This window comes from Rana temporaria, chromosome 3, assembly GCF_905171775.1.
Source record: "Rana temporaria chromosome 3, aRanTem1.1, whole genome shotgun sequence".
Lineage (NCBI taxonomy): Eukaryota > Metazoa > Chordata > Amphibia > Anura > Ranidae > Rana > Rana temporaria.
The window spans coordinates 442514221-442652929 of NC_053491.1; the positions used below are offsets into that span (position 1 = coordinate 442514221).

At 47.0% G+C, this 138709-nt stretch overlaps 3 protein-coding genes across 7 annotated transcripts in view; 1 reads left to right on the forward strand and 2 right to left on the reverse strand.

Annotated features, from left to right (window-relative positions):
- Positions 1-259, reverse strand: part of DOCK6 (dedicator of cytokinesis 6) — a 163751-nt gene extending 163492 nt beyond the window's left edge. For all 5 annotated transcript variants that reach the window (XM_040346475.1, XM_040346474.1, XM_040346472.1 and 2 more), the window contains exon 1: positions 175-259. The gene's annotated coding sequence lies outside the window, so the exon portion shown is untranslated. The remainder of the gene's footprint in view (positions 1-174) is intronic.
- Positions 260-4690: 4431 nt separating this feature from the next.
- Positions 4691-77916, reverse strand: LOC120933323 (dedicator of cytokinesis protein 6-like). Its single transcript, XM_040346477.1, has 7 exons — positions 77746-77916; positions 21337-21427; positions 17079-17254; positions 14815-14883; positions 8979-9111; positions 5607-5819; positions 4691-4733 (listed from the first exon to the last, which is right to left on the reverse strand). The coding sequence occupies exons 1-7, from the start codon at positions 77784-77786 to the stop codon at positions 4701-4703; spliced, it is 756 nt and encodes a 251-aa protein (XP_040202411.1). The 5' UTR covers positions 77787-77916; the 3' UTR covers positions 4691-4700.
- A 21943-nt stretch (positions 77917-99859) lies between these two features.
- On the forward strand, positions 99860-128772 carry LOC120930550 (tetraspanin-1-like). The gene is made up of 6 exons (XM_040341726.1): positions 99860-99871; positions 99983-100057; positions 113485-113592; positions 117850-117984; positions 118155-118238; positions 128187-128772. Exons 1-6 carry the CDS (start codon positions 99860-99862, stop codon positions 128238-128240), a joined length of 468 nt encoding a protein of 155 aa, XP_040197660.1. The 3' UTR covers positions 128241-128772.
- Positions 128773-138709: the final 9937 nt, after the last annotated feature.

Below are 138709 nucleotides of genomic sequence, written 5' to 3' on the forward strand. Positions count from 1 at the left end.
GATCATGTGAAAGCAAAATTCCCTTGCATGTGATTGGGTATAATTCGCAAAGTAAAGCTTCCCCTCATTTAAAAGCTCTGGAGCAAATGCCGTTGCAGAGTTCACAGTCTATTTGCCTTTAGTAAAACAGCCTCACTGTACTATTCCTCTGTATTCTACGCTGCCATCACTTACTTTTTTCTTTCTTTGGCATCATAAAGGGCCATAACACAAAATATTGGCTCAATTTCTATTTCAAACCTAAAGGAGACAATGAATAAAACGTCAATAATGAGAATCCATTAAATATTTTAAAGAAGAAATCCAAGCATGGTATATTTTTACATAAACACATTGGTCCACTTGCTTCCCCGGATCACATGCTGAATGGTCGGCCTGCTGCGTTGTAAACACTGGAGGTCGGCCCAATCAGCATGGGCACCATTAAGAGAATATTGTGCGCCTTCTGAATAAATGCAAAGCGTTCTGGTAATTGGACAAGGTGGTGATATTGGGCGGTGATACCACACTCTTGAATGGAAAAAAAAAATTAATTTATTTCTTTTGTAAAATAAAACTTTTCTATGCTTTGTACTATTGCTGACAGCTGAAGTGTAAGCAAAACAATTGTGTTAGATATTGGTAATTGGTATTGGCGAGTACTAAAAAAAAAAGACCCTTATATACCACTTCAGCCCCCGGAAGAATTGGCTGCCCAATGACCGGCCATTTTTTGCATATCGGCACTGCGTCGCTTTAACTGACAATTGCACGGTCATTCGACGTTGCACCCCAAACAAAATTTACGTCCTTTTTTTTACCACAAACAGAGCTTTCTTTTGGTTGTATTTGATCACCTCTGCGGTTTTTATTTTTTGCGCTATAAACAAAAAAAAGAGTGCCAATTTTGAAAAAAAAAAGCAGTATTTTTTACTTTTTGCTATAATAAATATCCCCCAAAAATATATAAAAATATATATTTTTTCCCTCAATTTAGGCCGATGCGTATTCTTCTACATATTCTTGTTAAAAAAAAAAGAAGAAATCGCAATAAGTGTATATTGATTGGTTTGTGCAAAAATTATAGCGTCTACAAAATAGGGGATAGTTGCATGGCACTTTTATTATATATTTTTTTTTTACTAGTAATGGCGGCGATCTGCGATTTTTATCGTGACTGCGATATTGCGGCGGACACATCGGACAATTTTGACACTATTTTGGGACCATGTCATTTTATACAGCGATCAGTGCTATAAAAATGCACCGATTACTGTGTAAATGACACTTGCAAGGAAGGGGCTAACCACTAGGGGGCGAGGAAAAGGTTAAGTGTGTCCTAGGGAGTGATTCTAACTGTGTGGGGGCTGGGCTACATGTGACACGACACTGATTACTGCTCCCGATGACAGGGAGCAGTAGATCAGTGTCCTGTCACTAGGCAGAACAGGGAAATCACTTGTTTACATAGGCATCTTCCCCGTTCTGCTGGTCCGTGACACATCGCGAGACAACCTCGCGGTCATCGATTCCGCGGGTCCCGTGGGCACGGTCAAGGGGCTCGCAGCGGGCACGGTCAAGGGTCTCGCAGCGGCCACAGTCAAGGGTCTCGCAGCGGCACAGTCAAGGGTCTCGCAGCGGCACAGTCAAGGGGTCTCGCAGCGGGCACAGTCAAGGGTCTCGCAGCGGGCACAGTCAAGGGTCTCGCAGCGGGCACAGTCAAGGGTCTCGCAGCGGGCACAGTCAAGGGTCTCGGCAGGCGGGCACAGTCAAGGGTCTCGCAGCGGGCACAGTCAAGGGTCTCGCAGCGGGCACCGTCAAGGGTCTCGCAGCGGGCACAGTCAAGGGTCTCGCAGCGGGCACAGTCCAAGGGTCTCGCAGCGGGCACAGTCAAGGGTCTCGCAGCGGGCACAGTCAAGGGTCTCGCAGGCGGGCACAGTCAAGGGTCTCGCAGCGGGGCACAGTCAAGGGTCTCGCAGCGGGCACAGTCTAGGGTCTCGCAGCGGGCACAGTCAAGGGTCTCGCAGCGGGCACAGTCAAGGGTCTCGCAGCGGGCAAAGCAGTCAAGGGTCTCGCAGCGGGCACAGTCAAGGGTCTCGCAGCGGGCACAGTCAAGGGGTCTCGCAGCGGGCACAGTCAAGGGTCTCGCAGCGGGCACAGTCAAGGGTCTCGCAGCGGGCACAGTCAAGGGTCTCGCAGCGGGCACAGTCAAGGGTCTCGCAGCGGGCACAGTCAAGGGTCTCGCAGTCGGGCACAGTCAAGGGTCCTCGCAGCGGGCACAGTCAAGGGTCTCGCAGCGGGCACAGTCAAGGGTCTCGCAGCGGGCACATCAAGGGTCTCGCAGCGGGCACAGTCAAGGGTCTCGCAGCGGGCACAGTCAAGGGTCTCGCAGCGGGCACAGTCAAGGGTCTCCTCGCAGCGGGCACAGTCAAGGGTCTCGCAGCGGGCACAGTCAAGGGTCTCGCAGCGGGCACAGTCAAGGGTCTCGCAGCGGGTCACAGTCCAAGGGTCTCGCAGCGGGCACAGTCAAGGTGGCTCGCAGCGGCACAGTCACAGCCGGCGGTGTGCTCGCTAGGTGGCAGATTCAAAGCAACGTACAGGTGCCATTCTGCCAACGTATATCTACGTTAGGCAGTAGGCATGGGTTGTAAATCTTTAAAATAAAAAGGTTCTTCAGAATCGTGATCTTTATTCTAAAAAAAAAAAAAAAAAAGCGCACATTAAATTTCTTGATGATTGTGGGAGACACTGGACAAGGCTTGCTCATGTTACTTCTGAACAAAATCAGCCAGCAATTTACAACCGTGCACTACAAATTTCTGATCGACGGTTATTGCAGCCTAAAGCATGAACCATCGCCTCATTTACATAAAGAGGAGAGTTTTACAACTGAAGTTGTTCAAAGTGAGCCTGTGGTGTTATTAGGAGACATTGATGCACTTCTCAGATGTTTAAGGGCAGGTTGTATTATTCTTGAGAATTTAGTTTCCTGTAAAACACCACAAGGCCGATCAAATATCCCTTTGTCCACATCTCAGCATATGAAACAAATTAAAAGAAAATCAATTTAAAGAAAAAATAAATCATTCCGGCAGGGTCAACCAAGGGAGAGATGGAAAAAGGCAACCAACCAAAACAATGGCACTCCAAAGTAGCGCTGTGATTTATACTCAATTATAGTCTTTCACCCACAGTATCCAAAAAGTCCATAAATAAAGTCCACCAAAATAGTGCAAAATAAAAGTGTTGAACTCTTCTCCCGTTGAGATAAATGTCAATCACACACCACCTTGCGTGTACTGGTGATCTCCCTCCCCATGATAATGGGCATTTTCATGTGAATAAGGCACAGTTATGCTCCAATGGTACTGTACCCGGTGGTGGCTGGTGCTCAATCTTTTGGGGGGAGGGGCAAACCAACGCCACCCCCCTCCCAGTGCGAGATGGGCGAGAAGGGGGCGATACACCAATCCCCCCCCCCCCGCGGGAGACTGATGGTAAAGCGGCTGGTGCTCAATTTTTTTGGGGGAGGGGGGGTGGCAAACTAACACCAACCCCACCCCACCACGGGAGACAGAGGGGTGAGGGACAATCGACATCAACCCCCCCGCGTGCGGTAGATGGACGGGAAGGCGTCGATGAACCCTCCCCACCCCCTAGGAGGCAGGGGAGGAACAGCCGGGGGCCAAACAGAACTGAAAGCAGTGAAGAGGAGGCAACGGTCCCATCTCACCTCCTTCCTTCACCGCCATGGACAGAGGGGCAGGCCGATCACACCAGAATCACACCATGAAGCTGCAGAGGCAGATCACATAGAACCCCCCTTATCCAGCAGAGGTATGGAGAGGGCTAGGGACTGTCGGCAATGCCTTCTACTCCCGGCCGAACAGGAAGAGGGGTCCTGATACTCCCTGGCCAAATCAGTCTCAGATCCCCTTCCTTATTGGCTGGGATGTAAAATCAGGAAGTGATCAGGAAGGAAGTGTTCTGCAACCCTGAGACCACCCTTTTTTTGAAGCCAATTAGAGCCTCGGGGCTTTAATGATGTGCTTAAAAAAAAAAATAACCCCCCACATTGGAACAATGCGTCCGGCGCCCAGCATATAAATTGGGGGTCGGGCGCATGGATTAAAGGGGCGGCGCCCATGCGCCCTGCATTAACGGGCCACCACTGACTGTACCATTGGAGAATATCTTTGCTTTTTTCACATGACAATGGCCATTTATGAATTCTGGAGAAATACTTGGTGACATTCTATACCTGAACATTTGGAATTTCTTATAAGCGTTTATGCCAACCATGAAAGTAGGATGCATTGTGATTTGGCGAGTGTACATGGTGTGTGATTGACAGTTATCTCAATGGGAGAAGAGTTCAACTCATTTAGTTTGCACTATTTTGGTGGACTTTATTTATGGACTTTTTGGTTACTATGGGTGAAAGCCTATAATGGAATACAAATCACAGCGCTACTTTGGAGTGAGAATTCACTTACTTTGAGTACTTTTGTTTGTACATTTTTTATGGTGGCAGCAGTGAGAGATAATACATACATGGCATTGCTGAATGTAAGATTTTTTGGTAAATAGAAGTATTCATTTATTTTGGATTGTTTTGATCCTCCATAGCGCGGAGACTATTCTGCACAACCAAAACAATGCTTACATTGAGTGATATGCACTTCAACCAGATCCTCTTGACCAAAGTGCTCTTGGGCACCTCAGGAACGACGATCTCTCTCCACAGCTTCATCCTATGGCAAAAGAGAACTCATGACTATAGAGGAAAAAGGAGCTGGGTTACTGTAATAAGATATTACAGGGGTAATAAGACACTCGGAGCTGGGTTACTGTAATAAGATATTACAGGGGTAATAACACACTCAGGAGCTGGGTTACTGTAATAAGATATTACGGGGTAATAAGACACTCAGGAGCTGGGTTACTGTAATAAAGATATTACGGGTAATAAGACACTCAGGAGCTGGGTTACTGTAATAAGATATTACGGGGTAATAAGACACTCAGGAGCTGGGTTACTGTAATAAGATATTACGGGGTAATAAGACACTCAGGAGCTGGGTTACGGTAATAAGATATTACGGGGTAATAAGACACTCAGGAGCTGGGTTACTGTAATAAGATATTACAGGGGTAATAAGACACTCAGAAGCTGGGTTACTGTAATAAGATATTACAGGGGTAATAAGACACTCAGGAGCCGGGTTACTGTAATAAGATATTACAGGGGTAATAAGACACTCAGGAGCTGGGTTACTGTAATAAGATATACAGGGGTATAAGACACTCAGGAGCCGGGTTACTGTAATAAGATATTACTGGGGTAATAAGGCACTCAGGAATCGGGTTACTGTAATATGATATTACAGGGGTAATAAGACACTCAGGAGCTGGGTTATTGTACTAAGATATTACAGGGGTAATAAGACACTCGGGAGCTGGGTTACTGTAATAAGATTTTACAGGGGTAATAAGACACTCAGGATCTGGGTTACTGTAATAAGATATTACAGGGGTAATAAGACACTAAGGAGCCGGGTTACTAAAATAAGATATTACAGGGGGATAGGATACTCAGGAAATGGGTACCAGGAAGTTAGTGTCACCTCATCAGGAGCTGGATAGAGAGCGAGGATGTGATGGTGTCGGTTCTCTCTACGTTGCTCATCGTTCATCCTGTCCACCTCTTCTGGTGGTGTCCTCTCCAGCAGACCTGGCAGTATTGGATCTGGAGAAGAGTTCTTCAGGTCAAATATACTAGAAGCCCAACTGCCCCGGGGGGTCTCATCCATCGATGTAGATGCTCTTTTTTTCTCCTCCTATGATGTGCCAAAAAGAAACATTTGAATTTTAGGAGGTATTTCCACCCAACTTGTACCTTTATTCACAACAGTAATGAACCTACTGCACTCATACGAGTGCTGCTGTTTGGTGATTGGCCCAGCGCCGTCACATGGGTACAAGGAGAGGAGACAGCAGCCCAAAGGGTTTTCTTTCTTCACTTCTGGCAGAGGACAGTGGTAGGAGAACAAGAGGAAGGTAAATATAACATTCTGTACTGGTAAAGCACAGGTTCTCTTGTGTCAGGAGTCACCTTGGCATATTTTCAGCCAACCCTGAGCCAAGAAACCAAGCTGAACGGCTGTATAATACCATTTTAGAGATTTTATTATACCCTCCATATTCTATTATTATATAGACAAGCAGAACTCAACCATTTTTCTTTGTAGGGCAAAGATTAAAAAAAAATATATATGTTTTTACTGCAAACTGGGAAATTGTGGGAAACTTTCTCTCAATTCCTGTACTGATGACACCAGGGCCCTGCTGTGAGCGGAGTCACCTACCTCCCCTCTCTGGAGTGCAATCCTGCATCTTTTGCTATGGGGAATTCACAAAGACTGCTGATGAGATTGTGTGTCGGCCTCCCTAATGGCTTCTACTTAAGAATAGAAGCAAAGTACAATCCAGAAAACACAGCAATGCCTTATGTGTCTCCGGAATTTTTTTTTTTTTAACAAAGATTCAATGCTTTTCTTGTCTATCCAAAAGAATAATTTTTCACTATAAAGTTGATCATCAGGCAGACATAACAAAGTTCCAATCAATGCAGTTATGTGTTTATTAACCACTTCCCGCCTGCATTACGTCATGACGTCCTTGACTTTCGGGGGGGGGGGGGGGGGGGGGGGATTCTGAATGATGGGTGCAGCTACGGGCATCATTCAGATATCATTATTTTCAGCCAGCGATTCTGCGCACAATAAGAATGATCATAGCGGCAGTTCCACCTCTTGATTGTTCTTACAGAGGACGGGAGAGGATGTTACCCCCTCCCGCCGCCATCCGGTGCTTCTCTGGCTCTTCCGTGCCATCGGGGACCCGGAGAAAGAATCGGCTGGCGCCAGACGACTGCCATAGAGATTTCCGGTGACCAGGTGATCACCGGTCATCTCTATGACCGTCAGAGGCCCGAGTGCGACGTTATGACGTCACGTCCGGGCCTCGGATGTAAACAAAGCCGTGATCGCGGCTAGTAAACATGAGATCGGTGAATTTTTTTTCTCGATCTCATGCTTTACAGCCTGGAGGAGAGATGTGAGGTCTTATTGACCCAGCATCTCTCCATAAAGAGGACCTCTTACAATAGATTCCTATTACATTGTAATAGGAATAAAAGTGTAAAAAAATAAAAAGTGTAAAAATAAAAAGTGTAAAAATAAAAAATAAATATTTAAAAACGCCCCTGTCCCCAGTAGCTCGCACTCAGAAGCAAACACACGCATAAGTCCCGCCCACATATGTAAACGCCGTTCAAACCACACATGTGGTATCGTCACGTGCGTAAGAGCGTTAGTAACAATTCTAGCACTAGACCTTCTCTGTAACTCTAAACTGGTAACCTGTAAAAAAAAATTAAGCGTCGCCTATGGAGATTTAAGTACTGAAGTTTGGCACCATTCCATGAGTGCGGCGCAATTTACCCGGAGTAACATCATTTTTCAAATTAGAAAAAATGGGGCTAACTTTACTGTTTTGTTATTTTTTAATTTATGAAACAATTTTTTTTCCCCAAAAAAAGGCGTTTGAAAATGATTGCGCAAATAGTGTGCAAGATAAAAAGTTGCAATGACCGCCATTTTATTCCCTAGGGTGTCCTGCTAAAAAACATATAATGTTTGGGGGTTCGGAGTAATTTTCTAGCAAAAAATAATATGATTTTTACATGTAGGAGTGACAGAATAGGCCCGATATGGAAGTGTTAAATCTGGAGCTATTTAAAGCAGAACTTTACCCATAACATCTTGAAAAAAATATATATATATTTTTGTTCTATTCCACATTAATAATTATGCTACCAAAATCTTGTCTGCTGAAATTGCCTCCAGCATTGTTCCTGCTTCTTCTTGCTGGAGGCTGCCATTTTGTTGAAGCCCAGAGCCCCTGAACAGCAGTAAATTATAAAGGATAACTAATCCATCGATGTAACATTTTAAAAAACAGTGTGAGGATTGCCAACTACCTCAGGCTCTAATCAGGTTCTTCAAAATAAACCCTGGCCACTGTAATTCAAACGCCCGGTGCCATGAAAGGGGCCGGACGCATGAACTGGGGGTGGCCGCGGCGGCGGTGGATAGCTTTCACGCTATGCATGAAGCTATCCATTTCATATAGGGGGGTGGCCTAGAGAGAGGGGTCAGTCCCCCTAATGGACGGGCCATCCCTAGTTTCTGAGAGGAAGTCATATTATCCCATAGAGACAGCGCATTACCGATCAGGTAAATGGCCACTGATGTTGTCTCTTTATCATGTGATCGGGTTATCAGCATTTGATTTCCTCAGCACTGTCAGTGCAGCATATTAGTGTCTCTTCATCGGTGCCCATCAGTGCCCAGGGAAGAACCCCCCCCCCTCGGTCTTCATTAAACACACCCAGATGACCCATGTGGCCCTTCCCCTGTGGCTGTTTTTAGCCAGGCAGTAGAAATTAGTGGCTGGTTGCCAGCAACGTCACAGCGACTTGAATAGGACGTTGCCCTGCAGTACTCATAGGTCTTATTTTAAGCGTTTGTAACCCCAACGCCTCATATTCCTGATATGTGCCTGCTGTATCATGTACCGTATATACTCAAATATAAGCCGAGGCACCTAATTTTACCACAAAAAACTGGAAAACTTATTGACTTGAGTATAAGCCTAGGGTGTCCATCTGCATGCCTCACTGTGCCCATGACTAGACGTTTAACATGGGAGTATATAGAAGGGGTGCCCGGGTTTGAAAAATTGGTGACCAGGTCACCAGCCATGTTCTGCGGTCTGGCAGGGTGGCAGCGTTGTGTAAATGTTAGAACTGGATGGACAGAAATACAAAAGTCCAAATCCACTCACAGGAGAAAAAAAAGCTCCCATATATGTATCCCAGCAGTGTATTTACCCATTTGGCACGAGTTCAGCTTTAATCCTTTACATTGAGTTACCTGCTCCTCGGGAGGAACCCCCCTATCCTCGGAGGCCTCATCCAGCTCATACAACTGTCGGTTCAGAGCTTTCTGCCGTTGTCGCTGGCGTTCTGCGGTGATGGGAGTGTACGCCGTGCTCAGACTCTGAGACCTATTTACAGAAAACCAGAGTGATAATAATAAGGGACAACTGCACTTTAAGTACCACTTTCATTTCAAAGAAGTGCAAGATCTGCAAAAATAACCCCAAAGCCCTCAGTGGATGACATGCCATCTCTACTATAGTAGGTCTCTAATCTTGTGTAATGTTTCTGTCTTTCAAAATCTCATTCAATGTAATAGGACCCCATACACACTATTCGATTTTCTGCAGATTTTTGTCTTCAGATTTACCAAAACCATTTAGTGCAAGGGCCTGCCTGATTCCATACAAATTTAAACTCTTAGGGCCAGATTCTCAGTCAGACGGGCAAGTGCTGTATTCTCAAAGCACTTGCTCCGTAAGTTGCGGCAGCGTAGCGTAAATCGGCCGCGTAAGCCCGCTAATTCAAATTTGGATCAGGGGGGCGTGTTTAAGTAAAACTACTGTGACCCGACGTGATTGACGTTTTTGCGGAACGGCGCATGCGCCGTCCGTGGAATTTCCCAGTGTGCATTGCTCCAAAGTACGCCGCAAGGACGTCATTGGTTTCGACGTGAACGTAAATGACGTCCAGCCCCATTCACGGACGACTTATGCAAACGACGCAACTTTTTCAAATTTCGACTCGGGAACGACGGCCATACTTAACATTGTTACGCCGCACTTATGCCTCACATAGCAGGGGCAACTATACGCCGGGAAAAGCCTAACGTAAATGTCGTAACTTTACTGCGTCGGCCGCGCGTACGTTCGGGAATTGGCGTATCTAGCTAATTTGCATACTCGACGCGGAATACGACAGAATCGCCACCTAACGGTCAAAAAAAAAATGCAGTTAAGATCCGACGGCGTAAGAGACTTACGCCTGTCGGATCTAATGGATATCTATGCGTAACTGATTCTAAGAATCAGGCGCATAGATACGACGGGTCGGATTAGGACTTACGACGGCGTACATGGCGCTGCGCCGTCTTAAGTCCTTTCAGAATCTGGCCCTTAAAGTTTGACCTCATATTATATGATTTTGGTAAATCTGAAGACAAAAATCCTCAGAAAATCTAATAGTGTGTATGGGGCTTAAACCATGCAAAATAACTCCCATTATGGTGACGCCATCCTAAATCTGCTCATAGAACTCTTTGGTGGAGCTATGGCAGAGGAATTGGATCGCAGTAGTTTGCAATCTGACTTTGAGACTTGTGTATACAATGGAACCTTGGTTTACGAAAGACGCGGTCAACAAGCGTTTTCGCAATAAGAGCATTTTTATTTATTTTTTTATCCCGATGCCGATCGGTTTGCGAGTGTTGTCTCGCAAAACAAGCAGGATTCAAGCCGCATTGGTGTGCAGTACCGCAATTGGCCAGAGGTGCGGGGGTGCCGGAGCAGATCGGAAATACTCAGAAAAACTCTGAAATACTCCGTCCCAGAGCTGTCCCAAGTATTTCTGAGGCTCTCCGCCCCCCCACCTCTTGCCACATGCGGTAGAAGTCAATGCGGAACAAATAATTTTGGTTTCCATTGACTTCTATGGGGAAACTCGCTTTGATATGCTTTGGATTATGAGCATTCTCCTGGAACGGATTATGCTCGTTATCCAAGGTTTCACTGTATATGGTTTTGGTAAATTTGAAGACAAAAAATCTGCAGAAACCCAAACAGTGTGTATGGGGCTTAAACCATGCAAAATAATACCCATCATGGAGACTCCATCCCAAATCTGGTCATAGAACTCTTTGGTAGAGCTTTGGCAGAGGAATTGGGTCGCAGTATATAAATATATAGTAGGGCTGGGCGAGTTTGGGCCCCAAAAAAATCTGATTTAAAAAAAAAAAAAAAAAAACGAGTCGAATCGAGTTTCTTTTCACTGATGGACACTGCGCCGGTCCTAAGTTTTTAGGCGAGGCTGCAGCTTTGGCCTAGTCCTGGGAAAAGGCGGCGGACTAGGCTGAAGCCGCTGCTTCGCCTAAAAAATCCTGCCCGCAGCTCGCCGCGATCCTGGGAAAAGACCGCGAGCGTCGTCCGGCCTCGCAGGCTTTTCCCAGGATCGCGGCGAGCTGTGGGCAGGATTTTTTAGGCGAGGCCGCGGTTTCAGCCTAGTCCGCGGAGCGCCGGTCCTATGAGGAAAAAAAAAAATCGATTTAGCCAAAATCTGAAATGATTTGCCCTCCCAACTCGATTCAAATCGATTTTTTCCCCAGCCCTAATATATATACAGTGAGGAAAATAAGTATTTGAACACCCTGCTATTTTGCAAGTTCTCCCACTTGGAAATCATGGAGGGGTCTGAAATTGTTATCGTAGGTGCATGTCCACTGTGAGAGACATAATCAAAAAAAAAAAATCCAGAAATCACAATGTATGATTTTTTTAACTATTTATTTGTATGATACAGCTGCAAATAAGTATTTGAACACCTGCGAAAATCAATGTTAATATTTGGTACAGTAGCCTTTGTTTGCAATTACAGAGGTCAAACGTTTCTTGTAGTTTTTCACCAGGTTTGCACACACTGGAGGAGGGATTTTGGCCCACTCCTCCACACAGATCTTCTCTAGATCAGTCAGGTTTCTGGGCTGTCGCTGAGAAACACGGAGTTTGAGCTCCCTCCAAAGATTCTCTATTGGGTTTAGGTCTGGAGACTGGCTAGGCCACGCCAGAACCTTGATATGCTTCTTACAGAGCCAATCCTTGGTTATCCTGGCTGTGTGCTTTGGGTCATTGTCATGTTGGAAGACCCAGCCTCGACCCATCTTCAAAGCTCTAACTGAGGGAAGGAGGTTGTTGCCCAAATACAGTATCTCGCAATACATGGCCCCGGTCATCCTCTCCTTAATACAGTGCAGTCGCCCTGTCCCATGTGCAGAAAAACACCCCCAAAGCATGATGCTACCACCCCCATGCTTCACAGTATGGATGGTGTTCTTGGGATGGTACTCATCATTTTTCTTCCTCCAAACACGGTTAGTGGAATTATGACCAAAAAGTTCTATTTTGGTCTCATCTGACCACATGACTTTCTCCCATGACTCCTCTGGATCATCCAAATGGTCATTGGCAAACTTAAGACGGGCCTTGACATGTGCTGGTTTAAGCAGGGGAACCTTCCGTGCCATGCATGATTTCAAACCATGACGTCTTAGTGTATTACCAACAGTAACCTTGGAAACGGTGGTCCCAGCTCTTTTCAGGTCATTGACCAGCTCCTCCCGTGTAGTCCTGGGCTGATTTCTCACCTTTCTTAGGATCATTGAGACCCCACGAGGTGAGATTTTGCATGGAGCCCCAGTCCGAGGGAGATTGACAGTCATGTTTAGCTTCTTCCATTTTCTAATGATTGCTCCAACAGTGGACCTTTTTTCACCAAGCTGCTTGGCAATTTCCCCGTAGCCCTTTTCAGCCTTGTGGAGGTGTACAATTTTGTCTCTAGTGTCTTTGGACAGCTCTTTGGTCTTGGCCATGTTAGTAGTTGGATTCTTACTGATTGTATGGGGTGGACAGGTGTCTTTATGCAGCTAATGACCTCAAACAGGTGCATCTAATTTAGGATAATAAATGGAGTGGAGGTGGACATTTTAAAGGCAGACTAACAGGTCTTTGAGCCCTGGTTCACACTGGGTACGATTTGGAACGATTTGAGATGCGATTTGACATGTCAAATCGCATCTCAAATCGGCGGCAATTGTCAGCAATGGCACTGTCCTAATCAGTGCGACACCGCATCTGCGATTTCAAAAAGTAGTTCCTGTACTACTTTTTGCGATTTCGGGCCGCGATTTACATTAAATTGCGGCCGAAATCGCGGCAAATCGCGGCAAAATCGCGGCCGCGAAATCGCGGTAAAATCGCGCATTTTACCGCGATTTTGAATTCGCAGCAGTGTGAACCTAGGCTCAGGGTCAGAATTCTAGCTGATAGACAGGTGTTCAAATACTTATTTGCAGCTGTATCATACAAATAAATAGTTAAAAAAATCATAAATTTTCTGGATTTTTTTTTTTTGATTATGTCTCTCACAGTGGACATGCACCTATGATGACAATTTCAGACCCCTCCATGATTTCCAAGTGGGAGAACTTGCAAAATAGCAGGGTGTTCAAATACTTATTTTCCTCACTGTATATATATATATATATATATATATATATATATATATATATATATATATATATATATATATATATATATATATATATATATATATATATATTTGTTTATTACACACACAGTATCTCACAAAAGTGAGTACACCCCTCACATTTTTGTAAACATTTTATTATCTCTTTTCATGTAACAACACTGAAGAAATGACACTTTCCTACAATGTAAAGTAGTGAGTGTACAGCTTGCACAACAGTGTAAATTTGCCATTCCCTCAAAATAACTCAACACACAGCCATTAATGAGTACACCCCTAAGTGAAAATATCCAAATTGGGCCCAAAGTGACATGGAAAATGAGGGGTACTGTTGAAACCAAACCACGGTCAGGTAGACCAACTAAAATTTCAGCCACAACTGCCAGGAAAATTGTTCGGGATGCAAAGAAAAACCCACAAATAACTTCAGATGAAATACAGGACTCTCTGAAAACATGTGGTGTGGCTGTTTCGAGATGCACAATAAGGAGGCACTTGAAGTCAAGTCCCCAGAAGAAAGCCATTACTACGCAAATGCCACAAAGTATCCCGCTTACAATACACCAAACAGCTCAGAGACAAGCCTCAAACCTTCTGGCACAAAGTAATTTGGAGTGATGAGACCTAAATTGGCCACAACCATAAACACTACATTTGGAGAGGAGTCAACAAGGCCTATGATGAAAGGTACACCATCCCTACTGTGAAACACGGAGGTGGGTCGCTGATATTTTGGGGTTGTGTGAGCTACAAAGGCAATGAAAATTTGTTCAAAATGTATGGAATGCAGTATGTTATCAAACAATCCTGGAGGAACATTTGCATTCATGAGCCAGGAAGCTGCGCATGGGACGTACTTGGACATTCCAACATGACAATGATAAAAAAACACGGGGCCAAGTGGACCTGTTATTGGCTACAGCAGAATAAAGTGAAGGTTCTGGAGTGGCCATCTCAGTCTCCTGGCCTCAATATCATTGAGTCACTCTGGGGAGATCTCAAACGTGCCGTTCATGCAAGACAGCCCAAGAATTTACAGGAACTGGAGGCTTTTTGCCAAGAGTAATGGGCAGCTTTACCATCTGAGAAGATAAAGAGCCTCATCCACTAATACCACAAAAGACTTCAAGCTGTCATTGATATTAAAAGGGGGCAATACACGGTATTAAGAACTGGGGTATGTAAACTTTTGACCATGGTCATTTGGGTAGTTTCTGTTGTGATTATGATTTAAAAAGATTAAACACAGTTGATTGATAATAAATGGCTTCAGCCAAACACTAACCATGAGTGAAAGAAATGTTTTTGCATTATCATTCATATTCTCTGAAAAATAGCCAAGAAATTCTAAATTCTGCCAGGGTATGTAAACTTATGAGCACAACTGTAAATAACCAGACACTAGTCAATAAGGATGAGAAGACTTCCACCTACTGGAAACAGTTTTCAACGGGCCACTTGAACATATTTCAAGAGACATCTTTGCTGCACGCAAGGGAAACCTTTTCCTACATGGTGAAACTATACTCGTGTTGATGTATTGTGTGCAATTTATGGGATTTATCATTACGTACCTCCTCTGTACAATCACCCAGTCATGGGTATAAACTTTGAGTGCATCACGAACCCGAGCATCCAGCTTCCTGTAACAAGAGACACATGCTGATGGATACATCATTGATATTGTGGGAGGAGGTTTTTATCCTCCAAAGGATTGCAGATCTAGAGAAATTCAACTGCTACATTTTTTGTATTCCCATTAATAAGACCCCTTTCACACTGGGGGCGTTTTGCAGGCTTTACAGCGTTAAAAATAACGCCTGCAAAGCACCCTAAAACAGCTGCTCCTACATTCCAGTGTGAAAGCCCTCGGGCTTTCACACTGGAGTGGTGCGCTGGCAGGGCATCAGAAAAAGTCCTGTCGGCAGCTTCTTTGGAGCGCATTCGCTCCTGCCCATTGAAGTCAATGGGCAGTGCTGCCGTACCGCTGGCAAGACCTCACTGTAGCGGCGGTTTGCGGGCGGTTTTAACCCTTTTTCGGCCGCTAGCGGGGTTAAAAGCGTCCACTAGCGGGCCGAATAGCATCTCAAATCCGACGGTAAAGCGCTGCTAAAAAAAGCAGCGTTTTACCGCCGACGCTAGGGGTGGCACAGTGTGAAAGGGCTCTTAATGTGAAAGCTCAAGTTTAGGTATGGCAATTATTATACAAATCTCATGTCACAATGTATGTGTCGTACCTGTGGAATGCCTGTGGAAGCTGGATATCACTGTAGTAGGCGCAGGTCGCTCGCTCAGAACAAGCACCATTCAGAGAAAACGTTTCATTTTCTCAATGAATGCAAAGTGTTCTCGGATTGGATGAGGTGGAAATTGTGACATCGCTACCCTAGCTCTCCACCTAGCCCAATCAGAAAACATTTTCATTCACTGACAAAATGCAAAGTGTTCCCTGAGTGGTGCCTATGTCTAACAAGCAAGCTCCTGTGTTCATACCGTGGCAGGGAAGTTGCTCAGCATGGGACCCAGAAGCTACTGGAGTAGCTAAACCTACTACACTACACTGCTTCTGCTGGGGTTTTTTGCCTTCCTCTGGATCAACTGTGGGTATGGAGTTGGGTGTATAGGATTTTACTGTGTTTTTTATTTTGTTTTTTTATTTTTTGTGGTTGAACTGGATGGACTTGTGTCTTTTTTCAACCTGACTAACTACGTACACTAATTTCCAGCGGGACACCACAGGTATGGTGTATATTATGTGTGTATATATATATATATATATATATATATATATATATATATATATATATATATATATATATATATATATATATATATATATATATATATATATATATATATATATATAGACCCACCATCTGAATGTGTTGGCCACACAGGGTGCCCTGGGTTTTCTCTATTGGGCATGACTTGATAAAGGAGGCCCTGCCTCCGAAACGCGGCATCATTGCAACGTTCTGACGTCATCCCCCTCCCGTCTGTTGTTCGTGGGTTACTGTGCGGATAGAGTGCAGTGCTGGCTGGATGAGGCGCATTTGCAATAGGCAGTAGATCAGGTGTCTCAAAAACTGGCGGCCTCCAGCTGTTGCAAAACTACAAGTCCCATCATGTGGGAGTCATGCTTGTAACTTTCAGCCTTGCAATACCTCATGGGACTTGTAGTTTTGCAACAGCTGGAGGGGTGGCGCTAGTTTGAGACCCCTGCTTTATATGCCATGTCTTTGCTCTGTAAGGGCTGTCAGTATCCAGGCAGCAATCACAAAGGGTCGCGGTTTTCTCCCCTGCCGGGTTCTTTCAGGGGGGGAAAAGGAGGGACCCCAGATATTTTTTTTACAAGCTGCTGACATCTATAACAAATGTGTGTGCATAGGTTGAAGTGTTTTTAACCTCTTGCCACCAAGCGCACACAAATATGCGGCCAAGCAGCCCCATATTTGTGTGCATTAGCGCCGACAGTGCTGTGCCGAGAGCGCGTGCCTTTGCGTGCTCCTGGCACAGTGACCGGCAATTTACAGAATGACGATCGGGACTTTTACGATCATGTGACCGCCGATTGGTCACGTGGCCATAAGCCCCTTCACTTCCCGGCGGCAACCAGCGCCAAGGGGCAATATTACTTAATTAAAGCTGTTTTACACTAAAGCGGATTTGAGCTCTCTTTCCTTTTGTTATTGTCTACAAATGGTATATCCAGAGTTACATAACCCCAAGCTGAACCAATGTAATGATGTAATAATCGTCATGCCAGGAATTCAGTTTTAATTAATTGTGTTGTCTACATGCCCTGCCCAAAGAAAAATTTTGTATTAACATGTCTTACCCTTCCTCCGGGGCTGCTGGCTCCAGTGTGCGGCATTCTCTGGGCTCATATAAGATCTCAATGTCATCAGCGGGGAAGTCATACAAGTCTCTGAGGGCTTCGTAGTCTGATTCAGGGGGGTGACAAGTGAGAAACTCCTCAAAATCCAGAGGATCCACCACATCCGTCAGGGGGATCTGTAATTAAAAGGATGAAAAAAACACATAGGGATTAAAGGGCAAGTAATACAGTATGTAGCTTCTCCGTGTATTGAGACAGACCCGTTTTCATGTTAAGTGCATACAAGCTCAGTAATGTGCAAATCTCTCACCAAGTTCCCCCTGGCAATGCCGGCTTTTCCCATCAGAAGAACAGAACCATATTTGTTGAGGCATCAACCAGATTCACCAGCTACTCCCTGGACTTAGATGATTGCTCAGAGATGACACAATCATGTAAATTCTTGTGCTTGTACAGTTCTCAGCTGTGTTCACAAATGTCTAACACAACCAGCTCCTGCAACAGTCTCTTCCTTGGTGACTTGCTACAAATGTTGCAGTCTAATCGCTGAGGGAGAGGAGACTGAGGAAATGCTTCCTCCTGCACGCAGCAGATTGGTTACATCATTGCACTCTAGGCACAGTTACACGCACTGCAGCTGCGGCCTATTAATAATAAGACACTTACCTGTCCTGGAGTCCAGCGATTTCGGCGACACCGCCATTACAGGTCGCCGGGAACCCTACTGCGCATGTGCGGGGCCCGCTCCTCTCTCCTACTGGCTTGGCGGCCGGAGCCCCACCTGTGATGTCACCATCCGCGGCTGAGGCTCCCAGAAGTGGGAAAGGATACCCATCAAAGAGAGGTATCCTCTCCCCGCACCCCCCCCCCCCCCCCAAAAGGTTCCACTTTAGCGCTTTAATGGACCAGATTCTCAAGGATGGCTTTGTTGGTGATCAAAGTTTGTTTTCTTTATTATACTGCTGTTGTCAGGCAGTCATTAGTTGTTAAGGAGCTGGGCTGCCACGTCCTTAACAACCAATGACGTTTCAGCTGCCGGTGGGGATTTCCCTTCTCTTCAGTGGACCTGCACTGGCTCCGCCCCCTCGCATCAGCTACTCCTCCTCTCGTGCCAGCCCCGCCCCCTCCCACGCCACTTTTTGTGTCCTCCGGCAATGTGCTTCTGCTCCTCGGGCTCCTCTGCGGGCGGCTGTGGGGTGACAGATCTGCCTGCCTGGTGAGTAATGTGTCCTAAACTGAGCCAGGCTTTACTGCTGCAGAAGCTTGGAGGGGGAGGGCATGTCTGCTGGGTGTTAACAGTGCAGTGATTGGGTTCCCAAATACTCCCCTTTCCCTCACCCCTCCGCCCAAAACAATAACCTTCCCCACCCTAAACAAGAACCCCCCCTCCTCTCCACCCTAAGGCCCCTTTCACACTGGGCGTTTGAGCGTTATTCAAGCGTTTTTCGAGCAAGAACCCCCCCCCCCCCCACCTCTCCACCCTAAACAATAACTCCCCTCTCCACCCTAAACAATAACTCCCCTCTCCACCCTAAACAATAACACCCCTCCCCCCAACAATAACTCCCTCCCCACCCTAAACAATAACACCCCTCCCCACCTCTCCAACCTAAACAAACACACGCCTCCCCACCTCTCCACCTTAAACAATAAAAAATAATAATGTAAAAATAGGTATCAGTAATTGGTATCGGTGAGTACTTGAGGAAAAGTATTGATACTCTGGTATCGGTGCATCCCTACTCACTGTATATATGTGATTCTGCACAGAACGGTCGCCCTGTAGCAGTATATCTGCTATGGGGAGGTCAGTAAGTGGTTAATATACAGTTCAGTACTTCTGCCATCTGAGTGCCGTTTAGAAAAAACATGGAATGTGCAATAATTCCCCTTTAAGAGCAACCCGTCAAGTTAAATAAAGAGCAGCTGTCATTTCTGGCTTGTTTTGATTAGTGCAAGCTTTAGGGTTGTCATTATCATCCTTTCCTTACTACTTAGTAAGGCCCTGACCCAGCAGCAACAGCATGCATGATACATACTTCCTGTTCAACAACTCGCTACATAGTAAAAGAAGAGTAAGTATTACAAAGCCTGAGGACATACTTTACAATACTAATAAAAATGGCTGCTCCAAAAATGTTTTTATTGAGTTTTTATAAAATACAAATACAGTCCTATGGCACCTTTACTATACCACAAGAGGATTCATAGCAATGGTTCAGAATGTCAATAGTCATCTTTGTGTGTGCTTGTGTGTCCTCTGTCTAGTAAGAGTAGCAGTCGATTCTAGGGATGTTTTTATTGTTTTATAGTGTTTTTTTTCTTTATTGTTCTAGATACAGATTAACAAGGGTGGAAATTGAGGCTCAGATGAAAAAAAAAAAAAGATAGACAAAAAAAGATCAGGGGGTGAGTGGGGAAGTTGTTAAAAAGGAAATAAGGGTAGGGATGACAACGGTTGTGCCGTATTTTTACCACTCCACAACCACTTCACCTGCAAAAGGTAGGCAGTACTGCCCGCTGAATGCAACCCAATCACCTGAAAGAGTCTCCCGCCATAACTGTGTGCAGTATAGGCACTTTCAGCACTGTGGTGTGGGTTTTTAGGGGTTAAAAGATGCCCCACTACATGCTAAAGCAGAGTTCCGCCTAAAAAAAAATTAAAGGGGTTGTAAAGGAAAAAAATGTTTTGCCTAAAATTAATGTCTGCAAGGTAGACAGACAGAATAGTGTAATGATTCTGTTAAAAAACGAGTAAATACCTATTAAATTCCTTCATCTATATCACCTCCGGCGTTCTAGTTTCTGTTCTCTCATTCACTTCCTGGTTTGCATCGCTCATTCATGTAAGAACTACATTTTCCAGTATGCATTGTGGCACGCCCAGTAATTCACACCTCCTTGAAGTCTCTAACACGTAAAGAGCGTCCTGCTGCACAGATGTAGTTCCCAGGAGGGGTGAGCACGTTACTGACCACCGCAGTAAAGCCTCCCATCATGGTGGTCAGTAAAATCAGACAAGCAGGAAGTGAACAGAACAGAGAAGAAATAGAGCAACTTCTGAGCAAAAACGAACAATGAGGAAGTGAAAAGAGGAATGTCTGCAGGTAAAGGATGCTTATTATGAAAAAATATGTTTTCCTTTACAACCCCTTTAAAGGCCGGAGGTACAAATACTGCAGCTGCTGACTTTTAATATTGAGACACTTGCCTGTCCAGGGGGCCCGCTATGTCCTCACCTGAAGCCGATCTGCCCCTCGGCTCCAAGGTGGAGGCATCTTCGGTAAGGGAATAAGGAAGTGGAGCCTTACTGATTCACAGCCTGGTTCCCTACTGTGCATGCGCGAGTCGTGCTGCGTGATCTCACTGGTCTCTGCTGCCTTTTGGGACCTGTGTGTCTCCCAGAAGAAAGCAAGGAGAATGGAGGGACCGGACATGGCGTAGGAAGTGGAAGCAAATACCTGGATTATACAGGTATCTGCTCCCCCCTCCCCCCTAAAAGGTGCCAAATGTAAAACCGGAGGGGATCTGAAAAGCGGCGTGCGCGCCCCCTCTCTTGGGACTACATCCCTGCGTGGAGACGCTGTGTGCCGTTCTGCCTGGGGGTTAGTCAGCATGCTCGACCCCTCCCTTGGAACTACATTCCTGCGGGGAGACGCTGTGTGCCGTTCTGGCTGGGGGTTAGTCAGCATGCTTGCCCCTTCCCTTGGAACTACATCCCCGCGGGGAGACGCTGTATGTTCACAGCGTCTCCCTGCAGGGATGTAGTCCCAAGGGGGGGGGGGCGAGCATGCTGACTAACCCCCAGCCAGAACCGCTCGGATGATGGGGGTAAGCTTATTGAGGAAGAACAGGAAGTGAAAAATTCAGACAAAGAAAAAAAACATGGAAACAGGGAAATCAAAGGAAAAGGCAAGTGAACCAACAATGCACTAGCTTAAAGGAACATATTTAGAAAATAAATAAGCAAACCTTTACAACCCCTTTAATGTTCGTTGTTTGCATTATCTGCAAAATTTGAAAAACCTCGCCCAACCAGGGAAAAGAACAGGCAGGTCTAACCCTACTCTATTCCATCCAACCTTAAAAAAAAAAGTTTTGGCTTTACATACACTTTTTAGGGGCGGATAAACGTGTAAGGCCTGGTAAGGAACACAATAATCAGACTGTGTGATCGGAGTGTAAGGAAGCAGACATACATTCCATGGAAGAGATTAGTAACAAACAATCACACTGGTCGGGGCTCATGAAAACTCACCGATTGCTGACTTCCTGCTCGTTTCTTGGAAAGTTGTGGAGACCCGCCATATTCTCTGGAGACCTGCTTCCGAACCTCTGCAGCCACCGTCCTGGAACAGAAACAACAATGTCTAATTACTCTTTTCATTTGGCCTTGGCAGCTCTTCTTATACGATGGCCTTTCTATAAAAGAAGAACTTTATCACTCTCTTGGTGGTACTGAAGGCCACCAATAGTGAAATTCATGGGCTGCCTTGGCTATCATGTTGGCTCTCTGGATTTAAAGCAGAACTAAACCCATAGTTTTAACAGTTACATTCCCGGCGTAACTGTCACTTTGGTTGAACCCTCAACCAAACTGTCAAACCTTCAATCGGCTGGTCACATAACTGATCACATGTGCGGGCCATGTTCGTTGAAGATCAAACAGACAGAAATGGCAGCTTCCTTGGCTGAAAACGATAGGAAGGTTTAGTTTTACTTTTAAGCGGTAGTAAAGCCGCTGCTGTTTTTTTTTTTTTGTTCATACCTGAAAAGCAAAAGCCATAAGGAGCTAGTATGCACTGCATACTAGCTCATTATGAAATACTTACCTTGAAACAAGGTTAGGGGAACATACCTGGTTCACACCGGCCGAGGGAGATGTCATCTTGCCTCGGCGTGTCTTCCGTGCATCGCCGCTCCAGCGCTGTGATTGGCTGGAGCATGCGCGAGGGAGATCTATGACATTTATATTATTATAATTTATTTTTTTATTTTTACTAGTAATGGCGGTGATCTGCGATTTTTTTTGGTACTGCAACATTGTGACTGACACATCAGACACTTTGTTTGGGACCAGTGACATTTATACAGCAATCAGATCTAAAAATAGACACCGATTACTGTATAAATGGCACTGGCAGGGAAGGGGTTAACACTAGGGGGCAATTAAGGGGTTAAATGTGTTCCCTAGATGTGTTCTAACTGTGTTCTAACACACATATCCCGGTTCTCGCTCTGTCACGAGCGATCACGAGTCTTAAAGAGCCGACGTACAGCTACGACAGGCAGAGGGTTAGGGGTCCTGAAGGCTCAAAGGACAGTCAGAGAAGAATGAAAACTCCTCCTACAAGTTTTAACCAGACACTGATAAAAACCACACGACTGTTATATACTGCTGATGAGAAAAGGTATTTAGCAGTTTAAATTCACTAAAACTATAGCATTTCCATGATCTGTGTACTATTGGCGACCTGATATAGTGAATGTAGGCTCTGAGTTAAGTAATCACTTTAACTGACCCCTCAGAAAAAGCAACAGGCATTCAACGCAATTTGAGGGCCAAAAAAATCCCCCATCAGGGCTTAAAGCGGAGTTCCGGCCACAATTTCACTTTTTAAATATAAATACCCCTGTAATACACAAGCTTAATGTATTCTAGTAAAGTTAGTCTGTAAACGAAGGTCCGTTTTGTTAGGTTGTTATAGCATTTAGACACTTTATAAAATAGAAATTGACTGGGGCCATCTTAAGTGTGGGCATCATGAAGCCAGACTGTATGACTTCCTGGATTTCAGCCTTTCAGATCTCGCACATGCTCAGTGCTGCACAAGCAGTGTCAGATCAGGTTTCAGCACCTGTGCTGTCCAAGTCACATGATTCTTTGAGACTGGGGAGTGCACAGACTCCTGGAAAGTTACACCCACTACATTCCCAGGAGTCTGTGCGGTGTAGGTTAGGAAGCATTAAGCACCTAGGTGCAGGAAGTGGGAAGATTAACTATTCTGCCTAGCAACAACACTTTGAAGGCATCTAAAAAAAAAAAAATTTTCGTAAAGGACTAATGACATTTTTTTTAAAACTACTGATGTAATGTTATATTTATGGGTGGAACTCCACTTTAAGCACTGGCTCTCCTGGGCGAATCGCCATAGGTGTACGTTAACCAATTTAAGAGCGATAGGGGGCACGACGCCAGAGCCCATGCACATGGCCGGCCATCGCAATGTCCGCTGGCCACCCGCGATCGCTCCACAGAGAACCAGAACAGGAATCTGTCAATGTAAACAGGCAGATCCCCGTTCTGTCAGGGAAGGAGAGACAGATCTACTGATCCTAGTGATCAGAAACAACAATCTCTCTCCTCCTCCAGTCAGTCCCCCCCCCACAGTTAGAAACATCTCCCAGGGAACACATTTAAACTCTTGATTGCCCCCTAGTGTTCACCCCTTCCTTGCCAGTGACATTTACACAGTAACCAGTACATTTTTATAGCACTGATCGCTGTATAATTATCAATGATCCCAAAAATGTGTCAAAAGTGTCCGATCTGTCTGACGCAATGTCGCAGTCCCACTAAAAATAGCAGATCGCCATTACTAGTAAAAATAATAATAAAAAATAATAAAAATGCCATAAATCTATCCCCTATTTTGTAGACGCTATAACTTTTGCGCAAACCAAACTATTTAAGCTTATTGCATTTTATATAAAATTATACAAATTGACCTAAACTGATGAAGAAATTTATTTTTTTCAAAATTGTCGCTTTTTTAATAGCGCAAAAAATAAAAACCTCAGGAGGTGATCAAATACCACCAAAAGAAAGCTCCATTTGTGGAAAAAAAAAACAATGTAAATTTTGTTTGGGTACAGCGTCACACACCGCGCAACTGTCAGTTAAAGTGACGCAGTGCGGAATCACAAAAAATGGCCAGTCATTGGGCAGCCAATTCTTCCAGGTCTAAAGTGGTTAAGAGGTTAAACAATGCATCAAAATGGTGTACTATTTTACTATAATGACCTCTAATGCCCTGTACACACAAGCTTGGCTTGCCTACACACGGTCACACAAAAGTTCTCTGAACTTTTGAGCGTTAAGAACGCGGTGAAGTACGACACTACGACAAGCCAATAAAAAGAAATTCAATGCTTCCGAGTACAATTGTTTCCGAGCATGCGTGTTTTTCCCCCCATCGGGATTCCATACAGACGAACGGATTTTCCAAGAAGCTGCTCTCAAACTTTTGCTGGCAGAATCTCTGTCAGCAAAAGTCTGATGGAGCCGACACACGGTCCGAATTTCCGATGAAAAGCTCACATCAGACTTTTGTTGGCGGAAATTCCGCTCGTGTGTATGGGGCATTAACCACTTCAATATCGGCCCATCGTCATATGACGTCCACAGATGGGATCTCCCATCCTGGGTGGACGTCATAGGACGTCCTGGGTTTGCGGGGGGATATCTGAATGATGCAGCTAGAGGCATCATTCAGATATCCATGTCTGGCGATCCTGCGCACCATAAGAACAATAGCGGCGGTTGATCGTTCTTATAAGCGGCGGGAGGGGACATCCCCCCCTCCCGCCGACATCCGGTGCTTCTCCGGGCTCTCCCGTGCCATCGGGGGGCCCGGAGAAGGAATCGTCCGGTGCAGGCAGGAAGCATAGAGATGACTGGCGACCATCTCTATGACCGTCGGAGGCCCGGGCGTGATGTGATGACGTCACGCCCGGGTACCCGTAAGTAAACAAAGCCACGATTGCGGCTAGTGAGCAACACTGATCATGAGATTGGGCTAACTTTACCGTTTTGTTATTTTTTTTAATTCATGAAACAATTTGTTTCCAAAAAAAAGGCGTTTAAAAAAAAGAGATTTTTAATACAGCTTACCTGTAAAATCTTTTTCTTGGAGTACATCACGGGACACAGAGCGGCATATTCATTACTATATGGGTTATATGGAGTACCTTCAGGTGATGGACACTGGCAATCTCAAAAACAGGAAGTGCCCCTCCCTATATAACCCCCTCCCATAGGAGGAGTACCTCAGTTTTGTAGCAAGCAGTATGCCTCCCAAAATGGTCCCCAAAAGAGGGGTGGGAGCTCTGTGTCCCGTGATGTACTCCAAGAAAAAGATTTTACAGGTAAGCTGTATTAAAAATCTCTTTTTCTTTATCGTACATCACGGGACACAGAGCGGCATATTCATTACTATATGGGATGTCCCAAAGCAATGCTTACAATGAGGGGAGGGAGAACATCTTCCTAAGACAAAAGGATTTAATTTAGAGATATACTCAAATCATAATAAATCCAACTTAGTTGAGAAAAAATAAATTTTTAAATTTAACTCAAAAGGGAGCCCCCCCGGAATCCGAGGGTCTCAAACTGCAGCCTGCAGCACTGCCTGCCCAAAGGCTGTATCCGTATTCCTTCTTACGTCCAACTGGTAGAATTTTGTAAACGTGTGGACAGAAGACCAGGTTGCCGCCTTGCAAACTTGAGCCATAGAGATCTGGTGGTGTGCTGCCCAGGAGGCGCCCATGGCCCTAGTAGAATGAGCCTTTAATGATAACGGAGGAGGCAACCCTTTCAAGCCGTAGGCCTGAGTGATTAACTGTTTAATCCACCTCGAGATGGTGGATTTTGCAGCTGCCTGCCCCTTCTTGGGCCCATCCGGTAAAATGAACAACACATCTGTTTTCCGGATCTTCTCTGTAGCTTTAAGATAGGCCTTCATGGCCCTGAAAATATCCAAGGTATGCAGCAACCCTTCCTTTCTGGAAGTAGGTTTAGGAAAGAAGGATGGTAATACCAAATCCTGGTTTAGATGAAAACTGGATATAACCTTTGGTAGGAAGGAAGGATGAGGGCGGAGAACGACCCTGTCCTTATGCAAAATAAGATATGGTTCCTTACAGGATAAGGCTGCCAGTTCCGATACTCTTCTGGCGGAAACTATGGCGACCAAAAATACTAACTTCCTTGTCAGTAAAACCAAAGGAATTTCAGCCAACGGCTCAAAAGGTTGTTTCTGTAAACTTGACAGAACAAGATTTAGATCCCACGGACAAAGCGGGGATTTAACTGGAGGATTAATACGTAAGACCCCTTGAAGGAAGGTCTTAACTAGCGAGTGGGTGGCCAGCGGCCGCTGAAACCACACTGACAAAGCTGAAATCTGTCCTTTGATTGTGCTTAATGCCAGTCCTTTATCCACTCCTAGCTGGAGAAAACTTAATACTCTATCGATGGTAAACTTGCGAGAAAGCCATCGCTTGGACTCACACCAGCCTACATAGGCCTTCCAGACCCTGTAATAAATCACCCTAGAGACCGGTTTCCTGGCTCTGATTAGGGTAGAGATTACTTTCTGAGACAGACCTCTACCCCTGAGAATCAGGGATTCAGCTTCCAGGCCGTCAAATTTAGATGCCGTAAGGCAGGGTGGAGGATCGGACCTTGCGATAGCAGGTCTGGCCGTAGAGGAAGAGTCCAAGGGTCTCCCACTACCATCTTTAGGATTAGTGAATACCATGCCCTTCTGGGCCATGCTGGAGCTACCAGGATGACTGGTATGTGCTCCACCCTGATCCTGCGCAGCAGGCGGGGTAGTAACTGGAGCGGGGGAAATACATAAAGTAGTCTGAACTGATGCCAAGGGCAAACCAGCGCATCGGTTCCGCAGGCCATCGGATCCCTTGAGCGGGATATGAACCTGTCTAGCTTCTTGTTGAGTCTTGATGCCATGACGTCCACGTCCGGCACTCCCCATCTCTGGCAGAGTGTCTGAAAGACCTGTGGATGTAGAGACCATTCCCCCGGCAACAGAGTCTGGCGACTTAAAAAGTCCGCCTGCAGGTTGTCCACTCCTGGAATGAATATCGGCGATATGCAGGGCACATGAGCTTCTGCCCATAGGAGAATCAAGCTCACCTCTCTCTGAGCGGCTTGACTCTTGGTTCCCCCTTGGTGATTTATGTATGCCACTGCCGTGGCATTGTCCGATTGAATTCTCACCGGGAACCCCTGCAACTTGGACGTCCAAGCCCTGAGGGCTAGTCGAGCAGCTCTGAGCTCCAAGATGTTGATGGGCAACTGCTTCTCTGGCTTTGCCCAAGTGCCTTGGCGAGTGCAACCATCCAAAATTGCTCCCCAGCCTGTTAGGCTGGCGTCTGTGGTTACTATCTTCCAAGCCACTGGGCTGAAAGACTTCCCCTTCAGTAGATTCTGAGGGTCTAACCACCAACACAGACTTTGTCGGACTCTTGATGAGAGCGGCAAAGGGATATCTAAGGCCTGTGGCCTCCTGCTCCAGGCTGACAGGATGGCTGCCTGCAGGATGCGAGTGTGGCTCTGGGCGTACGGTACCGCCTCGAATGTGGCCACCATCTTGCCTAGTAACCGCATACATAGGCGAACAGTTGGTTCCTTCTTGCTTAGAACCAGTAGAATTAATTCCTTGATGGCTTTGACTTTTATCAGAGGCAGAAACACCCTCTGTTGTTCTGTGTCTAATCTCATGCCGAGATATTCCAACTGTCTTGTGGGCTGGAATGCTGATTTTTCTCGATTTAGGACCCAGCCGAACCTCTCGAGGTACTGAACTGTGAGGGCCACTGCTTGTTTCAAGCCAGGAGACGAGTGATCTATGACTAGGAGGTCGTCCAGGTATGCTAGGATTGTGACCCCTTGAATCCTTAGATTGGCTAGGATTGGAGCTAGGACCTTCGTGAACACCCGGGGGGCCGTAGCCAACCCGAAGGGAAGCGCCCTGAATTGGAAATGACGTAGAGCCACCGAGAAGCGTAGAAATCTTTGATGTGGCTGGTAAACTGGAACATGAAGGTAAGCATCCTTTATGTCTATGGATGCCATAAAATCGTCCTTCTGAAGTGTGGCAACTGCTGACCGCACGGATTCCATCCGAAATGAGCGGACCTTTAGGTATGCATTTACCATTTTTAAGTCCAAAATTGGCCTGACATCGCCGTTGGGCTTTGGGATAATGAATAGGTTGGAGTAGAAACCTAGCCCCTGTTCTTGGACTGGTACCTCTACTATTACCTCCTGAGAGAGTAGATGATTCAATGCCGCTATTAATGCGGCTCCCTTCTTCGGATCGTTTGGTACTCTTGACTCCTGAAAATGAGGAGGAGGAAACTTTAGGAAGTCTAGTTTGTAGCCTGTAGCCACGGAGGACCGTACCCATTTGTCGGGAATGCTGGCCTCCCAAACCTCTGTAAAGAGACGCAGTCTTCCCCCCACCTTCGAGGGTGGGGGCGCCCCCTCATAAGGCCGGCTTGGGGGCTGGCTTTGCTGGCTTGCGAAACCACTGCTTCTTGCCTGCGCCGGCCTGTCCCTGCGACTTGTTACAATTTGATCTTGCAGGAGGCCGTCGATACTGTTTGGTATTAGAGGGCCCCTGCCCAGGGGAGTACTGTCGTTTAAACGCAGGCCCCCGAAACTTCTTCTTGGTGGGCAAAAGAGTACTTTTTCCGCTTGAAATGGTCTGGATGTATTTGTCCAGGTCTTCTCCGAAGAGTCGTCCTCCATGGAAGGGGAACCCTACCAGGAGCTTCTTGCATGGGGGCTCTGCCTCCCAGCTCTTTAACCATAAGAGTCTTCTCATATGGATAAGGGATAATGACAGACGTGACGCTTGCTGGATCGAATCCTTAATCGCATCTACCGTAAATCGTATGGCCCTAGGGACGTCCGAAAATTCTTCTGCCTGCTGGGCAGGAATAAGTTTAAGCATCTGCTTAGCTTGATCCGATAATGCTTGCGCAACCCCAATTGCAGCCACAGCTGGCTGCACTACTGCCCTTGCAGTAGTGAAGGAGGTTTTAAGTAGCGTTTCCAAGCGTTTATCAACCGGATCCTTGAACACCTGTATGTTTTCTACAGGGCATGTTAAAGACTTGTTAACACATGAGATGGCTGCGTCTACAGCCGGGGCTGCCCATCTCTTGGAAAATTTCTCTTCCATAGGATATAAGGCAGAGAATCTCTTTGGTGGTACAAAGATTCTATCTGGCTTGGCCCAATCTTGGAACATAACTTCCTCTAGTAGAGGATGGATCGGAAAAACCGCATTGGTTTGAGGCGCTCTTAGTGAGCCCAAAGCTGAGACCGTTGATACTTGGAGATCTGGTACTGGCAAGTTGAACGTCCTATGGACCAAGTCTGTTAAAACTTGAACCCACCAGCTCTCCCCTTGGGAGGCTGCGCCAGATTCCTCCGTACCCGGATCCTCGATCCCTGAACCTACTTGGTCCTTGTCCAAGAGGTCTTCCCATTCCTCTGCGGAAGGGACCTCCTCATCTGAGGGTTCACGCTCGGGCGACGGAGATCTATTCCGTTTTCTGCCCCGCATAGCCTTGGCTATCATTTTTTCCATTCTTTTTTCCATCTCCTTTAGAGAGGTGGACAGTACCTCGTCCGTGACCACCCTAGGGTTGGACTGACCCGTGCCAGCTCCAGCCCCAGATCCCGATGGTCTCACCAAGGCTCCTTCTGGGGAAAGTAGCGGTAAGACTTTGTCCGAGACCCCGGACCCTCTGGGGGAATCCCCACCTTTTGTACCCTCCGAACCAGATGCCATGGTACAATACCAAGGTACGCCCGCTACTTAATGGTGTTTGGGAAAATAAATAGTTGTTGCCCACAAACCCTTTCTGGGGAAAAAAATGCCTTTCCTTATTAATCTTGGTTTGTTTCTTTTTTTTTTTTTTTTTTTAAACCAAAGAAAGAAAAACCATTCTGTCCCCCTTTAGTAGTATTTTCCAATAAAAACTGCTGAAAAGAAAAAGAAAAAAGAAACCCTATCTTTAGGGTGAAAGACAGTCTTTTTGAAGACTGTAATCTTTTCTTTGGCCACTGTGTGTCCTCGGCGCCCCACTCTGCCGCTCTGGTCCTTCCTCTCTCAGTTCCAACACATCACTGAGCTGGGAACTCTTTTGGAAGGGCCGCCCCTTCCTTTTACCTACGGGCCCGCCCTTCCCCTTCAGAAAAACGGCGCGAAATTGCGCCCATATCACGGGGACGCGCGCGCGCCCGCCGGCGGGGGGGGGGGGGGGGGGGGAAGGCCCACACGAGGAGGTCAGAGGCTGATCCTGCCGTCCAGGCCAGGATCCACAGAGCGGCATTTATTTTTCTGCAGCAACCGCCTGGACCTCTCTGAGCAGGCTTGCAGGTAAGAGCATTCACTCTCTACATAAGAAACCTCAATAGATTCCCAGGGGCTTCTCTTAAGAGAATTGTCACTATACACACAGGCCCTTTTCAATGCTACTAGCACCAGTTGCAATACTACCAGGGAGGTCACAATTATGGGGATTATACACATATAGAGTCATCCTATCTTAAGATATGTGACTCACCTTGCCAGATGCAGCGCATAAACCATAGGCATGTCCCGCTGTGACCTTCCCCCAGACAAAACCTGCTGCGAACCAAGTTCCGCAAGTTTCCCCTTCACTTACCTGCTCCATGCCGCAGGACTTTGCACAGCAAGAGGTCCAATCTTCCCCCATCTCCGTGGGGCGTCTAGACCTTCAGGCCCTGGGTTCCTATGAAGGATCCACTGTCCTGGGCCCATATAGCACCCTGGCAACAGAAACATTAGGCCCCCAAAGGTTTCTAAGTTCTGGGCCCAGAGTCCAGCTCTCTGTGACAGAAAGCATTATGGGCTATACCCCAATGGTTTGGGGTCCGGTTGCTGACCACTTTAGCACTGAGGCCTTTGGACAGAACCGGTTAGCCCACCTTAATCCCAAGGATGTGGAGGCAAGCTAAACCATGACCAACACCTAAGACACTGGCGTAAAAACTGAGGTACTCCTCCTATGGGAGGGGGTTATATAGGGAGGGGCACTTCCTGTTTTTGAGATTGCCAGTGTCCATCACCTGAAGGTACTCCATATAACCCATATAGTAATGAATATGCCGCTCTGTGTCCCGTGATGTACGATAAAGAAAATATTGCGCAAATACCGTGCAAGATAAAACATTACAATGACCGCCATTTTATTCCCTAGGGCAGTGATGGCAAACCTTGGCACCCCAGATGTTTTGGAACTACATTTCCAATGATGCTCATGCACTCTGCAGTGTGATGTAGCATCATGGGAAATGTAGTTCCAACACCTCTGGGGTGCCAAGGTTCGCCGTCACTGCCCTAGGGTGTCTGCTAAAAAAACATATATAATGTTTGGGGGTTCTGCATTATTTTCTAGCAAAAGAATGATGAAGTGCCAGAATAGGCCCGGTATTGAGGTGTGTATAAAAGCCCGGTATTGAAGTGGTTAAACTACAGCTCCTGATTAGTCTGTGGCAGCATATATGTGGGAACACAGACAGTACATAATGGGCTAGATTCAGGTAGCCCTGCGTAAAATTGCAACTGAGATACGACGGCGTAAGAGACTTACGCCGGTCGGATCTTACTCAAATCTATGCGTAACTGATTCTAAGAATCAGGCGCATAGATACGACGCCGCAACTCAGAGATACAGCGGCGTATCTGGAAATACGCCGTCGTATCTCGTTCCTGAATCTAGCCCATTGTGTGTACCAGTGTTAGCATTACAGGAAGTAATAAACACCCGATAGAGGTAGTGACCCTTCCTCACTCCAATCAAAACAAAACATGTGTTCAATTTGCCACTTCCTAAAGCAGACCATCCTTGGTCAGGAACTTCCTGTTATAAGGAGACAACCCTCTGTCCTCGTCTCCCTCACCCTCCCAATGGAGACTATAAATGGCCCTGCCCATATACATTGCACAAGCGTAGTCTGCCAATGTTATCAGGAAACCCTTCCTGAGAAATGTCATGCAGTTGATGCTGGAGCGCAAGTGGACATGAAATAGCCGCAAAGAGGCTGAAGGAGATCATCAGCGCGGAGATGCAAATGAAAAACATAAAAAGTGAAAAAAATATTTTATGATTTTTTTTGGTAATTTTTTGTTTATGATAAACATCACTTTATCAAACGAAACCCCACCCAGATGAGGTTTAGATCCGCAGACTTATGGTACAGGTGCCGCCGTTTCCTAACCAATCAAACTGAAGTTGTTCTATCGAGTTGTTTGGGATAACAGCAGCACTCACTGAAGTTCTAGCTCCGCTTTCCTTTTTAATGTAGGTACCATTATGCAAATGGAGAACAATGGCTCCAGCTGTGCCTGACGCACACAACCAGAGGACGCCCGCGCGCTCGCTAAGCTGTTGTGATCCACTGACACAGTTCCAGTTATTATCCCCCGAGAGGAAACGCTTATAAAGAGCTGTGGAAAGTATGGCACTATAAAGGAGGATTTCATGCCATTATAGTTCTCGGCCCTGCAGGGCTTATCTGCTATTGTCAGGAAGTGAGCTGCACTGACAGGCTAGACACTGGAGAGCCGCAGAGAGCCGGGAGGGAGCAATCAGTTACCCTGCACAATCTCTGCAGCCAACTATAGACACAGCTATGGTAAAGCATGCCGAAATAAGAAATTACGTGATTTTTATTATGAGAATTTCATTCTCCAGGTTTACTCACCTTCATTGGTATATGTACCATCACATAATGACAAGACTATGGTTGGCAGCATACACGCATATGGCCAGATTCACGTACGGCAGCTTAAAGTTGTGCGGGCGTAGCATATGTAATTTACGTTACGCCGCCGCAAGTTAGAGAGGCAAGTGCTGTATTCACAAAGCACTTGCGTCCTAAGTTACGGCGGCGTAGCCTAAATGTGCCGGCGTAAGCGCGCCTAATTCAAATTGGGAAGAGGTGGGCGTGTTTTATGTTAATAAGGCATGACCCCACGTAATTGACGTTTTGAACGTATGGCGCATTCGCCGTCCGTGGACGTAACCCAGAGCGCATGCTCCAAATTACGCCGCAAAGACTCATTGGTTTCGACGTGAACGTAAATTACGGCCAGCCCCATTCATGGAAGACTTACGCACACGACGTAAAAATTAAAAAATTTGACGCGGTTCCGACGTCCATACTTAACATTGGCTGCGCCATCTTTTTGGTGGTTTATCTTTACGCCTGAAAACGCCTTACGTAAACGGCGTATCTTTACTGCGACGGGCAAGCGTACGTTCGTGAAAAGGCATATCTCGCTGATTTACGCATTCTAGGCGTAAATCAGCGTACACGCCCCTAGCGGCCAGGGTAAATAGACAGCCAAGATACGACAGCGTAGGAAGACTTACGCCGCTCGTATCTTAGCAACATTTAAGCGTATCTCAGTTTGAGCATACGCTTAAATGTAGGACGGCGCGGATTCAGAGTTACGATGGCGTATCTACTGATACGCCGGCGTAACTATACCTGAATCTGGCTAATACACTCTATGGCAGGGGTGTCCAAACTTTTTTGAAAGAGGGCCAAATTTGATGATGAAGTGAACGTGCGTGAGGGCCGACCATTTTGCCCGACATTCTTTGAACCATTAAAATTCGGTCTAATGCGGCGTACACACAAGACCGTTTTTCATGAGGAGAAAAATGACATGAATTATTATTTCTCAGTCACCCTATGCCCAAAAGGGGCATAGGATGACCCTAGACCCAAGAGTCATTAATGAAGCTGGCACAGGAACATCCCCCATCCTTCAAAGGTCTCTGGGTGTCACGGGCTATTACGTTAGTCGTGAAAAACGGTTGTGTGTGGGCTCCAGAGCATTTTTCTCGAAGCGAAAAATGGGCGTTAAAAAATTTAGAACCTGCTTTATTTTTTCTCGTTGGTTTTTCACGTTGTGGAAAACGGTCGTGTGTACACTTTAACGAGGGGGAAAAAAACGTGCATGCTCAGAAGCAAGTTATGAGACGGGGAAATTAGCATAAGCAGCCCAAAGGGTGGTGCCATTCGAACGGAACTTCCCCTTTATAGTGCCGTCGTATGTGTTGTACGTCACCGTGCTTTGCTCCAGCATTTTTTTTCACGATCGTGTGTATACAAGGCAGGCTTGAGAGGAATCACGTCGAGAAAAACTTTGTTTTTTTCAATGACATGAATAGCGGTCGTGTGTACATGGCATAAGTGTGTTCGTCTGAGCACTGCCCAACAAGAATTCTCTTGCCTTTGTGGCGGTGTGTGGTGAAGAGATGAGCTTGGGCGTGTTATTTGGAAATACCGTATTTATCGGCCTTACCATTGCCAGGAATGCAGCACCCCCATTGCCATGAATGCAGACTCACCATTGCCATCAGTGCAGCCTGATTCATACCCATCTGCAACCTCGGATGGGACAGGGAGGGGGTGGGACAAGAGCCAACAGATTACACACAGCAGAATCTGTTTTCTCGGCGGCCTCTTTAATACAAAGTCCCGCCTCCTGTGATGAACAGAACAGTTGTCCAATGGCAGTGCAGGAGACGGGACTTCCTATTACAGAGACGCCGTGCAAACAGGAAATTCACCTGTATGTACTCGCCCCGCCTCCCCCCATCACCTCCCAGGTAGACAGCATGCATATCTTCTGTGGCCCCCGGCGATCTGGGGTTCGTTGGGGGCCACAAAAGATATATATGTCCACATTACCAGGTGGGCCTTTCGAAACCAGAACGCGGGCTGTGACTGGCCCGCGAGCCGGAATTTGGACATGCATGCTCTATACCCATACAATTTATTGAATTCAGGTGCACTCAGTGAAGAGTACTGTTACAATATGGACAGTTTTTGGCTTCCAACTTTGTGGGGAGAGTTTGGAGAAGGTCCTCTTCTGTGCCAGCATGACAGTGCACCTGTAGACTACCAGCTCCATCATGACATGGTTTGACCAGTTTCTAAAGAAGAAACTCAAGTGGCCTGCAGGAAGCCCTGACCTCAACCCTACTGAACACCTTTGGGATGAATTGGAACACTGAACCAAGTCTTCAAAATCAGCAGCTGACCTCACAAATGCTTATTTGGCTGAATGTAAACAAATTCCACATAGACACACTCCAAAATTTAGAAGAACGTCCCAGAAGATTGGAGACTATCATAGGCACAAATAAGGGGCAGTGCCATATTAATGCCCAAAATCAACTGAAAAGCAGGCGAGTTAGTGCTTACTGATATGCAATGGTAATACAAAATTAAATTATTGAATAAAATAAACCAAAAATAAATATGGAACACAAGGTCCATTCATGGTCTGTGGTCGCTCAGCCTGCCAAGACCTCCACACCATCCTGGCAGTAACATCAAAAGCCCAGATTCACGTAGGGAGCACGTATTTGTGAGCAGGCGTAACGTATCCTATTTACGCTACGCCTCCGCAACTTTGACAGGCAAGTGCAGTATTCACAAAGCAAAGTTGCGGCGGCGTAGCGTAAATAGGCCGGCGTAAGCCCGCCTAATTCAAATGTGGAACATGTGGGTGTGTTTTATGTTAATTTATTGTGACCCCACGTAAATTACGCTTTTTACGAACGGCGCATGCGCCGTCTGTGAAAGTATCCCAGTGCGCATGCTCCAAATTAACCCGCAAAAAGCCAATGCTTTTGACGTGAACGTAAATTACGCACAGCCCTATTCGCAAACGACTTAATCGACGGAAAATTTGATGCTGGCCGACGTCCATACTTAACATTGGCTGCGCCTCATATAGCAGGGGTAACTTTACGCCGGAAAAAGCCTTACGTAAACGGCGTATCTGTACTGCGACGGCCGGGCGTACGTTCGTGAATAGGCGTATCTAGCTGATTTACATATTTCTAGGCGTAAATCAGCGTACACGCCCTAGCGGCCAGCGTAAACATGCAGTTAAGATACGAGGGCGGAGGCGACTTAATCTGGTCGTATCTTAGCCAAATTCTGGCGTATCTGATTCTTTGAATCAGGCGCCAAGATACAACGCCTCAGACTCGGATACGACGGTGTATCTGGAGATACGCCGTCGTATCTCCTACGTGAATCGGCCAAGGTGTTCATGGACACCTATACTCCCGGCCGTTTCCCCTGCAGGTCCGGACACCACACAGCTGTCCTCCAATCCATCCTGTCCACCAGCTTGGCGCGCCGCACATCACCCTACAGCACCTTCACATGCTGCTTGCAAGTTACCTAGATGTAAGTGGATACTTAATAAATCATTGTTGTTTTTATCTACATTGACCTGGTGCCCTTTCTTTTCTTTTTATAATTTTGGAATTGGTTTTGTCCAACAAGCTCATGCAGGTGTGATGGCCAAGGGCATACAAACCATTAGCAATACAGTGCAACTTCCAACTGTACTTATTTAGAAGGGACTGACCCTCCTTTAGAACCAAATTCCTGCACTCCTCTTTTCTCCTCGATCGACCCTATTTTCCACGGTTTTATTTTTATTTTATGTCTTATAGGCTGAGGCAGATTGACGCTTTATCAGGTGCCTAAACATTTTCCATAATCCGTATCTCAAGCGGTTCAGAAACCTTTCCTGGTGCAGCCAAATGTTCAGTGAATATACAAATTAGTAAATTCCTACTCTTTCTGAAGCTGAATTCCAGGTATGGACTTTACAGCTTGGCCCAATGTAAATGCCATACACATGTGGGATGCCCATGGAGGCTGGAATCACTTTGGTAGGCACCAGGGCACCTGCCAAGCAGCTGTCCTGCAGCTTCCTGAACACAGGAGGTCATCTGCTCAGCACAGGTACTGTTAAAGCGGAGTTCCACCCACTATTACAAGGTGGTCCTAAACCATGGGTGCTCAACCTGTGGCCCTCCAGCTGTTTTGGAACTACAAGTCCCATCATGCTTTAGACTTTGGGAGCCATGCGTGTAACTTATCAGCCTTGCAATGCCTCATGGGACTTGCAGTTCCCTAACAGGTGGAGAGCCACCGGTTGAGCATCCATGTCCTAAACTAAAGACCACCTTCTACCCCTCATATTTAGATAAGTATTTTTTTTTCTTACCTACCTTTTTCGAAAGAATAAATGTACTTCGGTCCTAGCCCTGCCACGGCGCAGTACATCACATCCTCTTCTGGGTAGAGCCCTCCTCCTTCTTCCCCACTGCCTTCTGGGACCTGTGCGTGTGCCAGAAGATGAGCTGGCCATTCATAAAGCGCTGTGTGACTCGTGCGTTTGCCGTAGGAAACCGGCTGTGAAGCCTGAAGGCTCCACTGCCGGTTTCCCTTAGTTGGAATGGCAGGCGCCTGCACCCGAGCCAGTGGGCGAATCGGCCTTGGGGGGCCGACATCACGGGCTCCCTGGGCAGGAAAGTGTCCTTAATAAAAAGTCAGCAGCTACAGTACTTTTGCGGCTGGAACTCCACTTTACAATTTCACAATTAATGCAATCTCCACCTCGTCCGATCTCCGGTTGGACAAGGTGGAGATTGTGATGTCACCACCCGCTTCTCCACCAATCAGAAAATGTAAAGTGTTACCTGAATAGGGCCCATGCCAAGTAGTTCATTATTGATCATTCATTTTAAAATTGCACAGGGGAATGGGGGTGTGGGGGTGCTAAAACAATGCCTGTTAAATACGTTGCATGAAATTGAATAGTCTACTTATTAAGTAGCCCCCACCCCAAGAAAAAAAAAACTACTGCGAGAAAAAGAAAATCGATTTCATGGAAGTAGTTATAAAATCAGAGATAACACAGGAGCTACTTCCATATGTACACACATCAAGACAACATATGGGTAGGAATAGTTGTTTTAGATCTTCACTCTACAATCACAAAGGAAAAGAAAGGGAAAATGCAATGACATTAAAGTGGAGGTCCACCTACAATAAATTATTAAACGCCAGCAGCTACAAAAACTGCAGCTGCTGACTTTTAATACATGGACACCTACCTGTCCAGGGTGCCCGCGATGTCAGCAGCCGAAGCCGAGCAATCGCTTGTCTCTCGGCTGCCACTGCCGCCATCCTCGATGAGTGAATCAGGAAGTGAAGCGTTGCGGCTTCACTACACGGTTCCCTACTGCGCATGTCGCACTGCGCGTCCTCACTGGTCCCCACTGTGTTCTGGGACCTGTGTGTTTCCCAGAAGACAGCAGGGGAGGACGAGAAGGAGTGTGACTCCTGTGGGAGTCTATGCCCGGAGGTGGGTGCGAATACCTGTATTATACTGCACCCCCCTGAAATTAATATCATCACTTTAAATTAATATGAATTTGTTGTTGGCCATTATTGGCAGCTTTAGTGCAAGAAAACCTCAAGAAAAATGCAGTCTGCAGTCTCTGATCATCTCCGTTATCTGCAATCTGTCACTTAAACTTAAACACATTGCTAATAGTATTAGCAAAATTTCCCTTTGGTGCATCTCTAGCAGACATGATACAAGAGATGGTTAGAGACCGAGGACATGATACAAGAGATAGTTAGAGACCAAGGACATGATACAAGAGATGGTTAGAGACCAAGGACATGATACAAGAGATGGTTAGAGACCAAGGACATGATACAAGAGATGGTTAGAGACTGAGGACATGATACAAGAGATGGTTAGAGACTGAGGACATGATTAGAGGTCGACCGATATGGGTTTTTCTCTGGCCGATACCGATGCCGATATTTAGAATTTGGGGCGGCCGATGGCCGATATATGATGCCGATTTTTGCGGCCGATATTTTAGGCCGATTTTTTATTTTTTGGCAGGTGGCGCTAATTGGCACTGGCAGATTGCACTGGATGGAACCAATTGGCAAAATCAGATGGCACTGATTGGCAGGTGGCACTGAATGGCACTGGCAGGTGGCACTGGTTGGCACGTGGCACTAAGGTGGCGGTGGCAGGTGGCACTAATTGGCACTGGCAGATGGCACTGGCAGGTGGCACTAATTGGCACGTGGCACTGGATGGTACTGGCAGGTGGCACTAATTGGCAATAGTTAGCACTGGCAGATGGCACTGGTTGACACTGGCACTAATTGGCAGGTGGCACTGGATGGCCTTGGCAGGTGGCACTAGTTGGCACTAGCAGGTGGCACTGGATGGCACTGGGTGGCATTGGCAGGTGGCACTGGATGGCATTGGCAGGTGGCACTGGATGGCATTGGCAATGCCAGGTGGCACTGGATGGCATTAGCAGGTGGCACTGGATGGTATTGGCAGGTGGCACTGGATGGCGTTGCCACTGGCAGGTGGCACTGGATGGCATTGACAGGTGGCACTGGATGGCATTAACAGATGGCACTAGTTGGCATTGGCAGGTGGCACTAGTTGGCATGGCATTGGCAGGTGGCACTGGATGGCATTGGCAGGTGGCACTGGATGGCATTGGCATTAGCAGATGGCACTGGCAGGTTTCACAGCACATAATGTAGCAGATAATGTGTGAAACTCTCTATACAGTTTCACAACTGCTGCAGAGAGAAAGAGGAGCTCAGATTCATTGCGATGTTGAAGGTGGGCGGGACCCGGGTTGGGCGGGGCTCAGCTGTCCACCAGCCAATGGGATGAGATCATTGGCTGGATAGCTGCTGAGTACCGCCCACCCCGGGTCCCGCCCACCTTCAACATCGCAACGAATCTGAGCTCCTCTTTCTCTCTGCAGCAGTTGTGAAACTGTATGAAGAGAGAGTTTCACACATTCAGCTACATTATGTGCTGTGAAACTGTGAGAGCAGAGGGAGAGAGGAGCTCAGATTCATCGTGATGTTGGAGGTGGGCGGGACCCGGGGTGGGCGGGACCCAGCAGCTATCCAGCCAATGATCTCATCCCATTGGCTGGTGTTGGACAGCTGAGTCCCGCCCACCCCGGGTCCCGCCCACCCCGACATCAGTCCGACAGCTCCATTCTCCTTCACACACACGGCACTGCTCTGCAGACAGTGTGGAGAAGGGAGGGGGAACCCCATGTTCCTCCTTCCTTCTCCACACTCTGCTGATGCAGATCTGCTAAATATCGGCCACATTTGGATAATAATCGGCCGATGCCGATTTCTCCAAAATGACTGAATATCGGCCCGATATATCGGCCGGCCGATATATCGGTCGACCTCTAGACATGATACAAGAGATGGTTAGAGACTGAGGACATGATACAAGAGATGGTTAGAGACCACGGACATGATACAAGAGATGGTTAGAGACTGAGGACATGATACAAGAGATGGTTAGAAACTGCGGACATGATACAAGAGATGGTCAGAGACTGCAGACATGATACAAGAGATGGTCAGAGACGGAGGACATGATACAAGAGATGGTCAGAGACTGCAGACATGATACAAGAGATGGTTAGAGACCGAGGACATGATACAAGAGATGGTTAGAAACTGCGGACATGATACAAGAGATGGTCAGAGACTGAGGACATGATACAAGAGATCAATGCAGCCTCATCAGTGATTCTCGCAAAAAGGATGACTTTATGGTTTATTATAAACCAATCTATATGTAAACAGCAACACCCCTGGGTGCAATTAAAGCTTGGTTTGACTCACTTGACAATACAAGGAGTCAGTCGTATCTGGTAAGTGCGGGAGAAGCATGGGGGGGGGGGGGGCGCGGGTCACCTGGATTGCACTGGGCAGCACACATGAGACTATGGCCATAAATATTGGATGAATTATCACACAAGTCACAAATTCTGCACTTGGGTATAGTACAAGCCCTGAGCACATTATTGTATTGGACTTTAATACATTACGGATTCTACACATTATTTTGACTTTAAATTAAGGTTAATTATCGATGATGTAGCGCCACACCCTCTGTGGGTTTTTTCTTTATTTCATGTTTTTCATTTGCTTGGGCACTTTGTAGCAGTATCTTGGTACACTTATATACTGTATTTATTTATTTTGCAGCGCAGATATGTTTTTAATTTTTTACATGCAAACAGCAATTACTGGGGACATGTCATACTAGCGAATCTGTCGCCAGCACCATGTCACCTTTAGGTGTACTTTAAGACTCAAGGTTTCCTTTAAATTAGCGAGAAACAGTTTTCAGAATAATAGTTTGAAGCTCTCTGCACAGATCTAAAAACAGACCGTGACAGTTCCCGACACCGCCTTTTGTCACAGCTTGGTGTCATCTACGGGCCGGCATCCCCATAACAATACACTGTTCAGTGACCTCAGTGGTACAGTTGAGCAAATTTCTTCCAGTTATGAATGGGCAATCTGAAATATATAGCACAAGACTCCCATTAATCAAAATGTCAACGAATAATTGTCCCAAATAGTTCACTGCCACTCCCAGCTATTTATAGTCCCCTTCTTGTAAGCAGTGCATTATGGGAGATTTACACTGATCCTGTTGCTAAATAACAAGAAATAGAAAAAGTCACCCTATAAATGAGTAATGCCTTGTACACACGATCAGACTTTGCGAGAAAAAAAGTCAGACAGGCTTTTTTTCCCCCCCTCGGAAAGTCCGGCCGTGTGTAGCCTCCATCTGACTTTTTTTGTCGGAAGTCCGACAGACCCAAGATAGAGAACCTGTTCTCTTTCTTTCCGTCGGACTCACGGCAGACTTTTGCACGGTTAAAAGTCAGACCGTGTGTACGAGGCATTATAATACTTCCCATGTTCTAAAGCCGATGGTCTTACTCTCATGCAGAGGAAAAAAGGCAAAGAGCTCATGCACATGAGCGTCCTGAGCCTGTTCAGCATAAGGCCCCATTCACACCTAGCAATTTGGAATCGTGGGCAGAATCAGCCCATTACTCCAAAACCCCAAAAAAGTGGCGAAAACGCACATTTGGGTGCCATTTTTCACAACAGAGCCCAAAATGCAGTGCAATGCATGTTAAAAGAAAAAAAACACACACGCACGGAAATCATGGCAAAATGCACATGAAAAAAAAAATCACATGAAGCTTGTCGCCCAAAAAGGTGCAGGAGCTTCTTTTGCACAACAAATGCCCATAGGACAACCTGTGCAGGTGAATCGGCTGCCCTATGTGTGACACACAGAAACAAGTGTAAATCGCCCAATAAAAAATCATGCAAAGGAACACGCATTCCCGCCACATGAATGGTGAATGGGGCCTATCCTAAATATGAGTACAGTGTACAGGTATTCAATAGTTTCAATGACCATGCTGTCCCGGGCAGCGGAAATACATTGAACAGGCTCAGCTGGACACAGCAATGAGATACCAGTCTGCAGGTAGAACCAAAGCAGCCATAGCAAGGAATGCGGACATCCAACAGGCCTGGAAATACACTATATTACCAAAAGTATTAGGACACCTGCCTTTACACGCACACAAGCTTTAATAGTGTCTTAGTTCGTAGGGCCCACCCTTTGCAGCTATAACATCTTCAACTCTTCTGGGAAGGCTGTCCACAAGGTTTAGAAGTGTGTCTATGGGAATGTTTGACCGCCCACTGAATACGGCATGCCATTTCATTTTTGCTGCATTATGTATACAACTCTGAGCAGCTGCATTTCTGCTTTTACCACCCACTGTCTGTCCATGTGAATGAGCCCTTAAACAATCTAACAAACCAAACGTGTTCAGGAATTGGCCAGCTGAAGAAACTGTGGATAACCGCAGTACGACCAACAGTGAGGGTGGCCTTGACGGGTTTTGTTATCGACAAAAGAATGTCATAAGGTGAAACTGGTCCTGTTTATATACTGTAACCAAACGTAATTTTCTACCCTGAAGACTGTGTGAAAGGAAGAGGACAAGATTCCAGGGCACTTAAATACACAGCAACACGCTTTTCTGGATAAGCGACATGCATTGCTGAGACGTCCCTGCATTCCTGTCACAGAAACCGCAACACGGAGCCTAAACCTCAGAAGTAAAATAAAGGGCCACACAGACAAAACGTCCCTCTGCCGGGGTGGGGAATTAAAATGAAATGACCTTTGTGTGACTCTTCCTTCAAGCTTAGAAGAAGAGGGCTGTTTTCTATAACCGTTATCAATACAGACAATCCTTTAGAGAAGTGGTCATCAACCCTGTCCTCAGGGCCTACTAACAGGCCAGGTTTGCAAGAAAACTGAAATACATCACAGGGGATATCATTTTCTGCTCAGTGATTGCAGTATTCTAGTCTGCATCTCCCTGAGGTAATAAATAAAATCTGGCCTGTTAGTGGGCCCTGAGGACAGGGTTGATGACCACTGCTTTAGAGCCTTTTCTCAACATTATTACCTTAGAGGAACCCCTAAAATACTTTTCAGGTGTCAAGGAACCCTTAATAAAACCAAATTCCTCTGGGGTCAATGAAAAGAAAAAAGTCCCTTACATTGATGGTATTGGGATCTAAGGGTTCTTTGATATGTGGCTGATTGACCTCCCATCTGATGGTGCCTGCATAGAATGGGAGGTCAATGCCACTTACCAAAGGCAGCAACATAACCTCGAAAACGGGCAAAACGCATCTGAGGAGTTCTCTACAGGGGAGAGCAGGAGCTGAAGTAATCTTTTGCCCATCTGATTCACATTTATGCAACAAGGAGTCGGTGTCTGTTTAGCCACCATTTTGTTGAAATCTACTAGAACAAGACAAGCCGATCCTGTCTGTCTTGCACAAGTCTATTCACATGCTGATCCGACCTTACACAGATTTGGGGGGCAGTTGAGCGGTACTATTTTCATTGGAATAGCTTTGAAGGACACATTTCTGAGAGGAATTGCTTCTGAATACCGAGTGGCATAGTCATTGGCCACCAGTATCAGTTGGCGCCCCCTGTCGGATTTCGGCAGCGGCCCAACTAGATCCAAAGCAACCCCCTCAAAAGGGAACTTAATAATAGGCAAGGACAGTGGTTTCTCACTTACACATGGGTAAATTGTGGAATATCCAGAAGCCCTGTCAGGTGTTTACCGACAATGGCCACCTTTCACTCTCTTCTCCACTTCCTTCCTCCCCCACTTTCGTTTATTTATTCCTTTGTGTGTCACTTTTTGCATTTTTGTGTTTGTAGATGTTTTTTGCATGTGCGACTGGTAGGGTGTAGGTCCTCGGGCCTGCCCTGAAAGTCTTGGGAGGGGGTGGACATGGCCTTTTGGCTTAGTTCGCCCTCTCTCATGGGGTCTCCCTTCGGGGGAGCCCCACCAAGTACTTGGGTGGGTCTGTTTTGGCAGACACTCCAGAGAAAGGGGTCCGTCTGGTTTCAGCCAGATGGATCAAGAGTAAGGTACCCTTGTCCCCGTCTGGAGCCTAACGCCCCAGGGCATTCAGGGCAAGACCCTCTGATTTTAGAGGGCTTGTTTACACCCGTTGCACGTTTTTGTGTCACCTCTTTATGTGTGGGTACATTTTTTTGGCACCGGGTGAAGTTTTTGAGTGCATGTCACATGCCATGGGCTTTCAAAAAAAAAGTTTTACCCTCACTTACTGTCCAGCTGACAAGGTTTTACCAGACTCTAAGCAAGGGGAACTGTTCAACAGCAACACAGAGTAGGGGAAGGCGAGAACCCATGTACAATTCTTATTTCCCTATCCCCATTGCAGGTTTTACCTCACTTCCCATCTGGTGAAACCTTTGTCAGCAGGACAGGGAGTAAGGTAAAATTCCTCTACCAGAGCTCTGGATAGTAGTAAAACAATGACAGGAGTTCCAATATTTCCCCACTGTATCCAAAACTAGAAATTTCAGACCTTAAAAAGCAAGAAGCTGTATTTATCAGATAATAATCACAATGGCTGCAGCAAGCAATTTATGTTAAATATTAAGGTGTAAGCCAAATTTCGAGGAAATATATCAGTGAAAACAGAAGTTGTAAAAGGCCTTTGTCATAGTAAATTCCCCCACTGGAGCTACCTCTGGAAGTTTATCGTTTTATTTTCACTTTTGTTAATATGAGATTTCACAGATACAAGTGTCAGCCTAGAGGATTTACACCAATTTATATTATCTGGGGGACACACTACCCTGCAGAACAGATGTATACAACGGAGTACATTCTGCCAGCTATCTGGTGTGACTGTTGTGTGTCCCGGCAGAGTCGGGCCCCAGATTGCAGGAAAAATGCTTCTGGAAGCACAGCTATTTATTTCGACAGGTCATATATTTAATGTGGATACAAAGGAAAAAGTACATCGGACATACATCAACCACACTACTGCTGGAATCACTGACTGCAATGCGCATACTCGGGATGACGTCCTCCCCCATCAGCCAATCAAGAGGCTGAAAACTTGGCAAAGGGAGAAAATGACAATATAACCATCACCTCTGCAAAGTGGAGGTGAGAATTTTAGAGTTTAGCTCCGCTTTAAGGAACCATAAGGTCCCTTTCACACTGAGGAGTTTTTCAGGCGGTACAGTGCTAAAAATAGCGCCTAAATACCGCCTGAAAAACTCCTGCCCAGCCTTCTCAATGTGAAAGCCTGAGGGCTGTAAAGGGGTCCAGAGGTACGGGGGCTGTGTAATGTAAAGGGGTCCAGAGGTGCAGGGCTGTGTAATGTAAAGGGGTGCAGGAAGCTGTGTAATGTGTAAAGGAGATCATAAGTGTGGGGGCTGTGTAATGCAAAGGGGGCCAGAGGTACGGGGGCTGTGTAATGTTATCTTCATTTACTAGCATGTGAATCTGACCCTCCATACATTCACATACATTGAATCTGGCCCTTAAAGCTGGGGTTCACCCTATATAGCATTAAATCCGGCATAGTAGCGCGAGCTACACTATGCCGGTCTTAATTTTTTTTCCCCCGTACTCACTGTTATAGCGTACATAGAAGATTCCGGGGAATGGGCGTTCCTATGGACAGGGAAGGTGATTGACGGCCGGCCGTGGCACGTCACGCTTCTCCGGAAATAGCCGAAATAGGCTTGGCTCTTCACGGCGCCTGCGCATAGCCTGTGCGCAGGCGCCGTGAAGAGCCGAGACCTACTCCGGCTGTCTTCGGGGAGAGTGACGTGCCAGGGCCGGCCATCAATCATCCTCCCTCTCCATAGGCACGCCCATTCCCCGCAGGAGCCGAAATCTACAATGTACGATTACAAGGTGAGTCCGGGGTTAAAAAAATCGGGACAGGCATACTGTAGCTCGCGCTACAATGCCTGTCTCGATGATAAAATCAAGTCAGTGAGGGTGAACTACCGCTTTCATTTATTAGCATGTGAATCTGACCCTCCATACATTCACATACATTGAATCTAGCCCTTAAGTGGAAAAAGGTTGCTGACCCCTGGATTAGAGGAACTGAATTTATTCTCTTGAGAAGAGGAGATATGATCAACATGTACAAATACATAAGGGGTCCATATAGTGAAATACGGAAAGGTTTCTTCACAGTAAGAGCTGTGAAAATGTGGAATAGACTCCCTCCAGAGCTGGTTCTGGCCAGCTCAATAGATTGGTTTAAAAAAAAAAAAAAGCCTGGATTCTTTCTTAAAGCGGTAGTTCACCCCCCCCCCCCCCCGACACATTTTACCATCGAGACAGGCATTGTAGCGCGAGCTACAGTATGCCTGTCCCGATTTTTTTAACCCCGGACTCACCTTGTAAATCGGACATCGTAGATTTCGGCTCCCGCGGGGAATGGGCGTGCCTATGGAGAGGGAGGATGATTGACGGCCGGCCCTGGCACATCACTCTCCCCGAAGACAGCCGGAGTAGGTCTCGGCTCTTCACGGCGCCTGCGCACAGGCTATGCGCACGCGTCGTGAAGACCAAGCCTATTTCGGCTATTTCCGGAGAAGCGTGACGCGCCAGAGCCGGCCGTCAATCATCCTCCGTCTCCATAGGCACGCCCATTCCCCGGTATCTTCGATGGACGACTACAAGGTGAGTACGGGGGTAAAAAATTCGGGACAGGCATACTGTAGCTCGCGCTACAATGCCTGATTTTAAGGTAAAAGAAAAAAAAAAATTTTTTTTCGTCGATAGGGTGAACCCCCGCTTTAAATGTACATAATATAACTGGATACTAACATTTATAGGTAAAGTTGATCCAGGGAATAAACAATTGCCTCTCGGGGGATCAGGAAGGAATTTTTGCCCTGCTGTAGAAAATTGGATCATGCTTTGCTGTTTTTTTTTTTACTTCCTCTGGATCAACTGTGGATAGGATTGTGTATATGGCATTGTATGATTTTTTTTTTCGCGCCCTCTTTTATTGGTTGAACTGGATGGACTTGTGTTGATAACAGTGAGGTATACCTATAAAACAAGTTGACGATAAAAAAACAGAACAAATTCTGAACATTTACCTAAAAGTTTCACATTGCTGCTGCCAGGGCTGAGATTTAAACAATATGTAGTCAGTATCGCAGAATGACCTCAGCCTCTAGTCATTCAGGATGCCAAGATTATTCTGAGCATGCGCTGCAGTTGCTGACTACAGGTTTCTGATCTATCGTGCCCTGAATGAGTCTCACACTGTGGTGGCGCACTCAGAATGGCTGAAAGCCAAATTTCATTCTGCGACTACATCACCACTGTGTGAAATACCTTTTCAGCACGAGTTGTAGTATCAACAATATGTAGGCGCAAGGGGCACATGCACAGAATGTAGTATGACATCACAACTCATATGGACATAAGCAGGTGTATATGATCCTAGGAGGTGAAATAAATGAAAGTACACTTTGTATGCAGGATCATGCTGCCCGCACTTATCACTAAGAACTTTTATGTCTGGTGCATCATTCAGAAATACCTAACAGATGCTTCCAGCAGTGAAGATGTTAATAGACTTGAACAGCCGCTCCCTTTACTCACCTGTTATACTCGCCATGCAGCTGCCAAGAACAGGTGTATCCCAAAATACCTGAACAAAAATACACACCGCGCAAGACTATGTTTACTACAACACAAAAAGAACATGTGTCATCAGTGTGTATCTTCATCATTGTTATCAGACACATAGCACTTCCTCTCTGTGTCACCCTATTGTGGGAGGGACAGACTCCATGTCATAGAACTCTTCCTGTCTGTATCAACCTGTGGTGGGAGGGACAGACCCCCATGTCACATAGCTCCTCCTGGGTGGTGTCAACCTGTGGTAGGAAGGGACAGACCCCCATGTCACATAGCTCCTCCTGGGTGGTGTCAACCTGGGGTGGGAGGGACAGACCCCCATGTCACATAGCTCCTCCTGTCTGTGTCACCCTGTTGTGGGAGGGACAGACTCCGTGTCATATAACACCTCCAGTCTGCGTCATCGTGTGGTAGGAGCAGAGGCATATCTAGTAAAAATGGTGCCTATGGCAAGCACTGAAACTGCGCCCCTGTCAAAACATTTGGAACCCGTCTCTTAGATAACCTAAAGGGGGTGTTGTTAGAGTCTGAGATGAAAGAAGGATGGAAGGATAGCGGGCCCAGATCCTACACCACAATAGCAATATGTGCATTCCAGAAAGTTTAAAGAGGAAGTAAACCTGGATGGCGGAACATATCTCGTCATGTGACTTCAGTATGCTGACACCTGTGAGGGTGGGGCCTTCTGTACCACAGACACTGATTGGCTAGGACACGGTGTAGCCCCTGCTATCTCTGTAGCTGGCTGTTACATCCCTCTCAGCATTCTGTGTGTCCATCCCTGCCTAGGACAAAAACATAAAAACATTTTTTCAGGAAACTACCCAGGACAGCCATAGCCTGGGAATGTCCCAGCAAAACCTGTGGTGGGAAGGACAGACTCCATGTCACATAGCTCCTCCTGTCTGGGTCACCCTATTGTGGGAAAGACAACTCCACGTTGCATAATTTCTCCTGGGTGGTGTCAACTTGTGGTAGGAGGGACAGACTGCATGTCATAAAACTCCTCCTGTCTGTGTCACCCTATTGTGGGAGGGAAAGACTCAGTGTCACACAGCTCCTCCTGGGTGGTGTTAACCTGTAGTGGGAAGGACAGACTCCATGTCACATAGCTCCTCCTGTCCGGGTCACCCTATTGTGGGAAGGACAACTCTATGTTGCATAATTTCTCCTGGGTGGTGTCAACTTGTGGTAGGAGGGAGATTCCATTTAGCATAGCTCCTCCTGTCTTTCACTCTATTGTGGGAGGGATAGACTCCATGTCATATGACTTCTCCAGTCTGTGTCACCCTGTGGTAGGAGGGACAGATTCCATTTCACATAGCTTCTTCTGTGTCACAGTATTGTGGAAGGAACAAACTCCATGTCACACAGCTCCTCCTGGTTGGTGTCAATCTGTAGTAGGAGGGACAGACTCCATGTCATATAACTCCTCCAGTCTGTGTCACCCTGTGGTAGGAGGGACAGACTCCATGTCACATAGCTCCTCCTGTCTGTGTCACCCCATTGTGGTTGCTAAAAGCAGAGTTCCACCCTAAAATGGAACTTCTGCTTTTCGGATTCCTCCCCCACTCTGGTGTCACATTTGGCACCTTTCAGGGGGGAGGGGGGGAGGAGATACCTGTGTAATCCAGGTATTTGCTCCCACTTCCGGGGCATAGATAGCCGCAGATATCTACGCAGTAGGGCTGCACGATTCTGGTCAAAATGAGAATCATGATTCTTTTGCTTAGACAAAAGATCACGATTCTCTCACGATTCTTAAAAATGTAATGCCAGAACCCCCCCCCCCCCCCCCCACCCAAAAAAATAAATAAATAAACCTGTGATTTATCTGAAAATATGAATATATAAAAAAAGAGACCAGTGATAGGTCTATAATGTTAAAGATCATATAACTCCTATGAAAAAAGCAAAATAAAAAAACTTTGATTCTGATTTTTTCATAGGAGTTATATGGTCTTTAACATTATAGACCTATCACTGGTCTCTTTTTTTTTATAGATCAGAAGCAGTACTGCCAGCAACCATTGGGTGGCGCATGGATACACACAGTTGTGTATAGATCAGAAGCAGTACTGCCAGCAACCATTGGGTGGCGCATGGATACACACAGTTGTACAGAACTGTGAGAAGGTTTAATACATCAGAAGCAGTACCGCCGGCAACCACTGGGTGGCGCATGGATACAAACTACTGTTGTGAGAGAAGCTCAGGCATCTATCCAGGCTGCTGACGTCGGTTTCGATGTCGGCGGCATTTACGTTCCACGCTGGTTACGTGGAACCAGCGGTGAAAACAGAAGAATCGCAGGTCATCCCACGGGGAGATCGCGGGCGGGGAGAATCGAAATCACGATTCTCTCCGCGATTAATCGTACAGCTCTACTACGCAGACACACAGGTCCCAGAAGACCACAGGAAGCAGTGAAATCAAGTAGAGCGACTCGCGCATGCCCAGTAAGGAACCAGGAAGTGAAACCACAAGGCTTTACTTCCCGATTCCCTTACTAAAGATGGCAGCGCCTCCACCCGAGAGCTGAGGGACAGATCGGCTTCAGGTGAAGACATCGCGGGGACCCTGGACAGGTAAGTGTGCATATTTTAAAAGTCAACAGTTGCAGTATTTGTAGCTGCTGACTTAAAAAAAATGGCGCGTAAACACAACCGTTTTTCCTGTCATGCAAAAAAAGTTTCGCGACGCGATTCCTTTCAAGCCTGCCTTGCATACACAAGTAGAGTAAAGCGCGGTGATGTGCAACACGTACGACGGCACTATAAAAGGGAAGTTCCATTCGAATGGCGCCAGCCTTTGGGACGCTTTTGGTAATTTCTGAGCATGCACGTTTTTTTTCCCCTTCGGAAAAGCATACACACGATCGGTTTTCGCGACGAGAAAAAGAACGACGGGAAAAACTAAGAGAAAAAATAGAGCAGGTTCTAATTTTTTTTTGCGGGTAGTTTTCTCGTCGAGAAAACTGCTATGGAGCATACACACGACCAATCTAAAAAATGTTTTCTCGTCATAAAAAACGGTCATGTGTACGCAGCATTAAGGTGCATACATTTTTTTTTCTGTACAGCTAGTCTGTATTGAACCAGAAATAAAAACATCAAGTACAAAACTTAACAAGCTTAATGTAAGAATGAGGGACAGGAGGGAAGCTTTGCAGAGAAAACTCATAATCACGCATAATCCATCATAAATCTCGGCATCCTGTATTGTTGCAACCCCAGAGGACCCGATATCGGCTCACTGAGTCAGATAGGACTGAACTGGGGTGGAGCAATGTCCTGAGACCCAGATCTAGTGTCATGTATGTAGTCATCCATAATCAGAATAATACAGAGGGTGAATCTCATTGGCTGGGTTACAGTACAGAGTGAAACCTGTTTTATAAAATCCTGCTGAGTCAGAGATATGTAATGCATGCAAGTATTAGACCAGAAAATTCACCAACTTCAACTCTCAGATACAAAGAAAATAAAATCCAACAAAATGTAGAGCCAGCCAACACCTCCTTGCTACCTGTCAACTGCCCTCTGAAGAACCATTCAATTCAGACCGCTTGAGGGGGCAACTCAAGCATAAATGAGGACTTACAAAGCATTTGTAAAGTTTACAGCGAGGATCAACAACCAGTAGATCACGGACAGGTGACTGGTAGATCTTGATCTGGGCTTGCTGACCCTCCGTGCCAGAGCAGCAAACAGAGTGCAATGCAGAGGGACTACTTGTAAATTTGTAGTAGCTGTAGTAGGTAGCAAGAGCCGCATTAGTTCAGGGCTCGACAAATCCCGGTCGCCATTGCGACTAGAAATAGCGTCCTGGCGACTTGGCTTGGAAGGTGGGCAAAAAAATAAAAATAAAATTCTGTTCCATAGGACCGGCGCTCCGCGGACTAGGCCGAAGCCCCTGCCTCGCCTAAAACCATCCTGCCCAGGATGTTTTAGGTGAGGCCGCGGCTTCGGCCTAGTCCGCGGAGCGCCTTTTCCCCAGGATCGCGGCGGTGGGGGGGCCCCATGATGTCCGGTAATTGAGGCGGCGGCTTTGCGCCCTTGTGAAGTCCCCAGCTCTTCCTTGTGTGAGCTGGCGCCATCTGGTGGTGGCCGTTGGTATTACAAGTTAAGCATTACAAGTTAAACAGCAATTCTAATGTAATTTTTCACTATTTTCACTGCCATCTTCTTCCCTCTAATTAGAACCCCCAAACATTATATATATATTTTATCCTAACACCCTAGAGAATAAAATGGCGATTGTTGCAATACTTTCTGTCACACTGTATTTGCGCAGCGGTCTTACAAGCGCAATTTTTTGGAAAAAAATTACACTTTTTTAAATTAAAAAATAAGACAACAGTAAAGTTATTCCAATTTTTTTTTAAATTATGAAAGATAATGTTACGCCGAGTAAATTCATACCCAACATGTCACGCTTCAAAATTGCGTCCGCTCGTGGAATGCCGACAAACTTTTACCCTTTAAAATCTTCATAAGCGACTTTAAAAAAAATCTACAGGTTGCATGTTTTGAGTTACAGAGGAGGTCTAGGGCTAGAATTATTGCTCTCGCTCTACCAATCACGGCGATACCTCACATGTGTGGTTAGAATTATTTCTGCTCTCAGCCAGAAAGAAAGAAAAAAATCTGAGCAGTCTGCCAAGTATCGGAACATTATTTATCAGTGGAACCCATTGTAACAATTTGTCTTTTACATCAAAGGAATAGACTTCTGTATGTAAATTAGGAACGTTTAACCACTTAAACACTAAACCTTTTTCTGACATTTATTGTTTTCAAGTTAAAAACATTTTTTTTGCTAGAAAATTACTTAGAACCTCCAATCAACTAGAGAATAAAATGGTGGTTGTTGCAATATTTTATGTCACTTTATGCAGGGACATTCTGCCTCTGTACTAGGCAATCGTGGATTTCCGGCGGACATCAAGTTCGCCCGACCCGGGAGCACGCTCCCGGAGGTACGGCGATTCGTGCAGGAGAGCCGACCTGCCGCCGTATAACAACGGCGGCTGGTCGGCAAGTGGTTAAAGTGAAAGTAAAAGAAAATCCCAAATTTTGGGTTGTCCCCAGAAAACTAATAGAGGGGTCATCTTCCAATGAGGACACTAGTTCTGGTGACCTGGGGGTCCCCAAGGAATTCCCTTAATTTGCAGGGATTTCCTCTCACTTCCTGTTTGGCTATGGGACAGGAAGTGAAGGGAAATCTCTGCAAGGGGACACAGATGACGAAAAAAAAAAAACTGACAAGGGTTACAACCTTTCCTTGCTCTATCCAATAGGTCTACTTTAAACCTAGTACACACTGTTCGTTTTTTTTCTTTAAGCCAGCGGCCTGAATGAAAAGTTTAGGAGGAGCAAGCCGCTGTACTATCTATGCAGTGTTAGTACAGCAATCTCCCCCACTCGAGCGATTGTGTTCTGACAGGAGGACGGCCCCGCTGTCAGAACACACTGGGCCAATGATTGAGAATGCTGACCCTATCATAAGGCTTACCTGTAGGTAGAGCTGCACGATTCTGGTCAAAATGAGAATCACGATTCTTTTGCTTAGACTAAAGATCACAATTCTCTTGCGATTCTCAAAAACTGAATGCCAGAACCCCCCCCCCCCCAAATAAATAAATAAACCTGTGATTTATCTGAAAATATGAATATATAAAAAACAGACCAGTGATATGTCTATAATGTTAAAGACCATGTAACTCCTATGAAAAAAGCAGAATCAAACTTTGATTCTGCTTTTTTCATAGGAGTTATATGGTCTTTAACATTATAGACATATCACTGGTCTCTTTTTTTATAGATCAGAAGCAGTACCGCAAGCAACCATTGGGTGGCGCATGGATACACAGAGTTGTACAGAACTGTGAGAAAGATCAATACATCAGAAGCAGTACTGCCGGCAACCACTGGGTGGCGCATGGATACACACTACAGTTGTACAGATCTGCAAGAGAAACCCAGGCATCCATCCAGCGGCGCAGGCTGCTGACGTCGGTTCCGATATCGGCGCCATTTCCCATTGGCTACATGGAACCGGCCGTGAAACAGAAGAATCGCAGGTCATCCCGCGGGGAGAATCGAGATCGCGATTCTCTCCGCGATAAATCGTACAGCTCTACCTGTAGGTAAAAAGGAATATCTCCTTAACCTGTGGAAGAAGACTCCCGAGCGCATGCGCGGGAGTGACGTCATGGCGGTATCAGCCACTCACAGTGCCGGAGTGTTAGTACAACAATCTCCCCCACTGAGCGATTGTGTTCTGACAGGAGGATGGCCCCGCTGTCAGAACACACCGGTCAGTGCTCTCAATCATTGGCTGAGAGTGCTGAATGAGTGCCGATGGGCAGACCTTTTTCAGTAATGCCTATTTGACAGAACGGCTGGCTTCTGTCGGACCAACTGCCGTACACACGGCCAAAATGTCCGCCGGTTTCTATTGAACCGACTGATGCCACCAGATATTTGGCCTGTTCGCATGGGCCTATAGACAGACTTTTTAATAGGACGTAAACAATTAACTAGTATAATCCCCCTGTAATGCAGAGCAGCCCTGCACAGTCTAGTTTATAGCTGTTCTAGGCATGGCAGCCATTATCAGTTTGGCCCTGAGCAACACAGGACTATATATCTCTGCCGCCTGCATAAAGAAAAGAGCTTTCCAAACAAAACATTTCATAGCATTACTCATAATGAAGTTGCCATTATCAAGGAAAGATCTCATGGATAAATGTCAGACGTGGCTAATGTCAAGATTACTGAGTGGATTATCTAGGTATGTTTGGACAGTGTCACATTAAATAGAAGTATGCTTATAAGGCTTAGTCCAGTTAACTCCAGACTTTACAGAATCCGTTGGGTTCTCCCTAACCTCCCGAATACAGAACTCCTAGAACACAGTGTACTTGGACATAGCCTGATCCATCGTCATGTCATCCACTGCCCAGGAAGGGGCTGTAAACATCCCAGCCACATGTACACAAAGCAGAACAGCTTCAGGGATAGTTGCTCTCATGTTGCTTTAAGGGCAAAGGTCTCTACAACTCTCCTTATTGGACAATATATCAACCTAATCAATAAGCAGGAAAGAGACGCAGGAAATTGAAAAGCCGAATCATGGAGTACTGAATGCATCCTCCTTATTATACAGTGTAGCAGAGGACCTGCTGAACAGAATCACAAATCCTTTGGAAGGTAAGAGGGCTGTCCCACAATTTTGTGGTCAGGTTCACGACATTAAAGCGGGGGTGCCGCGGATTATCTCTTTTTTTTTTTGCCATTCTTCTAACGCTCTTACCTTTATTACTCCTCTACCAGTGTGTCCCACTCCTTTAGCCGGCGTAGTCAGTGTTCTCGAGGAAACGATATTTTATAAAAAGAAGCGATGAATGTTTCCATTTTAACTTTGGGCACTGTGAAGCCCACAGTGTATTCTTCCGGGATACGGCGAATGTGTTCCCATACCTAAAATGGAGAATTTGTTGCCGCCCACGTCACATGACCCACTTGCCGAGTCACGTGAACGGCGAGATATCGTAAGCCGTAAGCACAGTGCGTCTCCTGGGATTCTCATGCCTCACTCCCAGGAGACATAGCGGTGGGGGGAAAAGGAACATTCACGCCCACTCCCGCGGGGAATATTGAGTGACAGCACACGAACGGCAGCATTAGAAAGGTAAGGATCGAGATAAAAAAAAAAAACAACAACGGATTATTTATTGTCTCTGGCTACCAGTTTGATTCAGCACAAGTCAAAACTTAGGGTGAACCACCGCTTTAATGTCTATGTCCAAAAAAAAAAGGGCAAGAGACCCAGGAAGCATCGGGAAGTACTGAGTCACCGTCCAGGTTATGCAGCAATGGATTGGCTAAACAGAATCACAAATGCTTTGGTGGGTAAGAGGGCTGACCCATAATTCTTCTGTCAGCTTGAAGGTTCACAACATTATTATCTCCATCCAATAAACAGGCAAGAGACCCAAGACCCAGCAAAACTGCATCAGGGAGTACTCTCCCTCCTGGTTATACAGTGCAGCAGAGGATTGGCTGAACAGAATCACAAAGCTTTTGGCAGGTAAGAGGACTGTCCCAAAATTCTGTGGTCAACGTGAAGGTTCACAACATAATTATCTCTGCCTAACGAGCATGAGCCCAAGGACGCAGTGAAGCTGAAATCAGGGAGTAGTGGAGTCACCCATCTGATAATCCAGTGCAGCAGAGGATTGGCTGAACAGAATCACAAATCCTTTGGAAGGTAAGAGGGCTGTCCCATAATTCTGTGGTGAGCGTGAAGGTTCACAACTTTATCATCTCTGCCCAATAAACAGGCAAGAGCCCGAGGACACAGTAAAGCTGAATCAGGAAGCAATGGAATAATTTTCCTGGTTAAACATTGTAACAGGGAGTATTGGATGCATCCTTTGGATTATACAATGTAGGAAAGGACAGGCTGAACAGGATCCCAAATCCTTTGGCAGGTAAGAGGGTCGTCCTATAATTCTGTGGTCAGTTTGAAGGTCCACAACATTATTATCTCTGTCCAATAAGCAGGCAAGAGACTCAGGGAGGAGGAAAACTGCATCAGGGTGTACCGGAGTCACCCTCCTGGTTATACAATGCAGCAGAGGATTGGCTGAACAGAAGCACAAAACCTTTAGCAGGTAAGAGGGTTGTCCCATAAATTCTTGGTCAGCTTGAAGGTTCATAACATCATTATCTCTGTCCAATAAACAGGCAAGAGACCCGGGACACAGTAGAATTGCATCGGGGAGTACTGGAGTCACCCTCCTGGTTATACAGTGCAGCAGAGGATTGGCTGAACAGAATTACACATTTTTTGGAGGGTTGTCCCATAATTCTGTTGTCAGCGTGAAGATTTACAACATAATGAGCAAGAGAACAAGAGACTCGAGATGCAGTAAAGCTGAATCGGGGAGTAGTGGACTCACCCTCCTGATTATGCAGTACAGCACAGGACTGGCTGAACAGAATCACAAATCCTTTGGCAGGTAGAATGTCCACAAGCTTTTTCCAATGGTCTTCCAAAAAGAGTTATTTGTCAAAAGGTGTCCAAATAGGAATCCACAGTATTAATAATGTATTGGTTAGTTCCAAAATGCACACCAAATTAGGTAACAGATGTTAGTGAGAGAAGAAAAGCTCAAGTAAGTAGGGAGGATGCTAAAGATCAGGTTCAAATCCACAATCATGGATGGCAGCTATGGCAACTGTTGATGTGTGGCTTACCTTAAAGGAGTTCTCTGACCTAAAACTTGGTTTATACAAAATAAACTTTCACTTACCTGCCTACGATCCCCCGTTGTGTGTCGGTGACTCATAGTGCGCTCAGCCTATCAGCGGCCGCGACGGGACATTGCTGCGGCCGCTGATAGGCTGCGCGCACTATGAGTCACCGACACACAGGAAGCGGAAGAGACCGGGACCGGAGAACGGGACGGCGATATCGGAACAACGGGGGATCGTAGGCAGGTAAGTGAAAGTTTATTTTGTATAGTTTTACAGCCCGGGCACAGCGGGGGTTAAAAGTTTTAGGTCAGAGAACTCCTTTAATGAAAACAAAAACCCTTTAGCCTCGTACACACGATCGGATTTGTGTGATGCGATTACCGCTCCTCCTTCGCTGTTGCCCATTGATTTCTTCTGCCCAATCCTGTACAATACTGCATGATGGTTGTCATCCTTACCTAGCATTTCTAAAAAGTTACAAATTAATTTGCATTTTAATCAGTGAAATAAGTATTTGATCCCCTATGAATCAGCAAGATTTCTGGCTCCCAGGTGTCTTCTATACAGGTAACAAGCGGAGATCAGGAGCACTCTCTTAAAAGGGAGTGCTCCTAATCTCAGCTTGTTACCTGTATAAAAGACACCTGTCCACAGAAGCAATCAATCAGGCCCCGTACACACGTCCGAGGAACTCGACGTGCCAAACACATCGAGTTCCTCGTCGAGTTCATTGAACAACGAGGAAATAGAGAACATGTTCTCTATTTGGCCCGACAAGTTCCTTATCGGCTTCCTCGCTGAAAAGTGTACACACGACCGAGTTTCTCGGCAGTATCCAGCTCCGATCGAGTTTCTGGCTGAATTCTGCCGAGAAACTCGGTCGTGTGTACGGGGCCTCAGATTCCAATCTCTCCACCATGGCCAAGACCAAAGAGTTGTCCAAGGATGTCGGGGACAAGATTGTAGACCTACACAAGGCTGGAATGGGCTACAAGACCATCGCCAAGCAGCTTGGTGAGATGGTGACAACAGTTGGTGCGATAACTGCGATTATTCGCAAATGGAAGAAGCACAAAATAACTGTCAGACTCCCTCGGTCTGGGGCTCCATACAAGATCTCACCTTGTGGAGTTTCAATGATCATCAGTACAGTAAGGAATCAGCCCAGAACTACATAGGAGAATCTTGTCAATGATCTCAGCTGGGACCATAGTCACCAAGAAAGCAATTGGTAATACACTACGCCGTAAAGGACTGAAATCCTGCAGCGCCCGCAAGGTCCCCCTGCTCAAAAAAGCACATGTACAGGCCCCTCTGAAGTTTGCTAATGAACATCTGAATGATTCAGAGGAGAACTGGGTGAAAGTGTTGTGGTCAGATGAGACAAAAATCAACCTCTTTAGCATCAACTCAACTCGCTATGTTTGGAGGAGGAGGAGGAATGCTGCCTATGACCCCAAGAACACCATCCCTACCGCCAAAAGGTGGCCATCCCTACCGCCAGAGGTGGAAACATTGTGCTTTGGGGGTGTTTTTCTGTGAAGGGGACAGGACAACTTCACCATATCAAAGGGATGATCTACGTTCTAATCTTGGGCGAGAACCTCCCTCCCCCTCAGTCATGGCATTAAAAATGGGTCGTAGATTGGTCTTCCGGCATGATAATGACCCAAAACACACGGCCAAGGCAACAAAGAAGTGCCTCAAGAAGCACATTATGATCCTGGAGTGACCTAGCCAGTCTCCAGACCCTAATCCCATAGAAAATATGTAGAGGGAGCTGAAGGTTCGAGTTACCAAACATCAGCTTCGAAACCTTAAAGTGGAGGTTCACCCGAAAACTTTTTAACATGAGATTGATGCTCATTTTGTCAAGGGGAATCGGGTGTTTTTTTAAAATCGGAGCAGTACTTACCATTTTAGAGAGCGATCTTCTCTGCCGCTTCCGGGTATGGCCTGCGGGACTGGGCGTTCCTATTTGATTGACAGGCTTCCGACAGGCTTCCGACGGTCGCATACATCGCGTCACGATTTTCCGAAAGTAGCCGAACGTCGGTGCGCAGGCGCCGTATAGAGCCGCACCGACGTTCGGCTTCTTTTGGCTACTCGTGACGCGATGTATGCGACCGTCGGATACCTGTCAATCAAATAGGAACGCCCAGTCCCGAAGACCATACCCGGAAGCGGCGGAGAAGATCGCTCTCTAAAACGGTAAGTACTGCTTCGATTTTTAAAAAACTACCCGATTCCCCTTGACAAAATGAGCATCAATCTCATGTTAAAAAAAAAAATTTGGGTGAACTCCCGCTTTAATGACTTGGAGAGGATCTGCAAAGAGGCCACAAAATCCCTCCTGAGATGAGCAAACCTGGTGGCCAACTACAAAAAACGTCTGACCTCTGTGATTGCCAACAAGGGTTTTGCCACCAAGTAATGTTTTGCGAAGGGATCAAATACTTATTTCACCCATTAAAATGCAAATCAATTTATAAAACTTTTTTGAAATGCGTTCTTCTGGATATTTTTGTTGTTCTGTCTCTCGCGGTTAAAAGAAACCCACCATTAAAATTATAGACCGATCATTTCTTTGTCAGTGGGAAAGTTTTGCCTTTCATTTCTCTTTTAAACTGAATGGCTTGTTTTACAAGGTGATTGTTTACAATCACTTTAACTTCTCTGTAATATGAAATGAAAGTGGATGTAAATCCAAGAACACAAATGTTATATAGTGCTGCCAACATGTTTTTGAAGAGGCTGCATTACTTTTTTTCCTCCATTTTCAACTGGTGATCCTGACAGTAACGGTTATATTTCAGAACAGTGAGTAGTAGAGATGAATGACGCTAGGCCAGGGTTCGACAAAATCCAGGCACCAGGTCGCAATTGCGACTAGAATTAGCGACCTGGTGCCTGAGGAAGGAAGCATAGGCCTGCAGAAGGCCGCAAAGCTGTGGCCTCAATTACCGGCCAAAGCGATCGCGCGACGGAAAAGCACGGAGACACAGGATACCCCATCCTTTGTTTCTGTGCGCCCCCGCCGCGCGATCGCATCGGGCCACGCCGGCAATTGAGGCTGCAGCCTTCTGCAGGCCTATGCTTCCTTCTGTGGTCTGGTGCCATATTGTGGTGGCCGTTGGTATGACATACAACCAGCAATGCTAATGGAGCTTCCCCTGTGTTTTCACTGCCATCTCCTTCCCTCTAATTAGAACCCCCAAACATTATATATATTTTTTACACCCTAGAGAATAAAATGGCGGTCGTTGAAATACATTCTGTCACACGTATTTGCGCACCGGTCTTACAAGCGCACTTTTTTGGAAAAAAATACACTTTTTTAATAAAAAAATAAGACAACAGTAAAGTTAGCCCAACTTTCTTTTCATATTGTGAAAGATAATGTTACGCTGAGTAAATTGACACCCAACATGTCACGCTTCAAAATTGCGTCCGCTTGTGGAATGACGACAAACTTTTACCCTTTAAAATCTCCATAGGCGACGTTTTAAAAATTCTACAGGTTGCATGTTTTGAGCTACAGAGGAGGTCTAAGGCTAGAATTATTTCGCTCTACCGATCGCGGCGATACCTCACATGTGTGGTTTGAACACCGCTTTCATATGCGGGTGCTACTCATGTATGCGTTCGATTCTGTGCGCGAGCTCGGCGGGACGGGGCGCGTTCCTGGCTCCTAACTTTTTTAGCTGGCTCCTAGATTCCAAGCAAATCTGTCAAACCCTGCACTAGGCAATACAAAGCAGTGGAAGGGATGAGGCTGTTTTTGCAAAAAATTTTGTGCAAAAGTTAAGGCTCCGTGCAAAAAATGGCCCAAGATCCAAAGAAATCCACAGGGAAACGGCAATCAGTTTCATGTACAAAATACGTGCATTTTAGCCTTGTTGTTACCCAAGGAACATTTTAAAGCATGCCAAGGTTGTGCAGGAGAGGGAGGTTGCTTTTAAATCCCATCTACAAATTGAATCCTGTGCCATGGTTACAGAGAAGAGAGGTTTTTTTTTTTTTACAAATCATTGCTGGCTGAAATGGAAAGGCAGTTTTTAAAAGTACATTAGAAAATGCCTTGTGTGGCAATTACATCAATTATATTAATATTTAATGAAAATTGAGTTTTCCTTTATTCTTTTTCAATCATTTGCAATTCTTTTGATGTCATTGGACAAGTTGTCTCTTCAAGCAAATATGGAGTAACTGATAACATAACCTATTAAAATGACTAAAGACCATTATATCAGAAATGTAATATGGTTTTAATATGCGGAACTAGAAGACTATTTTATTATAAGCAACAAAGTAGACAGCGTTCTTCTTTTCAGCTCTGGGTCCTGGGTGCAAACCCCATCAGGGGCACTCTGGGATGAATTTACTAAAGGCAAATAAACAGTTCACGTGCAGTTGCACTCTGTAATGGAATTTGCTTCACTTTGCTAAGAATAATCAATCGCATGCGAGACAAATGACATGATCAGAAGGCTCTTGATTGTAAGTACCGTATTTATCGGCGTATACCGCGCACTTTTTTCCCCTTAAAATCAGGGGAAATCGTGGGTGCGCGATATACGCCGATACCCCGCCGATCTCCGCTGTCTTCGACATTGTCCGAGCCGAGTGTACTGCGCACTCGGCTAGGCTCGGCCACGCTGGACTTCGCCCGCAGCAACGCGAGAGGAGCCGAGACAAGCTGAGAGGAGCCGAACACACAGGAAATCCGGCTCCTCTCGACTCGCGCCAAAATCGAAAAACAAACACAGAGACGCTCACCTGGATGGAGGCCGCAGACGGACACACCGGACGGAGACGGACACCTGGATGGAGGCCGCAGACGGACGCCGGACAAGACCGCCGATGGACGCAGGGCAAAAATGTACGTTTTATTTTTTTTCCCCCCTTGCTGAGCTTGGGGTGCGCGTTATACGCCGGGGCGCGGTATACCCCGATAAATACGGTATGTATTGGGAGCCTATCGATCCCCGCTGGGAGCGTGCAGGCAGCGTGCTCTTAGCACGGTAAATTGTTTACAAAGGGCCACATACATGCATACAGCCGGTGTTTCGTCAGATTCAGCAACCCATCAGAATTGGTAACGGAAGTGACGTTCCGTCGCCGCCATCTTGCTACACTCCGCACTTTTCCACAGTAAGAACACACAGAGGAGGGGGGAGAGCTGACATCTTGTTACACCCACCTGACTTTTGCATTGTAGACTGGATTTTTAACAGGAAAGTGAGTTTATATAGTAATATATAGCACTTGGAACTCCGCATGACTGGTTAGATGTTGAATTTTAAAAGCAGCAAAATTCTCTCAGATTAGCAAATCTGTGAGATGAGCAGGCTTGCCGCTGCTTTTAAAGCGGGAGTTCACCCGAAAAAAAAATGTTAACATTAGATTGAGGCTAATTTTAGTAAGCAGAATCTGGTGTTTTTTTTTTAAATGAATGCAGTACTTACCGTTTTAGAGATCGACGTTCTCCCGCCGCTTCCGGGTATGATCTTCGGGACTGGACGTTCTTATTTGATTGACAGCCTTCCGACGGTCGCATACAGCGCGTCACCAGTTGCCGAAAGAAGCCGAACGTCGGTGCGGCTCTATACAGCGCCTGCACACCGAGGTTCGGCTACTTTCGAGAACTTGTGACGCGCTGTATGCGACCGACGGAATGCTGTCAATCAAATAGGAACGCCCAGTCCCGCAGCCCATACCCGGAAGCGGCGGGAGAACATCGATCTCTAAAACGGTAAGTACTACATTCATTTAAAAAAAAACATTCTGATTCTGCTTACTAAAATTAGCCTCAATCTAATGTTAAAAATGTATATTTTGGGTGAACCTCCACTTTAAACATCAACATCATAACAGTCAGATGGAGTTCTAAGCACTGGATTTCAGTATATAAAGTCACTTTACTGTTAAATATAAGTGTCAATTGCAAATGTCTGGTGGGTGTAACAAGATGTCCGCTTTCCCCCTCCTCTGTGTATCCTTACTATGGAGGAGTGCGGGGTATAGCAAGATGGCGGCGACGGAACGTCACTTCCGTTACCAATTCTGATGGGTCTGACGAAACACCGGCGTGAAGCGGTTAAGAATGCGCTCACACTGGCAGTTTAACTGTGCCTTGTTCACACCCTTGGTGCAATTTATTTGTGTAGTTTGAGTGCTCTGAACCGTGCCCGGGAAAAACACATCTTCTGTGTATCCCTTGTGTCAACCATAATGTCTCACAAGTAACAGTGCATGTCAGAGCACAAACCAAGCCATGAAGTCCAAGGAATTGTCTGTAGACCTCCAAGATAAAATTGTATTGAGGCACAGAGAAGGGTACAGAAAAATGTCTGCAGCATTGAGCACAGTGGCATCCATCATCCATAAATGGAAGAAGTTTAAAAAACCACCAGGACTCTTCCTTGAGCGGGCCGCTCAGCCAAACTGAGCGATCGGGGGAGGTGACCAAGAACCTGACGAAGCTCCAGCATTTCTGTGTGGGGAGAGGAAAACCTTCCAGAAGAACAACCATCTAGAGGGGTCAGGTGGAAGCCATTCCTTAATAGAAAGGCACATGACAGCCCACCTGAAGTATGCCAAAAGGCACCTGAAGGACTCTCGGACCACGAGAAACAAAATCTCTGGTTTGATGAAACAAAGATTGAACTCCTTGGCCTGAATGGCAAGTGTCATGTCTGGAGGAAACCGCCCCTTATGGAAGGCCCGACCCTTAAAGCATCACCACCCATCATTTCCCGGGCTGTGACGTCATAAGGGACCCAGCCCCATGCCTATATAGGTAGTGGCACACAACGCATCGGCATTAGAGCAGGAGAGAACGTTACGTAAACATTGGAAGAAGAGAAGAGGGAAGAAGACGACGAAGAAGACCAGACAAGAGCTAGCAAAAGAGCGGAAGATAGCGGAGGAGACCCGGCAGAGGGAGAAGAACCGAAGAGGGAGCGGAGCAGAGCCGGAGAGGCCAGAAGAAGTCGGAACCCCCGGAGCTGCCTAATAAATTACTTTAAAAACATGTGTACTGTTTTTATTGTTGACACTTTTTTTTCCAGGTGAATGGGTAGAGGTAAAATGTACCCCATACTCATTCACATAGGATGGGGGGCCAGGATCTGGGGGCCGCCTTATAAAAGGGGGACTCCCAGATTCCGATAAGCCCCCCGTTTGCAGACCCCAACAACCAGGGTTGTCGGGAAGAGGCCCTTTGTCCTCATCAACATGGGGACAAGGTGCTTTGGGGTGGGGGCGCAGGGCCCCCCCTGCCCCAAAGCACCAACACCCCATGTTGAGGGCATGCGGCCTGACTGGCCAGGCTGCATGTTCAGATAAGGGTCTGGTATGGACTTTTGGGGGGACCCCCACACCGTTTTGCAGGCATAGGGGGTTCCCCTTAAATCCATACCAGACCAAAGGGTCTAGTATGCTCTTAGAGGGGGAACCCATACCGTTTAAAAAAAATAAATGTCATGGAGTTCCTCCTCAAGATCATCAGAGCATAAGACGCATGCCAAAGTCGGATCATGCAAGACAGCGATCCGACTTCAGTGATATTCAATGGGCTGAAGTAGGATCAAAGTCGGACCAAAAGTAGTACAGGGAGCATTTTCAAAGTCGGACCGACATGTGTCGGACCAGTTAAGAAGGCTCCCATAGGGAAACATTGATTTTCACACATCATGTGACATGAGCTCCCAATGTCGGAGCGTTTGTCATACCAGTGTGGACCCTACTCTTTGCACAGAAGCCCCCCAATCTCTTGGTGCATAGAGGTGGGCTCACTGGGCTTGGTTATGTATATCATACACTATATTTGACATTATATCTGATCCGACTCTTCTGGAATCAGTCCTGGATTCCACTGGTGAGACAGATTGGATGCCTCCCATGGGGGCCAGCCAGTCAAACTATGCTTAGCCCCCTTTCACACCAGAAGTGACTCTACAGATCAAAGTCGCACCCTATTTGCCGCTATGGAGCCGTTCAAATCAATGTGACGTAAGTTGCAGTGTGTCATGGATATGCAATAAAGTCTGGCAGCTTACCTGTTTCCATCTGTTCATTAGAGGCCTGACTCTGTTCTGGTTGCCTTTTTATCACTTCCCCTTCCTGTATGGCCCCACCCAGGCCATCCCAGGAAGTCTGTATTAACTGTTGCACTACAGGTCTGCAGTGCTGTTCAACCATGTTGTTAGCTTTAGTTCCTGTCTGCAGTGTGCTACGATTATCTTCCTGTGTACCGTTTTTGGCTCGTCCCTGACTTCTCCTGTTTGCTTGTGATCCTGACATTTTGCCTGTCCCTCGGTTACCCTTGTCTGCCTGTTGCCCTGACCTTGGCTTACCCATCACTACCTCAAGTCCTGCTTGCTGCTTCCCCTCTCTCCCTGCAGAGCGTGACCTAAGGGATCCCAGGGGTCGCGACCTGGATTCAGCTGCGGCGAAGGCCATCCTCACCACTAGAGGCTCTGGTGAACACAAAGCTGGGTCTTAGACTCCGCGCCCTGGGCGATCTTGGGTTCACGCTTCCTCTCTAGTCACAGCAGTCGGCCATAGGGTTCACTACCCTGTGGTGCATCCCTGACCCCAACGGGGTGCACTTGTCACCTGGCCACAGGTGACCTGACACAGTGACTTTGGAAAAGGTTCCTGTTTTTTTGTGCGATTTCCTGTGCAGCTTGCATTGACATCTGTGTATGAAGTCATAGAGATGTCGGCAAGCCACACATGAAGTCACACTGATCGGCGGCTTTAAAATCATGCTGAAGGCGACTTCAAAGCCGCAACTGGTGTAAATTGGGGCTTATGAACAGCTGTAACCACATTGTGAAATTATACCTAGACACAATGACCAGACAGATGTAGACTTGACCCTATCACCTGTCAAAGGCAGCCAGCAAGATTTACCACTGTTTGCAAAGGATCCAATAAAGACTATACAGAAGGAATAAAATATAGTAGGTATAAAAAAAATAAGTACAAAAAAAAAAGGTATCCATTGTGGGTGAAATTGTTACTCTGCCTTCCAATATTCTCATCTCTTAGAAGGACGGGTTACCCTTTAACACCCTGCTCTTTGTAAGTGTGCCGTCGCGGCCTTTGTCTTTGTAGAAGCCCTCAGTATCAGTTCGCAGAGCGGCAGCTCCATATCAAGTTGCAGAGAAAGGGTGACACATTAGACCGGTTGGTCTAGATTCTAACAGAAACCGGGGAGGGAAGAGAATCACTCCAGCTGACACTCTGAATAATTTACCATTGCCCAGACAAAGCTTCTAGATAAGAACGCCGATCACAGAGAAGCCCAAATCGGAAGGAAAAACGACGACACTCCACACAAAAACTTTTCTGCTCCTTCTAATGGAAGAGCCATTTAGCTCTCTAAACCATAATTAATGATTTTCTCTCGGTTTATGAAGCTGGGAGGCCTGCTAATGTTCTGATCAGCTGATCTCATAAACACCTGGAATTATATCATATCTGTACCTGCCTTGCTTCAAAGCTTGACCCCAGGCAAACAGCTAAATATAGAGTTAGAAACGCATACAGTGCCTTGAAAAAGTATTCATACCCCTTGAAACGTTCCACATTTTTTCATGTTGCAACCAAACACGTAAAAAAATAATTATTTGGATTTTATGTGATAGACCAACACAAAGTGGCACATAATTGTGAAGTGGAAGGAAAATTATAAATGGTTTTCAAAATGTTTTACAAATAGATATGTGAAAAGTGTGGGGGGGGGGGGGCATTTGTATGGAGCCCCCCCGGAGTCAATACTTTGTAGAACCCCCTTTATCTGCAATTACAGCTGCAAGTCTTTTTGGGGATGTCTCTACCAGCTTTCCACATCTAGAGAGGGACATTTCTGCCCATTTTTCATTGCAAATTAGCTCAAGTTCTGTCAGATTGGATGGAGAGCGTCTGTGAACAGCAATTTAAAGGGGTTGTAAAGGAAAAAAAAAATGTTTCATAATAAGCATCCTTTACCTGCAGACATTCCTCTTTTCACTTCCTCATTGTTCGTTTTTGCTCAGAAGTTGCTCTATTTCTTCTCTGTTCTGTTCACTTCCTGGTTGTCTGATTGTTACTCACCACCGTGATGGGAGGCTTTACTGCGGTGGTCAGTAACGTGCTCACCCCTTCCTGGGAAATACATCTGTGTGGCAGGACGCTCTTTACGTGTTAGAGACTTCAAGGAGGTGTGAATTACTGGGCGTGCCGTAATGCATACTGGGAAATGTAGTTCTTACATGAACGAGCGCCGCAAACCAGGAAGTGAATGAGAGAACAGAAACTAGAACGCCGGAGGTGATCTAGATGAAGGAATTTAATAGGTATTTTCTCGTTTTTTAACAGATTCATTACACTATTCTGTCTGTCTACCTTGCAGACATTAATTTTAGGCAAAAAAAATGTTTCCTTTACAACTCCTTTAAAGCGGGGGTTCACCCTAAAAAAAGTTTTTTTTCCTAGCATGCCATCAAGCATACTAGCGCGAGCTACAGTATGCCTTTCTTTTATTTTTTGGCGCTGTACTCACAGTTTAATCCTGTAGTGAAGTTTCAGACTCCCCGCGGGGAATGGGCGTTCCTATGCAGAGGTAAGATGATTGACGGCTGGCTATGGCGCGTCACGCTTCCCGAAAATAGCCGAAATAGGACTTGCCTCTTCACGGCGCCTGCGCAGTCAGCTCCTAGTCTGTGCACAGGCGCCGTATAGCGCCGTGAAGAGGCAAGTCCTATTTCGGCTATTTTCAGGAAGCGTGATGCGCCATAGCCAGCCGTCAATCATCTTCCCTCTGCATAGGAACGCCCATTCCCCGCGGGGAGTCTGAAACTTCACTACGGCAGTAAACTGTGAGTACGGCGCAAAAAAATTAAATAAAGGCGTACTGTAGCTTACGCTACTATGCTAGATTTGATGGTAGAAACTTGGTTTTTAGGGTGAACCACCGCTTTAAGTCTTGCCACAGATTCTCAATTGGATTTAGGTCTGGACTTTGACTGGGCTTCTGGTGGTCAGGAGGTCCGACCCCCAAAAAAAACAGCAGCTACACATACTGCATCTGCTGGCTTTTAATAAAAGTACACTTACTTGCCCTGGAGTCCAGCGATTTCGGTACTGCAGCTGTTTTTATCAGCTGTCGGGGGCTGTCGCCGCCGCCATTGCAGATAAGGGTACCAGGCAGTGTAGCTTTACGGCTTCACGCCAGGAACCCTACTGAGCATGCGCAAGGCCTACTGGCCCGGCGACAGGGGGAGGAGGAGGGAGCCCCAGCCGCAACGTCAATATCCGCGGCTGAGACTCCCGGAAGTGGGAAAGAGATAACATTGTGATCAATGAACTTGTTGCAGGAAAAACAAAACACATTGCATCTTACAGGGCTTGGCACCTACATCTTTTAACAGCTTCAATTGTCTATCAGCTTCTAATATTACCCACAGATCCAAGCTGGGGGGGTCCTAGGTCTTATCTTATGAGGGGGGGGGGGGGGGTTCACACTCCCTACTAAAGCAAACCTGTTGGGGGGGGGCTATATAAGCTGCCATTGCTGACCACCTCCTTCTGCAAATGCTAGTTCCCTGGATGTTATGTCGGCCCTGTATCAATGCTCTGCAACAAGTAAACAGATCATTCTTTAACTGCAAACATGGTTAAGGGCCCATTCACAGCATAAGAATTGGGTTGCACTGGGTAGCCAGCCTTGCCTAACACAGTTCCAGTCACCTCACTTTGGTGCATAAAGATGCATTAAATTTCATTGTGTTACATCTCCATAAAGTTAGAAAAAGAAAAAAAATTAAAGACTGTGATGAATTATGACAATAAATAGCACCATTCCTTCACAGTGCACACCAGTGGATGCTGTACAACAGGCATGTCCAAATTCCGGCCCACGTTCCAGTTTAGTACGGCCCCCCTGGTGATTTGGATATATATCTTTTCTGGCCCCCAGGGCCACAAAAAATATATACCATATTGATCGGCGCTGCATCGGAGGGGACAGGGAGGGGGGCAGGATGAGCGTCTTCCGATTACATACAGGAGAATCTCCCGTTTACTCATTGGGCTGCCATTGGATGACTGTTCTGTCTATCATAGGAGGTGGGACTTCGTATTAAAGAGGCCACCGGGTAAACATGAGATTCTCCTTTATGTAATCTGTTGGCGCGTTCATCCTGCCCCCTCCAAGGCTGCAGATGTGCATCGATCAGGCTGCACTAATGGCAACGGTGGGTCTGCATTCATGGCAACGGTGGGTCTGCATTCATGGCAATGGTAGGTCTGCATTCATGGCAATGGTGAGGCTGCAGCAGGACACTAATTAGGCTGCATTGATGGGCACTGACCCCTTATTTGCTTCACAGTTCTTTATTTAAAAAAAAAAAAAAAAAATCCTGAAACTTCCATCTTAAAGTGAAGGTGCGGGTTATACGCCGATAAATACGGTATATCCAAATAACACGCCCAAGCTCATCTCTTCACCACCCACAGCCACAAAGGCAAGAGAATTATTGTAGAGCAGCGTATTAGTGCTCGGACGAACACACTTAGACCAAATTTTAATGATTCAAAGAATGTCAGGCAAAATGGTCGGCCCTCACGCATATTCATTTCATCAAATCTGGCCCTCTGTACAACGTACAATGCTGGTTAATGGGCCCTAAAAATGTTGAAGTAAGAGGATCAGCATAACAGCACAGCAGCCGACACGTGTCAGCAGCCACAGTAGCCAGCGGCACAATTTTTTTTTTTTTATGGAAAAAATAAATAAAAAATAAACAAATCTAAAAGTTTTGAAGTAAGAGAGTCAGCATAAAAGCAGAGCAGCCAGAACGCGCCAGCCACCACAACAGCTGGCACGCATCGGCCATCACAGTGGTGCATATATGTCAGATACAAAAATGTAAAAAATAAAAATGCAATAACATTTTTTTACGTTTCTAAAGTAAGAGGGTCAGCATAACAGTACAGCAGCCGACTTGTGCCAGCCGCCACAACAGTGCATAGATGTCATAGACACAACATTTTTAAAATATAGAATAAAAAATGTAAAGTTTTGAAGTAAGAGAGTCAGCAGAGCATAGATGTCATAGACACAATTATTTTTTTTTAAATAGAATGAAAAAATAAAAGTTTTAAAGTAAAGAGTCAGCATAACAGCAGAGCAGCAGGCCTGTGTCAGCCGCCACACCTCAGCCGCCACACCTCAGCCGCCAGCACGCGTCAGCCACCACAGCAGTGCATAGATATCATAGACACAACATTTCTAAAAAATGTAATAAAAAATTGTTTTCAAAAAGTTTTAAAGTAAAATGGTAAGCATAACAGCACTGCAGCAGGCACAGAAGCTGCCAGGCATCAGCCACAGTAGTACATTGATATAGACACAAACTGGAATAAAAAAAAAAAAATTAAACCTTTTCAAAAAATGGGCCTTGCAAATCTAGGTCTGTGATTTCAATACACATCTGATAAAAGCTGAATGACTTCAGGATGGTCCGCTACTAATAAATGTACACTGACTGTTGAAGACCGCACCATCCAACCAGCATTCATAAAATAATTATGTCTTGGTTGAAATAAAATATAATATAAAATACCATACACAGTGCAAATGGTACAAATAACTTTTCAAATGGTAGCAGGGAGACTGGCAGGAAAATCCTGACAGACAATAGATTGTAAGCTCCTTCGATCTTAGGGATTGCATGGATTTACGCACTCAAAAAAAGTTGTGTAATATGTCAACACTATATAAATTTAAAAATACAAAATAAAAGATGTAATGAGTCGTTGGTCCATTGTAACAGCACCCATCCAAACCTCATAGCAGTTCCAGTGGACTGTACATCAGCCTACATTTGAACATTAGGGTAAGACAAAAGCACCACAACACCTAAATGTATACCCGGAAAATAAGTAAAAAAGAGAAGAAAGAGGGCAAGCAATAATTAGAAGAACACTATAACATCCTGTTTATACTCTAAGCACAGTAGCCTGAAAAAGTTTCAGAAAGCAAAAATGTCTGTGTAGCCCTCAGCAACCAATCAGCCCTCAGTAGGACCAGCGGTATAAAAAAAATGGGACCGATCCCTACAGACCACACTTTTCCTGCCTTCTAGTTCTACGTCAGACAACAGAGGTAACGAAGAGCTCACACTCTACTTGAAGACATGGCTTCCGTCATGGGAGGGAGCAGCCCAGCACTTCTCCGGACGGGACACTTGCGCTCACACTGCCCGATACGAGAGGAAGTGCTGCTTTTCCCAACACAATAACAGGACGCAGGAGAGGGGAGGACGAGGGGAAACGACAGCGGAGGATGAAATAAAGATAGGATGGAGGGTGGGGGCAGGGGTGTGAAGGGATGTCTGGAATTTTAGAAAAAAAAAAAAAAAAAGTCACTGCATTGGAGTTTAATAAATTGCAAAACGTAATGGAAAACTATTGTTATAGACAATCTCAATGTATTCTAGAACAGTTACCCAGCTCCAGAGTGTGCCATCACCCCAGTAACATCTTATTACAGTAACCCAGCTCCCGAGTGTCTTATTACCCCTGTAATATCTTATTACAATAACCCAACTCACGAGGGTCTTATTACCCGTGTAATATCTTATTACAATAACCCAACTCCCAAATGTCTTATTACCCCTGTAATATATTACAGTAACCTGGCTCCTGAGTGTCTTATTACCCCAGTAATATCTTATTACAGTAACCCAGCTCCTGAGTGTCTTATTACCCCAGTAATATCTTATTACAGTAACCCAGCTCCTGAGTGTCTTATTACCCCAGTAATATCTTATTACAGTAACCCAGCTCCTGAGTGTCTTATTACCCCTGTAATATCGTATTACAATAACCCAGCTCCCGAGTGTCTTATTACCCCTGTAATATCTTATTACAGTAACCCGGCTCCCGAGTGTCTTATTACCCCTGTAATATCTTATTACAATAACCCGACTCCTGAGTGTCTTATTACCCCTGTAATATCTTATTACAATAACCCAGCTCCCGAGTGTCTTATTACACCTGTAATATCTTATTACAGTAACCCAGCTCCCGAGTGTCTTATTACCCCTGTAATATCTTATTACAATAACCCAGCTCCTGAGTGTCTTATTACCCCTGTAATATCTTATTACAATAACCCAGCTCCCGAGTGTCTTATTACCCCTGTAATATCATATTACAGTAACCTGGCTCCTGTGTGTCTTATTACCCCTGTAATATCTTAGTACAATAACCCAGCTCCCGAGTGTCTTATTACCCCTGTAATATCTTATTACAGTAACCTGGCTGCTGAGTGTTCAAACACCCCATAACATCTTACTAAAGTAACACTGCACCTAAGTGTCTTATCACCCCTGTAACTTATTATTACAGTAACCCGGCTCCCAAGTGTCTTAATGCCCTCCAACATCTCATTAGAGTAAGCCAGGTCCTGAGTGTTTTATTATCCCTTAAACAACATATGACAGTGGCCCAGCGTCTAGCTGTCCTAGGATATACTTTAAATCGTATTACTGGGACTGAGCTCCTAATTGCCTTATTATCTCCCAATTCCCTGTTACAGTTTGGAAACAGACAGGAGAGCCGTGTGCGCCGGTTGTGCTGCCCAGCTGTCGGAACAGATGGCGAGACAGCGTGCAAGGATTTCAGATCAGTATAAGGGGGGGACAATTTGAATGAATTATTGTAATGTTATACCACAGACAAGAGAAGACGGCAATAGAAAGGGGGGAGGGGGGGGTAAAGAACAAAAGAACTTTCCATCTGCATGTGTTTGAATTTAAATAAAATAATTAATAATGCCCCTTCGTTCCCTTGGGTTGCAGTCATTAGCCGGCTCATAAGGAATACTTCAGTAATGAAGGAGCGGGGCATGACCACCCCTGTGTGTCCTTCACAGCTCGGCTCCTCTAATCTTTATCTTTTGTCTTATTTTATCTCTACGCCCCCTTTATGTTCAGTCTCTATTGTTCTATCACCTCTATTATCAGGAGACTCTACTACTTCCATACTTGTTATCACAATTTCGGCTGAAAAAGTTTAAACATCAACTTTTCTTGTGAGAACACAGAGGTGCCAACACTTACCAATCATTGCCAGGCACACCTTGACGGTGAGGGTCAGAAGAATTGTGGAATACCTAGCATGACCGGCACTGGGGGGCTGTCCTATATAATATAACCATTGCAATCATAATATGAAACAAATAATATTGTCCAGAAAAGAAAACCGCTAGTGGAAAATGCCCCTTACACTGGTGGCCAGTAAATTGCTGACTTATGCTGGCGGTCAGTGGGAAGGAGGCTCCTTACGCTGGCGGTCAGTGCGAAGGAGGCTCCTTACGCTGGCGGTCAGTGCGAAGGAGGCTCCTTACGCTGGCGGTCAGTGGGAAAGATGCTCCTTACGCTGGCGGTCAGTGGGAAGAATGCTCCTTACAATGGTGGTCAGTGGGAAGAATGCTCCTTACATTGGTGGTCAGTGGTGATCTTTGGGAAGAAAATGCCCATTACAATGGTGGTCAGTTAAGGAAGGGCCTCACTGTACGGGTGGTCAATAGGAAGAATGCTCTTTACAATGGTGGTCAAGAGGGAAGAATGTCACTTACATTGGAAGTCATTGAGAAGAAAGCTCCCTACATTGGTAGTCTGTGGGAAGAATGCTTCTTACATTAGTGGTCAGTGGATGAATGCCCCTTATGATGGTGGTCAATAGGAAAAATGCCCACCTTACTTTGGCGGTCAGGAGAAAGAATGCCCTTGGTAATCAATGCAAAGAATGCCTCCTTATTGCTTACTTATGAGAGAGTAAGAGAGTGCTCATCGCTCAAGGAACCTCCAGCAACTCTAGTGTTCCAAGAAACCCTGAATGAGAACGTCTGGAGTACATAATTTTTAGTAAATGTAACAAAGTTTCTAGAAACATTACACTGCACAATATGGTTTTAAGGAACATTAACATTTGCACTGCGGCACAGTGCCCCCTTTTCCCCCAATGCATTTCGACAGCAGCTTACAATTACACAGAACCAGAACACATGTGCCTGTGGTATGTGGAGTCCATTTTTTCATACATACTGTTTTATCGAACGTGCCGATTGAACGCACTATGCACTAACACATGAAGGTACGTGTGTGCGCCCAATGCATGGTGTGAAAGGGATCTATATCATTAGTATGTGTTCAGCTTTATACAAAAAAAATGTGAATTTATTTTTAGATTCTCTTCAAGCATTTAGAGCCCATGGGAAAGCACAAAGGCAAATATAGACGTCACTGACATGTAAACTATTGAGTTTCACAACCAGGGTTCCTCCAGAAGTTGTCAGGGGTTTCCCGAACAAGCAACGTCTTACTCCAAGATATGTAAACAGTGACACCAATTATCTCTACCATTTGTAAGGGGGGCCTTTTTCCTGCATAATGGAGGCCTTTCCTAACCTGGCCACTAATATATGGGGACCCTTTTCCCACTAACCTCCAGTCTAAAGTTACCTTCCCCCATGTACCAGCACTGTAAGGGGGCGCATCAAGGACCACCGACATTAAGGGGGAGCTTCACCGGTGCCAGCATCAGGAGGCACCTTACCAACTAAAAGCATCAGGGGGCACCTCACTGACCACCAATCTAAGGGGTCACTTCAATGACCACCAGTCTAAGGAGGCACCTTACCGACCACCAGTCTAAGGGGGAAACCTCACTGACCACATATGTAAGGGGGCACCTCACTGACTACAAATGTAAGGGGGCACCTCACTGACTACAAATGTAAGGGGGCACCTCACTGACCACCAATGTAAGGGGGCACCTCACTGACCACCAATGTAAGGGGGCACCTCACTGACCACCAATGTAAGGGGGCACCTTACTGACTACCAATGTAAAGGGGCACTTTAATGGCCATCAGTCTAAAGGGGCACCTCAATGGCCATCAGTCTAAAGGGGCACCTCAATGGCCACCAGTCTAAAGGGGCACCTCAATGGCCACCAGTCTAAAGGGGCACCTCAATGGCCACCAGTCTAAAGGGGCACCTCAATGGCCACCAGTCTAAAGGGGCACCTCACTGGCCACCAGTCTAAAGGGGCACCTCAATGGCCACCAGTCTAAAGGGGCACCTCAATGGCCACCAGTCTAAAGGGGCACCTCAATGGCCACCAGTCTAAAGGGGCACCTCAATGGCCATCAGTCTAAGGGAGCAACTCATTGACCATCAATTTAAGGGGGCACCTCAATGACCACCACCACCAGTCTAATGCCCCGTACGTACGATCGGAAACTCCAACAAGAAAAGTCTGGTGTGAGCTTTTGGATGGAAATTCCGACCATGTGTAGGCCCCATCGGACTTTTGCTGTCGGAATTTCCGCCAACAAAAGATTGAGAGCAGGTTCTCTATTTTTCAGACGGAAGAAAATCCTATCAGAACATCCACTAGTCTATATGCCATTCCAATGTGCAAAAAAACACGCATGCTCAGAATCGAGCAGAAGAGCCGAACTGCCTATTGAACTTCATTGATCTCGGCTCGTCATACGTCTTGTACGTCACGTGTTCTTGACGGTTGGAATTTCCGACAAGATTTGTGTGACCGCGTGTATGCAACACAAGTTTGAGCCAACGTTAAGTCAAAAACAATATCCACAGTTATCTTGTCGGAATTTTCGATCGTGTGTACGCGGCATTAGGGGGAACCTCCATGACCAGCACTGTAAGTAGGCACTTTACCAACCACCAGTCTAAGGAGGCACCTCACATGATACCACCAATGTAAGGAGGCACCTCACATGATACCACCAATGCAAGGATCCACTTTTCAGCTATCCCCCCCTTGTAAACTCTCTCCATCGACTACTAATGGGAGGGACACTACAATTGTCACTGCCTCTCCTTTATGCCCATTATTAGTACTTGTTCCATTTCATTATAATTACTGAATAGAGTTTTGCCTTATAAAACAGCCCCGGGTGTCAAGTACACCAAGTACTGCATGTTCCCTTTTCTGTATTCTCAGGCATAGTCATCATTAGCGGGGATCCCCGAGAACTTAGAAAGTTATTTTCAGGGTGATATTCCACAATGTTCACAAGGTTAAGAAATCCTGATTTACAAAAGAACCTGAAACATCAAGAAATGGAAGCCACCCTCTGCTATAGAGGGGCCCCGGTGTTCACACATCACTGCCGATACTCACCTGGAGTATGGAATACTCTGCATCGGCATATCAGTGCATACAGGTTGTGGGTGAGATCAGTGTATATAGATTGTGGATGAGATCAGTGTATATAGATCGGGATATCAGTGTATATAGATCGGGATATCAGTGTATATAGATCGGGATATCAGTGTATATAGATCGTGGATGAGATCGGTGTATATAGATCAGGATATCAGTGTATATGGATCGGGATATCAGTGTATATAGATCGGGATATCAGTGTATATAGATCGGGTTATCAGTGTAAATAGATCGGGATATCAGTGTATATAGATCAGGATATCAGTGTATATAGCTTGTGGATGAGATCAGTGTATATAGATCGGGTTATCAGTGTATATAGATTGTGGATGAGATCAGTGTATATAGATTGTGGATGAGATCAGTGTATATAGATTGTGGATGAGATCAGTGTATATAGATCGGGATATCAGTGTATATAGATCGGGATAGCATTGTATATAGATTGTGGATGAGATCAGTGTATATAGATTGTGGATGAGATCAGTGTATATAGATCAGGATATCAGTGTATATAGATCGTGGATGAGATCGGTGTATATAGATCAGGATATCAGTGTATATAGATCGGGATATCAGTGTATATAGATCGGGATATCAGTGTATATAGATCGGGATATCAGTGTATACAGATCAGGATATCAGTGTATACAGATCAGGATATCAGTGTATATAGATCGGGATATCAGTGTATATAGATCGGGATATCAGTGTATACAGATCGGGATATCAGTGTATACAGATCAGGATATCAGTGTATACAGATCAGGATATCAGTGTATATAGATCGGGATATCAGTGTATATAGATCGGGATATCAGTGTATACAGATCGGGATATCAGTGTATACAGATCGGGATATCAGTGTATATAGATCGTGGATGAGATCGGTGTATATAGATCGGGATATCAGTGTATATAGATCGGGATATCAGTGTATATAGATCGGGATATCAGTGTATATAGATCGGGATATCAGTGTATATAGATCGGGATATCAGTGTATACAGATCGGGATATCAGTGTATACAGATCAGGATATCAGTGTATACAGATCAGGATATCAGTGTATACAGATCAGGATATCAGTGTATACAGATTGATGGATGAGATCGGTGTATATAGATCGGGATAGCAGTGTATATAGATTGTGGATGAGATCGGTGTATACAGATCGGGATATCAGTGTATACAGATCGGGATATCAGTGTATACAGATCAGGATATCAGTGTATACAGATTGATGGATGTGGGTAGAACATTCAGGAAGTGGATATTTGTGGAGACACTGCTATAGGTTGTCACCCTCCCAGGAAATCAGGAGCTCTCCATAGGACTATGCCCTGTCTATCTGCACTATTACACTACAATGAGGACTATTTGCATGCTCCTTTGTCCAGGGACGGACTCCATACAATGACTGGAAAAATAATAATAACACATTGTGCAGCACACCTGTCCCCTCCCCCCACACCTGTCACCCCCCGGTCACGTGGTACTCGGCTCACCTGTTAATCTTCTGGGCGAAGGCTCGGCGCTCCGCTGCCATGGCCGCTATTCCAGCGCCGAACGTACCGGCTGGAGGGGACTGTCCGGAGCCCGGGAAACCAGCCCGACAGCGACACCTTCAGCCCGCCCCATGTCCGCCCACACTCCGCCCGGTCCGGTGCGTGGAGCCAGAGCAAGTCTCTGGAGTATCCCTGTTCCCACTCACTGGCGGCATCTTGTGGTCATGTGGAGTACTGCAAGGCCGGCACAGTGCCTTGTACAGAGGCGACATGGAGCGGTTATCTGCGGTACTGCGATGTTATAGATTGGGGTGTACTCTGGTGGCACCGTGTGGTCATATTTAGTACTACAATACTACTAATTCTAGAACAAAGGTTCTAAATCCAATACCCCCAAAAAAAGTAATAAATCCCAGTTAACTAATCCTGGTAGAGGAAGGGACATTCTTCACTGCAGCCCACAGGAAGCGACTGTCTCAGGAACTATCAGAATCTCCAGAACTACATGAATCTCCAGAACTACCAGAATCTCCAGAACTATCAGAATCTCCGGAACTTCCAGAATCTGAGAAACTATCAGAATCTCCGGAACTACCAGAATCTCCAGAACTATGAAAATCTCAGAAATATCAGAATCTCAGGAACTATCAGAATCTCTGAAAACTATCAGAATTTTCGGAAATATCAGAATCTCTGGAACCATCTGAATCTCTGGACTGGAACCATTAGAATCTCCAGGAACTATCAGAATCTCCGGAACCATCAGAATCTCAGAGCCATCAAAATCTCTGAACCATCAGAATCTCAGAGCCATCAAAATCTCTGAACCATCAGAATCTCTGAACCAATAGAATCTCCGGAACTATCAGAATCTCCAGAACTTTTAGAATCTCTGAACCATCAGAATCTCCAGAAATATCAGAATCTCCAGAATTATCAGAATCTCCAGAACTATCAGAATTTCCGAAATATCAGAATCTCCGGAACTCTCAGAATCTCCGGAACCATCAGAATCTCCGGAACCATCAGAATCTCCGGAACCATCAGAAACTCCAGAAATGTCAGAATCTCCGCAACCATTGGAATCTCCGAAACTGTCAAAATCTCCAGAACTGTCAACCAGTCAGGAAACAGCACTGTCACTATGAATTGGAAAGGTGGTGCTGGGGAGAAAGAACTGTCCAACCAGGGCCGATCCTAGGCAGGGTGCACAGTTGCTTTGCACCCGGGAGCCTGCAGAGGTGGGGGCACCGAAGTGGCAGAGTTTTCCCCTCCCTCCTTCCCTCCTTCTCTCCTTGTTTGTGTCTGTCCAGAACTAGTGTTCTGAGCAGAGGTGTGTGTTCGTCCAGAACTGATGTGTCTCTGACCATCTTCTGTACTATGTCTGTAGTCTCTGACCATCTCCTTTACTACGTCTGCAGTCTCCGACTGTCTCCTGTATCCCCCCCTCCAAGTCCCAATAAAGTACTCTGCTTCTCTTCCTGTATTTTGTTTATTGTTAAGAGATCCCAGGGTAATGAAGATTTCGTGGGGGAGCATCTCTGTGGTTGAGTCATTGCCATAGAAACATTTGTAATGGGGAGGAGTTAGTAAAATGACGACGCCCATGTGGGGGCGCCAGAAATATTTCTGCACCCTGGCGCCTGTGACCCTAGGATCGGCCCTGTGTCCAACACCCAAAAAATATAAAGAATAAGTCCCAGTTAACTAATCCTGGTAGAAGATAGCTAAGAAGAAGGCACATTCTTCACTGCAGCCCACAGGAAGTGACTGTCTCCGGAACTATCAGAATTCCCAGAACTACCATAATTTACTGAACTTTCAGAATCTCCATAACTATGAAAATCTCCGGAACTGTCAGAATCTCCGAAATCTCAGAGTTTTTTGAACTACCAGAATCTCTGGAACCGCCAGAATCCCCGAAACCATGAGAATCTCCAGAATCATGAGAATCTCCGGAACCATGAGAATCTCCAGAACCATGAGAATCTCCGGAACCATGAGAATCTCTGGAACCATGAGAATCTCTGGAACCATCAGAATCTCTGGAACCATCAGAATCTCTGGAACCATCAGAATCTAGAGAACCATGAGAATCTCCGGAACCATGAGAATCTCTGGAACCATCAGAATCTCCAGAACTGTCAACCAGTCAGGGAACAGCACCGTCACTATGAATTGGAAATCTGGTGCTGGGGAGAAGAAAGTGTGGGGTGTACTCTTCATCCCCCAATTTATCATTCCCCCTTTTCTCCCTTTGGACATTCCAGATCTTGCTAGCAGTGACATTGACACCACTGGCATGGAAATAGGGCGCCATCAGGGCATTCCTGCCTACCAGCCCAGTTGTCCCCCTCCAGTGTCCTCCTTTCTGCTCCTCCCAATCACAGTGCTGATCAGTGACCCTGGCTGTGTCCGTTGTCACCCTCTTCTGCAAGTGGCAGCTTCCTCTAGCTGTTGTCAGCATGTGGTTGAATGTAATCTCCATCCCCAAAACGAATGAGCCCTAAAACACGGGTCACCAAACACATTACATTCTTTCTATAGAAATCTTGGTCAATCTACTTTAGATTGATCAAATTACAATAATATAGAGACCTATATAATCTATTCAATCAACTGGTATCCAATCATGCACTTCATAATAGATGTACAATCAGATTGTAACATGTGTGGTGAGCTTAGGCCTAACCTGGCCTGAACTATTTTTTAACAGTGTGGGCACCTGTATTAAAGTGGAGTTCCAACAAAAAGTGGAAGTTCTGCTTTAAGGACTCCTCACTAGGGTGCCCACGTGTCCCGGATTGCCCGGGACTGTCCCGCAATAGACATGTCTGTCCCGGGTCCCGGGCAGCTTCATTCCGGGACAATACAATGTCCCGGAATAAAATAGAGGACACAGTCACCCCCTACTAACTAATAACTACATTTCCGGAACTGGTTGCTAGGGCCAGCGCTGCCTGACGTCTAGCAACCAGTGACAATTTACTCTCAGACAGTGAGACTGGGAGCGAGGCCTGCGCCTAGTGCAGCACTGCTGTCCCCACCCACCTCGGCACCTCCTCCTTCTTTGGCACCCAGCGGCAAGCAGCAGGGACTGGTGTGATCTTCACTCTCCAGTTAGTGACGCCACTCCTTTCATTCTATGCACACGGCTCATGCAGAGGGAGTGACAGCAGCACTGCATCTGGTGGCAGGCTATGGGTGGCAAGCGGCACTGCATCTGGTGGCAAGTGGCATATTCACCTGACAAATAACCCGCCGCCAAATACCCCATCAACCCCGAGAGTACATTTTCCCCCGCCCCCCCCCCTCACTTTTTTGGGGGGAAGGTGAGAGAGGGGGTGTGTCCCTGAATGGCAGTTTGGAAATGCGGTCACCCTACTCCTCACCCCCCTTACATGCCACATTTGGCATGTAATTTTTTTTTGGGGGGGGGGGGAGTGGGTACTTAGTTTTGACAGGTATCCAGCTCCCACTTCCGCTCGGGCCGCCTCCTTGCAATGTTCTGGGACACATCACAGGTCCCGGAAGATTGCCCAGCCATTAAGGAGGCGCAACGCGTTTTGTACAGTGTGCACCTAGCTGTGAAGCTGCAAGCTGTCACAGCCGGGTGCCCACACTTGAGATGCCGGGGAGAGGCAAGGGAGAGGAGCGAGGGTTCGGGCGGCCGCATCACTGGATCGTTGGACAGGTGAGTGTCTGTTTATTAAAAGTCAGCAGATACACTGCTTGGCCTGCTGGGAGAGCCTATTTATTTGGGTGAGGTCAGGAGATCGGGGTTCTGTGCCACCTGGACGGCTGTCTGGGTGGACGTGTGTTGTTCTGCCCGGGCTTCTAGGCCAGAGTTTGGGCCTATCCCGGGCACATCTGGCTGCTAGGCTGTCTGAGAGCCTATCCAGCAAGAGAGCAGCGTAGGGTTCGGATTGCGGCCTGCAGTCCAACCAGAAGTGACGGTTCTACCGGCCGGAGAATCTGTCATGGTCGGAGGTAGAGGGGAAGCTGTCGCCACTAAGGGACCAACCACCTTATTACCAGGGACCACCATGAGTAGCTGAAACAAGTACCGGAGCATTATTCTCACCAACCGGGGATGGTGAAGAATTGGGAAACATCAGCAGGTGCCAAGTCAGGGACCCAGCCAGCGGTGATGACGTGTGAGGAGTATCTGGAGAGCCAAGCTAGGGACCCAGCAGGGAAGCGGGGTGACGCTTGAGGAAGATACTAAAGTAAGAAGATTAGAAGAGCTCACGGGATTCAGTGGCAGCAAATCAGCAAGTCTAGTAAGAGAGACTGGGAGCTCAGTGGGCTGAGAATCTACAAGAAGTGACTCTATAAAAGTTAAGGAGTTTGTTACAATTTGTGTTAGGAACTGTTCTTAGACTGTTGTCATAGGAGACAGCGCTGGATGCCTTTCCCTGCATGGCTGTCTACCTGTAGAAGTCTCAGAGTTTGCTAATTGACATTGCAACTACCTAAGGGTGTCCTGGCCCTAACCCTCTCTCCCACTGTTCTGTTCAAGAGAAAATAAAATCTCTTTGCATTCAAGAAGTGTCTGGCGCCCATGAATCTACCTCACATTACACCCACTATGGGCCAGATTCTCAGAGACTTACGTCGGCGTATCAGTAGATACGCCGTCGTAAGTCCGAATCTGCGCCGTCGTAAATGTAAGCGTATTCTGGAAACCAGATACGCTTAAATTAGGCTAAGATACGAGCGGTGTAAGTCTCCTACGCCGTAGTATCTTAGGGTGCATATTTACGCTGGCCACTAGGTGGCGCTTCCGTTGAGTTCGGCGTAGAATATGCAAATGACTAGATACGCCGATTCACGAACGTACGTGCGCACGTCGCAATTAGTTACGCTGTTTACGTTAGAGATACGCCGGCGTAAAGATAAAGCTGGTCTCTAGGTGGCGCATCCCATGCAAAGTATGGACGTCGGAACAAGCAAATCTTTTTACGTTGTTTGTGTAAGTCGTACGCGAATAGGGCTGTGCGTAAATTACGTTCACGTCACGGGCATTGAGCCGACGTATCTTTGGGCGTAAATACGACGTGATACTGAGCATGCGTGCGCATGCGCCGTTCGTTCGGCCATGCATCTAATGGGGTCAAGCCTCATTTAAATACAACACGCCCCCTACAGCCTACTTTGAATTACGCCGGCCCATTTACGCTACGCCGCCGTAACTTAGGAGGCAAGTGCTTTGAGAATACAGCACTTGCCTCTCTAAGTTGCGGCGGCGTATCGTAAATACGGTACGCTACGCCCGCGCAACGTAGATCGGCCGTACCTGAATCTAGTCCTATGACTCTATATGGAAGGATGTCAGCTGTCCCTGGTTCTGGAGGTTCTCATTAGACAAAAAAAAAAAAAAAACGTCAATAAGCATAGTAAAAACCACTGCAAAAATGCTCAAAAGCAAACTGCATAGGTGTGAATAAAGCGAAAGGCTCTATTCACACCAATGCATTTTTTCATGCTTTTTGCAGAAATGCAGGAGATGTTTTTTAACATGGGTTCCTACGGAACACGTTCTCAATAATGCATTTTTGTGCCTCTGCGTTTTTGGTAAGGGTCAGGTACCTTTTTTAACCACAAAACGCTGCTTTTTCTGCTTTTCTGGTTCAATAGACTTCAATGGAGACGCTGCAGAAAAGCATGTAGTGCGTTTTTTTGGGCGTTTTTGACGGGTTTTGCCTTATTTAATTTGCCCAACAACAAACTGGCCTAATAAAATTAAAGTAAAAATGCAAAATGCATGAAAACGTGTGTCAGAAAACGTGGAAAGCACAGTAAAAAGCACGGTAGAAATGCTCAGGTTCACACTGACAACAGGTTCCTGCACAGTTGTCTATGGAAATCGCACCCTGAAGTCGCCAAAAGTAGTACAGAAACTACTTTTGAGAAATTTGCCTGCAATTTCCGCCGATTTGGCATGCCATTTGACATGTCAAATCACATGCCAAATCGCTCCAATGTGAACCAGGGCTGAAGCCTGTTTTGTGTTTAAAAAAGTCCCTAACCCTTTCCAAAAACGCAGCGGCTAAAAAAAAAAAAGCATAGATGTTAACGTGTCCCATAGGAAACCATGTTAACCACTTAAGACCCGGACCAAAATGCAGGTAAAAGACCAGGCCCCTTTTTGCGATTCGGCACTGCGTCGCTTTAACTGACAATTGCGCGGTCGTGCGACGTGGCTCCCAAACAAAATTGGCATCTTTTTCTTCCCACAAATAGAGCTTTCTTTTAGTGGTATTTGATCACCTCTGCGTTTTTCATTTTTTGCGCTATAAACAAAAATAGAGCGACAATTTTGAAAAAAATGCAATATTTTTTACTTTTTGCTATAAAAAATATCCCCCAAAAACATATATAACATTTTTATTTTTTCCTCAGTTTAGGCCGATACGTATTCTTCTACCTATTTGTGGAAAAAAAAATCGCAATAAGCGTTTATCGATTGGTTTGCGCAAAATTTATAGCGTTTACAAAATAGGGGATAGTTTTATTGCATTTTTATAAAAAAAAAATTATTTTACTACTAATGGTGGCGATTAGCGATTTTTTTTCGTGACTGTGACATAATGGCGGACACTTCGGACAATTTTGACACATTTTTGGGACCATTGTCATTTTCACAGCAAAAAATGCATTTAAAATCCATTGGGGCAGATTCAAATAGAAATAGATCAGCGCAGCGTATCAGAGATACGCTATGCCGCTGTAACTTACTTTTGGCTGGTTCGAATCCTGAAGAATTTGCGCCATAAGTTACAGCGGCGTAGTGTATCTCTGGCGGCGGAATTCAAATCGGCGATTAGGGGGCGTGTTTCATTTAAATGAAGCGCGTCCCCGCGCCGAATGAACTGCACATGCTCCGTTTCTAAATTTCCCGCCGTGCAAGGACGTCATTTTTTTAAACTTAGACGTGACTTACGTCCATCCCGATTCACGGTCGACTTATGCAAAAAAAAGAAAAAATTCAAATTTCGACACGGGAACGACGGCCATACTTAACATGGCAAATCTAACTATACGCCGCAAAAAAGCAGCTTTAACAATACGCCGGAAAAAGCCGACTAGAGACGACGTAAGAGAATGCGACGGCCACGCGTATGTTCGTGGATCGTCGGAAATAGCTAATTTGCATACCCAACGCGGAAAACGACGTGAACGCCACCCAGCGGACGCCGAAGTATTGCATCTTAGATCCGAAAGGCGTACGAGATCGTATACCTGTCGGATCTAACCCAGATGCCGTCGTATCTTGGTTTGAGGATTCAAACCAAAGATACGACGCAGGTAATTTGAAAGTACGCCGGCGTATCAGTAGATACGCCGGCGTACTCTGTCTGTGGATCTGCCCCAGTGTTTATTGTGAAAATGACAGTTGCAGTTTGGGAGTTAACCACAAGGGGGCGCTGAAGGGGTTATGTGTTCCCTAAAGTGTGTTTACAACTGTAGGGGGGTGTGGCTGTAGGTCTGACGCCATTGATTGTGCGTCCCTATATTAGGGAACACACAATTGATGACAGCGCCACAGTGAAGAACGGGGAAGCTGTGTTTACACGCGTCTCTCCCCGTTCTTCAGCTCCGGGGACCGATCGCGTAACTGTAGCGGCGATCGGGTCCGCGAGTCCCGCGGCCGAGGTCGCGGAGCTTTGGACCGGGTCACGGGAGCGCGCCCGCGACCCACCGCTGGGCTTTATACAATCACGTACAGGTACGTGATTGTGCCCAGCGGTGCCATTCTGCCGACGTATATCGTCGTTAGGCGGTCCTTAAGTGGTTAAATAAACTTTTGTGCGATTCTGTAAAAAGCACCAAAAAAATGCATAGGTGTTAACCAGGCCTAAAGAAAGGCAGAACTAAGGCATGCTGTGAATGATAACTGTCACAGTTGCTTGTGCTCTCAACTGCATTGTCAAGCCATCAAATGGCTGGTGTCATAACTGAGGGCCAATGAAACCTGCAGAGCTGGAGGTGTGCCTCTGTGTGTCTGTGTAAATCCTGGAAGTAAACAGGCAGCAGCTTCAGCTGCCCACAGTTAAAATGGATGCAGCTAGACTCAGAGGAGGGAGAATTCTGTAGCATATTTGGCAAGTACAGAATCACAGTATATATAAAATAATATGCAAAGTGGTTGGAGGGAAGCTTCAGAATGGCAAAGATGATTTTATTACAAATTATGTAAGCAGACTGCAGTTCCTCTTTAATCTTTAGATCAAGCCCTGTGTCCCCCCCATGGAGTCCCCTTGGATCCTATGCCAGACTGTGCATGCATGGCGATTAAGCCCAACCTCTCCCATCATTAAGCCACACCCCATTATTCAAATGCCAGAACTTGTACCTCCCACTGAACTTGTGGCAGTTGACAATTCAACCGGTGTATTAATTTTCTGCAGCAGCAGGTAAGAGCGGAGGACGTCACCCAAAGGGACCCCAGGGGTGGTAAGGCCTGACATGGCGGGACATGCTTGATCTGTTGTATCCTCATTGTACCATATTTGTGTACCGTGGTGTCACGGTGTAACAGGAAATAGTAGTTACCAGGGTAATGCGAATAGACAACGCTAATAATGACTATAAGGCCTGATCACCTGAGCTCCAGATATATTCTACTGCAATTGTGGGTCTTGCCAAGTGCAGTACAAGGATATCTGTATGGCGGTCAAGAGCGTGCAATCTGTCAGGTGTTTATCGCTCGATGACTTCCTGTCCCAGTGACACCCACACTGGCTCATTTCCTGTCCTGGTGTCACTGGGGGAGGATGTTGTCTTTTAATATGTAATAACGTATCTACATTGTATGTTTATCTCTATAGATACTGTGGTCTTCAGCCATTAGATAAATGTCCAAAAACCTGCGGTTGTCACAGTACTTATTGTAAAGACACCTTGTTATTACATTCACAGCGTAATGGGCAATGCAGATCACTTTGTACTTAAATAATTTATTTTCATACGCAGGTATTAGGACAAGATGTAGTTGCTCGGCCTAGGCAGGGCCGTCTTTTCTCATGGGCATTCTGGGAAGTTGCCCGGGGGCCCACTTGCCCAGGGGCCTCACTTGCCTGGGGGGCTAAGAGAAGGGGCGCCAAAGCTGTGGCACACTGCACACCGCTCACTCGACTGCACTGGTTGCTAGAATCGCCAGCCGCCCAGCTCCTAGCAACCAGTGACGTCAGAGGCCGCGGCCATCCCAGCATTCAGAGCGCACCACGGCCACCCCAGCATTCAGAGCATGCCGCCCCAGCATTCAGAGTGTGCCGCGGCCGCCCCAGGATTCAGAGCACGCCGCCTTCGCGGATAGAAAACTAGCTCCACCCACCTCTGCCATCTTCAGACTTAGCGTGGCTCAGAGGGAGCGGGCAGCGGAGCACTTCTGAGAAGAGCTGCCTGACTGAGCCTGTCCTGAGCCTGCCTTGCTGTGAGTGTGAGTGACTGTACTGCACCTGACCTGACCCTCGGCCTCACCCTGTAAGTAATTTGCTGTGCCATTCAAACACAGCCACTGTGCCATTCAAACACAGCCACTATGCCATACAAACGCAGCCATTGTGCGTGATTGTGTAGACCCCAGTGCATAGTATTGCCCGAGGGCCTATAATGATCTTAAGATGGCGCTGGGCCTAGGTGGTTTCCATAGAAACCAGACCCCTACACAGAAATCTAACATTTTTTCCTGATACACTGGTATCTGACTGTTGTCCACTGTAACTGCTGGGCCTGGGAGCAACCAGACCACTACATAACCACCTGCAGTTTCTTCTGACTACACAGGCATTAGGAGGACATGGCCTACTTCACAGTAACTGCTGGTTCTAGGTGGTTTCCATAGGAACCAGACCCCCTACACAGAAATCGGCCATTACTTCTAACAACACCGGTTTCTGACGGTGCCCCTTATCGGCTGCTCGGCCTGGGTGGTTACCATAGCAACCAGACCCCCTAAATAGCAATCTGCCATTACTTTTGACAAAACCAGTATATGACTGTGCTCCTTGGTAACTGCTTGGCCTAGGTGGTTTCCATAGCAACCATACCCCTTATGCAGCAATCTGCCATTACTTTTAAAAACATTGGTATCTGACTATTCTCCACAGTAATTGCTCGGCCTGGGTGGTTTCCATAGCAACCAGACACCTACATAGCAATCTGCCATTACTTCTGACAACACCGTATCTGACTGTGCCCCACAATAACTGATTGGCCTGGGTGGTTTCCATAGCAACCAGACCTCTACATAGCAATCTGCCATTACTTCTGACAACACCGTATCTGACTGTGCCCCACTGTAACTGTTGGGCCTAGGTGGTTTCTATAGCAACCAGACCTCTACATAGCAATCTGCCATTACTTCTGACAACACTGTATCTGTTGGGCCTAGGTGGTTTCTATAGCAACCAGACGCCCTAAACAGCAATCTGCTATTACTTCTAACAACACCAGTATCTGAATATTCCCCACGGTAACTGCTAGGCCTAGGTGGTTTCCATAGCAACCAGACCCCTTATGCAGCAATCTGCCATTACTTCTAAAAACAATGGCCCGGATTCAAGTGGCAATTGCGCCTGTGTAACCATAGGTTACACAGCGCAATTGCTTACTTGCCCCGGCGTTACGAATGCTCCTGATTCAGGAACATTGTAACGCCGACTGCAGCCTAAAATCTGCGTGGCATAAGGCTCTTATGCCACGCATATCTTAGGCTGCATTCTAGCAATGACCGCTAGGGGGCGCTCCCATTGTGCTCAGTGTATAGTATGCAAATTGCATACTAACACCGATTCACAATGTTGCGCGAGCCCTGCCTACGCAATTTACGTTGTTTGCGTACGGCGTGTTTAGCGTAAGGCTGCCCCTTCTAATAGCAGGGGCAGCCAATGCTAAAGTATACCCGTCGTTCCCGCGTCGCGACGTTCAAATTTTACGTAATTTGCGTAAGTGATTCGTGAATGGCGCTGGACGCCATTCACGTTCACTTTGAAGCAAGTGACGTCCTTGCGACGTCATTTGCCGCAATGCACGTCGGGAAATTTTCCCGACGGAGCATGCGCTCTACGCTCGGCGCGGGGGCGCGCCTAATTTAAATGATTCCCGCCCCCTACGCAAATAAGGGGCAAGTCTACCTGAATCCGGGCCACTGGTATTTGACTATGCCCCACAATAACTGCTCAGCCTGGGTGGTTTCCATAGCAACCAGACACCTACAGAGCAATCTGCCATTGCTTCTGACAACACCGTATCTAACTGTGCCCCACTTAACTGTTGGGCCTAGGTGGTTTCCATAGCAACCAGAGGTGGGTACTGAGTAGAATTATAGGGGTCTTCTCCATGGTCCCACTGTATCTAAGATTGTAGCCACCCTTTATAAGGTGGTCTCTGGTTACCAGAGCCCCCCTTACATCAGAGTTCCCCCTTAGATCACGATCTGTAGCATTCTCCTTTACATAGGAGTTCTCTTTCACTGTAAGGGGGAATCCTGCAGACTCTGAGAAATATGTTTTTTTGACTTTTGTTTAGCTTAAACACATTGCTAATAGCACTAGCTACATGTTTCTAGTTTAAAGCGGGAGTTCAACCATTTATTTATTTTTTGCCCTTTTCCCCTTAGCTTCCTGCTCGTTTTGTCTAGGGGAATCGGCTAGTTGTTTTAAAATATGAGCAGTACTTACCCGTTTTCGAGATGCATCCTCTCCGTCGCTTCCGGGTATGGGTCTTCGGGAGCGGGCGTTCCTTCTTGATTGACAGTCTTCCGAGAGGCTTTCCGACGGTCGCATCCATCGCGTCACTAGTAGCCGAAAGAAGCCGAACGTCGGTGCGGCTCTATACTGCGCCTGCGCACCGACGTTCGGCATCTTTCGGAAAATCGTGACGCGATGGATGCGACCGTCGGAAGCCTCTCGGAAGACTGTCAATCAAGAAGGAACGCCCAGTCCCGCAGCCCATACCCGGAAGCGGCGGAGAAGATGCATCTCGTAAACGGGTAAGTACAGCTCATATTTTAAAACAACTAGCCGATTCCCCTAGACAAAACGAGCATCCATCTAAGGGGAAAAAGTGTTCTCTATGGGTGAACCTCCGCTTTAAATGTTAACATTTGCACTGTTTTAGCACTGAAAACAGCCATTGTAGTACTTTTTTGCAATGTTAGTACAAAATGTAGCTCTGCCAGTAAATTTTATGGTTTTTGACAGTAAAAAATTTGTGGCGTTCGTAAGTTTTGGCGTCCAGTCAGTAAATACAGCTTCGGGGGGGGATTTGGCAACACTGGTAGAGAATGTATGAATTTGTAGACTAAGGCAGGGTTTGACAAATTTGCTTGGAATCTAGGAGCCAGCTAAAAAAGTTAGGAACCAGAAAACGCGCCCCATCCCGCCAAGCTCGCGCGCAGAGGCGAACGCATACGTGAGTAGCGCCCGCATATGTAAACGGTAATCAAACCACACATGTGAGGTATCGCCGCGATTGGTAGATTGAGAGCAATAATTCTAGCCCTAGACCTCCTCTGTAACTCAAAACATGCAACCTGTATACATTTTTAAACGTCGCCTATGGAGATTTTAAAGGGTAAAAGTTTGTCGCCATTCCACGAGCAGACGCAATTTTGAAGTGTGACATGTTGGGTATCAATTTACTCGGCGTAAAAAATTATCTTTCACAATATAAAAAAAAATTGGGCTAACTTTACTGTTGTCTTATTTTTTAATTAAAAAAAGTGTATTTTTTCCCAAAAAAGTGCGCTTGTAAGACCGCTGCGCAAATACGGTGTGACAGAAAGTATTGCAACAACCGCCATTTTATTTTCTAGGGTGTTAAAATAAAAAATATATATATATAATGTTTGGGAGTTCTAATTATAGGGAAGTAGAATGGCAGTGAAAACAGTGAAAAACACGTTAAAACTTCTGTTTTACTTGTAATGCCAACGGCCACCACAAGATGGCGTCAGATCACAGAAGGAAGCTTAGGTCTGCAGAAGGCCGCAAAGCCGCGGCCTCAAATACCGGTGGGCGCGGGCCCGCCGCGATCGCGCGGCGGGGGAGGTGGGGGCGCACGGAGACACAGGATCCGCAATTGCGCCCGGGCGCCCGGATTTGGATATTGTTTAGTGCCACGTTAAGTAGACCTTAAGTTTGAGTTGCCACCGAGTAGACAAAGACAAAAATAATTTAAAGTGGATGTAAACCCAATTCATGAAATTTGAGCTGGGCACATATATCTGCAGTGTTTTGTTATCTCTCTTCAATGGGTAATGCTAAGTCCTGTAACTCTCTCCTGAACGGTTCCTCTGTTATCAGCCTGATAACTCCTGACAAATTGTCGGACACAAGGACAAAGGCATAATGAGCTAGTATGCATAGCATACTAGCTCATTATGAATTACTTACCTCAGACTGAAGCCCCTGCAGTGGTCCTCGTCTCCCCCTCCGGCCGCCGTTATCTCTCCCGGGGCTTACTTCCGGGTATCGCGGCTCCGGTGCTGTGATTGGCTGGAGCCGCAATGACGTCACTGTCGCGCATGCACGCGGGAGCCGCCGTAACGGCACACGGACTGAAGCAATGGCACATAGGTGCCGTTGCTTCAGTTTGCCCCAGGGCGCATGTGCCATTGCTTCAGTTTGCCCCAGAGCACATGTGCCAATGACATCTGCACATGTAGTGGATGGGGAATATCTCCTAAACTGTGCAGGTTTAGGAGATATCCTGGGTAGCTACAGGTGAACCTTAATATAGGCTTACCTGTAGCATAAAGCATATGTAGCATAAAGTGGTTGTAAAGGGTTTACCACTTTAACACGATCTGAACTTTCTAAACAGTATATAAATGAAGACAGCTGATATACATGTAAAACCTATGTAGGGAGATTTTTTCATCTCAATGTATCATCTGAGGCTCTTCACTTCACTGGGTCTCTCTTTTTCATATCTCTCTCTTTCTCTATTTTTATCTCTCTATCGCTATCCCTCTTTTATTCTCTCTATTTTATTCTCTCTCTCTCTTTTAGTATTATTATCTCTCTCCTTTACTCTCTCTCCCTCTTTCTCTCCCTCTCTTTTATCCTCTCTCTCTATTATTCTCTCTCTCTCCCTCTGTTTTATTCTCTCTATCTCTCTCCTCTTTTTCTTTTATCTCTCCTTTATTATCTTTCCCTCTCTCTCTTTTATTCTCTCCTTTATTATCGTTCCCTCTCTCTCTCTTTTATTCTCTCTCTCTCCCTCTGTTTTATTCTCTCTATCTCTCTCCTCTTTTTCTTTTATCTCTCCATTATTATCTTTCCCCCTCTCTCTCTTTTATTCTCTCTCTCTCTCTCTCTCTCTCTCTCTCTCTCTCTCTCTCTCTCTCTCTCTCTTTTATTCTCTCTCTCTCTCGCTCCCTCTGTTTTACTCTCTCTCTCTCTCTCTCTCTCTCTCTCTCTGTTTTTCTCCCTCTCATATTTCCTTTCCCCCTCTCTCTATTATTGTCTCTCTCTCTTTCTCTTTTGCTCCCTCTCTTTTATTCTCTCTCTCTCTCTATTATTATCCCTCTCTAGTATCTCTCTCTTTTATTCTCTCTCTCTCTCTCTCTCTCTCTCTCTCTATTATATTATCCCTCTCAATTATTATCTCTCTATTTCATTCTCTCTCTCTTTTATTCTTGTGCTCTCTCTCTCTCTCTCTCTCTCTCTCTCTCTCTCTCTCTCTCTCTCTCTCTCTCTCTCTATGTATATGTATATATATATATATATATAATTATCTCTCTCTCGTTTTCTTTCACTCTGGTTTTTTACCTCAACGTCTCTTTCTCTTGTTTTCTTTCTCTCTCCCTTTCCCTCTCTCTCTCTATCTATCTCTCTTTTACTTTTTTTTCTCTCTCTCTCTTTTATTTATTCACTCTCCTCCCTCTCTCGATATCTATCTACCTATCTAATCTATCTATTTTCTCTCTTTCTTTCTTTTTTTCTCTCTCCTTTTTCCACCTTTCTCTCTCTTCGTCCCTCTTGGTATGCCCATATACACTTTTCTTGTTACACACAGGTGATAGGGTTGCATCCAGTGGTACATTAGCAAACCGTACTGTTTTACGTAAGAACAGTCCAAATAATCACTTTGACATATAATAAATAAATGAGCCATGCATGTATTTTGTTGGATTGCCAGCAGAGGGCAATGCTGCAATGTATGAAAGGCAATGACTTTGGAACACGTCTAACGGAAAGCAAAACATTTTTGTTTTGTCAAGGCCCTTTTCACAATGGGGCAGGGGGTGCGTCAGCGCTATTTTTAACGGTGCTTTACCGTCAATTTTGCGGCTCTATTCGGCCGCTAGTGGGCGCTTTTACCCCCCACTAGCGGCCGAGAAATGGTTAATACCACTGGAAAGCGGTATAGCCGCAGTGCCCATTGATTTCAATGTGCAGGAGCGGTATACACACCGCTCCAAAGATGCAGCTAGCAGGACTTTTTATACCGTCCAGCCAGCGCACCGCTCCAGTGGAGAGAAAGCAGTAGCTCTTTCAGGGCGCTTTGCAGGCGCTATTTTTAGCGTTATAGCGCCTGCAAAGCGCCCCCGTGTGAAAGGGGTCTTAGACTTGGTTTGGATTACGATAATGGTGGTCTCTGTGGGAGATTCGCCGCCAGATCACCGTTATCGGCGGCGGGAGAGGGGCCACAATTTTGAAGCGTGACATGTTGGGTATCAACTTACTCAGCGTGACATTATCTTTCACAATATAAAACAAATTGGGCTAATGTTACTATTGTCTTATTTTTTAATACAAAAAAGTGTATTTGTTCCCAAAAAAGTGTGCTTGTAAGACCGCTGCGCAAAAACTGTGTGACAGAAAGTATTACAACGACCACCATTTTAATTCTCTAGGTTGTTAGAAAATATGTATATATAATATTTTGGAGTTCTAAGTAATTTTATAGCAAAAAAAAATATTTTAACTTGTAAACACTGAGTCCGAAAAATAGGCTTGGTCCTTAACCACTTAATACCCAACATGTCACCCTTTGAATTTGCGCCTGCTCATGGAATGGCAACAAACTTTTACCCTTAAAAATCTCTATAGGGGACGTTTAAAAATGTCTACAGGTTACCAGTTTTGAGCTACAGAGGAGGTCTAGGGCTGTAATTATTGCTCTCACTTTATCGATCGCGGTGATACCTCACATGTGTGGTTTGGACACCATTTTCATATGCGGGTGCTACTCACGTATGTGTTCGCTTCTGCGCGCAAGCCCATCGGGACGGGACACTTTAATTTTTATTTGTTTTACTATTTTTTTGACACTGTCCTTTTAAGAAAAAAAAAAAAATGTTTGGGTCAATTTTATTCCTATTACAAGGAATGTAAATATCCCTTGTAATAGAAAAAAAGAATGACAGGTCCTCTTAAATATGAGATCTGGGGCTAAAAAGACCTCAGATCTCGTGTTTACACTAAAATGCAACAAAAAAATGTAATAAAAAAAATTCTCCTTTAACCACTTCAGCCCCGGATCATTTGGCTGGCCAAAGACCAGGCCTACTTTTTGCCATTCGGCACTGCATCGTTTTAACTGACAATTGCGCGGGCGTGCGACGTGGCTCCAAAAGAAAATTGATGCCCTTTTTTCCCCACAAATAGAGCTTTCTTTTGGTGGTATTTGATCACCTCTGTGGTTTTTATTTTTGCGCTATAAACAAAAATAGAACGATAATTTAAAAAAATATATATATTTTTTACTTTTTGCTATAATAAATATCACCAAAAAATAAATAAAAAACTATTTGTTTCCTCAGTTTGGGCTGATACGTATTCTTCTTCATATTTTTGTTTAAAAAAAAAAATCGCAATAAGCGTCTATTGATTAGTTTGCACAAAAGTTATAGCGTCTACAAAATAGGGAATAATTTTATGGCATTTTTATTAATATTTTTTTTTTACTAGTAATGGCTGCGATCAGTTATTATTATCGTGACTGCGACATTATGGCGGGCACATCGGACACTTTTGACACCATTTTGGGACCATTGTCATTTTTACAGCTATAAAAATGCACTGATTACTGTAAAAATGACACTGGCAGTGAAGGGGTTAACCTGTAGGGGCACTGAAGGGGTTAAGTGTGTCCTAGGGAGTGATTCTAACTGTTAGGGGCGTGGCTATGAGTGACATGTCACTGACCGCTGCTCCCGATAAGAGGTGAGCGGACACAATCGTCTCCACCGCTAGTAACAGCTCTGGTAAGCGAGGGAGACAAACAGAGCGTGGCGGGAGGGGGGCCCCTCCTCCTGCCACTGATAAAAGTGATCTTGCGGCGAATCTGCCGCAGAGACCACTTTTATTATAAAGAGAAACGCACGCTGTTCCTACAGGGCTGGTCCTACGGCGTGCGTTTCTCTTTAACCACTTAAGGACCGCCTCCTGCACATTTACATCAGCAGAATGGCACGGCTGGGCACATGCACGTACAGGTACGTCCTGTGCTAGTGTCCAGCCGTTGGCCGTGGGCGAGCGCCCGCGACCCAGTCCGAAGCTCCGGGACCGGCGGACCTGATCGCCGCTGGAGTCCCGCGATCGGTCCCCGGAGCTGAAGAACGGGGAGAGCTGTGTGTAAACACAGCTTCCCCGTTCTTCACTGTGGCGGCGTCATCGATCGTGTGATCCCTTTTATAGGGATACACAATCGATGACGTCACACCTACAGCCACACCCCCCCTACAGTTAGAAACACATATTAGGTCATACATAACCCCTTCAGCACCCCCTTGTGGTTAACTCCCAAACTGCAACTGTAATTTTAAATGCATTTTTTGCTGTGAAAATGACAATGGTCCCAAAAATGTGTCAAAATTGTCTAAAGTGTCCGCCATAATGTCGCAGTTACGAAAAAAATTGCTGATCACCGCCATTAGTAGTAAAAAAAAAAAAAATAATAAAAATGCAATAAAACTATCTCCTATTTTGTAAACGTTATAAATTTTGCGCAAACCAACCGATAAACGCTTATTGCGATTTTTTTTACCAAAAATAGGTAGAAGAATACGTATCGGCCTAAACTGAGGAAAATTTTTTTTTTATATATGATTTTGGGGGATATTTATTATAGCAAAAAGTTAAAAATATTGCATTTTTTTCAAAATTGTCGCTCTATTTTTGTTTATAGCGCAAAAACTAAAAACCGCAGATATGATCAAATACCACCAAAAGAAAGCTCTATTTGTGAGAAAAAAAGGACGCCAATTTTGTTTGGGAGCCACGTCCTACGACCGCGCAATTGTCTGTTAAAGCGACGCAGTGCCGAATCGCAAAAAGTATAGTCCGGGAGTTAAGTGGTTAAGATAAAAGTCTCTGCGACGGATTCGCTATGAGATCACTTTTATCAGTGGCGGGACAGGGCCCCCCCCTCCTGCCGCGCTCCATTCGTCTCTGCTGCCATAACATTGGTATTTAGTGTCAAAGTACCGACGTACGGGTACAGCGTTTTGCGTGAAGTGGTTAAGTAAAAATGTGCACGTGAACCGGTGAACAAATCGCATAAATAATCATGGTGCTCCAGAATCATGCACAGCACAGAGCGGAGGGTTTCACACGTCTAACGTGAAATTTTCCTCTGGTGCGTATACATTCACTGATGTATACACCGTTCCTCCCAGCAGGGAGCTCCCAGGAGTTCTGACTCAGGTGTTTAGTTCAGTCTCCAGGAGAAATCCGAGTGATTCACAGACTCCAGAGAGGTCCAGCCTGCCAGAGGATCATACATCGGAGGTAACAGAGCCACCCGGTAAGTACCCCAGCCTTCTTATTACTACCCTACCCCTGAATGCCACCTATCTATCCATATGTCTTCTCTTTACAAGTCAGTGATCACAGTTCTCTATTTATTCTCAGAAAGTCTTGTGACTAGCACTCCATCTGTGTGCACAGCACGGAAGCAGGATCTGAGAACACAAGGTGAGCGGAGATCGATCTGGAAGGATTTTTCTGTACTAGAGGTAATAGGGGGGGGGGGGGGGGGGACATAATACATACTCACAGCTCCCAACTGTCCCGGATTTCGAGGGACTGTCCCTGATTTGGAGCAATGTCCCTCTTTCCCCCTCTTTTTGATCTGATCTATTTTCCCAGCCCTAAGCCTTTCATCTGATTTCTAAATGGCTGCATTTGTAAATTCCAAAAGCCAATATAAAGGGACAGGAGTAATAAAAAAAAAAAAGCACTTTTGGGTTTAACCAATCTTGTTTTTTGTACAATTCTCCGTTAACCACTTAAGATCCAGACCTTTAGGCAGGTAAAGGACCTGGCCAGTTTTTGCGATTTGGCACATGCTTCGCTTTAACTGACAATTGCGCGCTCGTGCGACGTGGCTCCCAAACAAAATTGGCGTCCTTTTTTTCCCTCAAATAGAGCTTTCTTTTGGTGCTATTTGATCACCTCTGCGGTTTTTATTTTTTGCGCTATAAACAAAAATAGAGCGACAATTTTGAAAAAAATGCAATATTTTTTACTTTTTGCTATAATAAATATCCCCCAAAAATATATATTAAAAAAAAAGTTTTTTCCTCAGTTTAGGCCGATACGTATTCTTCTACCTATTTTTGGTAAAAAAAATCGCTATAAGCGTTTATCGAAATTTATAGCGTTTACAAAATAGGGGATAGTTTTATTGCATTTTTATAATTTTTTTTTTTTTACTACTAATGGCGGCGATCAGCGTTTTTTTTCGTGACTGCGACATTATGGCGGACACTTCGGACAATTTTGACACATTTTTGGGACCATTGTCATTTTCACAGCAAAAAATGCATTAAAAATGCATTGTTTACTGTGAAAATGACAATTGCAGTTTGGGAGTTAACCACAAGGGGGCGCTGAAGGGGTTAAGTGTGGCCTCATCTGTGTTTCTAACTGTAGGGGGGTGTGGCTGCAGGTGTGACGTCATTGATTGTGCTTCCCTATATCAGGGAACACACGATCGATGACGGCGCCACAGTGAAGAACGGGGAAGCTGTGTTTACACACGGCTCTCCCCGTTCTTCAGCTCCGGGGACAGATCGCGGGACACCAGCGGCGATCAGGTCCGCGGGTCCCGCAGTCACGGAGCTTCGGACGGGGTCCCGCGACGGCTGGGCACTTAAAGAGGACGTACAGGTACGTGCTTGTGCCCAGCCGTGCCATTCTGCCGACGTATATGTGCAGGAGGTGGTCCTTAATAACCACTTGACAACCAGGCCAATTCTGTCACTTCGCTCCTACATGTAAAAATCATCATGTTTTTGCTAGAAAATTACATAGAACCCCCCAAACATTATATATGTTTTTTTTTTTTAGCAGAGACCCTAGAGAATACAATGGCGGTCATTGCAACTTTTTATCTTGCACGGTATTTGCACAGCAATTCTTCAAACGTGTTTTTTTGTGGAAAAAAAAAGTTTCATGCTTTAAAAAAAAAACAGTAAAGTTAGCCGAATTTTTTTGCATAATGTGAAAGATGAAGTTACGCCGAGTAAATAGATACCTAACATGTCACGCTTCAAAATTGCACACGCTCGTGGAATGGCGCCAAACTTTGGTACTTAAAAATCCCCATAGGTGACGCTTACATTTTTTTTACTGGTAACATGAGTTACAGAGGAGGTCTAGGGATAGAATTATTGCTCTCGCTCTAACGTTCGCGGCGACACCTCACATGTGTGGTTTGAACACCGTTTTCATATGTGGGCGGGATTTACGTATGCGTTCGCTTCTGCTTGTGAGCACACCGGGACAGGGGCGCTTTAAAAAAAAATGTATTGTTCATTTTACTTAAATTTATTTATTTTGACACTTTAAAAAGAAATAAAAAATTTGATCACTTTTATTCCTATTACAAAGAATGTAAACATCCCTTGTAATAGGAAAATAGCATGACAGGTCCTCTTTACAGTGAGATATGGGGCCAATAAGACCCCACATCTCACCTCTAGGCTGGGAAGCCTTAAATAAAAAAAAATAAAAAATTATCCTGGCTTCCCAGCCGAGGCAGCGCCGTTTTTCTGAATGCATTGGCCGGGCTTGACGTCATAACATCGCGTCTGGCCTCCGACGATCATATAGACTCCAGCGACCATCTGGTCCGCCGGAAATCTCTATGGTCAAGAACCGGGGCGGCGGAACCTTTCACCGACTCACCGATCGCACAGGTGAGTCGGTAGAAGCACCGGAGGGCGGCGGGAGGGGGGGACATCCCCTTTCGCCGCCCATAAGAACGATCAAGCGGCGGAACAGCCGCTATGATCATTCCTATGGTGTGCAGAATCGCCGGCAGCAAATGCCGATTTCTCTTTCGTTCATAGACGGACACAGCATCCTTTGACCTTAGGGTTATGCTTCTTCCTACCAGGAGATTTAGGCAGAATTCTACAGCACTTAAGGTTTTAACACCTTAAGTGCTGTAGAATTCTGCCTAAATCTCCTGGTAGGAAGAAGCATAACCCTAAGGTCAATGAAGGCTGTGTCCGTCTATGAACTCAGAGAAATGGATTTTACGGTGAGTACAAAAATCCTTTTTTTTTGCTGTGAAAATGACAATGGTCCCAAAAATGTGTCAAAATTGTCCGAAGTGTCCGCCATAATGTCGCAGTCACGAAAAAAATCGCTGATCGCCGCCATTAGTAGTAAAAAAAAAAAAAATTAATAAAAATGCAATAAAACTATCCCCTATTTTGTAAACGCTATAAATTTTGCGCAAACCAATCGATAAACGCTTATTGCGATTTTTTTTACCAAAAATAGGTACAAGAATACGTATCGCCCTAAACTGAGGAAAAAAATATTTTTTATATATGTTTTTGGGGGATATTTATTATAGCAAAAAGTAAAAAATATTGCATTTTTTTCAAATTGTCGCTCTATTTTTGTTTATAGCGCAAAAAATAAAAACCGCCGAGGTGATCAAATACCACCAAAAGAAAGCTCTATTTGTGGGGAAAAAAGGACACCAATTTTGTTTGGGAGCCACGTCGCACGACCGCGCAATTGTCTGTTAAAGCGACGCAGTCCCGAACTGTAAAAACACCTTGGGTCTTTAGGCAGCAATATGGTCCGGGGCTTAAGTGGTTAATACTAATATATAACCAGTCCTATAACTTCTTATGACACCTTCAGTATATATCATTTGTTTAAAATTCCTATTTTCTACTCTCTATAATTGTATTTTATGTATAATTATAGTTGAGTGCATTATTGACTGACAATTGGTCTTTCCTTTATTCCAGTTTTTCATCATCATCCTTATTATCTTCATTGTGGAAATAGCAGGAGCTGTTGTAGTGTTGGCTTTCTCTTCTTTGGTAAGAATTCTACCCATTGCATGTGCAGTCGAACATTTTACAATAAAAAAAGTCAAAGAAAAATAATAAATAAAAAGGGTCACAAGAGCAATTTCTCTTTTGTGCTGTTAGTTATCAGATATTGTCATACCTATCCTACAACCTAACCACCTAGTGGTGACAGTATAAGGCCCCTTTCACACGGGGCGGATCAGTAATGATCCGCCTCAGTATGCTCCGTATGCTCAGCGGGAATCGCTCCGTTGATCCCCGCTGAGCCGGCGCATGACAGGGCGGTCCCCGCACACTGTGCAGGGACCGCCCTGTCTTTTCTCCGCTCTCCCCTATGGGACCTATGTCCTTGTTCATCCGATCCGCTCTGCAGACGGAAGAAATAATAGGGTTTTCTTCCGTCTGCAAAATCGGATCTTTGCGGAGGCGGACGAGATCGGGTGTCAGCGGATGTTAATCCGCTGACACCCGCAATCTCATAGGGACCAATGTATGTCCCTTTTTCATCCGCAAACGGATGGATGAAAAAGCGGACATACGGGGCCATATAGTAAATCCTAAGCATCACATTTGCTTTACATTCAAGCAGGGCCGCTGATAAGGCAGTACAACCGGTCCTGTTGTACCGGGCCTGGGCCCCATCAGCTCAAGAGTGGGGCCCGAGCAGCTTTATAGTTATTTCTCCCCCCAAAAAATAGGGTTTCCTAAACTACCCCTCCTTCCTACTTGCTTAGCGGGGTGTATAATTATATTTTTCTGGGCCCCATCAGGTCAAGAATGGGACCCAGGGGGTGAGAGCAGAGAAAGGACTTTTTTGTTTATTTTTTTAGGGCGCAGGTACATAATTCTGTGCCGCATTTGTAGTTCTGGCCAGCCGTCCCCCAACCACTCCCCTTTTTCCTTTATACCCCAGTAACCCAAATGTACAGCGGCAAAAAGCTAGGCTTTAATGCCCACACGCCGCATACATGCGTCGACTGGCAGGCCATGTTTATGTGCTGGTAGCTCGCCCATAGCACAAAGACTGAGCTGCCGAAAACAGCTCTTTGTCCCAAGGCAACATCAGTAGCCTGTGGGACAGGGTCAGGGGTGGCCAGGGGTGGGTTGGAGGGCAGGGTCAAAGAGGGACCCCTCAAGTAGGCTGTACGGTGCCCTGTAATTTCTAACAGTGGCCCTGCACTCAAGCATTCATAAAAAAAAACAAGTGAAGGGTTTGTTCTTCTGCTACACTGCACTATACTGTAGGTATTTACACAGTGCAGTACTATAGCTGCCTTAGCATAACTGTGAACAGTGGAAATTATAGCACAGAGAAGTAGTATACTCACCTCTCAGCTCACATCTCCTACCTCTATTTGGTTCCAGAAATTAAGCCTTTGTGAATCTCTTTGGCATTTGACATGACCGGTGTATGGCTGATCTATCGTCTGCCCCCATTCCTGATACCAACCCTCTTTGTTACCCAATAAACCTTAGCAAAAGAATACGTGACACCATCTGGATTTTAAATGGCTGTAGCGGCCCCTTTATTAACAACCATAACAAAATTCAATATAAAATGAATTCCATTTTATATAACCCAACTTATTTCTCTTTCGTTCATAGACGGACACAGCATTCTTTGACATTAGGGTTATATCCGCTTTCACTAGGAGAGTTTAGGCAGAAAAAAAGCACTTAAAGTGTTAACAAACACAAACCTCAGTGCAGCTCCTCCCAGGGGGCGTGGCCCCCCCCGGTATAACCCACACGCTGCTCTAACAGCCTCAGTTTTTTCCTGCCTAACGTCAGGAGAGTCAGGCACTCTGGAGTTCCTGTACTCTGGAGATTTTTTTCTTGCGATTTTCTCGCTTTTTATTATTTTGTTCCTGCATTTTTGGAATCCTGTGATTCTTCTATCAACAGCCGACTGGGTGACAGGCTGGGTCCTCGACTCTTGTAGTCCCCCCAGGTTCGGCCATCGAGCGTGTGCAGGCCCTCAGCTCAGCTTTGGGACGTCCACGACAGGCCCCGTTGCTCCAGGGGCGGCCGGGGAACTTTTTGTTCTAGGGCACACATATGACCGGTCTCTATGGCCTTGTCACAGTGTGTCTGGCCGACAGCCATGCCGTTTAGCGGACGTTGGATCTGTCTGGGATACCTCCAGCCGGTGGTCGCAGGACGGGTAAGTAGTGGCCTCTTGCTCAGGTAAGTGGTCTGGCTGGAATTTTCCCCTGAGGAGGTCGATTGAGGGTTTGCCCTGCTTTCCTCTCTCCCTTTTTTTCCTCTCCCTCCTTCCCAGTTTCTGGGTGACGGCCGTGAGGTGGGGGCCCCGCTTGGGGGGCTCAGTCTGACCTGGGGGCTGCTACTGCTGTGGGTGCTGTGTTTTTCTGGGCTGCCATATGTGCGGAGGGGGGTCCTGTGGGCCTGTGTACTGCGTGTGTCACTGGGGCTTTGCTGTGTGTTTTTTTTTTTTTAAAACGCCGTTTTCGGGCGCCATTTTGCCGCTGACGGCAGTGTTTTATGGCGCAGTTGTAATTGCGGCGGCCATTTTCTCGGAGCCCGCAGACATATCGGCGGCCATCTTGATACAGCTCTTGTGCCTAGGATGACGGCGCGTACGGCTCTGCATTTTTTCCTTTGGATGGCGCGGCACAGGCAGCGTTTTTGGCTCTCGGCAGCGGCGGTCTGGTCGGACGGTGAGTCCTCCGGGGGGGGTTTCCCTGTTCTCTGTGGCGGCTGGGGGGATGTCCTGTGGAGCCTGCCAGTACTAGGGGATGTTAACCCTTAGTGTCCCTATTCCTGCGGCCTACAGGGATGCTGTGCTGGCAGTCCCTGAGGCGTTTTGGGTCAGGATGGGAGTGTTGGAGGGATGTGGGAATTGCACTTGTTCCCCCCTCTGCCTCTCTCTGGGTATTTTTTCTGACAGGGAATCAGGCCTCGCTGAGGCGTCTGGTTTTGTTTTTTTGTCAGTAGCTGCTGGCTGAAGTCCACACGGACTGTGAGGATGGCCCTGTTTCAGGGTCAGCACTTGATGGTGCTGTTGTTGGGGCTCTTAACACTGCGGTGCGGGTTACCATGGTTAGCTATGGTGGTTTCGTAGGTGGCATCAGTGGTGTCAGTCCCTTTTGGGTTCCGTGCCGCCCCGCACCGCAATATGTGTTTTTTCCTTGTGTTCCATGTCTGGAATATGTTGTGCAAGGATTGGGATCAGTCGCGGGGTACAAAATGCTTTGCGGTCTGTCCCCTCTTTTTTGGGGAGGATTCCTGTATCAGGGTGTCTCTCTCTCTCCCCCCCCCCCCCTGTGTTCAGCTGGGTAGCTTGTTTTTGAAACAAGGCTGCCACATTACCTGGGGAAGGGGCTCCCGCTTTTGGGGACCCCGCTGATAGGGGTGCTGTGAATGTGGTCGCTCCATATTCACAGCGGGGGGGGGGGGCAGTGGTGAGTCCGGTTTTGGCCGGGACTCTGGTGTTGCAGACTTTTCCCTGACGGGGAGCTGGAGGCGCAGAATGCTTCTATGACCTGCGTGGTCCTGACCGACCAGTTGGTACTAGGTCTGATATTTGTCTGTGTGTCGACCCCGGATATGCTCCCCTTGCTCTCCAGGGCCTCCGCCTGCGCCAGGTTTTCTGCCCTGCCTTGTATGGCTGGGGGTTGGTCTGCGGACGGTCTTTTCAGTAGTCCCTGGTGGTATTGCCCTGTGGGGGTGTACGCAGGGGTGTCTCTGATTGTCATCATAAAAGATGCCACGGGCGGTGTGAGCACTCTGCTCCCGCAATCTAAAAGAGGGTAGGTGCCTCACTGTAGGCGAGGGCCCTCATTTACTGTTCCCCATGCGTTTTGGTTTTCGCCCGCCAAGTGCGGCAGGAAAACATTTTCAGGGGGCTAGGACGTCCACTGAGGACACAGGCGCCCCGGGTGCCGCAAGCCCTGCAAGCCTGCTTCCGCTTGGAGGTTTGCCTCCGCTCGCATCTCGGGTGGGGGGCTGGCTCCGCGAATTCGAGGCTCGGTGGAGGTCTCTCCTCTCCGTCCGTTGGGGTTGCGAGGTAGTTTCCTCTGGGTGCGAGATAGGATTTCTCTCTTGTCTACCAAACAGGTTTTTTCCCTCCATCCTCTGGCTCGCCGGTTGGCTCTGTCAGGGGCTGTCCAGGATCTTCTGGTCAGGGCAGTGATTGTGCCAGTTCCCTCGTGGAACAGGCTCGGGGGTTTTTCTCCAATCTGTTTTGTGGTCCCCAAAGGAGGACGGGGTCCGTCCAATCCTGGGCCTCAGGCCCTTGTTTGTTTTTTTGTAAAAGTGCAAACTTTCAGGATGAGGTTTTTCTGGCGTCCTTGGATGCCGTGAACGCGTACCTGCATGTTCCCATATGCTCAAAGCACCAGAGATTCTGGACTTTGCGGTCAGGGAGGACCATTTTTCATTTGTGGCCATCCCGCTCGGCTTGGTGTCGACACCACAGGTTTTCACCGAGGTGCTCGTTCCGATACTGGCCCGGCTGTGGTAGCGGGGGTTTGTTATTGTGGGATGTCTGTACGACATTCTCCTACGAGCTTCCTCGAGCTCTGAATTAGTGGAGCCGTGTCTGTCACGTGTCAGACTCTCCAAGAGTTTTGGCTGACTTCTGTTTTTGTCCAGAAGTCAGTGTTGGTCCCGTCTCAGGGACTGGAATTCCTGGGACTAGTCCTGGATTCCGCCGGGGTGGAAATTTTTTTCTCCTAACGGAAAGAATTCAGACTCTGCAATCTGCTGGGCAGCAGTTGTCGACCTAGTAGTGGTCATCTCTGCGATTCTGCATGAGGGTTCTGGGTCTGACGGTGGCCTCTGTCGAGGCGGTTCCATATGCCAAATTCCACGCCAGGGTGCTACAGAGGGAATTGCTGTCTCGTGGGGACAAGCTTCCGTCATCCCTGGATTACCAGGTTCAGTTGAGTCACCTGGTCCCTGGTGTGGTGGCTGACTTTTCCGGTGCTTCGGGCTGGAAAGGCATTTCTGCCATGTCACTGGACGGTGGTCGCGACGGATGCCAGCCTCTCCGGTTGGGGAGGTTTTTTTTGGGGCACCCGGTCAGCCCTGTGGCGCTGGACTCAGGTGGAGTCCCACCTACCAATCGGTGTTCTGGATCAGGCTTTGCCTTGCCTGGTGGTCCCTGGATCTACAGGGCTGACCATTCAGGACCCTGTCCGACAACGCTGTGGCGTACGTCGACCATCTGGGAGGCACACGTTCTGTTGCAGCGACGAGGGTCGCGCACATCCTTCGGTGGGCCGAAAGGTCCGTTCCGGCTCTATCGGCCGTGTACATTCAGGGGCGTCCCTAGGGGGGGGCCAGAGGGGGCCCTGACCCCCCCAACATCATGCTGTGCCCCACCATGTGCCCCCCCAAAAAAAAATTTTTTGCAAGTTTTGTATTTTGCTCCCCGAGAGGGAGAGCGTCCCCAGTCAGCTTCCTCCCCCTCCCTCTGCTCGCCATCACTGCATAATGCGAGCGCTCACACAACCAGATATTCTAGCCTGGACCGTGTTTAAGTGTGTGCACTGCAGACTGCAGTACACTGTAATCACTGAACTACATTATCTCCATCCCTTCTCTCTCCCCCCCATCTGTCTCCCTCCCCCTCTCCTGTTCTTTCAAAACATTCACAATTTACTTTCACTTTCAGTTAGGCAGATAATATACGGTGCAAATTTCTTTCCTGCATCCACAGATTGCAGGAAAGAAACTTGCATGATTCCCCAATCAACGGACAGTGGTGACAGGGGAATATCCCTCCTGCCCAGCAAATTTATTCTCCCGACAAACAGTGATTATCACCAGTGGCTATACAGCAACCACTAGTGATAATTATAAGAGAATCTGCTCGTTAATGGTTCAAATCTCAGCCAGTTTCTGCTGAGCCAGCTGAGATTTAAACTGTCTATGGCTGGTCTTAGCTCTTAGGCAGCCCATACATTGATTAGCACTGTGGAGTGTCGGCTTCCTGGCGTGATCGGGCATGTGGGATTTCAAACACACCCGAGCCCATCTCTATTGGTTGTAGACAGTTGAGCTCCCTGCAGGTTGCTTAACAGCAGTGGACCCTTCTCTGACATGCTCATCGGGATGCAATCCAGGTGATGCTCTTAGTCAAATCCTAGTCATAAATATCAGAGATTTTATTGATCAAAGCCCACACTTTACAGGCATAGAGCCCACACTTTACAGGCATAGAGCCCACATGGCTGCTGATCATATGGTTGATTATATTTATGTGGTTGTACTCTTGATGCTAATAATTACTGTGTTTATTAGATCTGACTGGGAGCATCACCTGGATCACATGCCGATCAGCATGTCAACAGAGAAGGTTATATAGCATTACTGCTGCTAGGTGACCAGCTGGGGGCTCAGCTCTCTATAACCAGAGCTTTTTTTCTCAGAAAATAGGTGCAGGAACTCAACCACGACCCTGTTCAGATTTCACAAACAGTAGAAGGGTCTTAAAGGGGCATTAAATACCAGGATTGCATTACATACAGGGTGCAGAGTTCAGGGGGTTACACACAGAGTGCAGAGCTGTCACTTGTAAACACAGGAACCAGACTTCTGTGTTTGCAAGTGATTGTGGTGAGCAGGTACCAAAGGGTCTGAGCCAAAGGTGGTGGAACTGAGTTCCCCCAAGTTCCCCCTGAAAAAAAGCCCTGTCTATAACTAATAGTGCCAGCCTTCCCCTGCATGCACCCATAATGTCACCAGCACTAGGTTCTAATAGACTGCCGCCGCTGCCAAGGAGACAGATGCCAGACCAGCACTGTAAATAGCAGGGCCAGGACAGCTGGGGATCCCCACTGTGGCAGAACACCAGGGCCCGGTGGCAAGACAACCTTTGCAACAATGATAGTTCTCCCACTGCTTTGTACCCTTATATTTTCTTGGTGTGCTGGTGACATATATCTCTTGTTTTCTGCCACCCTGGGGGGCCCCAGTATAGTAGGAAGGGAGCTCACTGCAGAACATATGAAAGGGCCCATAGTGGGATCGTAGTAAAGGGCCCCAGGATATATATATATAATTGCATTTTATAGTTGGCCCCCCTACTTTTGTCCCTGTCCCCCCATGTGCCCCCCCTAAATATGAAAGCTGGAGACGCCACTGTGTACATTCCGGGAGTATGGAATTGGCGGGCCGACTCCTGAGTCGGACTGAGCTAGACCAAGGAGAGTGGTCTCTCCACCCGTAAGGGTTTTCAGTGTCTGTGCCGAAAGTGGGGCACTCCATGCGTGGACCTTCTAGCGTCCCGCCTCAACCGGAAGGTGCCATGTTTTTTGGCCAGGTCAAGGGACCCATGGGCAGACGCGTCAGGCGCGTTGGTGGCTCCTTGGGGTCACTTTCGCCTACTTTGAATCCCTCCTCAGTATCTTCTTCCTCGCCTGCTGCGTAGAGTGGAAGCCGAGGGAATTCTATCAATCCTGATTGCCCCAGATTGGCCGCGTCGCTTATGGTACGCGGTCCTGGTGCGTCTGGTGGCAGACACCTCCTAGCGTCTTCCCCTGGGGGCTGATCTTCTGTTACAGGGTCCGATCATCCACCCTGTTTTTTACAGCCACTGGCTTAGCGGCGTGGCTGTTGAGAGCCTGGGGCTGTGGGCCCGAGGCCTATTGGGCTCAGTGGTCTCTACCGTGCTGCCTGCACGGAAGTCTACCTCACGTAGGTTTTACATCATACGTGGAAGGCCTGCATCTCTGTGTGTGAGGAGATGAAGTGGCACCCTCGGACATACGTGGTGTCCAGGATTCTGCTGTTTTTTACAGCAGGGAGTGGATCAGGCTCTCGCCTTAAGTACGGTTAGGAGTCAGTTTTCTGCTCTGGCTGTTACTTTCAATGAGCCTTGGCGTCGCACTCCTTGGTGCGTACGTCTGGTCTGGGGGTCTGGCATGTGGCCCCTCCACTACCCCCATGGGACTTGAATTTAGTCCTTTCGGTTCTTCTGGATGCTCCCTTTGTGGACATTCGGGAGGTTTTTTGTTGACTGTCACAAAAGGGGAGCAGGTTTAGCTCAGCGCTAGAGTACCTGCCCTTCATGCATTTGACTCTGGGTGCTAGCCCAGGAAGGTCTGCGTCGTCACGTGGCCATGGCTCAGCGTGGGCATTTCCACTGTGATTTTTTCTGGTAGCAATTACCTCGATCAGACAAGTGTTTGTCTGTTCTGGCGGCCTTGTCTTGCAAGGCTCCCTACTTGGTCATCCATAAGGATGAGGTGGTGCTGCGACCGCAGCCATCTTTTCTCCCCAGGGTCGTTTCGGCTTTTCACGTTGATGAGGACATTGTTCTCTTGGCCGAAATGCAGGGAGGCGGCCACTTTACATCCTCTGGATGTGATTCGGGCCCTACGAGTGTACTTATCTGCTACGATTCCGTTCCGGAAGTCGGACTCACTGTTCGCGTCGCTGGCTGGTCCTACAAGGGGGCCTGGTAGTCTCGTCAGCCACCCCTTTTTTTCGGGGTGGATCCGACGGATTGTGCTTCAGGCCTATGCCCTGAAGGGGCTGGCGCCTCCCTTTTGGGTTACGGCGCATTCGACCAGGGCGATCGGAGCCTCTTTGGTTTTTCTGGCATCAGGCCTCTGTGTTACAGGGGTATATGGCAGCGACCTGGTCGTCGATCCACACTTTCAAGGTCTTACGAGGTGGATGTGTGTGCATCTTCTGATGCCTCCTTCGGCCGCAGATGTGACAGGCGGCGTTTTATGGTAGGAGTTTCTCCGTTGAGCAACTCCCGGTTTTGTTTGGGGTGTAACCTGTTTTGCTGTGTTATTTCCCACCCCTCAAATTTTTTGACACTGCTTTGGGACGTCCCTAATGTCAAAGAATGCTGTGTCCGTCTATGAACGAAAGAGAAAATAGGATTTTTGTACTCACCGTAAAATCCATTTATCTGAGTTCATAGACGGACACAGCACCCACCCCTCCTTTGTTTGTACTGCTTGTTACGAACTGAGGCTGTTAGAGCAGAGTGTGGGTTATACCTGGGGGGCCACGCCCCCTGGGAGGAGCTGCACTGAGGTTTGTGTTTGTTAACACTTTAAGTGCTTTTTTTCTGCCTAAACTCTCCTAGTGAAAGCGGATATAACCCTAATGTCAAAGAATGCTGTGTCCGTCTATGAACTCAGAGAAATGGATTTTACGGTGAGTACAAAAATCCTATTTTTTTACCCAGCTTTAACTGACTGCTATGTCTAAAGTTCATGAAGGAAGGTTTTCTACTGCATCGGCTGTACAACCACCACCTAAGCATCCTGGCCCCTAGCCGCGATTCCACCAGCTTAGGGACAAATTATTATCAATTTCTTGCCCGATGCACCCCGGTGGCCGATAGCCCATTATTTCCATGATAGGAAAGGTACCCATACCAAGATAGGTCAAACCCGTTCCACACCACATAATGTATACCTTCCAACATTCCGACCTTCAGAAACCCGAGACCCCTGCAGCCATCAACCTAGATGGAAAAAACAACATTCAGCCTAGGTTCACAACGGAGCGATTTGTCATGCGATTTGAGAGATCAAATCGCATGACAAGTCGCAGCCTATTGGCGGCAATGACACTGTTCCAATCGGTGCGACACCGATCTTGCGGCGCCGCACCAATTTGCAAAAGTAGTTCCTGCACTACTTTTGCCGATTTCAGGTGCGATTTCTATAGACATCTGTGTATGAAGCCACACAAATGTCTATCAAGTAGCACCTGAAATCGCGCTGACCTTGCTACTTTGAAATCGCAATACTTCAAGTAAATTAGCACGATTTCAAAGTAGCATCAGTGTGAACCAGGGCTAAAAACCACACTGCTTAAAATATAGGGAGGGAGGGAAAGAAAAGCTACTGTGCCGATGTCTCTCTCCTGCTGACCCCCTACTGAATTAAACTGCCCCCACCCCTGAGGCCAACCCAGTAACCAGGTCGAACCCCTAACCTACCACTGAGCCAATAGCAAACCCCCTTTTTCCCTAACTTATAAAACTGACCATTCAGCCTATCCAACCACCTCAGTCATGTGGGCCCTACACTTAGGTTCCCTTCTGCTCTGGGCCTGTTCTCTTCTATAAGTTGCTTTACGCATCCCGACCACCATCACCACCATTTGCTGTGATTTCTCCATCTTCCAACCCCTATGTCACAACATGACTCAGCAGTGACAAAGGGGTCAGAGGACAGAACCACAGCACAAAAGGGGTACAGACAGTCATAATACTGCATGCCAAAGACACTTAAAGCGGGGGTTCACCTCGAAAAAAAAAATTAAATTGCATCTAGCAGATCCAGCATATTAAGGACAATACATTTCGGCAGTTTTTTTTTTTTTTCCTTGGTACATACCTTTATATCCTGATGTTGTCCAGGGCTTCCGGGTTCCGATGACTGCTTGACTGGGCGTTCCTATCCTTCCGTACGATGATTGACGTCTTGTGAAACAGGTGACCTGTCGCACAACGCGCGTCACCAGACGACGGGAAAGAGCCGAGCTGCGAGTCGGCACTATACGGCGCCTGCGCAGTCAGCTCTACACGGCGCCTGCCGTATAGTGCCGACTCTTAGCTCGGGAATTTCCGGAAATCTGGTGACACGCGTTGTGCGACAGGTCACCTGATTCACAAGCCGTCAATCATCCAACGAAAGGATAGGAACGCCCAGTCCCGCAAGCATCGGAAGCCTGAGCCAGGGATAGGAACGCCCAGTCCCGGAGTCATCAGAACACGGAAGCCCTGGACCAAATCAGAATATAAAGGTAAGTACAGAGAAAAAAATTAAAAATTGCCAAAAGTATATGCCCTTACTATACTGCCTCTAGTCTTAAAAAAATCGTTTTTAGGGTGAACCTCCACTTCAATAGAGAAAGTCTTTCTGGCATTTGACACTTCCAAAAGATATCTGCCTAACCCCACCACCACTTGCTGTGATTCCATCCTCCAACCCCTACGTCACTACATGACTCAGCAATAACATAGGGGGTCAGAGGATAGAACTACAGTGCAAAAGGGACATAGGCATCATATTTAATGCCAAAGAAACTTACAGGGGAAAGTCTTTTTGGCATTTGACACTTCCAGAAGATGCCTGCCTACTCGCACCACTACTTGCTGTGACTCCATCTTCCAACCCCTATATCATTACATGACATAGGGGTTGGAGAATAGATCTACAAAAGGGAGCACAGGCATTTTATCGAATGCCCAAAGACGCTTACAGGGGGCTGGATGGAAGGGGAGGTAGGGGACATGGGATGCCAGAGAGGTGGTTATACTAATACTTCTAGTGCAGGAACTGTTTTTTTCACATAGTTAGACACCCCACAGGGTCTCATTACCACTTGGTTTCCAGCCCATAGTCAAAATACGTCCTGTTTTTAAAGATGGATATCTCAGTAACGGCAGCAGCTGCTGCCACAACTGAGGTATCCATCTTTAGTGCCGACGGTCCTGTACATGATAACTGCGGTCTCCGCGGCGTATTCACCGCGAGATCGCCGTTATCGGTGGCGGGAGAGGGCCCCCCCCCACCTCCCGCCGCTGTCCCGCGCCCTCCGCCGCTTACCGGAGCCGTCGGTAGCGGCGGAGGAGATCGGGACCATTCGGCAGCTGAGCGGGGTTACGAGTGAAGGAAAAATCTCCTTCACCCGTCCCCATAGCTCTGCTGGGCGGTAGTGACGTCAAAACGTCAGTCCCGCCCAGCGTCTTAAAGCAACATTTATTTTTTTTGTCATTTGAAAAAATGACATTTCCAAAAATTTTTTTTTTTTTCTTGCATTTTAGTCTAAATATGAGATCTGAGGTCTTTTTGACCCCAGATCTCATATTTAAGAGGACCTGTCATGCTTTTTTCTATTACAAGGGATGTTTACATTCCTTATAATAGGAATAAAAGTGATCAAATTTTTTTTTTTTCAGTGTAAAAAGTAATAAAATAAATAAAAATAAATAAGAAAACAAAAAAAAAATTTTTTTAAAGCGACCCGTCCTGACGAGCTCGCGCGCAGAAGCGAACGCATACGCGAGTAGCGCCCGCATATGAAAACGGTGTTCAAATCACACAAGTGAGGTATCGCCGCGATCGTTAGAGCGAGAGCAATAATTATAGCCCTAGGCCTACTCTGTAGCTCAAAAAATGCAACCTGTAGAATTTTTTAAACGTCGCCTATCGAGATTTTTAAAGGTGAAAGTTTGACGCCATGCCACGAGCGGGCGCAATTTTTAAGCATGACATGTTGGGTATCATTTTACTCGGCGTAACATTATCTTTCACAATATAAAAAAATTGGGAAACATTTATTGTTGTCTTATTTTTTAATTCAAAAAAGTGTTTTTTTTTTCAAAAAAATCACGCTTGTAAGACCGCTGCGCAAATACGGTGTGACAAAAAGTATTGCAATGACTGCCATTTTATTCTCTAGGGTGTTAGAAAAATATATATATATAATGTTTGGGGGTTTTAAGTAATATTCTAGCAAAAAAAACTGTTTTAGTCTCGTAAACACTGAATCTGAAAAACAATCAGTAATCAAGTGGTTAAAGTAAAACCTCAAGAAAACCGCTTAATACAGAGTTGAAATATATACAGTATATGTTTACTGTTTTACCTGTTTTACCTGCCAAAGGATTTGTGAGTCTGCGCAGCCAGTCCTGTAATTTATGGATGTTTTCCAACCACACAGCCAAACAGGTGACATAGGTAGTTCCGGATTAGGAATTTATTTTCCTGGTTCAGTAGTTTAGTGTCTTGTGCTCTTCTCTACATTCAATGCTGCTTATTGGACAGGGAATTAGCATTATCTCTTTTGTCCAATGGGCAGAGAGCAGTACCAGGAATATGTAATGCTAAAATGAAGTAACAGAGCAATCTTGCTGACTAGTAGAGTAGTTTGTATCACAGGACTGGCTGTACAGATTTACATATCCTCTGGCAGGTAAAACAGTAAATTTGCATGTATTTTACTCATGTATTTATATATTTTTTTTACAAATAAGAAAGACCTGCCTGTAGGTTCTATAAGGTCTTGGGATAGGAAAGTTTAACTGAGCAGATGAAGAATAGACACATGCACACAAAGACATTTACCGGTACATATACTACTTGATCTCTCTTAAGGCACAGAACAACCACTCCGTGGACTATTTGCATTGACTTATACAGAACTGATTCAATGACTTATAGATGGAAACCGTACATTCCTCATATGTTTACTACTAAAGTGCAGCTCTTACGTTAGAACATCTAAAGTGAACCTGTCAGCATTTGTCAACCTTTAAAACAAAATGGCCCATCTAAGAACTGGCACCTCAGGGGTTCTCAGAGAACACCTACAGTACATGTAAAATTGTGATGCAGATTATAAAATCAGGCCCTGATAACAACCACTGAGCTAGTAGAAAGTGATTTTTTTTTTATTTATTGTATCTGGCATTTCTATTTAATCTTTTTCAGTCAAAGATCTTAATTGAGTATCTTGGCAATAAGGCGGGGCAATACCTGCGGGAAGATTACGGTTTGAACAATGAATTGACTACAGTTTGGAATGCAACGATGAAGGAGGTAAGACATAAAAACATCATCGGTTTTATTAATGCATACACATATGCGTTGTAGACACATATCTGCCAAAATGGTGGTGTGACAGGTGAGGGCCCCTTTCGGTGATGTCTTCCATTAAAAATTGCAACCTAGAATATAGTTAAAAACCCTGGGGTGGCTCTTCTCAATGAGCCTGTCGTTGATGCTCCCAAGCATGTTTAAACTTTAAAACGGAGTTCCACCAAAAAGTGGAACTTCCGCTCATTTGTCTCCTCTCCCCCTCCGGTGCCACAATTTGCACCTCTCGGCCTTTTGGCTAAGATCAAGTGTAGTACGATATCTGTTCTTATCAGTTGCCAGTAGGGGGCACTCTGCTAACCGTCCTGAGTACACGGCGAGGTGGAAAGGGATGGTAGTGGCAGATGCAGAACCTGCTGACGTGGAGGTGAAAGCCTTCTGATCGGGACGGAGAGGCATGAGGGCCGGGATCCCTGGCCTTCTGGTCTGGATTTTGTGGCACCTGCCCCGGACAGTTGTCCGGGAGAGAACACCTGCTCCCCTTCCGGTCGGGGGGAGCGGTTAGTATTTCCCGAATGTGATTAGGAGGGAGCAATGGGAGTGGTGGGAGTAGCAGGGCACGGGCTCTCCCTAACCTTTCAGAGCTCCTATCCTCCTGGCTGGGATGGGTGCTGCTGGTCCTGGCTGAGGGCCGGGGGTGTTGAAAAGCCTATGGTGATGTGCTCCTGAAGTGGCAGTCCAGGGGTGCTGTGATTGCACTAGTGTTTTTACCGGCACTTTTGCTTTTTGGCACCTTGCACCATACCACCTTTTACACCTGCCTCTAGGGCCAGGCCTTTTGGTCAGGACCAGAAGAATTTTTTATTCTCCCCCACTTTCTTTTTTATTTTTCCCCATGTTTGTCACATTTATGACTTTTTTTTTGTTTGGTGCACTTTATGTACACTTGTGTGTGATTAGTAGGGTGCCGATCCTCGGGCCAGCCCTGAACGTCTTGGAAGTGGGTGGACATGGCCTTCTGGCTTAGTTTGCCTGCTCTCGGGGGAGCCCCACCTAGTACTGGGAGGGTTCTGTTTTGGCAGACCCTCCAAGGAAGTTGGGTCCGTGTCGGCTTCGGCTGCTCGGACCACAGTACCTCAATCCCCGTCTGGAGCCTAACGCCCCGGGGGATCAGGGTTGGTTCCTTCTTTATGGAGGACCAATTGACGTTTGCACCCGTCTGCACTTTTTTGTCGCACCTCTTTATGTGTGTGCACATTTTTTATGCACCGAGTGGAGTTTTTTGGGTGTGTTTTGCACGCCATAGGCTTTTCAATAGAAAAAAATTGCACCTTTGGGGGGAGAGGGGGGGACAGGATACCTGTCTTTGATTGGTATCCTGTTCCCGCTTCCAGGAGTCCGTGCAAAGGCCCATGACGTCACCGCAGGGCTCCTTCCTCTTCCCTCCTCCTCCCCCTGTCTCCTGAAGAAGCTATAATGTAGCTTCTTCAGGAGATAGTTATAGATGTTGCATATACTGTATACACACTTGGAATGAAACAAAATAGATCAAATTAATCGTAAGAATAAAAAAAAAACAATATTATGCAAGTCTTGCGAAAGTAATAACAATACATTAAATCATGGTATTTTTGGTGATGCACCACAAATTACATTGATAGGTCACCTGTGGGGAGGGGGGTTGATGGAATGCCCCAAAAAGTTTTATAGAAGCATAAAAGACAATCATGCAGCAGCAGGTGATGATCCCTGGGGAGATATCAACATACCATAGGGGAATGTCCAGACCAAAGGTATAAATGGCTGAAGAGGGACACATAATATCTATTATCTAAAGAAATATCCAAAAAATGTATGTTTGTATCTATATATTAGTATAGTGAGTACCTACGTCATCCTACCTATCCCACCGCTCCTTCAGTGAACACTTCTCTACTCCTCTCCTCTTCCTTTCTCCATTGGGGTTCCCCAAGGTTCTGTTCTTGGACCTCTCCGTTTCTCAATCTACACCACCTCCCTGGGTCAGTTGATTACCTCTCATGGCTTTCAATATCATCTCTACGCTAATGACACTCAAATCTATCTCTCCACCCCCCAGCTCTCTCCATCTGCCCCCTCACGCATCACCAACTTACTAGCAGGCATATCAGCCTGGATGCCACATCACTTCCTCAAACTCAACCTATCCAAATCCGAGCTCATGATATTTCCTCCCCCAGGTGCCACTTCCCCTGATTTCTCTGTCAATATCAACAGCTCGACTATCAACTTGTCCCCCCATGCCAAGGTCCTAGGTGTAATCCCGTACTCCAAACTAACCTTTTCGGCCCCACATGCTATCGCTATACAATATTTGTCGCCTCAACCTACGCAACATCTCCAAGATACACCCCTTCCTAACCAATGTCACCACAAAGCTTCTAATCTACTCCCTTGTCATCTCTCGCCTCGACTACTGCAACTCTCTCCTCATTGGCTTACCTTTAAATAGGCTATCCCAACTTCAGTCCATCATAAACACTGCTGCCAGGCTTATCCACCTTACAAACTGCTCAGCGTCTGCAATACCCTTCTGCCAATCCCTCCATTGGCTGCCACTCACCCAACAAATTAAATTCAAGATACTAACAATAACTTACAAAGCCATCCACAACCTGGCCCCCATCTACATCACTAACCTAGTCTCAAAATACCAACCTAATTGTTCTCTTCGCTCCTCCCAAGACCTCCTGCTCTCTTACTCCCTTGTGACCTCATCCCATGCTCGCCTTCAGGACTTCTGCAGAGCCTCTCCCATCCTCTGGAATGCTCTACCCCAATCTGTCCGACTTTCTCTTACTTTGACCACTTTCAGACGATCCCTGAAAACTCATCTCTTCAGAAAAGCCTATCTGGCCCTCACCTGTACATTTTTTTTTCTCCATCAGCACATCCCCCATAGTTATTACCTTTTGTATCTCTTGACCTTCCCTCTCAGATTGTAAGCTCTAAGGCCCCGTACACACGACAGAGGAACTCGACGTGCTTGGCACGTCGAGTTCCTCGTCGAGTTTTGGGATGAAGCCGCCGAGGAGCTCGGCGGGCCGGCTTCTCCCATAGAAGAACGAGGACAACGAGAAAATAGAGAACATGTTCTCTATTTTCTCGTCGAGTTCCTCGGCGGCTCCATCGAGCCAAAACTGTACAGACGACAGAGTTTCTCGGCAGAATCCGGGTTTTGACCGAGTTTCTCGGTGAATTCTGCCGAGAAACTCTGTCGTGTGTACGAGGCCTAAGGAGCAGGGCCCTCTGGTTCCTACTGTATTAAAGTGTATTGTATTTGTACTGTCTACCCTCAAGTTCTGAAGCGCTGTGTAAACTGTTGGCACTATATAAATCCTGTATAATAATAATAAAAAATTATGGAAACATCCACTGGCCACGTTGTACTGGAGGTGTGGTGTGTTCAATGTATAGCGTGCAATAGGATTAGGCAGGTCATATTGGAGACTCAATGTTATACATTACGGGCCAGATTCAGAAAGAAGTTACGCTGGCGTATCTATTGATACGCCGCGTAACTTCTAGGATGCTCCGGTGTATCTTTTTTCTGTTTTCAGAAAACAAGATACGCCGGAATTTTGCTAAGATCCGACTGGCGTAAGTCTCTTACGCCGTCGTATCTTAGTTGCATATTTACGCTGGCCGCTAGGTGGCGCTTCCGTCGATTTACGTGAGGAATATGCAAATTAGGTAGATATGCCGATTCAGAAACGTACGTCCGCCCGGCGCATTTTTTTTACGCCGTTTACGCAAGGCTTTTTCCGGCGTAAAGTTACCCCTGCTATATGAGGCGTATCCTATGTTAAGTATGGACATCGGGCCAGCGTCGAATTTTCCGTCTATTACGTCGTTTGCGTAAGTCGTTCGCGAATAGGGCTGTACGTAAGTTACGTTCACGTCGAAAGCATTGACTATTTGCGGCGTAATTTGGAGCATGCGCACTGGGATACGTTCACGGACGGCGCATGCGCCCTTAGTCAAAAACGTCATTTATGTGGGGTCAGCCTTCATTACCATACAACACGCCCACTGCATGGATAATTTGAATTCCGCGGGCTTACGCCGGACCGCATACGCTACGCCGCCTTAACTTAGGGCGCAGGTTTACGCCAGGCTTTTTGAATCCGGCCCTACATCTGTATGTAGTATATTAGATTATTTTGATCGTTGATGGTGGTAAGGTCCTGCTACTATATATCTAAATTTACTACCTTCCAGATGAAGTGCTGTGGATTTCATGGATATGAAGATTTCAAAAACTCCACCTACTACAGGAATAATCTTGAATTTCCTCCAGTCTGCTGTGATTTTAAGAGCCCCTGCCAGGAGTCTAGTATAAGCCATCTGACCAAGGTAAAATTCATTAATGGACTAACCTTATAACCTTATAACTAATAACCTAAAAAAACCTGACAGATCCAGAAATGATGCCCATTATAGCATCTGTGCGTGTCCATCCTGTTCCATAGTCAATATGGGCCTTTGCTCCTTGTAGATAATAATTTCTTCTTTTACCTTTCCAGGGTTGCTTTACCGCCTTTGAGTCCTTCCTATCTAAAAATGGGAAGATTGTCGGGGGAGTGACTCTCGGAATTTGCGGTCTGGAGGTAAATGGATCCCGTTTCTTGTATGATGATATGTCATTTTATAGTAGTAGAAATCCTAAGTATCTTTTTAAACTTGGAAGTAGATACTTCAGTAAATTTGTGTTTTTTTTTCTCTCAATTAAATAAGAATTCTAACCATAAATTAATTTCAATACAAGATTTTTACAGTTACTATAAAGCTATATGACATTTTTGTTCGAATGTATATGCCTTTAGCTTTAATTCTTGGTTATTCTTACATCTATAGTCATGATTCAAATGAATAGGCTGTGACATGGAAAACAACTTATACACTGAAGTCAAGGGGCAAAATTTAAAGGGTAACTCCACTTTTGTTGGGGAAAAGAAAGTTGCAAAAAAATAATAATATAGCGTATACAATTGCGACACAAGTCTTATTGTAATTGAATGTTATTAAAAATTACCTTTCCTCTCCAAGCTGCAGCGCTGTAATTCTCTGTAAATGCAATGCAATATGGCTACCTGGGGGCTGTGTACAGAATGCTCCCTAGATATGTAATTTCCTGCTTGATTCCTGTGATTGGTTAACTGATTTTACCAGAAGTCTGCACTAAGGTACAAATTAGATTTTTGGCATCCCCTGCAACAAAAATGGCAATTTTGGTGAGATATTCCCAGGGGAAATCACGTCTAAAGGGATGCAGACCCTGCCGCTCTCCTCATTAGAGACCTGCAGGTGCAGCAGCTGATTGGTAATTATAAAGCCACTGCCATACAGACTCACTTTGCACATGGATACAGACAAACATCTATTCCTCCAGAATAACATAAGGTAGGACTCTGCAACAAAGTTTGTTAAAATCCTTGCAATGTACATAGATCACCCAGAGGAGGATATATTTTTCTCAACGAAAGTGGAGTTACTCTTTAAAAAAGGGAATACGTTGCATTTGTAGGACAAGTAATGCCTGATTGTTGATGATTGATATTTGTATCTTCATGGCACTCGATAGTATGGGATGGTGCAGGTTCTCTTGGCACAGACAAGTTGAGGATACAGAATAAGGGCACAGGGCACTGCAAGTAAAAATATCTTATTTGTTGACAAGGATCATTTTAATGGTAGTAGCGAGGCACATGTAGCCCCCCGAGCTACTGTTAGGAAACCAAGATGATCAAAAAAGTTGCTAAACTTTCAGATTCCCTGAAAAAAAAAAATGAAATGTCAAATCGCATGCTAAATCTAAGCCTATTTCTGGCAATGGCACAGTCCGAATCAGTGCGACACCGACTTTGCGGCGCTGCGCCGATTCCCAAAAGTAGTTCCTACAACTTCGGGGGCGATTTCAATAGACATCTGTGCATAAACCCGCACAGATGTCTCTCAAATCACCGAATTCGGATTGAAATGCCGGTTTGAAATTGTGCGAGTTCTGCTGAACCCACATGATTTCAAACCCGCATTCAGTGTGAACCCAGGCTTATAGGAGAATTGTACAAAAAAAATCAATAAATGATTGATTAAACTCACAAGTCCTCACAAGTCCTTTTTTTTAACACTACTATTACTTTATATTGGCTTTTGGAATTTACAAATGCAGCAACTTAGGCCTTGTACACACGAGGGGATATCCGTTGAAAGCGGTCCACCGGACTGTTTCCATCGGATATGTCCGCTGGCGGATTTTGATCTGATGGCTGTACACACCATCAGATCAAAATCCCAGCGGAAAACATCCGCGGTGACGTGGCCGCGCCGTCGCGGCGACGTGCGCGACCCTGGAAGGTAAATACTTCCACGCATGCGTCTAATCATTTCGACGCATGCGAGGGATGGGGATCGGACGGACTTATCCGGTGAGTCTGTACAGACGACCGAATAAGTCCGAAGGACAGGTTTCCAGCGGATAGATTTCTTAGCATGCTAAGAAATTTTTATCCACTGGAAAACCGTCGGCTGGATAAATGTCCGCTTGAAAATGTCCGTTAGGCCCTACACACGACCGGATCTATCTGCTGGAACTGATCCACGGATAAATCCCATCGGACAGATCCGGTCGTGTGTACGGGGCCTTAGGCCCCGTACACACGACCGGATCTGTCCGCTGGGATTTATCCGCGGATCAGTTCCAGCAGATAGATCCGGTCGTGTGTACGTCCGAGCGGACATTTCCCAGCGGATTAAAATCCAGCCGACGGATTCCCAGCGGATAAAAATTTCTTTGCATGCTAAGAAATCTATCCGCTGGAATCCAGTCCAGCGGACTGAACCGGTCGTCTGTACAGACTCACCGGATCAGTCCGTCTGCTCCCATCCCTCGCATACGTCGTAATGATTCGACGCATGCGTGGAAATATTTACCTTCCAGGGTCGCGCACGTCGCAGCGTCATCGGCGCGGCGCGGCCACATCACCACGGATGTATTCCGCGGGGATTTCGATCTGATGGTGTGTACAGCCATCAGATCCAAATCCGCCAGAGGATTTATCCGCTGGAAACGGTCCAGGGGACCGTTTCCAGCGGATATCATCTCGTCTGTACGAGGCCTTAGACTTTGGATGAAATGTTTAGCACTGGGGAACAATTTTGGATAGATAAGTAATGCTTTTTCTCTTTCGTTCATAGACGGACACAGCCTTCATTGATCTTAGGGTTATGCTTCTTCCTACCAGGAGATTTAGGCAGAATTCTACAGCACTTAAGGTGTTAAAAACTTTCCTTCATGCCGCTCCTCCCAGGGGGCGTGGCTCCCCCAGGCATAACCCCCACTCTGCTCTAGCAGCTTCAGTTTGTTTCTGCCTAACCGTCAGGAGAGTCAGGCTCTCTCTGGAGTCCTGGACTCTGGAGTTTTTCTTGCTATTTTTCTTGCGATTATTCTTTCTTTTATTATTTTGTTCCTGCATTTTTGAATCCTGCGATTCTTCTATCAACAGCCGACTGGGTGACAGGCTGGGTCCTCGGCCCTTGTAGTCCCCCCAGGTTCGGCCTTCGAGCGTGTGCCGGCCCTCAGCTCAGCTTTGGGACGTCCACGACAGGCCCCTTTGCTCCAGGGGCGGCCGGGGAACTTCGGTTCTAGGGCACACATATGACCGGTCTTTATGGCCTTGTCACAGTGTGTCTGGCCGACAGCCATGCCGTTTAGCGGACGTTGGTTCTGTCTGGGATACCTCCAGCCGGTAGTCGCAGGACGGGTAAGTAGTGACCCTTGCTCAGGTAAGTGGTCTGGCTGGAATTTTCCCTGGGGAGGTCGACTGAGGGTTCGCCCTGCTTTCCTCTCTCCCTTATTCCTCTCCTTCCTTCCCTTTTGGGTAGCGGCTGTGAGGGTTTTTTTTTCTGGGGTCTCTTTATTATCACCGGGGCCTGTGTGTTAGCTGGGGCTGTGTGTGTTCACTGCAGGGGGCTGTAGTGTTCTCTGCGGGACTTGTGTGCTGTTTTACTAGGCTGCTGTGGCTGCTGGCTGTCTGTTTTAAAAAAAGAAAAAAAAAAAAGAAAGAGAGATTTTTTTTTGAAAAGTGCGCCACGGCCGCCATTTTGCCGTAGTCGCGCCTTGTATATCTCGGCGGCCATTTTCTTGTGGTCCTTGGCAGTTTTTTTGCATTACGGCGGCCATCTTTAATTTTCGTTTGTCCTCGTGTGGCCGTTTTAGCGCTCGGAGAGACCGCGAATCTCTCCGTGGGGACTGTCAGCAGCGCAGCCGGCTTCTCAGCACGTCATCAGGCTCCTCTCAGCGCGATGCACCAGGCGGGGTGGTGAGTTCCCTGGGGGCCCTCATGCTCAGAACTAGAGCTAGAACAGCCGGGAGGTGACCGTGGGTGGTTCTCTGCTTAGCAGTTTGGGTAACTCGGTGGTGGGATGCCCTGGAGCCTGTACTAGGTACTATCCTCCCCACTAAGGCCTGAGTTAACCCTCGATGCCCCTCCCCCTGCCACTTCTGTTGAGGGAGTGTTATTTCTGAAGCAGCTAGTGCCTGGTTGGGGGGTAAAAAAGCGCCCCCTCCCTAAACCTGCTTCGGGGGATGCCGCTGACATTGGACTATGCCCGGCTATTGCGTCTGGCTCTGGTTCTGTGGTGTCAGTGGATGTGGGCTAAAAACCCACGCGACCAAGGAATTTGTTGGAGCTCTTATTTTCTGCGGTTAGAGCTTATAGCTCAGTAACTAGACGGTTTGTAGTTTTGGCGGAGGTACCAGATGTACCGGTCCCTTTTGGGTTCCGCAAATCCGCAGCGCACTGCAACTGTGTTCCTTATTTGGACTTTTTATGTTACACCGCAGTATATATATATATTTTTTGCAGTCCCTGAATGCTTTGCGACCCCTTTGTAAGTAGGTGGGTCTCTCCTCCTGTGGACCCTCCAGTGTCCGGATGGAGCAAAGCCGCAACGTTGCCCGTGGCAGGGGCTCCTGCCTGTGGGGACCCCGCTGAGACCGGTCTTGACGCGGTCTCTGGTGTCACAGACTCTGACTGGTGCTGCTGAGCCCTGTAAGGACCTAGCTGAACGTTTGGTTCAGGGTCTGTAGTTTGTCTGTGAGTCAGTCCTGGATGCGCTTCCCTTCCTTTCCAGGGCCTCCGCCTCTGTGGGGGTGTTTGCGCCTCCTCGTGTGGCTTACATGCTGGTCTTCGGACCGATCCTCAAAGGGTCCTTGGTGGACTCACCCCTTTAGGGGTGGGCGGCTTTTTGGGCCTCCCGGGTTGACACCCCTAGGGATGCCACGGGTGGTAAGAGCACGCTGCTTCCTCTGCTAGGAAGGGCAAGGAGCCTCGCCGTCGGCGAGTGCCCTCCTCTCCCGAGCGGTTCGTGCGCCCAGCACGGTGGGCATTCTGCAGGGTGCTAAGGCCCCCGCTGCGGGGCTGTGACGCGCCTGGCACCACGTGCCTTACGGGCCTGCGGACGGTATTGCTTCCGCATGTAGGTCTGCCCCCGCCCGTGTCAGGTGGGGGGCTGGCTTTGTGATTTTGCGGCTCGGTTGAGGCCTCTTCTTTCCGACCGTTGGCTTTGCGAGGTTGTTTTCTCGCGGTGCAAGATAGATTTTCTCTCTTGGCTGCCTAACAGATTTTTTCCCTCCATCCTCTGGCTTCCTCCGGTTCGCTGGTTGGTTCTGTCCAGGATCTTCTGATCGGGGGAGTGATGGTGCCAGTTCCCTCGATGGAACGGTCTCAGGGGTAATACTCCAATCTGTTGGTAATCCCCATGGTGGACGGGGTCCGTCCAATCCTGGGCCTCAGGGCCCTCGTTTGTTTTTTTGTAAAGTACAAAATTTCAGGATGGGAATTTTTTTCTGGCGTCCTTGGATGTCATGAACGCATACCTGCATGTTCCCATATGCTCTAAGCACCAGAGATTCTGGGCTTTGCGGTCAGGGAGGACCTTTTTCTTTTTGTGGCCCTCCCGCTCGACTTGGTGTCGACACCACAGGTTTTTACCGTGGTGCTCGTCCCGATACTGGCCCGGCTGTGTCAGCGGGGGTTTATCGTGGGATGTCTGGACGACATTCTCCTACGAGCTTCTGAGAACTCTGCATTTGTGGAGCCGTGTCTATCACGTGTCAGACTCTCCAGGAAGTTTTGGCTGGCTTCTGTTTTTGTCCAGAAGTCAGTGTTGGTCCCGTCTGGGACTGGAATTCCTGGGACTAGTCCTGGATTCCGCCGGGGCGGGAGTTTTGTTCTCCTAACGGAAACATTTAAGACTCTGCAATCTGCTGGGCAGCAGTTGTCGACCTAGTGGTGGTCATCTCCGCGATTCTGCTTGAGGGTTCTGGATCTGACGGTGGCCTCTTTCGAGGCGGTTCCGTATGGCCAATTTCCACGCCAGGGTGCTACAGGAGGACCTGTTGTCACGTGGGGACTAGCTTCCGTCCTCTCTGGATTACCAGGTTCGGATGAGTCATCTAGTCCCTGGTGTGGTGGCTGATGTTTTCCGGTGCTTCGGGCTGGGAAGTCGTTTCGGCCAAGCCACTGAACAGTGGTCGCGACGGATGCCAGCCTCTCCGGTTGTGGGAGGGGTTTTTGGGGCACCCAGTCAGCCCTGGGGTGCTGGACTCAGGTGGCGACCCACCTACCAATCGTTGTTCTGAATCGAGCTTTGCCTTGCCTGGTGGTCCCTGGTTCTACAGGGCCGACCATTCGGGACCCTGTCCGTCAACGCTGTGGCGTACGTCGACCATCAGGGAGGCACACAGAGCTCTGTTGCAGCGACGAGGGTCGCGCACATCCTTTGGTGGGCCAAAGGGTCCGTTCCGGCTCTATTGGCCGTATACATTCCGGGAGTACGGATTTGGCAAGCCGACTCCTAAGTCGGACTGTGCTAGACCACGGAGGGTGGTCTCTCCACCCGTAGGGGTTTTTCAGTATATGTGCCGAAAGTGGGGCACTCCAGGCGTGGTCCTTCTAATGTCCCGCCTCAACCGGAAGGTGCCATGTTTTTGGCCAGGTCACGGGACCCGTGGGCTGACGCGTCAGGCGCGTTGGTGGCTCCTTGGGGTCGCTATCGCCTGCTTTACACCTTCCCTCCTCGGTAGCTTCTTCCTCGCCTGCTGCGCAGAGTGGAAGCCGAGGGTATTTCTCAATCCGGATTGCCCCAGATTGGCCGCGTCGCTCCTGGTACGCGGACCTGGTGCGTCTGGTGGCAGACACCCCCTAGCGTCTTCCCCTGGGGGTTGATCTTCTGTTACAGGGTCCGATTATCCACCCTGTTTTTTACAGCCACTGGCTTAGCGGCGTGGCTGTTGAGAGCCTGGGGCTGAAGGCCCGAGGCCTATTTGGCTCAGTGGTCTCTACCGTGCTGCCTGCACAGAAGTCTACCTCACGTAGGTTTTACATCATACGTGGAAGGCCTGCATCTCTGTGTGTGAGGAGATGAAGTGGCACCCTCGGACACACGTGGTGTCCAGGATTCTGCTGTTTTTTACAGCAGGGAGTGGATCTGGCTCTCGCCTTAAGTACGGTTAGGAGTCAGTTTTCTGCTCTGGCTGTTACTTTCAATGAGCCTTGGCGTCGCACTCCTTGGTGCGTACGTCTGTTCTGGGGGTCTGGCATTTGGCCCCTCCACTACCCCCATGGGACTTGTATTTAGTCCTTTTGGTTCTTCTGGATGCTCCCTTTGTGCACATTCGGGAGGTTTTTTGTTGACTGTCACGAGACGGGAGCTGGTTTAGCTCAAGTGCTAGAGTACCTGCCCTTCATGCATTTGACTCTGGGTTCCAGCCCAGGAAGGTCTGCGTTGTCACGTGGCCGTGGCTCGTCGTGGGCATTTCCACTGTGATTTTTTCTGGTAGCGATTACCTCGATCAGACTAGTGTTTGTCTGAACTGGAGGCCTTGTCTTGCAAGGCTCCCTGCTTGGTCATCCATAAGGATGAGGTGGTGCTGCGGCGCAGCCGTCTTTTCTCACCAGGGTGGTTTCGGCTTTTCACGTTGGTGTGGACATTGTTCTTCCATCCTTATGTCCTTGGCCGAAATGGAGGGAGGTGGCCACTTTTACATCCTCTGGATGTGATTCGGGCCCTACGTATGTACTTATCTGCTACGATTCCGTTCCGGAAGTCGGTCTCACTGTTCGTGTCGCTGGCTGGTTCTACCAGGGGGCCTGGTAGTCTCGTCGGCCACCTTTTTCCGGGGTGGATCCGACGGATTGTGCTTCAGGCCTATGCCCTGAAGGGGCAGGCGCCTCCCTTTTGGGTTACGGCGCATTCGACCAGGGCGATCGGGGCCTCTTGGGCTTTCAGGCATTATGCCTCTGTGTTACAGGGGTGTATGGCAGCGACCTGGTCGTCGTTCCACACTTTTTCTAAGTCTTACAAGGTGGATGTGAGTGCATCTTCTGATGCCTCCTTCGGCCGCAGGGTGTTACAGGCGGCAGTTTACGGTTGGAGTTCCTCCGTTGAGTAACTCCGGTTTTGTTTGGGGTGTAACCTGTTTTTGCTGTGTTATTTTCCCACCCCTCGAATTTTTTTGACACTGCTTGGGGACGTCCCTAAGGTCAATGAAGGCTGTGTCCGTCTATGAATGAAAGAGAAAAAAAGGATTTTTGTACTCACCGTAAAATCCATTTCTCTGAGTTCATAGACGGACACAGCACCCACCCCTCCTTGGTTTGTACTGCTTGTTACGAACTGAAGCTGCTAGAGCAGAGTGGGGGTTATGCCTGGGGGAGCCACGCCCCCTGGGAGGAGCGGCATGAAGGAAAGTTTTTAACACCTTAAGTGCTGTAGAATTCTGCCTAAATCTCCTGGTAGGAAGAAGCATAACCCTAAGGTCAATGAAGGCTGTGTCCGTCTATGAACTCAGAGAAATGGATTTTATGGTGAGTACAAAAATCCTTTTTTTTGTACTCACCGTAAAATCCATTTCTCTGAGTTCATAGACGGACACAGCACCCACCCCTCCTTGGTTTGTACTACTTGTTACGAACTGAAGCTGCTGGAGCAGGGTGTGGGTTATGCCTGGGGGAGCCACGCCCCCTGGGAGGAGCGGCATGAAGGAAAGTTTTTAACACCTTAAGTGCTGTAGAATTCTGCCTAAATCTCCTGGTAGGAAGAAGCATAACCCTAAGGTCAATGGAGGCTGTGTCCGTCTATGAACTCATAGAAATGGATTTTACGGTGAGTACAAAAATCCTTTTTTTATATACAACCAGCTGCCAAATGCCTGTGACGCGGGAGGGGGGGGGTTGTATTGTAGAGGGGGTTTGTAAAGTAGGGGGGTCTGTAATGTAGAGGGGGTCTGTAATGTAGGGGGGTCTGTACTTTAGGGAGGGGGTCTGCACTGTAGGGAGGGGGTCTGTACAGTAGGGAGGTCTGTGTAACATGCAGGGGGTCCAGAACTGTTAGGCCTCGTACACACGATAGGTTAAACAGAGGACAGCGGTCTGATGGACCATTTTCATCGGTCAAAACCGATCGTGTGTATCCCCATAGGTTGTTTAACCATCGGTTAAAAAAAAGCCAACTTGCTTTAAATTTAACCTATGTATTCCTAACCGATAGGTCAAAACCGATCGTTAGTAGGCACAACCATCGGTTAAAAATCCACGCATACTCAGAATCAAGTCGACGCATGCTTGGAAGCATTGAACTTCGTTTTTTCCAGCACGTCGTTGTGTTTTACGTCACCGCGTTCTGACACGATCGTTTTTTTAACCGATGGTGTGTAGGCGCGACGGACCATCTGTCAGCTTCATCGGTTAACCGATGAAAACGGTCCATCAGACCGTTCTCATCGGATGGACTGATCGTGTGTACGCGGCTTTAGTGGCGTGTCTGTGTAACAAACTGTGGGGGGCTGTGTAATGTAAAGGGGTCCAGAGGTGCAGGGTGCTGTGTAATGTAAAGGGGTCCAGAGGTGCAGGGTGCTGTGTAATGTAAAGGGGTCCAGAGGTGCAGGGTGCTGTTTAATGTAAAGGGGTCCAGAGGTGCAGGGTGCTGTTTAATTTAAAGGGGTCCAGAGGTGCAGTGCTATGTAATGTAAAGGGGTCCAGGGTGATGTGTAATGTAAAGGGGTCCATCTGTGCTGAATGGAGGGGTCTGTGCAGAATGGGGGGTCTGTGCTGAATGGAGGGGTCTGTACATTCTCTAGGCTATATTTATATGGGCATGGAGTGAAGCTGAATTATATCAAGAGCTATTTCACACTGCCAGCTGGCTGCGTTATCGGTAAAGCGCCGCTTTATCATCGTTTTAGCTGAGCTATTTGGCCGCTATCAGGGTGCTTTTAACCCCTGCTTGCGTTTGAAGAAAGGGTTAAATGCGACTGTGTATTGCCGATGTGGAAGCGCCCCCCCCCCCCCTGAAAAAATTCAGCGGACGCCCATGCCCACAACCCATCATTAACCGCAGACGCGACGGTATACAGTAAGAGTAAGATAGGCTATTAGCTCTTCGGGGGTGGGCTCTACTATAAATGATTTATATGCCATGAAAAGTGCTGTAAAGTTATTTTGTGCTTGGTTTTATAAATTAAATAAATGTTGTCTGTTGTGTTTGCCTTGCAGCTTGCAGCCATGATTGTCGCACTCATGTTGTTTTGCCAGATCAGAAAAAAGTAATCGATTGGATCTGCCATTCTTTTTGCTGGGGATATCTCGTTTAATGGTGGTACTAAACATGAATGCAGAGGGTGAAGCCATGTGCTATGATTTAGGAGAGTACACTCTGTGTAGTATCACCTCTCTAATTCATGAATTTCCGGCATCAGCTTGTCAGTTTGATTGTCATCTGAGCAGATCCCAGCAATGGTCAAAGATTATCAGCACTGTCACACCGGAGCCTACCGCACGTCACCTTATTATATAAATTCTATTTTCTTACACTTTTTAACCTATAAAGACTTATATGATAACGCATTGTAAAGAGCAAAAAAAGATGTGCGCAGTGCAATAACTGACATCAACTGATCAGATTTCAGTTTATGGTAGTTAGGAAATATAAAGACTGGTTGCTCACGGTTACTGTAATTTTTACATTATTGGGCTTATTCAATAAGGCATAAAGCAAAGAAAAAAATATAAGTAACATGTCTCCCAATCAGCCAATCCGATTTCAGCTGTCTTTTTTTGCAGTGCAGCTTAAAAAAAAAAATCTTACCTGGCTTCTGATTGGTTGCTTCTGTTTTTTTCTTTCCTCCTGTTTTATCAATTTACTTTAGGAATCGTTTGTATATATAAAATGTAAGAAAGTATGTTTATGTTTGATGAATGTTAATGAATATAAAAAATAGTTGATAAATATTTTAATTATAAGGGCTAAAGTTAATAATAAAAACTAAGGCTGTTATAGGTGTATTGTGTTTTGTAACCATTTTAATTTATTTTGAGTGCCTCAGATCCTGACCCCTTTATATCCTGTGTTATTTATTGTAAAAGGGACAAAGTGTCCTAAAAAGAATCACATTATTAAAAGGGAAGAAGGGCAGGAAGTTTGTGAAGGGGTGGGAGGAAGAAAAGGAGGGGAGGTTAGGAAGGGGGTGGAAATAAGAGAACAGATGAAAATGAAGGATGGGAGGGGAAGTAAAAGAGAGAAGGAGGGAAAGAAGGGTGGGGGAGGAGGGCAAAAGTTTGGAGAGGAAGGATAAAAGGGGAGGGAAGGCAAGAAGGGTTGGGAAGGAAAGGTGAGGGTGGGAGAGGGGAGAGTTGTTGGGAAGAAAGAAAGAAAAAGGTGGGATGAAGTGTTGGAAAAGTAGGGTGGGAGAGGAGGGAAGAGTGGTTAAGAAGGAAGGGTGAGAGGGGGGGCAGAGGGGAAAAGGTGTGGGAAGGTAGGGTGGGCAAGAAGGGATGAAGTATTGGGAAGGAAGGAAGGAGGGAGTGTTGGTTAGGAAGGGTAGGAGAGCTGGGAAGAAGTGTTGGGAAGGAAGGGTGGGAGAGGAGGGAGAGAGTATTGGGAAGATAGGATGGAAAAGGTGGGAGAAAGTGTTGGGGGGAAAGTGTGAGATGGGGAAGAAGAGCTGGGAAAGAAGGGTGGAAGAGGAGGTAGGGAGTGTTGAGAAGGAAGGGTAGAAGAGGAGGGAGGGAGTGTTGGGAAGGAAGGGTGGGAGAGGAGGGAGGGAGTGTTGGGAAGGAAGGGTGGGAGAGGAGGGAGGGTTGGGAAGGAAGGGTGGGATAGCTGGGAAGATGTTTTGGGAAGGCAGGGTGAGAGGGGGAAGAAGGACTGGGAAGGATGGGTGGGAGAGGAGGTAGGGAGTGTTTGTTAGGAAGGGTGTGAGAGGAGGGAGTATTGGGAAGGAAGGGTAGGCAAGCTGGGAAGAAGTGTTGGGAAGAAAGGGTGAGAGGGGGAATAAGGGCTGGGATGAGAGAGGGGGGAGTGTTTGGAAGGAAGGGTGGGAGAGGAGTGAGGGAGTGTTTGGAAGGAAGGGTGGAATAGGAGTGAAGGAGTGTTTGGAAGGAAGGGTGGGAGAGGAGTGAGGGAGTGTTGGGAAGGAAGGGTGGGAGAGGAGTGAGGGAGTGTTTGGAAGGAAGGGTGGGAGAGGAGTGAGGGAGTGTTTGGAAGGAAGGGTGGGAGAGGAGTGAGGGAGTGTTTGGAAGGAAGGGTGGGAGAGGAGTGAGGGAGTGTTGGGAAGGAAGAGTGGGAGAGGAGTGAGGGAGTGTTTGGAAGGAAGGGTGGGAGAGGAGGGAGGGAGTGTTGGGAAGGAAGGGTAGGAGAGGAGGGAGGGAGTGTTGGGAAGGAAGGGTGTGAGAGGAGGGAGGGAGTGTTGGGAAGGAAGGGTGGGAGAGGAGTGAGGGAGTGTTTGGAAGGAAGGGTGGGAGAGGAGGGAGGGAGTGTTGGGAAGGAAGGGTGGGAGAGGAGTGAGGGAGTGTTGGGAAGGAAGGGTGTGAGAGGAGGGAGGGAGTGTTGGGAAGGAAGGGTGGGAGAGGAGTGAGGAAGTGTTGGGAAGGAAGGGTGGGAGAGGAGGAAGTGTTGGGAAGGAAGGTGGGAGAGGAGGAAGTGTTGGGAAGGAAGGGTGGGAGAGGAGGAAGTGTTGGGAAGGAAGGGTGGGAGAGGAGGAAGTGTTGGGAAGGAAGGGTGTGAGAGGAGGGAGAAAGTGTTGGGAAGGAAGGGTGGGAGAGGAGGAAGTGTTGGGAAGGAAGTTGGGAGAGGAGGAAGTGTTGGGAAGGAAGGGTGGGAGAGGAGGAAGTGTTGGGAAGGAAGGTGGGAGAGGAGGAAGTGTTGGGAAAGAAGGGTGGGAGAGGAGGTGTTAGGAAAAAGGGTGAGGGGGGAAGAAGGGCTGGAAAGGAAAGATGGAAGAAAAGGCAAGGGAGGGAAGGTATGTGTGGGAAGGGAAGATAAAGATTCAAGGGGTTGGGTGGGGGAGGGACAAATGCAGAAAGAAAGGGAAAGGGATAGAAGAAAAAGAATGGGAAGGGAATGAATAGGATTTAAATACTTACACTATTTGCTTTTCAAATTAGATTTAAAAAATGTTTTATTTGTTTATTTGTATATGTGCCTGGTTTGAAGAGGAATGATTTGTCCTAGTGGAAAATGAAATCTAAACCAAAATATATTTTTATCCTTAGTTATGACTAATGATTTTCTTGAATTTTTTATTTTTATTCTTCTCACCTGTCCATGCGTAATACTTCCCTCTGCATGCTTTGGTGTCATTTAGTGCAGATCACAGAAGTATCATCCAGGCTTGGAGCCGTTCTTTCCCCAGGTGGCCTGTGGTGTGACACACACAGTAAACACCGCCTGGCACATGTGTACTGACAGGTGATTGGCTGCCATTTTCCCAGGGTAGCCTTGCGGTGTTATAGCCAAGAGCTGTTTTGAAGGCAGACAATACCTTGGAGAGTTCAGTGTATGCAAGACGGTGACATTTTTATGCAGACATGCAGCAACAATCACTTGTGTTTTTAATAATAGCATGTAATTTGTTCCTGTATGAGAACAGGCCACCTTACAGGTCACTTGGCACTTTTGACAATTACTGCAAATAACCAGACATGTTCAGGTATTGATTCTACATTATAAAGCTGCCTAGAGATGGATAGAATTTAGAATACAAATCCTTAGGAATAGTTTTAGTAAAATGTGTATGAAGATTCTTAGAACATTTAAATGTAATTTGAAAGATTTTGTTTGCCTTTAAAGTGGAGTTTCCATCCCAAATTGTTATTGCATTATTGTGCTCATTAGACCTAAAAAAGAAAAAAAGAAAACATTTTTTTTACTCATCTGGAAATGCCTGTTGCTATGCGGTCCCACGAAATCTGCCTTTGGAATCACCTAGGATTCTGACATCATCTAATGCTCCTGGGAAATGTGTGTCATCATTTCCCAGGATGCAGTGCGCTACCCAATTATCACTCCCCATCCAAGACTTCCAGGAAGTAAGTGCTTGTGGGCTTCACAATGCCCACAAGCGAAATGACAACGGTGTAGACATAGCTTTTATAAAGTATCTTTTTTGAATAACTATGCGGAGCAGCGGCGGATTGTAAAATAGTAAGTGACCGGATTTATATTATAAAAACGCATGATGAAAAGACATACATTTAAAAAATGCTAATTGTGGTTGGAACCCCGCTTTAACATTTGATTTAGCAAATAATGGACTTTACTGAACGAAAATCACACAATTTTCTCGTCGATGCGGTCAAAAATGGATGTCGATTTCACTGCACTAATGATTTAGGAAATTAATTACCGTATTTATAGGCGTATACCGCGCACTTTTTTGCCCTGAAATTCAGGGCAAAATCGTGGGTGCGCGATATACGCCGATACCCGCTTCCCACGCCGAGTTTGAACTACTGCGCCGGCATATACCAAGCGCAGTACACTTGTGTATAGTCGGGCAGGCTCGGCTCCTCTCGCAGTCACGTCCTGGACGTACAGGACGTGACCGCGAGAGGAGACAAGCCTGTCCGACTATACACGAGTGTACTGCACTCGGTATATGCCGACGCAGTAGTTCAAACTCAGCGCGGGAAGCGGAGATCGAGCGGGAGGACACCGCAGAAGGACGGCGGATCCGACGAGGACACCACCGAAGCCGCAGACGGACGCCGGACCCGACGAGGCCGCCGATGGACACCGCGCAAGACACCAAAACTGTACGTACTAAAATCTTTTTTTCACAGGAATGCTGGTCCACTTTAGGGGTGTGCGCTATACGCCGGAGCGCGCAATACCCCGATAAATACGGTAACTGTCTTAAAACGTTCATTTACTATGAATCTTTGGGCCAGATTCACAGACATTTGCACTTTCGCCGCGTATCAGTGATACGCTACGCCGTCGTATCTTACCTGGCGGAATTTCGAATCCACAGCGATTTTGCGCCGTAAGTTACGGCGGCGTAGTGTTTTTCTGGCGGCGTATTTGAAATTGGGAGGGTTGGGGGCGTGATTCATTTAAATGAAGCGCGTCCCCGCGCCGAATGAACTGCGCATGCTCCGTTTTGAAATTTCCCGCCGTGCTTTGCGCGTTTTTTGAACTTCGACGTGACTTACGTCCATCCCTATTAACGGACGACTTACGCAAAAAAAAAAATTAAAATTTCGACGCCGGAACGACGGCCATACTTTAACATGGCAAGTCTATCTATACGCCACAAAATAGCAGCTTTAACTTTACGCCGGAAAAAGCCGACTAGAGACGACGTAAGAGAATGCGACGACCACGCGTACGTTCGTGGATCAACGGAAAAAGCTCATTTGGATACCCGGCGCTGAAAACTACGCGAACTCCACCCAGCGGGCGCCAAAGTATTGCATCTAAGATCCGAAGGCGTACGAAGCCGTACGCCTGTCGGATCTTACCCAAATGCCGTCGTATCTTGGTTTGAGGATTCAAACTAAAGATACGACGTGGGAAATCTGAAAGTACACCGTACTTGCACTGTGAATCTGCCCCTTTGTTTGAAAATTGTACCTATCTATGACCAGCTTTAAGGTGTATCCAGAGCAGGGGTACCCAACCAGTGGCCCGGGGGCCACACGTGGCTTGCGGAGCCCTCTGATGTGGCCCGCGACCTCCTGCTCTGGGATGGAATAGAATACTGGGGGTAATCCACAAAGATCCGGCGTAACTTAATTTCTCTTTCGTTCATAGACGGACACAGCATCCTTTGACCTTAGGGTTATGCTTCTTCCTACCAGGAGATTTAGGCAGAATTCTTACAGCACTTAAGGTGTTAAAACTTTCCTTCATGCCGCTCCTCCCAGGGGGCGTGGCTCCCCAGGCATAACCCACACCCTGCTCCAGCAGCTTCAGTTTGTTTCTGCCTAACCGTCAGGAGAGTCAGGCTCTCTGGAGTCCTGGACTCTGGAGTTTTTTCTTGCGAATTTTTTTGCATCTTGCAAGTTTTTTCCTCGCTTTTTTATTTTATTTTTGAATCCTGCGATTCTTCTATCAACAGCCGACTGGGTGACAGGCTGGGTCCTCGACCCTTGTAGTCCCCCCAGGTTCGGCCCTCGAGCGTGTGCCGGCCCTCAGCTCCGCTTTGGGACGTCCACGACAGGCCCCATTGCTCCAGGGGCGGCCGGGGAACTTCGGTTCTAGGGCACACATATGACCGGTCTCTATGGCCTTGTCACAGTGTGTCTGGCTGACAACCATGCCGTTCACGGACGTTGGTCTGTCTGGGATACCTCCAGCCGGGTAGTCGCAGGACAGGTAAGTAGTGGCCCCTTACTCAGGTAAGTGGTCTGGCTGGAATGTTTTCCCTGGGGAGGTCGACTGAGGGTTTTTCCCTGCTTTCCTCTCTCCCTTATTCCTCTCCCTCCTTCCCCCTTTGGGTGACGGCTGTGCAGGGTTTTTTTTTCCCTGGGGCTCATATTTTTTCACTCGGGTATGGCTGGGGCTGTTCTGTGTCGCTGCAGGGGACTGTGGTGGTCATTCTGGGCATTTTTGTGTGTGCTGTGTGCTGTTTTGGTGTACTGTCTTTTTTGGGTACACTGTCTTTTTAAAACTGCGCAATGGCGGCCATTTTGCCGGAGCCGCGCTTGTATTATTCGGCGGCCATTTTCTTGTGGCCGGAGCCGTTTTCAGCACTAGTTCGGCCTCTAGTGGCCGTTTCGGCGGGGGGAAAAAAGACCGCGAATCCTCTGAGGGGACAGACGCAGCGCTGCAGCTTCTCCTCAGCACACACTTGTCCTTCACAGACCGCGCCTGTACCAGGGGGGTGGTGAGTCTCAGGGGGCCCCATACTATGCTCTAGCGGCGGGAGGTGAGGTGACCTGTGGGGGACTTTTTTCCTGCCATTGGCAGTGGGGGTGACACGGCAGCTGCAATATGGAGCCTGAATCAGGCCCCTCATTCCTCACAATGCCGGAATTAACCCTTAGCGCCCCTTCCCCTGCCACATCTGTTGAATCGGTGTCGGCTGTCCTGGAGTCTTTTCTCACCAGGTTTGAAGCTGCCAGTGCTCGGTTGGGGGGTAAAAAGCGCCCCCCCCCCCGGAGGCTGTTTCTGGGGATATCTCTGACGCAGAATCTGATAACGCTGTTGCTGCTTCTGGTTCTGTCATGTCAGAGGATGCGGGCTTAACCCACATGGACAGCGAGGATGACTCTGCTGCGGAGTCTGCTGACAAGGAATTTGTTGGAGCTCTTATTACTGCGGTACGTGAGACTCTTCATTTAGAGGATGTGGCGGAGACACCAGCGGTGTCAGTCCCTTTTGGATTCCGCAAACCACTGCGTACCGCTAAGGTATTCCCTTGTGTTCCTTATTTGGACAATTTGTTGTATAAGGAATGGGATACACCGCAAAAGGCTTTTACTGTTCCTAAAAGCTTTGCTACCCGTTACCCCCTGGAGGAGGACTTTTTAAAAAAGTGGGTCACTCCTCCGTCGGTGGACCCTCCTGTGTCCAGACCGAGTAAGGCTACTACGTTGCCTGTGGAGGGGGCTCCTGCTTTCAAGGACCCGCTGATAGGAGAGTGGAGGCAGTGGCCCGCTCCTGTTCTCGGTGGTGGGTTCGGCGGTAAGGCCGGCTCTGGCCGGAGCCCTGGTAGCTCAGACGCTGACTGAACGGGCGAAGCTCCTGCTGCAGGATCTGGAGGTCCAAGGTGCTTCCGAGTCCTCTAGGGACCTGGCTGAGCAGTTGATTCAGGGTCAGAAGTTTCTCTGTGAGGCGGCTATGGATTCGATTCCTTTGCTTTCCAGGGCTTCTGTCTACGCAGTGGTTCTGCGCCGCCTTATATGGCTGAAGTGTGGTCGGCTGACAGTCCTCGAAAAAGGCCTTGGTGGATTTGCCCTTTAAGGCGGACGGCTCTTTGGGGCATCCCTGGATGACATCATTAAGGATGCCACTGGAGGTAAGAGCACCTTGCTCCCTCAGTCGGGGAAGGGTAAGGAACCTCGCCGCAAGCAAGGTCCTACTTTTACTACCCTAAGCGTTTTTTTCGTGAGCCCAGCGCGGCTGGAAAAGGTCCGCAAGGGGCGTAAGCGCCCCTGGTTTAACAAACCAAACAAGCCTGCGGACAAGCCTGCTTCCGCATGAAGGTCTGCCCCCGCCCGGGTCTCGGGTGGGGGGGGCGGCTTCACGACTTCGTGGATCGGTGGAATTCTCTTCTGACCGACCGTTGGGTTTGCGAGGTGGTCGCCTCGGGGTACAAGATAGAGTTCCTCTCTTGTCCCCCAAACAGATTTTTTCCATCCAACCTCCAGCTTCCTCCGGATCGTCGGCTAGCCCTGTCCGGGGCTGTCCAGGATCTTCTGGACAGAGGGGTAGTTGTGCCGGTTCCCTCGCTGGAACGGTTTCGGGGGTTCTACTCCAATCTGTTCGTGGTTCCCAAGAAGGGAGGGGTTCGCCCTGTCCTGGACCTAAAGGCCCTCAACTCCTTTGTCAAGGTGCAGCCATTCAGGATGGAGTCGGTCCGTTCTATCATAGCGGCCCTCCACCAGGGGGACTTCATGGCGTCCTTGGACATCATGGACGCATACCTGCATGTCCCCGTTTGCACAAGCCACCAAAGGTATCTGCGTTTTGCGATCGGGGAGGACCACTATCAATTCGTGGCCCTCCCGTTCGGGCTGGCGTCGGCACCACGGGTGTTCACCAAGGTGCTCGCCCCGATCCTGGCCTTGCTAAGGCAGCGAGGGATCGCTATCGTGGGATACCTGGACGACCTTCTTCTTCAAGCTCAGAGTTAGAGGAGGACGTGTCCATCACGTGTCGGACTCTGCAGGAGTTCGGCTGGCTTCTGAATCTCAAAAAATCAGTGTTGGTTCCGTCCAGAGGCTGGAACACCTGGGGATGGTTTTGGATTCGGGGGAGGCAAAAGTGTTCCTCCCATCGGAAAAACTGCGGACCTGCAATCTGCAGTGAGACAGTTGTCGACCCAGAAGTGGTCGTCTCTTCGCTTCTGCATGCGGGTTCTGGGTCTGATGGTGGCCTCCTTCGAGGCGGTTCCGTATGCCCAATTCCACACCAGGGTACTACAGAAGGAGATTCTGTCACGATGGGACAGGGTCCCATCTTCTCTGGATCGCCAGATTCGGTTGAGCCATCTGGCCTGGTGGCTGACGTCTCCGGTGCTTCGGTCCGGGAAGTCTTTTCTTCCGTGCCGCTGGACAGTGGTCACGACGGATGCCAGCCTCTTCGGCTGGGGGGGCGTCTGGGGCACCCAGTCAGCCCAGGGGCAATGGACTCAGGAGGAGTCCCGCCTGCCGATCAATATCCTGGAGCTCCGAGCGATCAAGCTGTGCCTTGTCAGGTGGTCCCTGGAGCTGCAGGGCCGTCCTGTCAGGATCCAGTCCGACAACGCCACGGCCGTGGCGTACGTCAATCATCAGGGCGGCACAAGGAGCTCGGCCGCGGCGACGGAGGTCGCTCACATACTTCGATGGGCCGAAAGGTCCGTTCCGGCCCTGTCAGCGGTATACATTCCGGGAGTTCTGAATTGGCAGGCCGACTTCCTAAGTCGCACGACTCTGGATCAAGGGGAGTGGTCTCTCCATCCGGAGGTGTTTCAGATCCTGTGCCAAAAATGGGGCACTCCAGACGTGGACCTTCTGGCGTCCCGTCTCAATCGGAAGGTACCACGGTTTGTGGCCAGGTCAAGGGACCCGTGGGCAGACGCGTCAGACGCGTTGGTGGCTCCCTGGGGTCAATATCACCTGATTTACGCCTTCCCTCCTCTAAGGCTCCTACCCCGCCTGCTGCGCAGGGTGGAGGCCGAAGGGATTCCTACGATCCTGATCGCCCCAGATTGGCCGCGTCGCTCTTGGTACGCGGACCTGGTACGTCTGGTGGCAGACGCCCCCTGGCGCGCCTGCTCTGGGGAAGATCTCCTGTCTCAGGGCCCGATCTTCCATCTTGCTTTACGGTCACTGGCTTTAACGGCGTGGCTGTTGAGAACCAGGTACTGAAGGACCGGGGCCTGTCGGGCCCGGTAATCTCTACCATGATGCGTGCACGGAAGTCCACTTCTCGAAAAATTTATCATCGTACATGGAAAGCATACATCTCTATGTGTGAGGAGATGAAGTGGCACCCCGTACTTACGTGGTGGGTCCCGGATCCTGCTGTTCCTACAGCGGGGAGTGGACCAGGCTCTTGCCTTGAGCACGATCAAGAGTCAGATTTCTGCTCTGGCTGTTTATTTTCAGCGTCCCGTGGCAGCGCACTCTTTGGTTCGCACGTTTGTGCAAGGGGTCCGGCATGTGGCCCCCCCGGTGCGCCCTCCGCTACCTTCTTGGGACTTGAACTTGGTCCTCTCGGCGCTTTCAGCATGCCCCTTTGAGGACATTCGGGAGATCCCTTTGCTGACTCTGTCGCAGAAGGTGGTCTTTCTGGTAGCTATTACCTCTATCAGACGAGTGTCTGAACTGGCGGCCCTGTCTTGCAAGGCCCCCTACTTGGTCATCCATCAGGATAAGGCGGTGCTGCGCCCGCGACCTTCTTTTCTTCCGAAGGTCGTTTCGGCCTTTCACATTAACGAGGACATTGTTGTTCCATCATTATGTCCTCAGCCGAAGAACCCGAAGGAAGCCGTTTTACATTCTCTGGATGTGGTTTGGGCCCTTCGAGTTTACTTGTTGGCGACAGCTCCGTTCCGGAAGTCGGACTCGCTGTTCGTGTCTGTGTC

Bases quoted from the DNA above. Each gene is read 5' to 3' on its own strand.
- LOC120933323 (XM_040346477.1), bottom strand. From the start codon at position 77,786: ATGGCAGCGGAGCGCCGAGCCTTCGCCCAGAAGATTAACAG. The intron at 21,428-77,745 runs GTGAGCCGAGTA...TTTCTGTTCCAG, and splicing joins TTCGCCCAGAAGATTAACAG to GACGGTGGCTGCAGAGGTTC. The intron at 5,820-8,978 runs GTAACTCAATGT...GGCACATCATAG, and splicing joins GGGTTCCTCCCGAGGAGCAG to GAGGAGAAAAAAAGAGCATC.
- LOC120930550 (XM_040341726.1), top strand. The intron at 100,058-113,484 runs GTAAGAATTCTA...AATCTTTTTCAG, and splicing joins TGTTGGCTTTCTCTTCTTTG to TCAAAGATCTTAATTGAGTA. The intron at 113,593-117,849 runs GTAAGACATAAA...ACTACCTTCCAG, and splicing joins GGAATGCAACGATGAAGGAG to ATGAAGTGCTGTGGATTTCA.